The following is a 144,179-nucleotide window of genomic DNA, read 5'->3' on the forward strand; positions in this document are numbered from 1 at the left end:
AAGGAAAAAATACTTTACCTTAAGATGTTTTAAGTAGTAGTGGGTCTTTTTTCTTTTTGAGCCTCAATGTTGTTTTGTTGGTTGGTCCCCCACTTGTCTAGTAGTTTTTAGTAGTATTTATTTATTGTCATTGTCAAGAACAATGAAATTGCGTTTGGGGCTTCCATACAACCCAAAAAAGAAGAAAATAATAAATACCCCTTAAAACCCAAGTGTACATATTTAACCCAGTGTGACTCCAATGCAATAAGACAATCCTTAGCAATAATGTTCGTAGAAATTCAGACAAAGACCTGAGAAACATGACAAAATACAACAATGCAACCCATTCAATATTATTGTACTGTGAGATATGATATCAGATATGATAGTTATCTATTTAAGAAAGGGGGGGGGGGCAGGAGGGGGAAGAGAATAAAGATATGATGCACCAATGCAGACCAGTTCATTGCTATTAAGAAGTTGGATATGGTTATTGTCCGTGAGAGGGGGGCAGAGAGTTCAGGAGCCTCACAGCCTGTGGATACAGGCTGTTGGCCAGTCTGGATGTTCTGGCCTGTATAGACCTGTACCTTCTCCCTGAGGGCAGCAGATGGAAAAGGTGGCGCGCAGGGTGATGTTGGTCCCGCAGGATACTGTGCACCCTCCTCAGACAGCGAGTGGGGAAGATATTACTGATCTCTGGCAGACTTGTTCCAATAATTCTGCCAGCTTCTTTCACCACCCGCTGGAGTGCTTGCTGATCGGCCTTGGTGCAGCTGGGGAACCACACTAGAAATCCATACGTCAGAACGCTGCTGATGGCACAGTTGTAGAAGTTCAACATCAGAGATCTGGGAATGTGTGCGCTCCGCAGATACAGGCCATTTTTTAATACATTTCGACTTGCCCTCATATTTCACCCAGTGGTCCACAGACTTTTATATTTGGTTACAGTTAGACATCACCTTGACCTAACATCACACTAAGTTAATGTTTGGTCATGGTGAGAATTATGGTTTTGAATGAACTGTCTGATTAGTAGTAGTTTTTACTGTATCTATCTATCTAATGCTACCTGTAAACATCATGCCTTTTGCATTTGTCTCAACTATGAGCATTCACTGTAATCACAAAAAGCAAAGTGTGTTTTGGGATTTTTAAATTATTATTATTTTTATGTATAGGACTGCATGGCACTGTTGGTTTTTTTGTGTGTGTTTTATGTGGTTCTCAAATCATAAAATGTTAGATGATACGATAAAATTTGAGATGATAAGATCTGCACCATGCACTTTATGAATTTTTTAAAAAGTTGGTGTAAAATGGAAAGACACTAACTATGAAGAATACTAAGAGCACGCTCATAGCTGCTAAGTGCATTTAGGTACAGTATTATCCCCATATATGTCACACATTTTAGCATAAATTTGGAGCGCTGTACAGAGACACTTTAGACATGGGACAATAGACTTGAAAGTTACACTTTATGTCATGTTTACATTTTGTATGTCCTGCATGTACAGGACATTAAATTGAGATATTAAACTTTTAGGCAGAAACCTAAAAGACTCAGATGAAATGTTTTACATATATTATTTTATGTATAGCCTTTCAAAGCCAATCTGTATCTATGGCTTTGCAGTTGTGGTTTGCATTCACTTGACATGTGAGTGTGTAACACACAGAGTTTCTGCTTTTGTTTGCGAAGTCAAATTAGCATCTTCAGCTGTGTCTCTTGAGCATTCAGTAGATTTATCTGGTGCTGTCCGCTAGAGGCATTTTCCCAGAAGATCTTCATACCAGTGAAGCACAGGCCTTAAATCTCAAATCAGTGTAGCTGCAGTCTTTGCTTTGGGCTACGTGGCATTGATATGAAGGCAATTCCAGCCTTCTTTCATGGAGGCTGCTGTCATTCAGCCCCAAGCAAAGTTCCACACAGCCCAGCATGGCAAACCTCTGCTGGATATCTCGCATTTTCTCATCATCATTCCTCACCTGGGGAGCTGCATCCAGCCATGGATGCATACACGACAAGAAAGAGAACGAGGGGCGAGAGACAGAAAGAGAAAGAGAGATGAAACTTTCATGACACGCAGGGTTGGTGTGGGCAACCACAATGAAAATTCAAAGGTGAACTTTTCTCCAGGACTCTCAGTGATGAGAGTAAAGACAGCCTGGAGAGGTGCGAGGGAGGGGAAGAGGGGCTGGGGGAGTCAGTGAGTGAAGATAGCCCCTGGATGTGATGAAGGAAGAAGACAGAGTTTATCGCTGGGCTTTTAATCCCACTATTCCTTTTTAGTATACCCCCCTTATCTTCTCTTTATTCCCTATCGCCTTAATTTTTCATTTATTTCATCCACTTTTTCGTTTTGAACTTTGTGTTATATTTGTTCTCCACCAATGCTGCACATCCTCCCCCGGATGTGGTAGGTGTGAGAGAAAGTCTGACCACAGACCGAGGGAAGCATCAGGAGACTGGGTTGGGAGGTGGCAGATGTCTCAGTGGAGATCTCTGAGGACATCGCAGTCTCCATGCAGTCTCCACACACACACACACACACACACACACACACACACACAAGGAAGTATATCGGCTCCACTGTTCTCTCTCTCCGCATCAGCTTGTCTGTCTCCCTCTTCCAGGAAATGTGCGGTGCTGTGTTATGATCGATGGGTTGCGTTCGGAGACAGAGCAGCCCCCACTGTTTGTTTGTCTCTGTTACGCATGGCTGCAGAATGACAACTGGGACCAGTGCATGGCTTTGAGTCTGTCTGGCAAGAAAAGTTGGGCTCCTTTGGTTTAACTCATGTTTTGTTCCAAAAATGGAAAGAGATGAGAGTTTCTGAGTGTTATGTGGCTTGGCTATGAATGCCCTTTGGTAAACCATATTCACAAAAGGCACTTGGGGAATTTTGAATATAACACGTTGCTCCTAAAATTTATGTTTGCCAAGCTCGATTTTGCAGCAAAAGAAATCAATAGAACCTACTGCGTATGTGTGTGTGTGCGTGCGTGCATGTGTGTGCATGTGTGTGTGTGTGTTTGTGTGTGTGTGTGCTCCAAAAATAACAGTCTATTGTGTTAAGTAAAAGTAGAAAAGGACAGAAGGGAGGGCAAGAGATGTGTGAGGATACTAGTGTCTGGAATCATAACTCATCTGTGTACATGCATTCATGGTGTGTGTGTGTGTGTACCCACATGCATTGCCAAAGCAAGAAAAATGAGCAATCAGCAAAACACAATCACTCACAGAGACATGTTTTCGATCTCAAAGTCTACCTCAGGAAATGAGAAGGATCTTATCTGAGTTCATCTGTTAATAAAATCTGCCTTTAAAGCCAAAAAATTAAATTCAAGCATTTACCGATAATGACTGAGGATGATTCACCGATTCACTAATTACCATTATCTTGGCATGGTGCACTGGAAATGAACAGAAACTGCTCTAATAAACCCCACGCTGCCAAATCTGCATTATATCTGCTCCTAAAATAACCTTTCCTGTGTATTTGACTTCCAGAGGCAGCACAAAGTTTGCTTTGATATTTATCATACTTGTGACAAACAAGAACAGCAAGGTATGATAAGCGGTAGATTATCGAGTTGACATCCAAGACGTCTGCTATGGTGGTGTTTGAATATTCTGGCACATTCTTACCACAGTTTTTTTTTATACTCTTTTTTTTATACTCTTTTTTTTTTTTATACTCTTTCCACATATTGTTAAGATGCAGATAATAATCCTGGTGCAGAAAAGCAGACAAGCATTGGATCAGATGTGCAGCGGGACAGCTGTGGGCACTTTCTAGGGAATTCTCCTTACATGAGTGATACATCTCCATAATCTGTGAATACCACATGGTTGCAGGATATACAGAAATCTGCAGCACGGGCCTACCGACTAAAATGAATAAATTACATGCAGCAGTCACATATTGTATGAGGTGTAGTTACAGTTACAAACAAGAAAAATATCCGCAATTAATTTTTTTCAGCTGTGTCAAAAAAAATTGGATAATGTTTTCACTTGAGCAAAAGAGGAAGTGAGTAAAAACAAAAGTATCATGATCAGCTTCTTTACAAGACAGATACGCACACAAATATGCACAGTTGGGGCAGATATTAGCTAGAGAGAAGACTTAAACCTAAAAAACGCTTAGCACGGCCGCAGTGGAATACGTATCAGGATCATTTGAATATCTTATCTTTTTTCACCTGCAACCAGGACCAAATCTAATGCTCTGAAGCCCCACTAGGATTATTGTGCACAATTTTTATTGAATTATTTACAACATTGTAGAAGAAGAATAGGATTTTGCATAAAAACTTTTGCACCTCGGAATATATTAAAAAACAAAAGGCAGAAGAACTGAGCGTAGCGAAGCTTTGCATGGTTACGCCGCGCTGCCTGTTCCTATGGAGACATCAAAGAACTTCTCATCACAGGAGGGAAAGTTTTGAAGCTTGTTAAAATTAAACGGTTGAACGGCAGTTGTTGTATCATCATATCATCATCCTCATGAAACATACACAGAGAAATGCTGGCTTGCAAGCAGGCTTCACACTGTTTACATGTATCCTTCTGACAGATGATGGAGAAGAGTGCAGTGCTCTGACTCTACATCCTCATAATATAAAACATTCTCATAATCGAGGGTTCATAGTTATATATTTCTTTTATGTTCGTTTATGATCAGTATGTTAGTTATAAATGACGTGGAAATAACATGGAAATGTGCTATATACACTTGTCGGCCACTTCATTAGGTAAAACTGTTCAAATGCTCTTTAATGCACATTTCTAATCAGCTGAACACATGTTAACAACTCAACAACCATTTCTAGGTTTCAAAGAGAAAGGTCCAAAAAAGAGAAAACATCCAGTAAGCGGCTGGTTTTGGGGTGAAAATGCCTGTTGATGCCACAGATGTCAGAAGAGAATGGACAGACTGCTTTGAGCTCATAGGAAGGCAACAGTAACCCAACTAACTGCTCCTTACAACCAAGATATGCAAGAGAGGATCTCTGACAAGTTTGAAGTAGATGGGCAACAGCAGCACACCATACCATGTGCCAGGTGGATCACATCCCACGTCACAAAGGTTAAATCATCTCTAAACTTTTTTTTAAGCATGGCATTAAGGTCACTGTACTCAAATGGGCTCCACAGTCACCAGATCTCAATCAAATAGAGCACCTTTGGTCTGTGGTAGAAAGGGAGAGTCACGTTATGGATTTGCAGCTCGCCTGTGTGATGCTATCATACCAGTATGCCCAAAATCTGAGGAATGCTGCCAGCATCTTGTCGAATCTGTGCTGCTAATAAGTATTAAGGTAGTACTGAAGGTAAAAAGGGTTGAATCTGGTAATAACAAGGTGTACCTAATGAAGTGTCTAGTGACTGTATAGTTACACGTCCTCAGAGGAACACAATACAAATGCATTATTAATAATATACTATAAAAATAAAATATTACATACTCTGTGCACCAATATGTACAGTTTAGACATATGTACAAGCATGCTATAAGAAAAAGATACACATGACCACCAGCCACCATACAAACAATACAGTAGATATAAGCAAATACAATGTGATAGCACATTAAGCATGAATAGAAATACCCACCATTTTCGCTGACACACGCACCTGTATATGCAAATAAATCCCTCCTCCCTTGAGACTCTCCACATAAATACTTACTAGGTAGCAGATTTGCCTGGGGTTTTCGGTGCACCTTTCCTCTTAACCTTGATGTTCTCTCCAATTCCCACACATCTGCTTAACACATGTAGCCCTGAGCATTCACTTCCACCTGACAAGAGAAAAAGGAGCGATGAGAAGAGAAGGAGAGAGAAGGATTGGGGGATCAGGCGTCTCCAGAGATTGTGATTGGCATTCAGAAGCACAGCTTCCAGTCCGCGTGCCCAGCATCCCTTAGAGCTCCACCTGGCCTTCACAAGGTGTGGAGAGTGAGCTGAGAGTCCTTAGATGTACTTTATATACATCTTTAGTTTATTCCTGTCAGAACAACCTTTCGTGGATGGTATTCAGTAAGAAGTGATTTTTGTATTTTATTTTTGGTAACCTGGCCTTCAGTTACGCTGACTTTTAGTCAAGCTTACTTGTCTGGATCTTGATACATCTTGATGCTTCAATCATAGGATCAGCTAACATTTGCTATTAAGTTATAGCTTGTAAGGAAAACCACAAGTGTTGCTTAGAGGGTTTAATTGTAGCCAGGAAGAATAAGAAAACTGATATTTGAGCTAAGCCAGTTATTATTTATCGTCTGACTGTAATGTAGATAAATGTTAATAAAATATTTGTTAAATAGAAGCTATTTATGTTGAAGCTTGTATTTTGGCCAGGGCCGTCTTCTTCCTGCATGGATCCAAAGCCTGCTAAACGTGACTCTCCAATATTGTTCAGACTGCAAATGAAAATCAGAAAAACTTCTGGTGTCTTCTCTGTATATCATTTTAAGATTTTAAGAGTTTTTCTCCCCACATATCTGTCTGCTATAGATAGAAAACAGTAGTGTAAGCTCACAACTGCTAAAAAGCAAAACATGGCTAGACTTCTTTCTGGTCAGCTGTAGGTAATGAAATATGTGCCTGAACCTTAGATTCCCATTGGATGAGGAAAAAACGGCATCATATTTTAGTATGAGTAACCAAATTATTCTCATTTATTTATTTTTTCACAACGTAGACAGTTTTGTTTTGCCTCATTACTGATACCACATACTTGCTGAGGGTCTCAATTACTAACTGCAAAGAGGTATTTATTTCTGGAAGACATTAGAGACCTTAAAAGGCAAACAAGGTCATTTTTCTGATTACAGAAAAACTGATTCAGATGGAAATAGCTCAAGTTTCAGGTGGAACAATGCTGGAGTACTTCTGCCACTGTATATGTGAACAAGCTCATATGTGTGTGTGGTTGTATGTGTATGCAGGAGGATGTTATTGCTGAGGGCAGAAAATCAAAGGGAAGAGAAAACAATACAGGCTATTCTTTCCATTCTGTCCCGTGGTGGTTCTCCGAGGCCCGCTTCTCCAAAAGCCTTAATATTGTCTTCTTTATTTCTCCTTTTTTTCCATCCTCTGTAATTTCTTCTCTTTTTCTCCGTATTGCGTGTACATCCACATTTTTCTCCTCTCTGTAACTTGCTTTATGTAGAAAATGACTGTTCAGTCAGGGATATACTGCATGTAAGAGAATACTGCTTCAGCCTGTAAGTTAAGACAGTGTCTAAAGTGAAAGAAATTAATAGTGACATGCCCCCAACACACACACACACACACACACACACACACACACACACACACACACACACACACACACCTTGTACAACTCATTTAGAACATCTAGCTAGGATAACACATCCTAGGATAAATGTTCCCACTCTCAAACCACTTCACCCCAAAGTATCCTCAGTTTCTCTGTGTTTCTTATCTGACTTTGATTGAGTCCTCAGTGCATCCTTTTGCCACACTCCGGTGTAATATTACTTTTAAAAGAGCAGAACGAGGAGAGAGCCCTCACAAACAGACTAGTTCCCATCCAACCGTTTGTAGCTTCCATTAACCCGGACTATGCAGCCTCACTGGTTTCACACTACATTCCCCTTCATTCACATTAACACGCCATTGAGTCTCAAAAAGAAAAGGGTAGGATGTAATTGCCTTTTGAGCGATGTTTGTGTCATTATCTTGCTTCAAAGTCAACTACTAACAACAACCATTTAGCACCACACACTCAGAAAGCTTCAAAAGTCTCAGCTGGTAATTTGGAGCATAGATAGTGACAATCAAAGGACAGACTTTGGGTTTTAAAGAGTCAATTTCAACAGTGTTTAATGCTGATCACAGGTTCCCTGTAGAGTAAATAAATATTGGAAGGAAACTTTGGAATGCAGGATTTTTCAACAGCCTGCATAGCTTTTTAGGAATTTAATATGTCTGTTCTTTTACCATTCTGAAGTTGCTCTTAAGTTAGTTTTCCAGTCCATATAATTCTCAATTATGCATGATTTTATTTTGGGCATGTACTAGAATAGCTTTATAACATTAGATTGTGAAAACCACCGTATTCTTCCCACAATGTACCACATTTCACCCTCTGTCTGAAAGGTTCCACTGGCTTTTTTACAGCACTAATTTTAACATGGTGTTACTAATAACATAAATGAAGGATCTGCTGGATCTAGTTATTAGTAACAGCTGTGTTTACTTGCTATTCAAGATTCAAGCCTTATCTACTCTGTATGTTCAGTGAAAATGAGGCAAAGGAATACCAATTATGTCTATTCCTATCCTTAATGCCATTGTACTGGAATAAATGAATAGAAGTAAATAAAAGCATTCACACCTGATTTTAGACAAAATAAAACATCACAGAAGACATAGCTTTCATTATAGATGTGATTAAATCAGTTTAGCTAGGGAAAGCCCTGTAGCCAAGAAAGCCCTAGCACTCTGCTCTGTATGCTGTTAGGTCTGCTAAGAATTTACAGCTAAATGTGACAGAACATCCTCAATCCATGACAATTACAGAATTAGGGAACAAAAGATAGAACAAACAGGAAGTTCAGAACCTAGAAACTCTCTGGTCCTAGAAACATAGTTACTGTAAGTATAAGTACAGTTTTCTGAGAGCAGAACTCAGCTGTGCAGATGTCGATCAGCATCAGACCCAAATTAAGGAGAAACACTTGCAGAAGTTGCTGTGTTACACAATGCATTCACGTAATGTTGTTGCTGTTTTTTTGGAAAGTACTTGCATAATCATGACTTAATTTTCTCATGTGCTAGTAGGGAATTATTTTCAAAATATCAAAAGCTGACTTTTGAGGCAGCACTTTGAAACACAAGGTGACACAAAACACATTAAACTCCACTTGTTAACTGGTTTCTAATAGGGATCTTTAAGTATCTACAATCTTCCATTGCTTTGACCTGTGGTCATATATTCAAATCTGACGTGGTTTTAAGTCGTATATTTTTAAGAAATTAACTTAATTAGTTTAAGTTCTGAATTGTTATATTGACAGTGGTAATAAAAACCCTTAAAGGCAAGAGTATATAGGAACACTGTGGTTCCTGAAACATTATATAAATATAATTTTAAAAAAAACACCTTTTGCAGTTTATATAATTATCATTCGTGTTACAAGCATGATATACTGTACATATATCTGAGCTTATTCAGCTACAGATGTATCTGATATGAAAATGGGATTTCCATTCATCATAATGTGATACACAACACTGTAATAGCTATGTCTAAGCTAGGTTTCATTATAAGCCAAGCTGACTCCAACAGTTGCATAAACACAGCTGTTGTTTGTTTATGTTTAGAAAGGCTTGCAAGCACCAGTTGTTCTTCAATTCCAGATTCAAAGGATAACGGAATTACGTGCTCAATTTCTACTCCAAAAATCTGCCGAAGCACTGACCAGAAATAGACTGCTGTTTGTCAAATTAATGAGGGAGTCGTTTGCCAACAACAGACATGCTCAGCTGGACTCCCTTATCAAATAACCATAGTTCAACCCAAAACACAGCTTTGGTTCTACCTGGAATAAACAAAGGAATAAATCATATTCATATTCGATCGGTGTTCTGCAACAGCGTGGCAACCTGAAACTTGTCGTCCTTGTAGCCTGAGTCACGTGCTCCTATAGCATTGGCACATATGTTGCAGCATGCATATTTTAATGTATGTGTGCTAGACTGTACAGTTTGAGTGTGGTTTTGCTGTGCTTTGAATGCTAATCTGCTCAGACAACAGGACCAGCCGGGTCCAGGGGCTATGGGCTAAGGACAGAAGGACCTTGACAGCGCTGAATCTGTGTGAGTGTAAAGATGCCTCCACCCACACTGACTGGTCGGCCTCTTTCACCACATGACTGTCAAGACAATTATGATTGCTCCCATAGCGTAGAATTGGATAAATAAGGCTTGGGGGAGACAACTGGCTGAAATGTAGACAACCATCTAAAACGCAGGCTCAGAAGCAAGTTGGCCATTTTTCAAATACAAGAGGAGAGTCTTTTTTTTTTCTTTTCCTTTTCCTTTTTACATTAAAGTGAAAAGACTAAGATAGAATAAAAAGACAGGAAAGCCTAATTGAGTGATGGGACAGAGAAAAAGATAGGACCTTGACAGGAGAGTCTGAGATTAAAGAGAGAGAGAGACAGATGGAGAGAGTGTAGAACAGCACACTAGTGTTATACAGTATATTGCTATTAAGGCACTGTTGAGTTAAATGCCTCCAACAGCCCCAGTCTTAATATACACACACAAGCAAATCTATACACCAACCTCTGCACTTATGCACCTGCACTCCTTTTGCTAAAAAGCCGGCTCCAGTTATTACACGATAGATCTTTGGCCCCTTGCTAGAACTCTTGCTAGAACTGAGCCACCTGGATATCAGATGAACTAAAAAACGTATCCTCCTACCGTTGTGCAACACAGTGAAAGAAATGACTCAGTCAGGGAGTTAGAACTAAGATAAAAAGAATGCACATATTTGCCAGGTCAATGTAATAGTAGCAGTCACCATCACAAAATCACATGCATCATCTCTAATAGTGCTCATTTATCACAATGCTCACTAAGGAAAGCCAACCTTATGCATGCAGTTCTCCCTGCATTGACTTATTGCTTGTTGTCAGTGTGAGAGGCAATTCGCAGACAAGATTCGTCACTGACCTCATCAAGTGCACAAAGAAAAACAAATTGTCTGAAAATGTAGCAGGTTTATCATTAGTTGACATGTGGCCTATTTTCCACCACCTCTTGTCACTCTGTAATTTGAAGCATCGACGCCGCAGTCTGCCGCACAATGCACAGAAATGTAACAGCGCTGCTCCACGGAGAGCGGGCGTTGACTTGTATCTAGACAAACAAATCGATAAGCAGTCCACTCTATTCCATTATCGGGCAGAAAAGTTAACCACCAACGCCAACAGTGGGAGCACAGCATCAGTGGAGACTAGCAAGGGGGAGGAGGAACAAAACAAAATGAATTCCCAATTTATTTCAGAGCAAACACTTAAAATGGCATCTTATTGATTGAGGACAAGTTGGGTGGAAACTATTCTGTCAGTGTTTTAATGCTGAATTCAGCAGAGCTTTCCCTGCAGTGCCGCCACTACTGCTGCCAAAAATATCACATATGGCATTTAAGCTCGACCTTAGTTCCGGCTAAAGTTTAGTCCACACTTTAGATGAAACTTTGAAGGCATGTTATGTGCAAGGCTGTACTTACTGTAAATATCGGGAATTAGACTTCTCTTTCAGGACATCTGTTGTCAGTTTAATGGGGAGCATGTTATTTTTTATGTCTTTCAGATTAATTTAATTTAATCGTTCATGAATGCATTACTTATGCTAGAAGGACTCTATAAGAACATGTTGATGGATAATTTATCCACAATGGAAATGCTACTTCCTGGAACAACCAGAAATAAATGCTATTATTTAAATGAGTAATTCTCTAAAAATCTCTTGGAAATGCACACTGTGTGCTTGTTGTCTAAGGGAGCCTAAGGCAGTGAGGTTGTAGCCTCTGTAGGAGAGGTCATTGCTAATCACCCAAACCAGTCGGGGCATTTAATCTCTCTCACCTAAGCAGCAGAAAGTCTGGCCACTCTAAGGGCTTTTGTAGCCTGTGCGTATATTTTCCAGACTGTCTCCCTCATTATTTTCCTGCTTTCCCTCTTGCCTTTCTTTTGTTTTTTAAAAAAACAGAGTCTTGCTTCTTCAGAATCATTGCCGGTGTTACTATTTTTACCAATCTAACAAGGTTGCTTGGTCGCAGAGGACTGTGGGGAGTGGTGAAGAAAAAAATGCTCACTGTGATCGAAGGCGAATACATGGAACTTCTCTTATGCCTGCCCTTAGAGCAAATGGCCCTGGGGCTGAAAGTAGAGCCCCTGAGATGGAGAGAGACGGGAGGAAAAGAACACAGAGCAGGAGCGCTAGCTCCTGCTACTGTCTAGACGATGGTTAGTCAAACTCTTAACCTTGAAGACAGATGAAAAGAATCAGCCTGGAGCTGAGTGAATATGAAGGAAAATCACAGTTTAAATCAGACTTGTGTCCTTTCATTTGGCGAGGAAAAGTTGGAACCTTTGAACAGTTAAAAAACTAAAAGGACTAAAGACTTTGATGTAGCTACTAAGTGAAGTGGAACTTGTGTGAATTGTTCCTACCCTCTGACCATGTTAATGCCATCCAGAAGCATCAGGTGATTTAATGATTGAATTTGTAATATTTTTGTTTACACAGAGTTGTGTTATATGTTTTCTGCTTGCTTTTAACTTTTGAAATTACCCATTCCTATATAGTTCTCTGTATTTAACAAATGATATGAGCCTGAGATTAGTTTTAATTTAACTATGAGAGTTAAAAACCTCTGTGTTATACAGATACATGTAAACAGATAAACGAAGTCTAATCATGGCACTTGCCTAAAATGAGTGGAACCTCACTCTGAGAGCTCAAATATTCCCTGTGGTATGCAAGATATTTGAAGTGTGTTCTTTAATCAGTCATAGGAAGAAAAAATAAGCAATTAGTGCCCTTGTATTTACTGTGCTTTCTAATTCTTAAAATTAAATTTAGGGCTTCTACATTAGTACGAATGATTAGAATATAGGTGGATGATGTTCTGTTTAGAACTTCTACATCTAAATTCAGGTGTTTTCATGACAAGGTCTACGCCTTCAGAAAGCAAAAGCTATAAATGCCTATGTGGCTAAACTGCCCCAGGCTGGTGGCTTGCAAGGACTGAAAAGAGGAACAAATAAAAACACCTGAGAGTATCCTGCATCTGGGGAATTTTTCATGGAAGAATGGTTTACATGGGCAGAAATCTGTGCCATCAGAAACTGAATTTGAATAAGTTAAATTTGAATTTGAATTGCTCAGATTGAATCTGAATTGTAACTTGAAAAACTGCTTTTAAAAACTGAATGTGAATTAGCATGAATTAGACTAACTATTTACTTTAGCTAAAGTTATTAAGTTAGCTAAAGAGTTGGGATGCTGTGTAAGACATAAATAAAGCTAAAATACAAAGGTTTGGACATTGTTTTGCATGTTTCCCTACTGTATGGGTCTCTGCAAGTATACAGGGCTCTGAGAGGGAACAATAGGACAACTTTGGAATTCTACTAGAAACAGTCGATCATATTTGTTTGTCAAAGCTGAATCCAGGGCAACCTACGCTAAATTAGCGTTTTTAGCTAACAGCTACAATAAGCATAAAAGTTACCTTACAGCTATCATTTGTTAACATGACGCTTGTTCTTATACATGTAATACATTTATTACCAACCTGAGAGTTTATCCGCTGGTCATTCGACATGACGAATGACTTCTGAAGTCTTAATTCAGCTCAAGACGCTGTAGATTCCCATCAGTAACACTTTCTAGTAAAACTTAGTTCTATTAATCATTACTCTTGAACCGGAACCGGATGTAAGTCCCAAAAAATGAATTGTAGAACTGAAACTGAATGGTGGGAAGTGAATATGAAATTATTCGAGAACTAAATTTTTAAAGGATAAAATACAGTTTCAAAGCAAATGAATTCATTTTCAAAATATAAAATTCAATTTCAATTTAGTGATAATCATTTTCAAACCAATAAATTGAATTTCAAATTAGGCTAATTCAAATTCAGTTTTTAAAAGCATTTATTCAAGTTACAATTCAGATTCAATCTGAGCAATTCAAATTCAAATTTAACTTGTTCAAATTCAGTTTCTGATGGCACAGATTTCTGCCCATAGGTTTAGCTCCTCTGGGCTGCACCTTGGCACAGTCCAATGTTTAGTGCTTTAGAGCAAGAAGGTCCAGGGTTTGAATGTGATGGCCATTATCTTGCTCAATGTAAGAGTTCTCTTACTTTGGTTTATTCCCACAATCTAAAGATTATTACCATGTGAATGGCTGTCTCTTTATATTAAATGGTAAATGGCCTGTATTGTAGCACTTTATTAGTCCCTAAGGACCCCAAAGCACTTTACACATCCAGTCATCCACACACACACACACTCACGATGGCAAGCTACATTGTAGCCACCGCCACCCTGGGGTACACTGACAGAGACGAGGCTGCCGGACACTGGCGCCACTGGGCCCTCTGACCACCACCAGTAGGCAACGGGTGAAGTGTCTTGCCCAAGGACACAACGACCGAGACTGTCAAAGCCAGGGCTTGAACCGGCAACCTTCCGATTACAAGGCAAACTCCCAACTCTTGAGCCACGATCGCCCATATTAGCCCTGCGTTACACTGGTGACCTCTATATGCTCTCTTGACCAACATCAAGAGAGCTTCAGCCCTGCTAAAACCCTGAAATGGGAAAGACTATAGAAATGGACGAAGAGGAAAAAATCAGCAGGCTTATATTAGAAAATATTGGACAATTATGGAAGGGGGAAGTTGGCTGAATTTTTTGTGCACAGAAAAAATTAAAAAACAAAGAACTTATTTCTGTTGAATATATGACTAAAATGGCTCTTTTCAAAGGGAGGGATCCAAGTGAGTGAATATCTGTAGAAAGTAGGGGTGCAACGATACTCGTATCGATATTGAACTGTTCGATACAGTGCTTTCGGTTCGGTACGCATATGTATTGAACAATACAAAATTTGTAATTGATTTTATCAACTTTCCTTCCGACGATGCTGTCTGTGTTGAGCGCTCAGTGAATCTGAGTTCGACTACTCCGCCTAGGCTGCACTGTCGAGCGCAGATCCACTGAGCGCTCAACACAGACAGCATCGTCAGAAGGAAGAGCGCAGGGCAAGCTAGCGAGACAGAAGTTAAGCTCTCCTTGCAACATGGCAAATTGAACCTCCCCCACCCTCATTCAGATCTGGTGTTTGGAATTATTTTGGTTTTCATGTGACGTATGACCCTGAAGGTAAGCGCGTCATGGACTAAAGTACAACAGTATGTTGGATGTGCCACGCAATGCTCAATTACATGGGTGGGAACTAGTGTGTTAGCGCAGTTAGCTCGTTAACGTGTTGGCCGTCTAGCCCCATGCACGGGGCGATCAGGGGTAGCTCGTTAACGGAGATTTGCCGTGTTGTGGCGTTAACGTCATTTCGACGAGATTAACGCTGACAGCACTAGTGGGAACACAACTAATATGACTGCACATTTACGCCGACATCATCCTAGTGCAAAGACAAGTGGAAGCAGACAAAACAACAAGCATGCATGCTACAAACTTTACCCGAGTCATTTAGACAGCCGTTTGCACATGATTCTCCTTATGGGGACCTGATATGTTTAATATTGTGGTGAGCTCAGACAAGGTGGAGACGGAGGTGTCGTTTGGTCTTGCTTCCCGTGAGGTGAGCTAGCCAGGGAGCACAGCCGTTTATTGACATCTGCAGAAGAACACTGCCGCTAGCTAACTGCTCAGCGCGGCAACCGCACAGCAACAACAACAACAACACACAGGGCGCCCTCTGATCCCGGAAGGACACACCGTCGCAGCGAGAGGGCGTCACCCGTCACTATGGCAACATAAACAAAACATAACTGTACAAACAGAACCCCGAACAGCCCTGACCCGCTACATAGCCCCTACCTAAGGGGTCAGTCGTCCCCGACGACCCCATTACCCCACACAAAGTCCTGCAAATGTCCAGGTGCCTTCTTTTGGCGCACCGGCCGGTCACGACCGGCGGGGGAAAAGTCACTCGGGTCAGAACATAGGGTGCCACCATCATCCCACTTCTGACACCAATGTGGCGAGCTCAGACAAGGAGGGGGCGGAGGTGTCGTTTGGTCTTGCTTCCTGTGAGCTAGCCAGGGAGCACAGCCGTTTATTGACATCTGCAGAAGAACACTGCCGCTAGCTAACTGCTCAGCGCGGCAACCGCACAGCAACAACAACAACACACAGGGCGCCCTCTGATCCCGGAAGGACACACCGTCGCAGCGAGAGGGCGTCACCCGTCACTATGGCAACATAAACAAAACATAACTGTACAAACAGAACCCCGAACAGCCCTGACCCGCTACATAGCCCCCACCTAAGGGGTCAGTCGTCCCCGACGACCCCATTACCCCACACAAAGTCCTGCAAATGTCCAGGTGCCTTCTTTTGGCGCACCGGCCGGTCACGACCGGCAGGGGAAAAGTCACTCGGGTCAGAACATAGGGTGCCACCATCATCCCACTTCTGACACCAATGTGGCTCGCTCAGACAAGGAGGAGACGGAGGTGTCGTTTGGTCTTGCTTCCGGTGAGCTAGCCAGGGAGCACAGCCGTTTATTGACATCTGCAGAAGAACACTGCCGCTAGCTAACTGCTCAGCGCGGCAACCGCACAGCAACAACAACAACAACACACAGGGCGCCCTCTGATCCTGGAAGGACACACCGTCGCAGCGAGAGGGCGTCACCCGTCACTATGGCAACATAAACAAAACATAACTGTACAAACAGAACCCCGAACAGCCCTGACCCGCTACATAGCCCCCACCTAAGGGGTCAGTCGTCCCCGACGACCCCATTACCCCACACAAAGTCCTGCAAATGTCCAGGTGCCTTCTTTTGGCGCACCGGCCGGTCACGACCGGCGGGGGAAAAGTCACTCGGGTCAGAACATAGGGTGCCACCATCATCCCACTTCTGACACCAATGTGGCGAGCTCAGACAAGGAGGGGGCGGAGGTGTCGTTTGGTCTTGCTTCCCGTGAGCTAGCCAGGGAGCACAGCCGTTTATTGACATCTGCAGAAGAACACTGCCGCTAGCTAACTGCTCAGCGCGGCAACCACACAGCAACAACAACAAAAACACACAGGGCGCCCTCTGACCCCGGAATGACACACCGTCGCAGCGAGAGGGCGTCACCCGTCACTATGGCAACATAAACAAAACATAACTGTACAAACAGAACCCCGAACAGCCCTGACCCGCTACAGAAGAAGCGTATAGTATAGCTTTTATTTTGGAAAGAGCCATTTCTCTGTAATAAACTCTCTTTTCCAAAGATGAGTGATTCCTCAATCAGGCTTGCAAAATCGCTAGCCCGACGTCCCGGGGCTAGAACACCAGGAAAAGTATTGTAGACCTGCACCAGACTGGGAAGAGTGAATCTACAATAGGCAAGCAGCTTGGTGTGAAAAAATCAACTGTGGGAGCAATCATCAGAAAATGGAAGACATACAAGACCACTGATAATCTCCCTCGATCTAGGACTCCACGCAAGATCTCATCCCGTGGGGTCAAAATGATCATGAGAACGGTGAGCAAAGATCCCAGAACCACACGGGGGGACCTGGTGAATGACCTGCAGAGAGCTGGGACCAAAGTAACAAAGGTCACCATCAGTAACACACTACAACGGCAGGGAATCAAATCCCACAGTGCCAGATGTGTTCCGCTGCTGAAGCCAGTGCATGTCCAGGCCCGTCTGAAGTTTGCCAGAGAGCACATGGATGATACAGAAGAGGATTGGGAGAATGGTTTCAGCTGACCACATGACAAAGTATAACTTTTTGGTATAAACTCAACTCGTCGTGTTTGGAGGAAGACGAATACTGAGTTGCATCCCAAGAACACCATACCTACTGTGAAGCATGGGGGGTGGAAACATCATGCTATGGGGCTGTTTTTCTGCCAAGGGGACAGGACGACTGGTCCGTGTTAAGGACAGAATGAATGGGGCCATGTATCGTGAGATTTTGAGCCAAAACCTCCTTCCATCAGTGAGAACTTTGAAGATGAAACGAGGCTGGGTCTTCCAACATGACAATGATCCAAAACACACCGCCCGGGCAACAAAGGAGTGGCTCCGTAAGAAGTATTTGAAAGTCCTGGAGTGGCCTAGCCAGTCTCCAGACCTCAACCTCATAGAAAATCTGTGGCGGGAGTTGAAAGTCGCTGCTCGGCGACAGCCCCAAAACATCACTGCTCTCGAAAAGATCTGCATGGAGGAATGGGCCAAAATACCAGCTACTGTGTGTGCAAACCTGGTAAAGACCTATAGTAAACGTTTGACCTCTGTTATTGCCAACAAAGGTTATGTTACAAAGTATTGAGTTGTATTTTTGTTATTGACCAAATACTTATTTTCCACCCCAATTTACGAATAAATTCTTTACAAATCCTACCATGTGGATTCATGGATTTTTTTTTTCACATTCTGTCTCTCACAGTTGAAGTGTACCTCTGGTGCAAATTACTGACCTCTGTCATCATTTTAGGTGGGGGAACTTGCACAATCGGTGGCTGACTAAATACTTTTTTGCCCCACTGTATCTCACAGCAGAACATGCAATCAGTACTGTTCACTTGAAACAATTCTAATCTTATCTTTAGAAGACTTAGTGTCCTTCTGCTAATGGCTTTGGTGACAAATACAATGAAGAACATTTAGATACTTGATGGTTTCCCTTTTATAGACATACTCTGTCCAAAAGTCTTTGCAAGTATCTGTCATGTGAAGGCTGTGTGCAGGCAGGAAAAGGACTCAAAGGGCAGACACTCGGAGACAAAAGGTGATCTTAAATACAGCTTTAACCCTCTCAAGGCAGGCGTTGCCGATTTGCAACAGTTAAAAACTAACAACCTGATTACCCCACATACATATGTGGTACCACTGCAGGACTTGGTTGTGCATTAGCAACAAAAAGTTTAATTTGAGCCTGAGACGGTTAATGGTGAACTAACAAAACTAAGACTCCAAGGTAAACTTACACAAAAAGAACACACAGCAAGATAAGGGTAGATCACAACACGGACACAGAAACACAGGGCTTAAATACACAGAGGGAGCAATCAGGGAATGGGTAACAGGAGGGAAACACAGCTGGGGCAAATCAGGCCTAACGAGACAAAGGAAGCAAAACCAGACGCATTTACATGAAACACGGACTTTCAAAGTAAAACAGGAAACATAACACAGAGACGCGAACTTGACAAGGGGATACAGCTGACAGGGGAGACAGAGCAACTAGAGAACACGGCGACATAAACCATAAGACAGCACTCTAAGAAACCAAAGACTAGAAATGATAAATAATATAATAAACTCAAAGCCCTGGGTCACCGGCTCAGGCATCCTAACACGATCAGGTTCTATGAAATCCAATATCCTCCTGTTTACATAGAGGTCACACATGGTCCAGCTGATAATCACTTCTGGCTTCCATGTCATATGAATAATCATTCTCAAAAAACAGAGAAGCGGATTCCAGTGCAGAAAAAAAAATCATTTTTTGCCTGTCAGACATGGAGATCCAGTCATATCAATTTAAATGTGGTCTGTATTATGTCAAACTAGCAAAAAAGATGAGAGAGGCTGGATTTGGGAAAGACAATTTATTTGGTGCTTTAATGAAGATGCATAGAAGCAGATTTTTCTGTAAAATGGAAAGCAAATTCACTGAGTGACTCGGGACAAACAGAATACCTTTAAGGTCATAGAATATCAATATTAATAGATGTAAAACTACAGAGAGCTGTGCTATTCCCCAAAGGTTAATGCTACTGACAGGATACATGACATAACATCCATACAGTCTGGCTAAAGATGAAAACTGTAGTTAAAGGTGCCCTTTTTCTGGTGCCTTATGGTGACAATTTGTGGCACAACTAATTACAGGATGGCATGATGGAAAGATACTGCCATGTGTTCAAATGGTATTCACATTGTGTTCCAAATGCTCAACATTGGATTTGGCTTTGCAAAACTACTTCCAGGGTACTAGTGAGCATTTTTACTGATGTGAAAACAGCTGACACAAATTATCTACTGTCATGTGCTGCTTGTGAGAATGAAAACAATGGACTACAGCCAGATCCAACTCTACCAATATTTTCTGGCGTTAATCTTGTGAGAGTAATTTACATTTTTTCAGTAGCTATTAATATTAATAGAAATGTATGATTGCTCGTGGTCTGGTAAATAATTCCGAGTGACCCTGCTCATCCTCTGACTCTTAACCATCACAACATCCTTTGAGCTGTTTAAAAAATGAAAACATTTAAACAAAAGTTTGCTTTCCAGTGTAAAAAGCCTTAGCCTCTTTTCATTTCTTGTCAAAATTGGACTCTTCCCTTCCTTCTGGGGGACTTTGTCATGTAGAGCCTGATTGTGCAATAATACTGCAGAGTGGAACTGCGCACCATTACTCTTATGACAGCTAAGCCTTCTTGAACCGCCTTTGCAGTCATATGAGGGTTTAACTTTCCATTTCTGCCCTGCAGTTTTATTGGAAAGTTTTCTTGCTCTTTCAGGTCTCTACTGCCGCAGTTCCCCTTAACTGCCATTTCTTAATGACATTTTGGACAGTGGAAATTACAAGCTAGAAGTGTTTTCATATCTTTTTATAGCTGTTCTGCTCTGTAGGCATCAATTAGCTTCATTTTCAGATCAGCAGCAAGAGGAGTTCATGGTTGTTGAGCGTTACCGCAAAGTTTGAAGAGTCAGATAAATTTTCATGCTCTGTAAATGTCATTCACTGTCAATTTTTAATGACAAGTCACCTAACCAGTGAATTAAGTGTTTTACAAATAGAATACATGTCGCGCAATTTTTCAGTTCATGAAGTAAAAGTGTATTTTTATTAATCACAGATAGACTGTGCTGCTAGTACAGCAGTACTTTTCTTTTTTTAAAATGTTTATTTATAAGATTTTAAGTTCAAAGTTACACAACGTCACACCAGACAAAGGACATAAGATTCAAAAACAATAACATTTAAGCACAGAAAAAAAAAGAAAAACCAGAAACCAAACACACAACAACAACAAAAAAAAACAAACAGGAAAGAAAAGGAAAAAATAAATAAATTAAAATACACCAGTTAGCCAGTACAAATCAAAAGTTCAAAAGAAACACCATTGTCCAAAGAAGATGATCTTCTGTGTGAGTTTAGACAGGGCAACAGAGAGTTCACCAAGACCAAAAGATGTGGGAAACAAGTCCAGGAAGGAATCAGGGTCCGGCAGAAGTGCAGTTTCACACAAACACAAAGTGCAGTCAAATGGGTTAAAGTTTATGTTGAATTCCCATTAATATGATTGAGAAAAGGGCCCCAGATTTTGACAAACTTAAAATGGGTGTCAGCCAAACGATAACGAACCTCTTCAATATACAAACAAGCAATCATCTCACGTAGCCAAACCCTGAACAATGGAGGAGATGGTGATTTCCAGGCTCTAAGAATAAGTCTTCTAGCTACAATCATGCCAAACATTAAGGCTTTCTGAAGAGGACGTCTGAGTGCCAATGAGGTTAGGGAGCAGCCTAGCACTGCAAGTACACCATCCGGCTCTAATTTTAAGTCATAAATCCAGTTATATATATTAAATATCTCTGCCCAGAAACTCCTGAGTGTGGCGCAAGACCAGAAAAGGTGACCAAGGGTTCCATCCATTGCTTTGCATCTATCACACAAAGACGAAATAGACGGAAAAATGCTGCATAGCTTTGTTTTAGAAAAATGCCAACGATGAAGGACCTTGAACTGTATAAGTTGTAGTCTGGCATTAACAGAGCATTCTTTAATCTTCTTCAACCCATTGGCCCACAAAGCATCCGATACGTCTACTTCCAAGTCCTTAACCCAAGCATCCTTGATGTGGTTAGTAGGTGGTATAAGTGTAAAAAGTGTAAGTAAAGTAAAGTAAATTGGCTGATTAGGTGTTTGGAAGTGGGATTTTTATTCAAATAATCATAAAAGTCACTATGAGCAGGGGGCTTATTCAGATGGGTAAAAGAGTGTTTAACAAAATTCCTAATTTGTAAGTATCTAAATAAATGAGCAGAGGGGAGCATAAATTTTGATTGCAGCTGAGCAAATGAAGCAAAACAATTGTCGATGTAGAGGTCCTTAATAGTGTGAAGACCTAATTCTGACCAAAGCTTAAACACAGGGTCCATCAAGCCAGGTGAAAAAGAAAGGTTTTCAGTTATGGGAGCAAAAACGGATAGGTCTGGAAGGCACAGAGCACCCCTAACTTGCTTTAAGATCCTAAGAGAACGACCTAGGACAAAATCAGCAGTACTTTTTAAGCTTTTTTTCTTCTTTTTCTTCTCTTTAATGCACAAAGTAGTAAGGACTAAATATAACAGGAAACAATTATTTATTGTTAACATGGTGGGAGACTGCAATGCGATTTCACCCAAACCACGTTACCACCATGAGCTGCTTTATTCTCTATCTGCTGTTCTAACAGGCAAGAAACCAAAACAGAATTTTTCTTCTTTATCTCTAAATGGTTTACACCTATGAGTGAGAACAAATCAATTATCATGACCGAGAAAACTGTAAAATGCTTTAACTGCCCTGAAAACACAATACTTAGTAATATGTACAATGTGTAATTAGTACCGACGTGGAAATGATATACGCCCCCTAGGATGGTTGAGAATGGCCAAGCTAAGAAGTCCTGTGGGACTTCCGAATACAGATGCACAAATTGGTGATGGCTAACCAACCGGACATAGTAGTGGTGGACAAGCAGAGGAAGATGGCCGTAGTGATAGATGCAGCCATACTGAGTGATAGCAACATCAGGAAGAAGGAACATGAGAAGCTGGAGAAAGGCTAAGACCTGAGAGAAGAACTCGAGAGGATGTGTTATGTTTATCAGACGTACAGTCAGTGTTGGGAAGGTTACTTTTAAAATGTATTCCACTACAGATGACAGAATACATGCCCCAAAATGTATTTTGTAACGTATTCTGTTAAATTACTCAATGAAATACTAAATTTTGCTCTACAAGGTGATATCTACTTACAAGGAATTTTGTAGGTTATTATTTACAAAATGGGCATATTATAAAATATGAAATAATAAAATATTAAAACTTTTTTAAATTATGTTTTTTCACTTACATAGACACAAACTGGCGTTTTCCAGTTTCTATGAAAACTCAGAGCATCTATCTACACTCACACCTTAAGCCAATTTAGAATCAGTAGTTAATCCGCAAAGGGGCTTTAGTAGAAAAAGATCATCCCTGTCAGACCAATGTTTCTTTTTTAATCTAACTTGAAAGATCATTTAAACTTTACATCTAACAGTAGAATTTATTATTTGTCTAATGTCTGTTTGCATTTAGACAAACACAGAAGGTCTCATGATATTCCAGACTTTAATCTAGAAAAAATACTTTCAAGCAGTTATCATTAAAAAACACAAACATGTGCCTTGTACTGGTTGATAACATATACGCCCTTTCAGCCTTCAGAAAGGTAGTCATAATTACCTTGAGGTCCAATAATTGGCTGAAACGTATGCATTCTTGCAGGCTGTAGACGACACTATCCATATTTCTCACAGTTCACTGTCTGTTCCACATTCAAGTCCCATTATGCTTATATAATAACTAAGTAGTCGGTTAATTTAATAAGGTCTATATTAACTTATTGAAAATCATTTTAAATGTAGTTTTTATTTCTGCAGGGACTAGACATGATCTGTGCTAATTCACTTTTTTTTCAATGTCATTGGAAACACTGTGAAAAAGTAAAACAAAAAAGTGGGAAGGATAAAAATGCACCCCAACTCCACACTGATATATAGAAACACGAAGGACAAGCTGTGCTAACCTTTTCCAGCTCTCCCAAAGCAGTGGCAGCAATGAATTCGTTTTATGGATCCTTAAAAATGGTGTGTTATGTTTGTCATTTGTCATCAACTAATGTGGTCTTACAGATCACTATAAATTCCTGTTATATAAAGAAACAGGAATACCATAAGATTTTGCATTTTAATACAAGTTTGTATAGTTACAGTGAACTTAAAGGGGAACAGAGTCTATTCTTAATAGCAAAACAACCAAAGTAGGTGGGTCTTTTCTTTAACTATATATATAGCATGCTAAATATAAACCCTGTTGCCCAAGCAAGTCAACATTTCTCTTGGATCAAAAAATGTCTTAATGTTGGCTAGCATACACAGCATCTACCTTTGTTGCTTAGCAACAAAAAGATTTTATGGAACTGCAAAAATGATGGGCTGAACTTTTGATTTGACAGTTTTTCTTTGAAGAGGACATCGGAAACCAAAGGCGCACAAAAATCTTGATATAACAAACACGAAAATTAGCCCAATTCCAGCAACACATGAAATCACCACTCTGATGTGCAAATATGTTTCCACATCTTTTGATGGTCTCCCACTTTAGAAGCTATGTGGCATTAATGCACTGTCTTGTAGAAATTTTCTTGTGCCCGACTTCACTTTTTCTTATCCATTTGCCCTTTTGAAGCTGTGGATTCACATTGTACTGGATGGTCTTTTTCCCTGGAGGTGATTTCAGCTTTGTACCTGATAAGAAGTGCTGTGTTCCTCCAGGGTAAGCTGTCTGATGTGAGAGAAGCTTAGTACCCTGGAATACATCCATTTCCTCAGGAAATACACTCACGTTCATACACATGAGCACACACGCCAAAGGAAACCTACAGCTCTTCACTGTAAGGAATACAACAACTTGAAATTATGGTCCAAATAAGCCAATCTCAACAGCAATCTGTACTTATCTACCACAAGCACTTCACACAAAGTAGGTTTCTACAAAGGCAATATTTTGATTCTGCCTTCAACTATATTTTCTTTTATTGTTGTTATATATGCTTTAGGATAATTCAATTCAATACAATTTTATTTTTTAAAACGCCAAATTACAACAACAGTCGCCTCAAGGCGCTCTATATTGTAAGATAGAAACTACAATAACACATACAGAGAAAAACCCAACAATCATATGACCCCCTATGAGCAAGCACTTTGGCGACAGTGGGAAGGAAAAACTCCCTTTTAACCTCCGACAGAACCAGGGTCAGGGAGGGGCGGGCGTGTGCCACAACCACTTGGGGTTAGAGATGGATGACAAGATAAAAGACAGATAAAAGTGGTAAGAACTAGTCTTGTGTTGAACAGGCAGGCACAGTGTTAAGAGACTCTGATTGGACTTATAAAATGGGTGCACAGGAAGATACTAATGGCAATGTTGCAGCCAGAAATAAATCAGCAATGAGAGATGAAATAACTGTTAGCGACACAGACTGCACAAGTCCAGAGCTAAACTGGTCTTAACTCTGGTGAAGTCTGAAATGTTTTAGATGGTTACTTATACAACCACAGTCTGGAATGGTCACTAGAGTGGCCTTTTGTCAAGTGCAAAGCAATATGAAATGTGACAGTTTTAGAGGTAAATCGGCCTTTCGGCTAAGTAGGTATGCCATTTTCTTAAAGCAGACCATCTAAAAATCTAAAAAACACTAACTAAAAATCCAACTCACATATTTTCTACACTGTAGTGTTTTTTTGTTTTTTTTTTAAAGGCACAAGTTAACTGTCTTTTTGAGAAGGATTGCCTCATCCTTTTCACAGATATTAATAATTTAAGTCCTAACTTATATGACGATATGAAAAAAAGTCCTCATCTTGTTTGGGGTAGGCTTAACATATTAGTATTTGCCTTTTCCACAAAGACGCAACTTTCCTTAGCATTTAGATAAGAGGTCATTTCACAGTTAGGAGGTTTCCTGTAGAAGAACGAGGGACTCTTTGACCTCGTCCTGTGTCCGATTCTGTAAATCCTCTCAGTGACCGTTTGCTAAGCTCACCCACTTAGTGTTGCAACACACATGTAATTTACAGTGAATGTGGTGCTATATTTAAACTTGGAATGTACAGTAATTAAAGAGTACACGGAGATCTAGAGAAGAAAAAAAACAACAAGACTGCATGCAGCATTGTTCATGAATTTGCAAAGTGGAGCTGTTAGTCTTTTTTAGAAAAAGAAATGCAACTGTCTTTTAACCCCTGGTTGGTTTTAATGTTTGAATGCATATATAGACAACACAGAGCTAATATTTGCAATTTAGCATTTGTGTTTCTAAGCTGTGTCTATTCACCAAAAGGATTTTATGGTGTAGTGCCTCTCTGTAACCCCTATTGCCCTTGCATTGGCAATGCAAGAGTCACGTCTGGACTAATTGTCTGCATCAAGGCATGCCTGGGTTAGCTTGGGAGATGGTTTTCACCAGACCTTATAGCCTCTTTGTCTTAATAACATTTAAAACAAAATCTGTGTTTTTAAGAGCTTTCAGGACAGTGTCCACTGTAATATTTGGAATGTGAGTTGGGTCAAGAGGAATCAGTTAATCAAATAAAGAGCAGAAAAGAGCAGCTAACATTGTTCATATCTCTGATAGGGAGTGTCTTGGATTCTATTATGCAGATACTCCCTTCCTTCCCTTTCTTTTTTGATAATATTACCAATAGCTTTATTGAATCAAATAATAAGCATAATGCTAAGCTTTTTGTTTGTAGAGGGCCATTTAGTCGGTGGGATAGCTAAAACCAAAATGAACAAAAAGCGTATCGCTTAATACTGAGCTCAAGACTGACATCACCTGAAATGTGTACCATAGACCATATGGCCATGTACCATATAGCATTTTATTACATGTTAAACAAGTAAAGTAAATTAAAATAAACCTTTATTGATTGTGAAAATTTTTTTGCAAATATAAAACTGGATTAGAAGCAAGGTGTTCTCAACTTTTTGATGATGCCATTTTCAGGCTTTGACACAGCAGTGATTACATGCGATGACACGTCTTATTCTTTTAAGCATCTTAAACATTACACGGAGAGTCTAGCAGCTTCTTCTCTCCTGTGCATACCGTGGCCTCAGCTATGTATGAACAATGTCTGCTGCTTTAGTCTCTTGTCATATCACGGTGAGAGAAAAAAGACTCCCACTGGTCCCCTGGGGCAGCTCTGTCAAGGACACCTGTCTGCTACTGTGTTTCGCTGTGTTCGACTGCACTCCAGTCAGCACGCTGGCTGATTACATAAAACACTGAGTGCAATAAAGTGTCCTACAGCAGGACGCCTAAGGCTTCACCAGTCCTGTTGTGCAGGGCCCATCCAAGTTCCTCTCCCTCCTGTCCCAGACTCACTCCACCAGCTGTCTGCTCATCTGTCCTCCTCTCTGCCTCGCTGTTATTTATTCCTCAAAAGACACAGGCGGGCTGTTTGAGAGGACAACTGCATGCTTGCTTCAATATCCCAGCAAGTTCTTCTGGTCAGTCGATGTGTGTGTGCCTGTCTGGTAGAGTGACAAAGAGGTCGGCTCTAATTAAAATCAGCATTTGTTGCCGCCGGGAATGGTAACCATCGTTGTGGCGATAGTCAGCCCACTTGGTCCCCTAAGCAACAGAGCTACAGCTAATGAGACGGGAAGACATGGCTCTGCTGCCAGAGGAGCAGTGCCGCTCTCCATCTCATATTATTTTTTTCTTTTCTCTGGCTTTAATCTCTTCATATTGAGTTCATAAATGGTTTTGTTTTTCCTGCTCGCTGTCTTCCAGTGATTATAACATCATCTACCTTTCATTCATTTTCATTTCATTTATTTATTCATTTTCAGGCACAACAAATACCTATATTGAACATAAAATACACAAAACAAAAAACAAAACTTGCCTGAAAAAGGAGTGGGACGAAGAAAACTTATTAAATCCCACCCCTATACTCACTCATCAACAAAAAAAACCAATCTCTACCTCTCTCTTTTACTCTTTACTAATTTAGTAGACCTATAGGCACACTTGCCATGCTTTGATTATGTTTTCTATTCTCCCTTCCATTTTCTGACTTCACCCCTACTTTCCAATTACATCTATTTTCGTCCTTTAACTATTCTTCATCTGGCTCTTCTTTCATTTTGCTCTCATTTGTTGCAGTATGTGCATCTCCTCCCTCACTGCCTTTCCTTCCTCCTTCCTTGTTCTCATCTCTGTCGTAATTAACACCTTTACTTCTCTGCAGTTTGCAGCCTCTCTTCCCTCCTCCTGTCTCTCACTCCTCAACAAAGTAAGAATTAACATTTATAAGATGCTCAAATATTTTTGGAGTGCCTGCGTGCATATAAAGAGATTTTGAAATTCAGTGCAACAGTCTGCGGTCTGGACCCTTATCTCTGAAATGTTCGCATTGTTTGCCTGCAGAAATGTCACCAAGTTAATCACTTGCATGGCAATTCAAATGCTTCAAGAAATCTGTATGATCAGAACACAGATTAGGTGTTTCAAAATGCAGAAACCTACCGAACTTTACTTTTTGACAAGGACTTCACTCAAGCTCCATTGACATTACTTTTCTTCCCATCTAACTGCATGATAGAAGCAAAACAAATTCATTTTCCTCACATTTTCCTTGAAATGGCCCGCTTCTTTTTAAAAGTCTTTCCTAAGCGAAAAGTCTTGTACAAGACAAACTTGGAGTTAAGCTGAAAATAAAGATGGAAGCCTGAGGATGGTAAGAATGTCTTATTGCCTTGTCACAGCGTTAACAGCTCACATTCTTTGTCTTGTATCAAGCTGTGGTTTGGGACTGCGTGTGCTTTGTGTCTGTGTCAGTCAAGGCATTCCTGAAGATGAAAAACTGCAGTGTGAACCTCAAAAAGATAATTTCAAACCCACTACAGCATATACTTTACTTTCCAATTCTGTGCAGGATATATTCACACAATGACTAGTGTCAGAATTTTTATCAAGAATATTTTGTCCATTCTACTTCAATTATGTTGTTTTGACTTTCATTTAGCTACCAAGTTGCCAGAAAGCTATAGCCACTGTCTGTGTCCCACGTGTCTTCTTATTTATTCACCTTGGTGTTGTGTTACTCCAAAACAAAGAAGAATGAATAGCTCTCACGAAAGACTCGATTATGAAATAAAGTCGCTAGTGATGTCTCATATATCCAAAAGCTTTCTGATCCTTAGTGCACAACCAGCACTTAGGATTTAGCCAGGGTCAAAGAAAAAATCAAAGCACTATAGAAGTACATTATTGTTTAACGACATGTTTAACTGACATGAATAACTAACCCAATTTCAATCCCAGGTCCTCAAATAAATTGATTATAATGGATGATGAATATAATTGGATACAGTTTTGTGTCATTTTTCTTTAGTGCAGAGGATAGTCTGATAATTAGTGTATTCCCTCAATATTGGGCACATTGAGTGTTGTAGGACACAGCCATGGAAATGCTGGAAAATCTTGTTCCAGCTGGGAACAGTTATTCTTTCAATATGCATTCAACATAGTATTGAAAATCAACACTAAAGCCTTGAAAAGAGCATTTAAATATCTCTTTTCAAGGCTTCCTGACCACTCAAAGCTATTTTACATGCATACACACCAATAACAGCATAGGGGGGCAATCTGGAGTTCAGTATCTTGCCCAAGGATACCTTAAAACATCAAAAAGAGGAGGTGGGGATCAAACGACTGACCTTCAAATAATTTGGCAAACCACTCTACCTCGAGAGCCCTCGTGCAACCGAGGAAGTGGATCTCATGTGCAACTTCTTGGATGTGGACAAATGGGAAGGTGTAAAGGTCTAAGTAAGTTTGACATGAGCCACAAGATTGGGTTGGAGCCAAACTGCAAGGCCTGCGGGGTGCTCCCAGGCAGCAGGGATAAGAGCCTACTAACAGTGGTTCAAGTAGGTAGGCACAAACAAGTGATGGGGTGTTGGGGGATGCTGGAGTCCACGGTAGCTCATACTCCCAGCTTACAGGACATAATGGAACTGCTGTTAAAGTAGATCCTTAATAATACAGGACACATTTAGAGGTCTCAAACAGCCCATGCCTAAGTGGGCCTGGACTGTTTTGATATATAGCACAGTAGGTTTTGGTAGACATAATGTTTTGACACAATTTTTTTAAACTCTCCGGACAGTAAACCATTTTAAATTTGCCTTTTGAAATGTTTTTAATAGTCATCCTCATTTTTCTTTAGTCGCCTAAAGCTCAATCACTTATTCAACACCACAGAGTAAACATGATAAATGCTTCAAGTAGGCAGCAGGCTATTTTTTCATTTACCAATTCTCAGGGTCTGATGTAACTGTCCCTGGTGTGTTATGTCTTGAAAAATACTCCCCGCATAGCCCAGCAGCTTGCATTAAAAGCTTCAGTTTATGCTTGAATGTAAGACAGATGAAACTGGAACCGTTACATCAAATAGAGCTGTTCATTTTGAGTGATTAGACAAACTAATGGTATGGCTGCTTGAGCTTTAACATCAACAGGCTCGGTATGTTGGATCAATAGTAATTGTTGATCACGATGTCGCAGTTGTAAGCCACAACACTGTGAGGGTTTTACTTTCATCATCACTCATTCTTGTGATGTGTCTAATCAAATTTAAGTTTAATAATCAGTGTGTGAGTGGATCAAACAGCTGTATGCTATGTAAAAGGTGTTGCTTTTAGACCAAAAAACAAGACAAAATTAGTGACTTGCTAATAAACACTGTCAAGTATTTGACCCCACCATGGCTAAAATAAGCTGAAATTAGAGGGATGCCTCCCATGGTGTAGTTGTTAGGGCATTTAAGGTTGTTGGTTCAATTCCAGCCAGAGACAAAAATCTGCCCTTAGGAATATTTTGGAAGAGGATCTAGTAGAAGTCTGCCAATTCAAACATGCAGAGCTACCTTCTGTGGTCAGCCCTTGTGGCAAGTACCTGAAAGTAGGCCCCAAATATGCTAGATTTTCTTTTTATTAGAGTTGGAAAAAAAGTATAGAAATAAGTCTGTGTAAATGTTTGCTAATGTTAGATATAACTTTTAGGCTTAACGGTGTTCTCTAGTTTTTTTCACTCTCCCTTAATGCTCAAAATTAGTGAGTTAAGGCAAGAACAGGTAGGAATATGAAGGCTAATCATGATCATAATTATGTAAGATAGCCAGGCACCTTTATCATAAAACATCTGACTGGGAAATGTGAATTTTTCAGAACTCTTCTCTTAAAGAGATGTATATCACAGCCACAGGGAAACTCAAGGCTAAACATCTAGTGGGAAATTGAAGGGATTGTCCTCTTCTTCTCTCTATAGTAAACTAACCAACAGAGAGAGCCTTGTTTTCTGAGTCACCACTGGTGGATGGACTGCAGCTTCATCTCATGGTCAGTTTGCAATACTGGGGCCAGTATACAGTCACCCACGTAAATTACAGTCTTCAGTGGACTTAATGAAATAATCTGAGAGTACATTCTGCATATAATTTAAAAATGTTACATAATATCTTTACATATATAACATGTTAAAACTATTCTCATCCCCTATATGATTTAGGGCACAGCAAGGAATTTATTGTAATGCAGGCAGGAAGTGCACATAAATGTTCTAATATAAAATAAATATGCAAAACAAAGAAATATGCATATATTATATATAGAGACCATATGTCTAATAACTTCTAAAGGAGAATGATCATTTTTAATGAAAGGTCTGTTCGTGTAAACAAAGGAAATTCAATGGCTGTGTGTCAATTAAACTAGGACGTATCAGAATTTGCATTTCCTGGGTTTGACCCAAAAGAACCAACAGAAAATGTAAAATCTAAAACAGTTTGGATGTTTTATAGTGAGTGGCCGCCCATAGGTGTGCTGTAATCCATGTTGGATGGTGTAATGAAGCCCTGATACATTCATCTCCCTGTGATTGGCTGATTGACTGAGCACATTTACTGAGTGTGGTAGCACTTCCTACGGAGCCCACTGAGCCCAGTGGGTAGGCCACTGCTGAAATTCAACACTCAATGAACTTGATTTCAAGATTAGTTTGGATTCAGCTTTAAGTTTTTGCACCCTGTTACACAGTACTCAGCCCTACTTTTGTTATTTTTTTATTTTATTGACTCATAGGTGAAGGTTTGTGACTGCTTTTAGTGATATATTGCATTTATTCTATAACAGGACCAGGTCTTAACCGTGGTAGCGTGAATGTAATCCTACTGTAGAAACGGAGCATAACCAAACTGCAGGTGTAGGTGAAGTATGGGGCTGTGTATCTAAGCTTTCTATCTCTGTTACTCAGAGATAGAAGAGCCAGTAGAGCTCAGGAAGCGTATTTAACACCCATCTCTGAATCACTCCGAAGAGTTCAACTGAAAGTTTGATTGGTATAAAAATATTCGCTCCTCAGAGTGGGACATGAGAGTTATTTGTGAAGCTTCCTACACAAACTCTCAGCGAGCGAATCTCCTTTTAAGTGTGAATGACATCATCAGTGCCAGATTCTTTTTCTTTTTTCTTAGTCTGAATGTAAATGGTAATTAGTAACAGTAGGTGCAGAGTTTGGTGCGGGCTTCTGGTTACTCGTCAGCATTACAGAGCTTTGGATTTTTTCATGGATTCATTTCTAAGGTGTACGTACGCCTTAAGAAATGGTTTTATGTAAGTGATTAAGTGACCTATCCAAGATGAGTCACCAGTCTGAGGAGAACTTTTTGAAATTAGGCTATGAAATTACTGAATAAGTGTGTCACTGGAGTGAAATAAACACAAACACAGTTGCTAGAGAATCAGTGACACTGTGGCGTTGTCACTGGAACTCAAATGGCAAGATTTCCTTTCTTCATATTAACCCATCATAATACCTTACCTAACTAGCTGTATCACATGTTAATTCAATTCAATTCAGTTTTATTTAACCAGCGCCAAATCACAACAACAGTAGCCTCAAGGCGCTTTATATTGTAAGGTAGGCCCTACAATGATACATACAGAGAAAAACACAATAATCATATGACCCCCTATGAGCAAGCACTTTGGCGACAGTGGGAAGGAAAAACTTCCTTTTAACAGGAAGAAACCTCCGGCAGAACCAGGCTCAGGGAGGGGCGGGGCCATCTGCTGCAACCGGTTGGGGAGAGAGATGGAAAACAGGATAAAAGACATGCTGTGGAAGAGAGCCAGAGGGGTAAAGCTAAACTATAAAGCCATTAAAGATATGTCCTTCTTTATGAAAATGCTAATCATTTGAGCATTTCAATGTCACTTCTAGTTGTTTTGAAATGTATTTAAATTCTCCTAATTTTGAAGCCATTCTGGAACAATAACAGAAACTTTTTGTGTAGTTATGTAGCAGCATTGTCTAAAAATTGACTTATAATTTAATGGTTATGTGGACATTAAAAAAAAAAACAATATGTAAAAAAATAATAATCAGTCAAATCTGATCCGATAACAAAAAAACAAAAAAAAAGTTTAAAATGTTTGCTAATTTTGCTGTTTTAAAAGCTTTGAGTGCTTTCACTTTCAGTTTGGTTGTCTCTAGTGGTTTCTGTTTTTTTCTCATGAGTGAGATGTTAAACGCAATAAGCTGCATGTAAATTTAAGATAATAATAATAATAACAACAAACTGGTGCCATTTGCATGAATATTCGCCACCTGCTGATTGTTAGGACAGCTCCACTCTCCAAACACAGGCATTTTTCACATAAGTCATTTTGGCATGTCACAGCAGGGAAAGCACAGCTGTAAAAGAATAAAATTATTGATGACTGAATTCTATTCAGCTTCCTCAGTTCCAGGCTCCTGGTATTCTTCATGCTGGGTCACTGTTGTGACTTACTGGAACACTTGAGCCATTTTTAATGTTTTTAGCAACACCTACGCTTTTTCTACAATGGCAAGTCAAAATGCCTGCTGTGTATAAAAAGGCCTGTTGGAGGAGATATTATTACTTTCTTTCTGTCATTTATAAAAAACCTGGGAACCATGGAGCGTTTTAGAAGAGAGAAAGAAAGTGTAAGACAGAGAGAGTGGCCAAAGAGAGGTTTCCTCAGAAATACTGTACAAGTCAAAATAAAATAAACTACCAACGAACTGAAGGATGGGAAAATAGTTTCATCTTGAATCTATCAAAGGGTTTAGAAAAGCCTTGGTAAGATGGTGAATCCTGCTCTCAGTCTATTCTGAAATCGTAATTATGTTGCTGGTATGAAGGAAGAACGTTAGAGAGAGCGAAAGACTCATTAAATCCATGGCAGAAGGTGTGCTACAGTAACCAGTCAATGAGCACTTCTCTTCCACACAGTAACAATAAAAAAACAAAAAGTGGCTGTGTGGACATAATCACACAGCCAGTACTAAAAGCAGGTGGGTCTATTGGTTAAAAGGACAGTTGACCAGATGACCAGCCCCCATAATGAAAATTATATTTCATTTTGGACTGAGGGCAAATCACCAGCTTCATTATTCAGCTGTAGCACATGGGGGAGGACAAATGTAATTTTCCTATTGGATCCCAGCTGGGCTGCAGCAAATGTAGTGCAAAGGAGATAATCTTTCTAAAACCCAGAAAGGCCCTAAAAAATTCCACTGGGGTGCATTAGATAAAAGCTGCCAGTGTCTGACAAGAACCCATTTAAGCCTTACGGCTGTTTTCTGCCCTCTAATGATAGTGACATCGGCCATTTCAAACATTTGCAGGTAGCTATTTGGTCATTACCTGAATTCCTTTAAAAGATGAAAAATGAGACTTCAGTTCCTCTCACGGACAGTGAACAGCAGAGACAGCCGTACAGATGCCGGGAGCATCCTCTGCTGCTGGAAAGCTCACCGAGTTTCACCACACGGTGGCCCTGTGTCTCCTTCTCGACGCTTCTCCTCGCCTCAGCCGCCGTAAAACCGAGACTCCCTCCCTCCTTCTCCACCACGACCTCCTCCTCCTCCTCGTCCTCCCTCTACTTCCACTCTTTCCTCCCGTCGCGCTGCGCAGAGCCACAGACGGTCCTCCAGCTCCGTGCAGCCCGGTGCGAAGATGGTCGGCGGCTTGTGTGCTCGCAGGCTGGCCCGACGGTCGCGGTCCGCGCTCATAGCTGCCCTCACGGTGCTGCTGGTGCAGACGCTGATTGTGTGGAACTTCAGCACCCTCGACTCCGGGGAAGAAAGAGAAAACGGAGGGTCAAACGTGCGGGAGAAGAGGGACCGGGTCGCGGGCAACAAAGCCGCTGGCAGCCACTATTTCCAGCACGGGGACAAGCAGCGGCAGCATCTCCCTCCGCCTGGGAGAGGGGGGTCTCGCCACACACAGCAGCCGGTAAGACAGAGGCGCTGCCGATGTATTCATATCGTATCCCCCGCGAAAAAAAGACTGTCTCGCCGGGGATGAATGGGGTTGGCAGGCAGGTCAAACATCTCCACGCACACGGCAGGGCCCAAATGAGTGTTTGAATTGTTGTCAGTAGAGCAAAGGCTGTCTCGCAAGGAAATGATAGGATGTCAGATGCAAAGCGAGCCCTTTTTTTTTTTTTTTACTCTACCAGTGCTGGGAGACTGGCATCCTCGGCTGGATGCTCGCTTTGGTCTGGAGCCACACTGCACCGTTTGAACGTCCGTTTAAATGAACGCACTCGTGTCCAGACTTGAGTTTGAAATGCCAAAGCTGAGTATGAAATCTGGAGTCAGCCCGCACACACGCTGCTCTCTCCAGTGTGGAATAATAGCACAGAGGGGTAAATCCTTCTCTAAATAAGGCTGTTTTAATAGCAGAGTCAGTGGCTGAGGTTGTAGCCTATACCTGTCATGCTCTGTTTGGTATTTCAAGTCAACTACAGTTGCTGCATGGCTCAGCAGCACTGTCTCAGCAGGCCAAATAGAAACATAACCTAATTTGCAAAGTAGTTTTGGAGTGTACAGAGAGCCTGTTTGTGAAAACAGGAACAGTTTTATTGGTTGTGGCAGCGTGAATCACGAAGCACAAGACAGACGTGGAGCCGAAACAAACTCCCAGACCAGCATAATGAACATCTTGAAAACAATATGAATAAATCAATAATACTAAATCAAGTTAAGTTATTGCCTGTGGGAGTGTACCCATTTACAGTCATTTAGAGAATCTAATTTCACGTTTGACTCTTTGAAAATCTTTAAAAAAAACTGGCTTCTACAAATCCAAATATTTATTTGCAGGTTCCACAAAATGACATTTTTTGCCAGAGGCTAACATACTGAACGGTTCCACAGTTCTTCCACACATCGTTTGATTAATTTTCACAACCTGATGTATCAGATTACATTCTCGAAAACCGAGCTTCTGACTGGGGTTCTTGTCAAGCAGCTAGGTTGCCCTGAAAAAGTTGGACACCGTTGTTCCTGGCAAGTGTGCAGTAGTTTCCCTTCATAAAGCTGCCAGTCATTCATGTGTAGCCCACTCCTCATCCACCATGCAACCAGTAGATAACAGGCTTTGATGTAGTTTGATACACTGTGCGACAGCCAGTCTCTCAGAGCCGTGCACTGTATCATCTGTCTCCTCCGCAGATTTTCTAGTGATTCACTCGCTTCATGTGGTGGGACACTGAGTTCCACCTGCCGGCATCTCCGCAATGCAAAGTCACGCCGAAGCAAGGTTATATTTGAGTCAGTATTCTATTTTTTGACAGAGAATCCTCTAATGAAATATCCCTGCATAACTCCTGTGTAGACAGTGGTCCTTCTTAGTGAGTTTATCTTCTAACGCTTTATGGTTTTATATCTATTTTAATGTGTTGTACATGTATGACATAAGAGTAACAGTTGGGTGTCAAGACCTTTTTTTTCCTCGCTGCTTTAAAAACAATCTGCCAGATGTATATGACTGTTAAAGCACATACAGTCAGCCTGTATCCAGTCAGTACAGCCTATGAGCGCACTTGCTCCATGCCTGTCGGATTTCTGCTTGCTCTCTCCACTTTGGTGGCCCCCCCGGATTCATAAATTCAACTGGTGCTCTCGGCCACATACACTGGTTAATCGCTGCATTTTTTTTTTTCGCCTTGTGGCTGGTTTGTGTGTGTGTTTTTGTGTATGTGGCTTGGCATGGCAGAGTTGTCCAGCCTAAGGCTGATGCATAAGCACCTGCTAACTGATGCTATATGAGTCACCACATCAGAGAGAGGGGATAGCAGCATTTTGATCCAGAATAGAATGAGCCACAAGCTACAGTATGACAATAGAAGAATTTCTATGTGATAACTTGTGTTGGATGGAAACATTATGCATAGCTTTGGATGTGTCATCCCAGCAGGCAGGAGCTACAGTTGTCATTAGTGGTTGTTTCCTGTCGTGTCTCTTCAGGGAAATTCTGCTCGAGAGTGTAGACATTTTCTTTTCTAGTCCAACAGACACCACGGCTTTCCTTCACAAATAACTGGATTTAATCACGAGTGATATTATGTCAGCTCTGAATTTGTCTTTTCACGCACGCTGTGGCTACCTGTTAAAGATTCATGACCAAAAAGTTCTGCACGTATTAATTAGTCTGTCTTGTTTTGCCTGACATCGGTTTATTACAAGAATTAGTATCATGATTATTATTAATAGGTGCTTATTAAGGCGGTGCTGGTGATAGATGTGAAAAACTGTTAATGTGCCAGAATTAAACCAATCTACCTTCAGCAGCAGACTGAGGAAAGCTCTGAAAAGAGTCTGGCTTCACATCTGGTCGTCAGCGGTTTCTTTCCATCTGCTGCACTAGTCATATACTATCATCATCCCCATGTGCCCAGCGGGTGTCCACCTCACACGTGTTGTAAAGAGTTTTCCCATTAGTCATGGTAAGACACGTAACATTACCACTGATGTACACTTTTTCCATTGTGCTGAGTTTTCCTAATGGTTTCCAATAGCAAATATGGCATTACAAACCATCTGGAGATGTCTTTTTACTGTTTTTTCAACATGTTTCCACAGTGTGGTGATGATATATGATGTGCTTAACCTCAAATTATTATAAATTTTATTGTAATATAAAGATATTCAATACAGAGACACATTTGGCTTTGGTGTATATCCAATTTCTTCAAAGAAGCAAAAAACAGCAGATATGTTAATCAAATTGTTTGTGATTGACAAGGCCTTGTTAGTTCTGAGTCGGAGCAAAACACAAGTTTTGCTCTCAAATTAGGGAAAATTTTTTGGGAGGAAGCTTCCGATTGCTGTCCTGTGAGCTGTATCTCTAGGTGTTCACATCCTTGGCCACACTTTGCTTGAATATCAATATTTTATTGTCATTAAAATGGATTTAAAGAGTGTCAGAATTAACATCAAGTTTAAAATGGAAACATTTTTTCTCTAGTCATGCTGGGACCAACGTTCATCTTGCCATCATGCACACCGCCTCACATGTACACCTTAGATTTGTCATATTTAGGAGCTTTGTTAAAATCCATTGTTGCTACCATCTATCCTCCAACTACCACCACCACAACCAACACTGTGTCCGTGATCACACTGCTGACTCACACTGACACACATACACACCAGCACGCTCAACAAACACCCAAAATGTTGTGTGCGTGCAGGGAAACAGTTCCCCACAAACACCCACATGCACTTAGAAATTTATAGCTACACACAGAGTGTGCGTCATTTTTTTGTTTTCAAATTTCCCTTTTTGAATGTACATATACATGTAGTGCTGTAGTTTAAAGAGCAGACAGGATAAACGATTGCATTTGTGCTAATGTTGTCTATATTTATGAGCAAATTTTTTTTTTTCCAAGAAATGTCCACTGCTTGTGCTTCTTGTGCCCCCTTTTGCTAGCAAACACTGGAAAATAATGATAAAAAGCTTTTTAAAAAGTGTAACATGAAAGAGCAGCTCAGATTTACACCACGGTGAAACAAATAATAGATTAAGATACAGCCGCTCACCTAACTGACAGTAATGTTGGCTTAAATCCCCCCAAGTGAAGCAGTAAAGAACTGGCAAGTCTGCAGAGATAGTTAAAGATTAGACTGTGTGCTGTGTTTACATTCATCCATCCATCCATTCCATCCATTCGCTTCCGCTTATCCTTTTCAGGGTCGCGGGGGGCGCTGGAGCCTATCCCAGCTGTCATAGGGCGAGAGGCAGGGTACACCTTTTACATTCATTCACATGTTAATTGTCATTCATGCAAATTTGATTTTTGACTGTGACACTTCAGGCATGCACTGTAAATCACTGTGAAGTAATACAAAAGTGTGATTGTATTATGAGTTTAGGGTCAAAATATTCATTTGTCCTTCCCTGAAAGTCTTTTGTTCACTTTGTGATAAAAGCTGCTTGTTCACCTTGTTCACCTTCTTCCATTTTTAAATTCAGTGCTTTCTCACGTTGCCTTCCTGGCGGTATCACTTGCCCCGGCGCTACTTCATGCGCCAGTCACTGTCAGTGCTGGGTTTTGTATCCTGTCAAAGCCATTTTCACAGTGGTAATTGTCAGTTAAATTGGCACTCCCCTAAAGTAAATCGTTGTAGAGTGCGAGCTATTCTGTTTTAAACAGACCTTTGAACGTACATAATTACAGTCCATGAAGATGCACTGTGTGATTTAAAAATTCAAACGTCTCAATCATTACATCAATAACCACACAGTACTGACCCACACATATGGTTCTTACACACACACTGGACTTTCTGGACTTTGGTTTTGCACAACACTGGTCACTATATTCTTCATTTCCGGTTAATACTTGTACAGCTGCTGTTATTGTGTATATATTTATTTATATTTAGATTTCTTCATACATTCTTATATAGTTCTATATTGTGTATTGTGTATTTTGTTGTACAGTTATTTTATTTTCAACTTTAATTTATATATTTATCTTATTCTTCCCAGTTAAATTTACCCTTCATTCTAATTTGTGTTGTACAGTTATTTCATTTTTAACCTTAATTTATATTTTATTCCTTCCTAGTTAAATTTACCCTTTTTAATTTTTCATATTTATTTCCTATCTTATTCATAGCCTTTTCCTTTTTTGTTCTCTTTAGGTCACGAGCAGTTGTCCAAGCATTTCACTACATATCGTACTGTGTATGACTGTGTACGTGACAAATAAAATTTGAATTTGAATTTGAATTTGATAAAGTGTTATTTTGTTAAACCTGTAATGAGGCAAAAGTAAAGCACAGCCTGCCCGTCAGTGCATCCAACTGTGGTTGTGCTTTTACACACAGGGAGTTTCTTTTTTTAAGTGCCTTTAGTCACAGAGAGAGGTGGGAACATATTCAGATCTAAGGGAGGAAGTGTGCACCTCAGACTTGAAAGAGACACATCGAAAACCCAAGACACTTTGATGTTGAAGTGTAATTTGTATACGTGACACCGGTGCTTCTTCCAGCAACGGAAAAAACATTTTATCATTATCATAATGCAATACTCTTAAAACCCTGTCATGTTATTTCACTAAGCTGAGCCTACTAAAAGGCAAAAATGTCAGTGTCAGTGTGGCATCCTAAAACTTTGATTATGTGCTCTGTAGCATGGAGACTGAAAGTTTCATAGAATCCACAGCACAGATATTTCTCTGTTTAACACTCTTCCTAGCACACATTATGCATGTATTGGAAGCTTTTTCAGTGTAATCAGTTTGCAGCATTCGCTCCCTTGTCTTCCTCTTCTCCACTGACATTGTGCAAAGGAGGAACAGCCATTTAACTATTCAACAGGTGTCACAGCATGAGAAACATACTTATCAGGAGCAGAACACAGAGAAGAATGACTCACACAGTCCTGTCAGTCATCTTGACTCTTGCTTAGGAGATGAGCATCAAGCGTGTTCCATTAATTAATTATTTAACAGTTCAAAGGGCTAACAGCATCATGAAATTAACTCACTGTCCGGTAGGTTTCTACTATAGTTTACAAAAAAAAAACCAGAATCAGCAGCAATAATTTTGATAATTGTTTAATAGATCAACAAATTTATGCAAGTGCATTTCTTTTATTTATTTTCATTTTCTCAAATTTAAGCGTAAGAATGATGTTTCTTTTGTTCTGTTGGTTGGAGATGATGGTCGATCTCCATGCAAGATGACGACGCTGACATTTTATTCAATCAAAAATTAATGAAAAATCGAACTGATGAGGTTAACGTCCGTAATGACAAGGCAGATGCTTATCAGACAAGCTTCGCAGCTTTTTCCTTAATGACTGTTTTTCTGGACAAGAGGAATGAGAATCTAAATGTTATTCTCCCGTTTACCGAAAAACTGTCAAACGTGTCACTCCAAAATCGGGCTGAATTTTGGGGAGTCCATGAGGGTTAACACCAACTGCGGTAAACCCCTAAGAACTATATACCTGTCATTGATATTTTTTTTCATATTGCATTTGCATCTGCAACTTATTAGTTAGTTAGCTAATGGGTGGCATAGTAATAACTACAACCACAGCAATGACATGAAGTCAGTGACAAAGGGGACCTGGCTTTTGCCCTAGAAAGTCCAAAACTATGGACAACCTGCCTCTTATTTATTTATTTAATTCACTTTTTATTTTTTTATTATTTCTGTATATATTATTTCTGTGAACCTTATAATCAAGTCTTTTTTTTTTAATAACAATTCAAGCCCATGCATTTTCTCAGCTGCATGAAAGCTAAATATAAACTGGATTTACTGTCAGTCCATTTCTACATGTGCTACCCAGCTATCTGTTGTTTACACAATTGCTTCCCAAGTGTTTTTATAGTACCTCAGCTAACTTTTACATTTTTTTAAAAGAAATATGGGAGTTGTTGATGTTGCATCAGGTCAAGCGCACTTAAATCCATATGTATTACAGTACACTCCATCAGGTTGTTCTTTTGCTGATAGTTCCTTTTTCCTGCAGTGCACACACAAAAAGTGTGAACTTCCTCCAAAAGCTATTTGAACTACAAAAGCTTTCTCCAGTCCTAAAGTGCTTTGTGAGTCTTTGTGTCCTGTGTAGATGCCGTTGTGTTGGTTATGTTTGTTCACTCGTTTATGCAGGTTTTCCCATAAATTTGAAAGGGATAAAGTTGAAAGAAAATCAGCTTTGGTGTCTCTCAGTGCACTCTCAGAGTAATGTGCCAACACATTAGACTCTGTATATGGATGTGTTTCTGTGTGTGATGTGCTCTGCTTGATGCCTTTGTTTGCCTCATCTGTAAAACTGCACAATCAAAGCTCATAACTACTGTTCATGGTGCTTCCGCCACGTCAACTCAAACAAAGCTCACTATTATCACTCATTACAGCTCTGCGTCAACCCGACATTTGCATACACAGAAATCACTACACACCACAACTTCAGACCAGCCAACTCTCCTGCCTCAGTGTGACATACCCCACCTCTCCGTCACCCACCCTGCCCTTCATCCTCCCATCATCCGTTGCCTGTCGTTACAGATGGTTTCATTCCCCAACACATTAATAACGCATCATCCAGATGAATAAAGCTATAAAATACGTAGCGTTGCCAATAATCCCACAGGTAAGAGGCTTAGCAGACAGCCTTAAGGGAGGGAGAGACAGAGAGACGAACTTTGGGGGGGGGGGTGAAATTAGATTTATCTAAAATCGGGTATCCATGTTAATATTTAGCACAGAGTTTAAAGGCTGAATATAAATGCACACATACACGCACAAACACTGGTTTGGACTAGAACCTCGCCATATGGAGGGATTATTATACCAGTTTTTTGTTTTTTTTTTAATCTTGCTGTTTTTGAGTTTCAGGGTTATCCCTTTAAAAAGAGCGTTTATTTTTTGTGTAAACAGTAAAGAGATGAATGCCACCCACTGAAAAACTCAGATTCCATATGTAAAAATGTTTTTTAACAAACAATGAACAATCAGTCTGACAAAGCTAGATGTTTGAAGCTCAGTTAAACAAAAGTAATACATATTACCATGCACAGTAATCAGAGATTAGCAAAACTCAAGCGCAGTCCTGTTGATTTTCATTTACTAACGCTTAATAAATTACAAATCTCGTGAGAGTCTTAGATGTAACTGAGAAATATTCTGCCAATTTTTTTACACGATCATGGTTGATTGGCAATTTGCTGATTAATAAAAACAGGTGTGAGCATCTCTGAAGCAGTGCTGTCTGAGAAAATAAACTCGATGATGACATACTGAGGTCATAAGCGCTATCTTAGTCTTTCTGATTTGATGTTAAAAAGCCTATTTTACATTCAGCTTGAAGAAAATTGGCCATTAAAAGACTAAACGCTGTGAGAAATTATCACCCACTATTTTTTTTTAAATATAAAAATCATCTCTGCCACCGGTGCACACAAACTGTTTGAGTTCAGTTTTTGATTGATTTAACAACTCATTTCTGCAACTCTGCAGCTGGTTTCTGCTAAAACACAAACTCAAGTAATCTTTATCTTTTTTCTAAAGGAACATACAGTAAGTGATTTGCTTTCCTCCTGGTGTAGGCTGTCAAGTAGACATGATGAGAAACTGCAGGTCAGATTTTCTGTACTGGCACTCACGTCTCTTTTCTTGCTGATGTTTTGGCCTTGATGACACTGCACACTGCATATGTAGCATCTCTGTTGGATACCCTGCAGCATTCACCATGAATGAGCTTTTGCTGTGGCTCATTAAACAGTATGGAGATTGTTCCTCTTTTAACCCTAATGGTCACATCTTACTTAGGATGACAGTCTTGTCAATGAGGAAGCACATGACAGACTGTCCACTTCCCTTAAATCGTTGCAGTAACATGCAACACACTGGTCCACATGTAAAATGCAAATACATTAACATGTAATCATGCCCACACGTACTAATGACACTGACAATGAGCCAGCGCCTTGCTATTTCCTCCTCAACATGCCATACACTAATCTCCATGTACTGTGTTATTGTAGTAAGACAGAGGGAGGGAGGATGACAGAAAGAGAAAAGAGCACATGGCGGTGTGGTGAAGACACAGGGTAAAGACATGATGGCTGGGTAGAGATAGGGCTATCCGGTCTGTCAGGGAAAGCTTTTGTCCTTCCAGTCCCGTAGAGCAAGAGAAGAAGAACTGACAGCAGTGCTTTTATTCCTCTTCCTCCTCCTCTTTTTTTTCTTCTTCTCACAACTGGAGCTGAATGCCAACAGCCCAGAAGACTTGTCTGCGTGATTAAGAGAGAAAGTCAGAGGGGAAAGAAAAGAGAGATAGAGACATGCAGAGAAAGAAAGACAGATATGTAAGACAGAAGAAAGCTGGAAGAAGAAATGTTGGATGGAAAAAAGAAAAGATGAACGTCTCATCCCTTCTACAAATCCGATGTCGACTCAAATCCCAGCGTAATCCTCTGGGGAACCCGGTTTGGTTTGAAGGCTTGTTAGTGTAGCTTGAGTCCCACTGGCATAGACTTCTGTGGTTGGAGACCGTTTCTGGAAACTAACCTGAGCCCAAATAGTCTCCACTCCTTCAGGGTTCAGGTCTGTAATTTTTCTCTCTGTTGGTAAAATCTTAGATTTAGTGGAAATCTGGTGCCAAGACAGTGATCAGCAGGTTTTATCAACCGTAAATATATAATAAGAGCTCTGATTTGGGATTAGACTGAGGAAGATGTTTGAAAGAATAATCTCAGCTTGATGTTTCAACACAACTGACTTGGTGTGACTCCACTGGTTTACTTCTTCACTCTGACTGATAAGTTGTTCCATTAGGATATTTCTTTGTATTAACCATGGATAAAATTCTAGCATGCAAGCTCCATGCATGCAATGGGGCAGTCACCTACCTGGTTTACTTTAAATAATAAAAATGCAAGCAGGTGAATATTAAAGAACAACATCACATTATTTGCAAAATAATGCAAAAGTATGATTTAAATTCACCTATAAGTATCAGTATAATATGTATCCATTCATGTATTCTTCCCCTTGTGGGGGAGTTGTGGGGGAGCTGGAGCCTATAACAACTGTTGTAGGGCCAAAAGTAGGGTACATTCTAGACAGATAGCTAATTTGTGGCAGCGACAGAGACAGATAAGACACAAATAGAGACAGATAACCCTTCAAACCTTCATTCAATTTAGAATTACCAATTAATCTAACCCCCTGCATGTCTTTGGACTGTGGGAGAAAGCACAAGCACCCGCAAAGAATCCACGCAGAAATTGGGCGAACATGCAAACTCCACACAAAATGGATGGAAAGTACCGTCCCTACACACTGCTCCCCGGGCACCCAATGGCTGCCCACTGCTTCACTGAGTGAATGGGTTAAATGCAGAGAGGAATTTCCCCACGGGGATCAATAAAGTACACTTTCTTTTCTTTCTATGAGGCAATAGTGCACCACAACACTGTGCTTCCTACCCCAAATCAGTCTTTTTTATTTTTTTCTCTTGCTTTAAAATTTTCTTTGCTCTTGAATGCTTGACAAACAAAGACACAAACGACAGAATAAGAAACACAAAGCTAAGCAAGCCAGAGTAATTAGGACACAATTAGGGAATTAGAGAAATGAATGAGACAAAGACAGGAAGTATTATGATTAACAAAATAAAACAGGAAATGCCAAACACAGTAACAAACAGCACACTTTGAAGCAGGAAGACAGAAAACTGGAATGGCCAGAATGGTTAAAGACTAAGAAACCTGAAGGAGGAGAACTATAAAATCAACACGAGATCATAAACATAACAAAAACCGAACTAGGACTATTATTTGTGTGAGTTTTTTCTCTCCTCATGAGTGTCCCGGTTTAAGCTTGAGTTTGGTCTCCAACAGCTCCTAAGGTAAATACCATTTCCTGTTTAACTGCATTGACCAGCTAGTTATGGTTTGGCCCGTGGCAGGTTGCAGGTAGAGTCATACATTCAACAGAGCTGAAACCTGAAAACCTGCTGTGTTGGAAATCAAGTTGATTGTATCAAGCAGTCAAGAATAAAAATTGTTGAAAAATAGTCAAATATGGTGTGATGGGGGTAACTGAGTCACATTTAGTCACAAATTGGAGAACAGTCATTACAAAGCAGAGGGATTAAAAAACAGTTAAAGGCATTTGAAAAGGAGTTAAATCTAGATATGAAAGTCTGTAGTAATTAAGAACAAGAGCAAGTAACACTAAAACTTAAAATTAAAATCCACAAAGGAGTTGCTGGATAGTCAAATGTTTGGTTGAAGCCCTAGTTGTATTAATTCAACAATATTCTGAACATTATTTAGATTGCACAGAGTGGTTTAATTAATCTCTTACAAATAAATATTTAGAAAAGCAGCATTAAAGATACATTAAGGATATGTTAGATTAAAATTAATGTGCTCAGATTACACTAACATAAAGAGGTTATCTCCTGTGATAAAATCGTAAAGTGCGGCGATGTTTGAAAGAACAAATCATAATCGTGATCATGACATGTTATGCGGGAGAGTTTATTGCCAAGGTCATATTAAGTAATCCCTCACCATGAAGTCAATTGTAACAGTTCAGCTGAAGCTGCCCTTGCTGTCGGGTAGCCACTGTACAGGAAATTCTCAGGTACACTAGAGACAGCAGGGATGCACCAGTAGATGCAAACACCTACATAAAATGCCTACATGTGCATACACACTCCCACACACTCTTCAGTGTCCCTTCTGTGCTAAAGGCACGCAACAGCAGAATGCATAAAATCATTAAAATGGTCTCTGTCCTGAATCACAAAAAACACTCACACATGCAATCTGCCTCTCACAGACGTACACACCCCTACTGCATGGACACAAAGGTTTTCATCATTCTGCTTTCTCCCTTGGCTCATGCATAACATACACACACTTTGGGAGTAAATAAAATTATAAAGCACCACCTGAATAGCTGCTCTTCAGTATTCATATTAAAGCACCGGGAACAGCCGGAGAGCTGGTACCCATTACTGAACAGGTGTTTTCTCCATCAGCAGCGCATTTAGATCCTGTCTGTCCTTCCTGCCTGCTTCCACTCTGCCGAACACTTTAAGTGCAGAGCTCATGAGATTTCGACGCAGACGCTCCCATATTTTTCACCATTCTCCTTAAATACTCGCTCAGTCTCTTCATACCACTCTTTCACTCCCCGGTCGTCCTCTCCTGCCTCCTCTTCTTCTCCCTTCTCAAGTGGGGATGTCTTACCGCACTGCTGAGTCGTTCTCTGGTCCTCCAGACGCCGCAGGCCTCCCAAATCAGCTTCAATGAGGAGCCCTGCAGAGGCTGTCGCTGCCGGGGAGAAATTGCGGTGTAATTGAGCTGCGTGATAATAATACGTTCTTCTCTCTGATTTCCTACCAGCGGTGAATCATCAACACCATCATCATCATGCCATCACATCAGCAACGCTCCGTAGACGCTTCCACACTGCCACCGCCTGAGTTGACCTGCTCTTTCACTAGATTCTCTTTCTTGTCGATTGCTCTCGTTCCACTTATTTTATTCCCATTTCCTCTCGCTTTTACTTTCCCTCACTTTGTGCTCTCCACTACTCACCCTTCTCATCTGTCTCCAGCTCTACTTCCAGTTTCTGTTCTACTTCATTGGATACAGGGCCTCAGAGGTATAGAGAAATTACACTGTACAAAAAAAAACATGTATATGTGTGAGCAGGAAACAGGGGGCAAAGGAAGAGAAGTTAATTAGGAAGTGTGATTGTGCAAGCGTAATATCAAACACATTTTGGATACATACTACATAAAGCATTCATGATTCTATTTCAGTAAACAGGGAAGCTTGGTCATTTTTTCACAATAGCACTTAACAATTAGCTCAAGTGTTGCATGTTTTTCACTCTCAAGACCCAAGCTCACGTGTATGAGTTATACTTCATGTATAACGGCCTCTGTGTTTCCTGCAATGGCCGTTACAGGGAGTTTGCTAAAGGTGAAAGACTGGGTATGCCTGCATATCAAAAGAAAGGGAGAGGAAAGGTTAATCCATACACATGCACTTTGTTGTAAAGGAGAAAAAGAGAAGTTAAACGGAGGTTGAGAATTTGCCAAGGCAGGTTTTAGACTTGCGTGTGTTTGTGTTTATATCTGTGTTTGAGCAGGAGTAGAGTTTACACATGGCTTTCAGTGTTTTAAGCATCCTCAGGAGAATTGGCTTTCCATAGAGGAGAACCAGGAAAATCATTGACCGCTTATTGGTGTCAGCACTCTGCTAGTGTTTGTGTGTATGAGCTCAAACAGAGAACAATGCTGCTCTTTTTTCCTCTCGCGTGCCCCTCCAAATAGCCAGCCTGAGATTTTCTTCTTTTTTTTCTTTGTCCTCAAGTTTCTTTGCTTAATTGCCGTGGCAACTAGGCCTACAAGAACAATTTTAGACAATTCTCAGTTTAATTGGTGTATAGATGATACCTCTTTTTTTAGAGGTCTGGGCAGAGCTTCTGTGGGGCTTAAAAGGAAGTACACCAATCCTGGCGTATACATTGGATGGATGATTTTCAGCGTGTGACCAAGTTGGTGTGTTTATTCATATTAGGCTCGTGCACATTTGCTCCAGAGGTATATAGACTGTGCAGATATAATTTTCTTAACTGCTGAGAAAGAGATTTGGTCAAGGCAATTATATTTCAGCCAGGGCATGTCTGCTTGCTTAGCACTCAAGTCTATTTGCCTAAAAGACACAAATGACTGCAATTTAACAGCAATAGAGGGGGAGTGTAATGAGTTGGTAGCTATTTGCCTGATGTGAGTGTGTTGCTGTAAGGTACAAAGAACAATCAAAGGCATAGAACTATATTTTCCCTGGCATTATGTCCAGTGGCAGTGAGGGAGATTAATAAGCAGGATTATTAGCTTCTCTAAATTATTGTGCGTTTTTTGCTAGACCTTCTGTGAGTATTACATTGCTTTAACTGAAATTATTCCTGCACAATCCTGTTTAACCAAAAATGTCAAAATTGTCATATGTGCTAAATAGATAATAGCATGTTTATGAGTGAAGGATTTTGTTACCTCTGAATAAAGCCTGGCTTTCTGTTTCTCCCAGTATACAGTCTGCTTAATCTTTTCTTTTTATAACTCAAGAGCAAGAAAATTCACAAGCAGATCTTCCAAAAATGTCAAATATTCCTTGTAAATTGCCATCCTGGTTTTGATCATCCTTGTTTGTGTTTTGTTGGTGTTTATGGTAGTCCATGTCCACAAATGCACTATGTCATTTTCTGGGATTTGGTGCAAGGATGTTGCAAGAATGGCTCTTTGTCAGATCTTTGATGTCTAAGTCCACTTTTTTCCCCCTGCTGCCTTGACACAGGCAATTTTAAGACGAGAGCAACAAGTGAGACTTTATCTGCTACTACTTCACATGATCCCCTCTAGCATGTTCCTTATCAGCAGATGGAGGCTGCTCATTTAGGTCATGGAGATTTTAATGCTCAAATTTTCCATTATACCAAGCGCCATCTGCTAATAAGGATTGCTTAATATTGTCAAAAAGCAGCAGAATATGTAGGTAAGAGGACCTTGAAATTAAGCTGTAGTTTGAACAGGACCTCCAGGGCTGAAAAATGAATGGAAGTGCTACAGAAACTACAGTTTCTGGAGTGGCCACTTTTCGCTGGCTCAAAAAAAGTAAGGTAATCCTCTTAGATGTCCACCAATACAACATTAAAAAGTATGCTTACAACCAAGGCAGTTGTAGTTTTGCTCTCTATAGCTAATATATATATATAGCCCTTAATACCAACTGTGAAAGGAAGTACTTTTACATCTCACGCAATAAAAGTTGCAGTATTAGGTGTGTGGCCGTGACTTACAGGTAGATGCAGTGCACTGCAGTGGTTTCTGTCTTTTAGGTGCAGTTTATCCCACCTGGTGACAATGCAGTCATCAAAAAAGTGAAACCTAGTTAGGTTATTCCACCCTAATTTATGTAATTTGCATAAATGCAAAGAGTCAGTTAGCTTTCCACAACAAATGTGAGAACAAATTGCTTTTTGCAGTTTCTTCAACATAATAAAGCGACAGCATGTTATAGGTCGCTGCATTCCTCAGTTATATCTTTTTCCGTGCCCAATAGGAAGAGTAAGAACATCCCAGAGAAAGTACATGCACAGTAAATTATAAATGCACTGTGTGGTAAGCGTCAGAGAGATGCCCGAGATCTCACTGTTTGTTACTTGTAAGGCCTGTCAGTGTGTGCTGCATACTATATATATCATGTGCAGAAAACCTGCACCTTATTATGTTTAATGGATGAGAGTTTGTGAATTTATCATACCCCTGAGTATGCGCTCTTTAAGGGTGTATGTGGGTAGGTGGATGCAGCGTTGAACGTCAGAGGTCAGGGAAAGCTTTAGTCCTGTCTTGATATGTTCGTGTGTGTGTCTGTGTGTGTCTATGTGTGTGTGTTCATGTCATGCTCTGCATGTCGTCTCAGCCTCCAGCTGACTCGTGATTCAGAGGACACAGGCTGCGTGCCATGCACTGTCTTTGACCCTTTCCTATAGCAGCTGTTAATATAACGCTGCAGCTGTGTGTATATTTTTGTTGTAATGCTAGTAAATATGGTAAATGGGGCTAAATATGTATATTTGCCACACACTTGTCACAATTAGTATGTAGTCATTGTGATATGTGCATATTTTGCTGCTTTCCATATCAGTGTACAGCTGTGTGTATTTAGTGCCTGCTGGGTCACCCCAGGCACTCTACGCTCATACCAATACCCTGCTTTGGCTCCCAGGGGCCCCAGAGGATTTTTGCTGGGATATGTTGACAAATTGATACTGCCGGACTGGCTAACTGCTTCTACTGTGGTTGGCACCGGCTGCGATGTACTCTGAATACCAAGCGACCATGAGCCGTAAACACGTTCTTCTGTCGCTTTGTTTCCTACAAATACGCACATAAACAACATGACATCGCTGAGCAAACCCTGACTTTCAGATGGACCCAGCTTGCGGAAAAAGCTCCAAATCCAGACTAAAATCTGGATCAAAAACTTAATCCTCAGCTCTGGGGTATCTTATCTGACTCGCTCTGGGGTATGACTTTGGACCATTGCTCCCTTCCTCATTGCACTCTCTTTCTCTTTCCCACTCTCCCTTGTTCTCTTATTTCTCTCCAGCTTACACTCTCAAATTTTGGACAGCTGTTTCACGATGTGAAAAAGGGGGAAGAAGCTTTAATTTTGCCAATAATGCCTCAGTCTGTGCATCTGCTATGTCGGAGTGATTAGAGCAGCAGAAGCTGTCTTTACTATGATGACAAGCCCATATGGTTTCCGTATGTACTAGTAGGCATTAGGCTAGATCTGTCACTTTCTATTAGAATTTGTTTTGCATGGTAATAGAATCATTAAATCTCTCCACAATACAGTGGATAAAGGCAATGTTTGCACATTTTGGTCTTTGATATTTTTTGGCACTCTGTTCAGTCTTATCACTGTTTCTGTTCACTGTGTTTTTGTACACTTGTATACTTCTGTATGCTGGACTACTGGGAAGCACTTTGGGTCAGCTCCTGTTGTTTTTCAGTGTATTTTAAGTGACTTGATTTTGTTGGAGGGCAATAAATGCCCCAAACAACAATGCAAAGGTCTGTGGGTTAATCCAAATTATGTTTGTGTCTGCTTAGGGAGGATAGTGGCCAGTGATTTGGTCAGTAAGTGACAGATTTTTCTTTGTGCTTTTTTAGAGTTTGGAACTCTTAAATCTAATCCCCTGAACACATACAAACACCCAACACATGCATACAAAGCAGTCTTTAGATTCATAGTGTGGCTGAACCCAGTGAACCTAGGCTATCCCTGCACTCTTAAGTAAAAGTACTCGCTGCATCGCATTCACACACACATGCACACAGGAGACTCTGTGTGGCTCTTTAAACAGTTTCCTCTCGGAAAGAGGGAGTGTAGCTCCCGACTGGTTTCGGTTTGCCACACAGTGCATCACTGTAGCTGGCTAGCGGAGCCTTCGGCTTCTGGTCCTTCAGTTGTACCAAGAATCAGCTATCCCCCACCACTTGCCAAGGCTAACCACATAATTACTTGTCTGGCAGAATCTCTTCGAAATGGAGTGCAGAGACACAATTTGAGCTGCAAAGAGCTGCTTTAGCTGAACCCTCAAGCACATGAGACAACAAGGCTAGAGCTCAGCCTTTATAGCCCTCACTGTGTGGTGAAGATAGAGCAGGCTTTCTCAGCTTATCTCTCTTAGAAGGTCATGTATTAGCAATCTTTGGGCCTTGTAGCTCTGTTTCATTCTTATGGATCAGCACTGAGCGCAGTCAACAGCGTAACAGTTTGAAGTGCTCCGAGTTGTGGTAGGAAAGTCTGATTGGTGGTGGTTGGACTGTGGTAGATCAGGATGTGGCAGGCATTCCTCTAGAGGACTGTGTCTCTATATCAGAGTACCAGAATCGACCAAACAAACTCTGCAAAACGATTAAAGTATTTCTACTTAGTTAGTAATTTAAAACGTTGTTTTCATGGTAATATCAGGTGTATATTTATTTATCTGTGTGGCTGAGTGTACAGATGTCTGTGTCTTTTCGTAACTACAAGTGTGCAAGTGGATATGGAAGACTTGAATTTCCCCTGGCTACATCCCAACTCCATAACAGGAAAAGAAGCAGCAGACAAAACTAAGCCAGGAAATTCTTAAATCCAAAGTCTCACAGTGCAGTCAGTCCTTATGTTTTTTCCTGAGAGCGAGAATACAACTGTAAGGAATACAAGACCCAAAAGAACTTCCTTAGTGGGTCAACTAAATGAGTTTTTATATTTAACCTCCTAAGACCCGAACTCTTTCATGGCATGCATTTTTGATTTTTCTTTGCTATTTGGGTTGATTGGGACCTGATGAATTTAAAAACAAAGAATTACTAGATTTTTATTTTTTTTTACCGAATTTTTGTTTCTGAGAAAAATGAGATCCACATATGAGGACATTCATTTTAAATTTTGATAGAACAGTGACAGTATAATGTCCTCGTAAGCGGATATCAGGACCTTGTAGAGAAAAATTACGTATTTTGGTCCAGGCATCCCAAAATGTGATGCCAGGTCCTGGGAGGTTAATTCACCTTTCTCTGCTTGAAAATGCAGCATTTCAGTTACATTAAGTGTAGCGTGAGTGATATGACCCTGATACTCAGAAACGAGATAAGAAAGGAGTATCAAAAGGCCATCAAGCCCAAGTTGGATTTTAATATTCACAATCAACAAATCATTACTAGATCAATAATCTAATTATTCACTAGCTAGCTAGCTGGACAGAAGAGGTAAGTCCCAAACAAGTCCTCTGTCCTCCTGACTCTCAGCGTGGAATTCCATACTGACTTTTTTAAGCTTTTGGTCCATCTCTTAGCATCATGTTACACTAGCGTGTTTACTGCATTAAAAATTCTTAATGACCTCAATGGAGGGACCCATATCTGGTGTGGACATTCACAGATTGAATGTCGAAACCAGTTTAAAACTGCTTTCATGTGGTTATGATTAACATCTCTCATCTCTTTCTTTGCAGTTCCTAATTACAGTTTATTGACTTATGTGCCATGCATCATATCACTCGACCAAAACATCAGCCGAAACATGAGTGGCAATAGACAAAACAGCCGTACACGCTACCAAAACTACTAGTGACGGTCGCATGGAGACATTTTACCACGACCTAACAGTCACCATACCAAACAGTCATCTGTCAGCGTGGTGTTTTAGGGCACTTACTCCTACTGACTGATCATTAAAGGGAATTGCAACCAGAAGAGAACTGTTTCTGTTCTGTGTTAGGCCCCTTCAGCAAAGCACTTAAGTCGCAGTGTATGTCCTGCTGCGCCACTGGAAAACGTGGTAAGGATTTTGCCTTGTCTGATGCTTTGCAGAAAAGTAATTTCCTCTTGTTTCCATTGAGGCTGGAGATAAGCCAGAACTCCTGCCACACTCAGAAACAACTTACAGATTATACAGAACATATTTTCTCTTATAGTAGAGAACAAAAAAACTCTCAGAGTACAACTACACACACACACAGAGGTGTGCATAGTGCAGGGAGCCATAGGAACTTTGTATAAGGTCTCAAGGAGACACTTATGCAAAATATGATGTCACGCCTCCACACACACTGCAGACACTAACCTACATTAACATATATAAGCACATATACAGCACAGACCATAGCCATTTTAAAGTTGACAGAAGCACTTCAACTATTTATTTCCACTAATCTTTACATTTTTTTCTAATACATAAATACCGAGAAGACATTTCTTTATTTAAACCCACTTTTTAAAAATGTATTTCCACGATTCAATTATGTATTTACCTCTGCTGTATTTACTTTTGGCAGGAGCAGGTCGGAAAACTACCGTACATCATTAGTGAGATAACCCACTGAGCAAAACTGACAAGTACGAAAAAGGAAATGAAAAGAGAGAGAATGAGAGAAGAAGCAGGCAAATGACAAATATGATGAAATAAAAAAGTTTTTCGGAATAACGCTGCGTGGGAAGAGATTTGGAGTGACCTAATTAAAATGTTGGAATCCTGAGAGGAATAAATTAAGAAAATGTCAGTTAGGCTGAGCCGGAGGAGGAGAGATTAAGAGGCGCAAGCTCATATACTGTCTGATTTCTGCTCTTCTCCTCTTTTATCACTGCTGCATGGGAACATTGGTCTTTAATGACAACACAGTGAGCTATTGTTGTCTCAGTATTAACTGCTGGAGCGTATGGAGAGAAGTTTCAGTGGTGCATACAAAAAAGAAGGATGCTGCAGATTCAGAAGGGGTTAAGGTGTCATGAAAAAATCAACTGAATAGGCTGTAACTCATCTGATATGAGTGATGTTCTGTTCTTTAAACTTCCTGAGAAAACTCTGAAATAAAAATGAAAAGAAAGGAGACAGAATGCTACGAGCATCAAGAAAATAGTCCCACCTTGCAGTTTAAGCAGCTTACGTTTCCACATCATTACAGCACAACAGTCACCGGTCTATAAGCATCATCTAGCTACTGTCCCCACTGCCATCCAGGATACATTCCCTCTGTGAGAAAGCTCCCTCCATATGGGCCCCGCCTTTTTCTGCTGTGCTGGACAGGTTGGGACCATACGGGTGCTGTTGGACTGCACGGATTGCGACTTAGAGCAGATGACAGCGATGGTAATGTGTCGATTGTCAACACGGGGGGGAGAGAGATGGCATGAACAACGAGAGGCAGCCCAAGAGGAGGAAGGGAGGAGAAGGAAGAAAGGACAGCTGGTACCAAGATTGGTGTTAGTTAAGGATGACTAAGTGACATGTTGACAAGAGGCTGATAAGAGGACTCCATGGAACAAAGATGAAAAAGGCGAGTATCAGTAAGCCTCTGATGCCAGTGTGCTTCCATAAAGTACAAGATCTTTGATTCTACTTCCCTTTGAAGTGATCCGTGGAAATAACACCATGTGGCATGCATTAATTTCAGCACTGGGTGGAAAAAAAGAGCAAGTCAGGCGCAGCATCTCTAATGCGGAGGCTTCACAATCGTCATTGACTTGCACAGCTACGGTAATTTCCATGTGCTCTGACAACATTACACCCGCGTGCATCCTCGCACTGTTTGGCCAATAAGAACTCACTTTATTTTCAATTGCAATCAATTCTGAGAGCTGGATTCGATAAAAGTTTGAACAATGCAAAACTTCTGCTCCGAAAAGGATGTTATATCTAATCTATTGGGCAATAATCGCTTGCAAATGAACAGCAGTTTCAGTTTACATTATCAAGCAAGCTGAAATGAAAGTAAATTACCCCCCAACACTTGTGCGCCACACTCCAGCACTCAGCCCTGCACTGTGTAATCCACGCATGGAGTGTTTGCTCAGAAAGCATCTATTTCACTGCTGTGCGCCACAACAACATCACCAGGTCATTTGTTTCAATCTAACAAGAGATGGTTACAACAGTAGGAGGGTAGTTTTTTCCCCGTTCTCTCAATTTCTCCCCAAAACTCATGTCAGCTGGAGGAGGCTTTACATAATTTCTGTCATCATCACTTACCACAACCTCAAATCTCCTGTGGACTGTTAGGTGTGTGGTGCTCTGCTCAACTTTACAGCAGCAGCAGCAGCAGCAGGGTCGGGACTGGTAGTTATTGGTGATACTGTTACAATGGCTGTGGGGCTACACTCCACTTAAGCTGTCACGCCTGTAATAAACAGCAGATTTCAGTGTGAAGAAGCTCATCTGTGGGTGTGTGAGAGTCTGAAAGAGAAAAATGGAGGGTAAGCTGAAGTGTAACACGGCACACACAGTACCTAACAGGAAAACCGCTGTCCTGACCATTGTGGGCTCAGGTGTCATTATCCGCATCGGCCACAACAATCGATCGCTTTTATCCCGTGGAACGTGACAACCAAAACAACATGTTAGCGACAAATAAGACGAGACAAAATAAGAAAGGATATTGTCTTTACCCACAGGTTGGGTCATAACAGCACACATTTGCCGGCATGCATTTGCCAAATCAAATAGGTGTCTTTATATATGTGGTTTGTTTTTTTGAACCACCGTTTTGTCCGATCAACAACCCCTATGTGTTATTACTAGGAAATATCACAGCACTGCACTTCACTGAAGAAAGTGCACGAAAAGCTTTCATTTTATTAGCTCCTGCAGAACTTTTGAATCTACCAAACAAGGAGTTTAGATTTTGTCGTCAGACTATGCAGGGATTTATTCAAGGAACGACTGAGCCAATGGAAAGGATTTTTCAAATTCACTTTCATGTGCAGAATCTGCTTTTTGTGAAGGCTCCTGCTCTGTAGGTTGATTTGGATTTACTGGGTTTATTTAATATTCTGCAATCTGTTCTGGTCATTTTGGTGTCGGAGTGTGAGTGGGTGGTCTCGCGTGTCCCTTGCTTGTCTCTGGCGTCAGCACCTTACAACACTACACTACGTCCTTACACAATTACTCTGCCGACACTGCGGATTACTACGCTTTATGTGCACCTCTTGTTTCTGATAAATATTTCATCTTTGCTAACATTTTGCATGACCCATTTTTGTCACAGACCATTAGCTGGTTTATGACATTTTGAAGACAAAGTATTGGCTTTGAGCTAAAACTTTAAAAAGGTATAAAACAGAAGAAGAATAAAAACTGTGGGCTGTTGATTCAGAGGTGTATGTGCCACAAGTGCAAAGCCCAGATGGGAGTCGTAACTATATGTCACCCGTATTACACTATCAGCTGATGAAAACAATCATAAATAAAAATGAATGCATCAGATTTGCCACAGCAATGAGATGTTGTGATTTATGAGTTACAAAGGCTCAATTAATTTTGTAATCTTATCCTGCGGAATATGTTAACATGACTGTACTTGAAAGAAGCACTTATTCACATTTTATTTAGCAGCAACGTCATACTAATGAGGCTCAATGCCGTTTGATCATAATGATGATGATGTTGTCTGGCAGAGCTCAGAAAGTTTTTCTTCCCCCCACTAATATTTTTTAATCATTTTCTCTCATTTGCACAATTCCCTGCATGTTTTTCTCTCCTGCTGTACATCTGTGTCTCATTTGTTTCTTTTTTAGTTTCCTGCTCGTGTGTTTCCCCCCCCCCTTTCACTTATTTTCACACACTAGCTCTGTCGCCTCAGCACTTCTCACACTGCGTGTGTCTTCTGCTCGGGGTGTGTGTGTGTGTGTGTGTGTGTGTGTGTTTCTTTTCGTAGTGACATTTCCGTGCCAGGTGTGACAAATGGCAGGCAGAGAGGAAACATTTATTCCCTGTGGTGAGCTTAATTAGCCTATCAGCTAAGCCTTGGCACCAGCTTGTTTTGAAAACCACACAAACACACACACGCAAGGATGCACACGATATCCTCAAGTAAGGATCACCAACAAGTGCACATGTAGGCATGCACACAGCACACATACAGCAGACAAATCACTTCAGTATATGAACTGCACAGATAATTGGACAGTACAATTATATGATGTCTAAATCACTGCTCCAGTCCATATTTTTCCTCTCTGACTTTACATCCAGAGGGACTCAGTTGTAGCCAACCTCATCTTTTCTCTATTAAAAGGTTAAATCATTTACAAATTATAGCTCTCTTCTAGCCATTAGCATATGGTGGGTGTGTAGAGGCCATACAAGGCCAGCAGGAAAGGCTAGAGGAGAGACAGTGAAGAAACATCTGTCCATGCCAAACTGTACAGCTCGGATGGGGGCGATGAAGAAATCCTGGTGTCCAGCAACCCCTCTGTTAAGCAAGATGGCTGTAACGCATTGCTGCTAATTACACACACACACACACAAACACAAGCTCATAAATGTGCTTTCAACTAAATGAGTGGTGTCTGAGGGCTTTTCTTTGTCTCTTCTGGCCTCAATCTGTGGACAAATTACAGACATTATTGGCTGCAAAAGAGACTCCCTGTCTACCTCCATCTTTACCTCTTTCACACTGAGCCGGGCTTGGCATGTCCCTGCGCACCCCTGCTGTGGAGAAGGAAATGAGAGCCAGAAATGTTGCTGATGTGTCCTGCAAAGCGCTGGGTTTTTAGGCTTTGATGCCAGCCAGGTGGTGGAGGGGATATTAAGGTGCCCTTTAAGGGTAGAAATGGGGGAGGTGAACATTGTAATTTGACCAGATTGTGTTGCAGCTTGTTTTGGGTGTGGCCTGGTCAGGCAGCCCTGCTGTCTACACACGTCTTTTGATGTTGGGTTTAAAAGGTTTGGTGAGATTTTAGAGAGACTCCATGGTGTTTTGAGGTGGGATTAGTTTTGAAAAGTCAACACTGAGGGGAAAAGCTTACTTGTTCTCTAGAACCTTGGTAGTTAATTTAACAGTTTCCACAGAATCTGATGTTGCGTCTATGTAAATGATGCCAAAAGTGTGTTTTAAATATATGCAAAAATAGGTTGATCTTATCGGTATTAAAGGCAGTCCACTCATTCCACTCAGAGTTTGGCATGAATAAAAAGTCACATATTGGCGGGACAGGCAAAAAAAAAAAAGAGAAAATCCATCAATCCATCAAGCAGTGCTGCTTCATAGCTTACCAAAGTCGTGCTAAAACAAAAAATGTTTTGACAGATTTTGAGCGCTGTGTACCACATAAAATCGGTTCGAGGTCAGTAAGCACAACCAGAATTCATACATAAGGTGCACCGGATTATAAGGCGCACTGTCAATTTTTGAGAAAATTGAAGGATTTTAAATGCACCTATTAGTGTGGAAAATACGATATATATTTCATTCTCTTATTTTTTTTTGAGACACCAGTTGAACACTGAGAACAGCACTCTCCCATCTCACTTTAACTTTTACTTTGATCTCTGTAAATGTGTGGAGGGCAAACAGTTTCAAAGGGAGGATCTCACAAAGACAAGCTCTGATTATGACACACAGCGGGAGTGTGATGTTATTGTCTGCTAAGAATGGCATAACTTTACAACATCTTTACAGAGCAACTTGTTTGTTGCTAGGTCAGTGTTTCAAATCTCTCTTATCTGATCTTTAATCGAGCGCAATGATGCCTCAAACTCACCATTATGTTCTGTATTTCCCATAAAATGCCAAGAAAAGTGTTATTTTAGAGAACCGTTGTGACCCTGGTAAAACTGTAGTTAAGCAGTGAAATCTCTAGATTTTATATAAGAAAAACATTCTGTTACAAATTGATGTCTTTTTTGTTTTGTTGTTTTTTTCAAAGCCATAGTGCAAAATTTTCATTCTGTAAATTCTATTATTGTGGCCTGTTGATTTTTTTTCTGTGTGTGTTTCTGATAACTGTGAAAACTGCTTAAAGGCTGAAATCACCTCTGTGCCTCAGGATTGTCTCTGTTGGACAGTGGGGCCTTCAATCATTTAGAAGTTTTAATGATCTGGGTGTCAGGCCTGAAGATCGTATCAGCCATCTGTGCTCTCGTTATTGCTAGCTTAGGTTCTTAACTCCTCACCTTCACTTTCTTCCCCTCCAACTGCTTTCCCTGTTTTGCTCTGATCTTTATCTACCTGTCATTCTGCTTGACAGATAACCTCTGGACTTCTGTGACTTTAGACAGTTATTAACTGCATTCCTCTAAAGCAGTAGATTGTTATTTAAGTCTATTTTATTACATTTTTAGAGGCGACAGCATAAACGTGTTACACATTGGCAGTGTGTCTCACAGGATCACAGCTGTTTGGAGAAAAGTCATTCGTTTGTGTGCATTTTTTGTTCAAATGCAAATCTGACGTGACTTCCAAATGAATTGATTATAATCATTTGGAAAATTATATTCAAGACGAATGTTTAACTGCTCAGCATGCAGAATGCATTAAGCAAATGTAAATGTAACAACTGAACCATTCACACTTTTGAAAAAGTAATTTTTAGAGTTTTTCTGCTTCAGTAAACATTTGTGCTGCACCCTGACAGATTTGCACCCCCAATTCTCTCAGCAGATATCCAACCAGAAACTTCCTCTGCACACGATTTCTGATTCCTGCATGACAGCACCAACTGTTTTCTGTCTGTCTGAGATGAAATCATTATAAGGGACCAGACTTAAATTATCTCCTGGGGAAATAATTGGCCCTCTTAAGGGGTCTTCATTCATACTGTAATGCAGTGGTAGGCAAATAGCAGTAAGGGAACCCAATCTAATCCTCCAAGAAAAATATTTGCCACGCAATAGTGAAGCCGTTTCTTCTTTCATCGTCTAATTCAAGACCTTTGCCTATTTTTCACAAATCTGTTAGTTAGCAATGTTATACCACCCAATATATAACAACAAAAATGACTCTGTAACAATAAATATAATTTCATGTTTTAAACATAATTATGAAGCTGAACAACTAACCACAACTGAAGTGAATAAATTAAGTCACCGATTATTTGTTATCTACTGCGGGAACTTGCAGTTCTTTTAGGGCGGCCTGCAGGTTTGTGCGTGTTCAGACTTCACAAACGGCCTCTGAATGACCTCTTTCAGGGCTGTTTTTTGGGTAGAATTGGTTCAACTCAGAACAAACACCATTTTTGGAAAATAAAATAAAATAAAAGGATCAAAAGCAACAGTAAGAACAGACTGCTTCTCTCGCTCTTGCCATCACAATGCAAAATTCGCCATGTAGGTGGACTAAACAAACAGGAGTGCAGAAAACACTATTTCCTCCCGTTTTAGACATTTTCATTAAGTCTTGCCGCTATCTAAAATTGACAATTTAACATGTGTCAATTCTCCCTGACCGTGTAATTATTAGCTCTTGCATAACCTTGTGAGGGCCTCATATATTGATTGCTGAACAGCGATATAGACTTTTGCTTTGAGACTTGAACAGATGATGCTTTGTGTCAACTCATTTTGACCCAATGAAAAGATTGCAAATCTTTTTTCGTTGGCGGCATTAGAAAATACCAGTTTATGTCTCCTTTATAATATTTAAATAAAACATTATGATTGACACCTGAGGGAAGCCAAATAAATCTCTAAGCTTCTTTATCCCGAAGGATCGTATGATTCAGTCATCTACCTTTAGCTCAGGAAGTTGTCTAATCTCAGCTAAATGGTTTTGCATACATGGAGAGATAAATACTCTCAGCTATAACTCCTCCTTTATCTTTCCTGTAGCAATCTGTAGTTTGGCCTGTAAGAACAAGCAAGAACATTATGCATCCTAACTATCTTTTCATCACCTTTTCACTGTGAGTCTGTCAGTTCTCCAGAATTAATTTGCAATCCGGGTATAAATGGACAAGATAGGAACGTAACTTCTGTTCATAATACGCATGTTTGTTGTATTAGTGCGACCCAGGTCACTGGCAATACAGCTATACAGTAGTGCAGTTAAGATAGGTGAGGGTGTGGATAATTTCTACAGAGGCTATATAAAGTGCTAGTGGTTGTGAGTGGTGGTTCACTCCATGTTATTATTGTGTGTTTGAGGGTACAGTTGTCCATTTTGTGTGTGTGTATGTTCAGTCCATGAGTTTAACGTGGGTCAGATGTCAGGAGGCAGAGTTCAGGAGTCTGACAGCTGTGGGGAAGAAGCTGTTCCGGTACCTGGTGGTCTTAGTCCGGAGGCTCCTGTAGCGCCTCCCAGAGGGCAGGAGGGTGAAGAGTCCATGTGATGGGTCACTGGGGTCTTGTTTTTGCCATTTGCAAAATCGTTCCCCAGCAAAATATCTACTGTTATTGCATGGTCCTTGATGTAGTCATGTACCATTCTTTACATTTACACTGAGTAAAGAGGAGAACAAGTTAAAGCATGTGTGGCAAGAGATGCAGCTAAATTTATCCGTGTAATTAACAGGTGCCTTTCATCCCCATGACAACATGTGTATTAGTCACTAGATCAAAACAATTTGAACTAATACCCCGAGCTGTGATTATCTCACACAGAAAGTGTTTGTTTCATGTTTGTTAATCAGGAAGCAAAACCTATAAAGAAAATTATGAAACAGCAGGGAGAAAATTAGGCTGTGGCACAAGAAAAAGGTGATTTTTTTTTGTTTTCTGGTGCCAATCTGTTAGCACTAATCCAGGAACCTTTTAACAGATTAACAGTGTTACACAAGGAGTATTTGTTGGTTTACTGTATGTTTCCATGAGCCTGTGCTGTTCTCATTCTGTTCTCATTGCAATAAAAGATCCCTGTTTGAATTTCAAGTTGAAGCTTACATGTTCGCTGTGTTCCCCGTGTCGGTTTTCACTATAAAAGGAGGACGCATCCACCATGACATCACACATTTTGCAGCTTCAGCATTAGCATTTTGCTCGCCACCATGTTGGGTTTTTTGTTTTGTTTTGTTTTTTCTTAGAGCCAGCATTTGCCTCTTATGTATGGAAGGGTGAAGCGCTAATTTATCAGTTAACAGAAACTAGCTTGGTTCGAAGGCTACGTTCACAAAGTCTGCAACGCACAGATACACATATTCCCTAATTAGTGTCACGGATTGACCTAGTAAAATACTAGTATTTCCCTCACCACTTCTAGGGGGTTGTTACTTCTTAGCAAACCACAATATTAGTCAACCAGTACATGGAAATTGGTCCAAAACACGCAGACAGCACACACACAGTGGACAGAGCCAGTGGATGAGACAAGAGTCAACTCCAGCTGCCTGTCTCAGAACTGCTGTCAGTCAATGCATTTTTTGCTCCTTCTGCGTCATTTTCATTTATCAGCTCTGGAAGATGCCCCGAGGATTACTCTGGGTGCTACAGCTTTCTTCTATAGGCTAAAGACTTATATGTTATTTTAATAATAATGTGTACTTTATTAATCCTGTAGGGGATTGCTTAGTCCTCTGCATTTAACCTATTCACTCAGTGAAGCAGTGGGCAGCTACCAATCCACCACCCGGGGAGCAGTGTGTAGAGACAGTACCTTGCTCAGGGTTACCTCAGGTTTGATTTGAACCCCCGACCTTCCGATCACGGGGCAAACACTCTACCTACTGAGCAATCCCTGCACAACATGCTGTAAATAAAAGCAGTCAGAATATCAAAAAGGCGTACCATAGCAAGAAGTAAAACCGGGGAGAGTTCCTACTATAACCATTGAGTAATACTACCCCAGATGTGACTGAGCTTTCTCTGCAGAGCTATTCTGTCACCATATTTTATTCCACTGACTGCCTGGACCCTGTATAAAATACACCTCTTCTAAACGCTATAGCAGTTTGTCTTATTTCCCAGAGGCTCTTTCTCTGTATTCTGCACATTGTCTTATTTTTTGGACATATATTAAATGCATTACATCATTCATATGTGTGACATGGCCTCATACAGATAGCAGACGAGCCAAAACATGTGAATTTCTCTCTGGGATCAATAAAGTTATCCTTATTCATAAATAGTCCATCATTCTAAATATACCATAAATGTGTATGTGAGCAAGAATAGTTTTGCCCCCATGGCCCACTGGCAAACCAGGATAAAATGGGAATTTAAACCAATGTATTAGCCAAATTGCATTTTCATGTTTGTTAAAGTGAAAGAGAATCCAAATGATTATAAATTATCCTCAGTATATCTTTTCTGTATAAGCAAGACTACAAGAAAGAGGCAGCAGAGTTCGTCATCTGGAAGTCTGCAATTTCACGGCAATCGATGAAAATAGTTTTTGAGATACTTCAGCATGAAACTGGTGGCTTGCCCAACCATTTGTCAGATTGACGTTGCCATTCACAGAGCCTAGCCGTGTGCATGACTAAATACATTTCTAAAAATTCTGAATATTTCTAGAAGGTTTGTCATGGTGCAATTTAAGCCTGTGCCAAATACCCTTTTTTGAGCTTTGAAGCTTCGGGAGTCATCAGTAGTGAACATTTGACGCTTGTAATGTTACTGTGAAAAAAGCATGATGAGGTGTTGCTTTTGTTGCGATTTCAGCTGTTTTTTTATGTGTAAAAAAAGTTTGAAGCAACAAAATGTTTCTTCCTGCCCCCTTTTTTTTTGTCCTTTTTGGCATCTCCAATAAAAACGTCACTACCTGTTCTGTCACAAAAAGCAACAGACACAGCTCTTTAACTTAATGCACATTTGCACCCAAAAAAGTCCAGTTGGTCACCAGGGAGTTTTTGTGTTTTTCATGTTACGCAATAATGTGATTCTAGAGGCCGGTCCTGCAGAATTTGTGGTTGCATAGTGGAAGTGGAAGTGAAACCGTAATGCACGGCCTTGATATATTTGCACATCATTAGCATGTTATTCTGAAACACAAGGCACAAGAGTGAATTTGCACATGCACGCTGTATTTAACCCAATCCTTACTGTATATCACAGTCATGAAAGGGCATTGTTTACTGTAGAGCCATATCCAGTCTGACTTCTCCAGTAGGGTCACACTAGGGTCATGGTATACTGCATCACTGCTATGCCACACACAATCCTGGTATTTCAGCTGTTTTCTGACACACTCACTGCAGAGCTTACATCATAATTTCACGTGTTGCTTCCACCAGACTATTAATGCTGTAGAAAGAAAGCAAATGTCCCAGCCCTTTCCTTACCGTTCTGCTTTTTCTCTTGGTCTTTATCCTACACTACCCCCCCAACCTCTTCTATGTGTAATCTCTGTTTATCATTTCCACACCCTTCCTCCCCTTTTCTGTTATTCTTATCCCCTGGTCTCTTTGGATGGTATGTAAAATGTTTGTGAAGGGCCCTTGGTCCTTGTATCATACCTCCTTTGCATTACTATACATTAGCAGTAAGATCCCTCTGTGCTGTCGGACCATGTGGTCTCAATGCATAGAAGAGACCCTGTCATTCCTTTTAGCGGGCACCCATGATGTCACGGGGCCTTCATCTTTCACACACACACTATACACAGAGACGCAGCCCCTCCCCCACCCGCTTTTCTTCTCATCGCCGTGGTGAATGGAATTGCATGGCTGTGCAGTTCAATCACTGTCAAGTGCAAAGAAAAGGGGTCTCTTGTGCAAAATTTCATGATTCACAATTGATTAAATAGGGGTGTCATTTCATGGCTGAACAGGGAGGTGTGCAGTGGGGGGAGTAAGGCGTTTTCATGCCCTTGCAAGATATGGCTCAGAAATCGCTTGATGGGGCCTATTCAAAGCTGGAGATGTAAAGTTCTGGGGGTTTATTCACAGAGGAAAATAAGAGGTTGGTATAAGAGAGAGAAAGGGTAAAGAGACACAGTGGGAGAATTGCCAGTATCTTCTAACAGCCTGTTAAAGGACTTTCATGCTCTTGTGAGATATGGGCCTAATATACTGTATATAAGCTGTGTGATTTAGATTCCTGTTGTCATGTGTAAATTGCAAACATTCACCCATCTGCGAGGTAGAGGAGGACAGGGGACAAAACGATGATGATGGTTTTAAAGGACTGAGCATAGTTAGACACCAGACAGTCAGACATTCATGATCAATATGTGAAGAGCAAATTTTGAGCATTAATTCAAGTATTTTACACCAATTCTTAAGTAAATGCAGTCATTAACATTTAAGGATTGTTTAATTTGAGGATGAAAATCAGAAGATGACTGCCTGGCTTCACCAAATGCTTTGTTTCCTCCTTTGAGATGCTGTGCCAGGCCTTTACTGCAGTCACCTCCAGCTGCTGCTTCCTTTTGCATTTAGCGTTTCATGTAATACCTGAAAAACATATTGTACTGGGTTGAGATCAGATCAGAAGAATATCCCATTTCTTCGCCTTGAGAAACTCTTGGGCTTCTTTTATGCTTTGTCTCATTATCATTTGCAGTGTGAATTGCAGAATTGACTTTGCTACTTCTGTCAGCAGTCACATCATCAATAAACGCAGCCTTACATACCCATGCCAACAGGGATGTGGTATGCTTGGGATCATGACCTCTTTTTCTCCTTCTCCATACTTTAATTTCCTGTTATTCTGGATAAAAGATAAACTTTGTTTCAAACTTGCTCATACCTTTATTAATTCTCTCTGTCTTTGTGTGTCTTTCACTTGCAGTGACCTCTATTTGGAGCTCATATTTAAAAAATTATGATAAAAAGCTAAAAATACAAATTCAACAGTTTGAATCAACTTCCGACACTATGTCTGCTTCATTTGTCCTGAAATAACAAAGGAATAGCCCTCACCTGCTCATGAAACGGTTTGCCCACTTAATTTTGAGCCTGTTAAAATAGAGAGGACTATAATATTAATTATATTGGTTGCGATTCCTAAAAGGTTAATGGTTAATTTTTGTAAAACCCATGAAAGCTTTTTGCAGCTGGAAGTCTATTCTTCCGTGAAACTGGATTGGTATACAGAGGCAAAATCGGAAAAAGGTGGAAAAGGTCTTTGTCCAAATTATGGACCCAACTCTAAATGTTTGACTCAAATATTTCCAAGCTATCAGAATTGACATGAGGAAATATACAAACTTGAGGGACAAATATATTTGTCAAGAAACAGCAAATAGTGGGGACACAAGAGGGGAAAATACTCCCGGCATTTTATTTATTTCTATCAGCTTGCATCAGGTCAAGACCACAATGTAATTACCACATAATGCACAAGCACAAGCATAAATGCTAGCAATGGTGTCAGCCACTTGCATAGGTTATGTCACATGGTATACAAAGTTTCCCTGAAGAAGTCTAAATCAGTGCTTATTCATCTTATATTGAGCTGTAATGCAGCCATTGAGTCCATCCTCTAATTGACACAAGCCGTCATAGCTCCCTTGTCGCCCCTCTTTAATCAGCCTGTCTTTTCATTGGCTGTCCCTCAGTAAAATGTTTGCTCATGGCCAACGCTAAGTGGCTGAGATAACCATATCGATAATGTCCACTCTCACTAGCATTATACAGTCAGAAGTAGCAACCTTAAAAAAACATGTTTCTTTGTGTCATTTTTTACGACATTTACTAAAATATTTGTAACTTTTTATATTTAAAACACAATTATAAATGTCAAATCTAAATTTTAGATCTAAATATTATATTTAAATCCAGCGATTTAGCTGAAAACATCGGAAGAGCCATTTTGTCGGCCATCCAAAGGTTCAGCAGTAGTGCACCCTAAGCAGCTGCAGTCTCCACAATCGCTGCAGCACATGTCCAGCTAAATCACTGGACATGTTGGTAGGCAAGAAGTGAAGCAGCTCATGGCGGTGAGAAGTGACCGTCAGGGGAGAGCAGACACACAACCTGACCACTAGCGGCTATCTAGGGGCAGGGATAGCTCAGTAGGTAAAGTGGTCGCCCCATGATCGGAAGGTCGGCTGTTCGAATCCACTTAACGGCTACCCTGAGGTACCCCTGAGCAAGGTACCGTCCCTACACACTGCTCCCCGGGCGCCTGCTTAGTGGGCTGCCCACTGCTTCACTGAGTGAATGGGTCAAATGCAGAGAAAAACAAGTAATTTCCCCATGGGGATCAATAAAGTATCCATTATTATTATTATTATTATTATTATCAGGTATAAGTATAAGTATACAGGTATAAGTGGTTAAGAACAAAGCAGCCATCGAACAAAGAACAAAAGAACAGTATAGGTCAGAAATACCATAAAGGAGCATATAAGTACAGTAAGGTGACCTATCATATAAAAGTTAAAAAAAAAAAAAGTATGCACATACAATCTAGCTACATCAATTGAAAAGCTGCATCAAAAATTCAAGTAAGGTGTGAGCTTTATTTAAGTCTAATGAAGCCTTCCACAGCAGGACTTCATTTTTAAAGCCAGGAAAAATCAGAGTAATTTTCAAGAAGCGACATTTGTGAACGAAAGATTTTGCAACTATAAATAAGTTGTTAATCCCAAATTCTATTTTTTTTTTCTCTTTGTAGGCTAAATCTAATTACTTGAAAGGTTAGAGAAGGGCAGTCAATATTTTTGGAGGTTAACCAGTACTGAAAATCATCACAAAAAGATGTGGAACTTTCACATGAATAAAAAAGATGCTCTGTAGTCTCTATATCAGTATTGCAGAAATTGCATGCGTTCGTATCTATATTGAATTTCTTGTGAAGATAGTCATTGGATGGCATTTACAATTTTAAAGTAATTTTCTTTTGCTTTAGGTGGAATTGGAAAAGAAAGATACTTAGTCAAAATTAGCGGCACACTTTAGTACCGGAGGTTTACATAAAGCTTTTATTTTGATATTTCCGTTGACCCGTACCATAAATTTGCATGTTAGCTAAATATTTAGTTTACCGTAACATTTAGATTTAACATTTAGATTTAAATATAATATTTAGATTTAACATTTACAATTGTGCTTATAAATGTTTGTAAATATTTTAATAAATGTTGTAGAAAAATGACTCGAAAAAACACATTTTTGTAAGATTTTGAGCTAAATGTGGAAAAATGTTGCCGTTAATTTCAGCGTGTTTCAGTTTACAAACAGTGCCCCATAGCTTAAACCTATTTTGTCCCAGATATTTTAATCACAATGACTACCAGCTTAGAACAACCTGTCTTAAGTGTGGCATTGTCACATTTAATAACGAGTTACTGTAAGATTTTTTTTTTGACTTCATAATCCCATAGATAGTTAGCTGGTTTTACAAGTTATCTCATGTTTGCATTCACTGTTTAGTCTACATAGTTTTTTGCCACATTTTGACTAGTTGTGTGATGCTAGCTGTTGGTTTGGGAAGCATTGCTATCTCAGTGTTACATTTTTGAAGAAGCCTCAACTCGAGTAAGGGAGCAGTGCGAGAATTTCAGGGTAATGGGCCGTAGTTGCTGACCAAAAAAAACATTGTCTTACATTGTCATTTAAAAAAAAAAACAATGACTGTACAATAACTGGTGCATTTTCCTCTTTTCAAAGTCTTGATTTAGTAATGCTAATGGTTTAGTAAGCTATTTTTTGCTGTTTGCCATGCATTGAAATATTTTGGTGGAAATTAATTTGCAAATTGCACTTTTCTTTTTTCTTTTTACAGTTCTTTCTGCTATACATAAAAACTGAAACACTCCCAGCATTACTCTCAGTACTCTGCCGGGCTCTTGCTCCTCCACAGACACAAACACAGGCAGTCCTCAGGACAAATGTGACTTGCACTGAACAAGGCTCACATGTGACTGGTGTGCACATGTGTGTGTTCAGACGTCTGTGTGTACAGTACTGTGTGGTGCGTGTGTGTGTTTTTATTAATCCATCTATGTAAGCTTCTGAGCTTCCAAGTAAAGATTTTTAACAGGAGAAGGCAAACCAAACCTTATGAGACTCAGGCGTGCCAGCCTTATTTTTGCCTCATGCTTTGGGGATTTTAGCTCTAACATTGTTCTCGGTATGAATTTCATTGTTGCTGTACACAGTCAGAATAAATCTTTAGGGTTATTTAAGGCTATCTCTCAACTCTATTTCTCTTTAATCCACTTTAGGCAGAAAGTATGAGAAAAGAAAAATGTTGATATAAAAACAGTTTTTTATAATTTTTCAAATGTCGAAGTCACCTAAGGTCATTTTCACAGCATTGAGTGGATTCTAAATTATACTGTGTCCATTAAGTGACTCATTTACATTTTAAACATTTATCTGATGTTGTTATCCAGAGTGACTAATAGTAAATGCAAGAGATGAATTAGCTTAAATTCCTCGATTTCAAATGCCCAAAACAACAAGCAATAAGGATTTTAATGGTGCAGAGTGTAAGCCAGGAATACAAATCTATAGTAATACATGAAGTAAGAAACAGAGAACAGCAAATGATTTCCCGCATTGCAGGAGGAAGGTGATTAAACGGCAAGGTGGGTTTATTGAACATGGCTGAATATGGTGGATAAAGGCCAAAAACACCCAACTGACAAAGAGACAGGAGGGGGATTGGCCGTTAAACTTTTCTGTCATGTTTTATTGACACAACCTTTGTCTTGTCCTCTTCATTTTTAGATAATACTGTTAGATGACCGATAATTCAGCTCATATGTTTATCCACAACAAAATTGCAGAGTTGGTTGAGAATATCGACACTATCCTACGTTAGATAGAAAAAAAGACATCCTGCAGGTGATTAGTTTAGCTCTGCAGAGCTGTGCAGGTCTGGAAAGAGAAGACAGCATTTATTGAAGTATATTAAACAATATGTTTGACCTGCTTACAAATCTGGGACTTTAAGTATTTGCAGGTACCTTTGTTAACTTCCCACGCTGTGATTGGTCCCCCAGGATCACACTGTCATCACAGTGATCCTCTGTGAATTCCTGAGGTGTCTAAAAGATAGAATTCAGTGCAGACGACCTGAACTGGTGTTTTCAGTAATTGTAGACAAACCAAAGATTTTCAGACAAAGAACCTGGCAATGATTATGAATCATGGTGGTTTGCTATTGTTTTGCTTTTTCAGAAGCTTGCGGTCACTGTTCCAACAATGAATTCTGCGTCATATCAAAGACTGCTTAAAGATTATATGAAGCCATGTGTCCGAAGTCTGAAATGGAACCAGAAGAGGGCCTTTCACCGGAATAATGATCCGCACGCAAGCAAATCCACAAAGGAATGGCTCTAAAAGAAGATATGAAGGGTTATGGAATGGATTAGGCGAAGCCTGAGATTTGAATCCCATTAAAATGTTGTGGGAGATTTGAAATAGGCAGCACATGTAAGAAAAGCCACAAACATCTTGTAACTGGAGGAATTTAGCATGGAAGAGTGGTCGAACACTAAGCAGATGTCAGAGAACGGTGCACAGTTATGCGAAACACCTAAATGAAGTTATTACTGCTGAAAGAGTGGAAAAAAGCTATATATTGGGCTTATAAAAATCCACCGTGGAGTAATGGCATGATTTGATTCTTTATATATATAAAGCAATCAAAGGACACAGTTCTTTGAGTGGGCTGAGTATTGTGGATACACAAGAGGGGCTCTGTGGAAACTATTGTAAGGGATCATAATACAAGTACTGTTATGGAATGCAAACATATTGCGAAGTAAGCAAAAGTATTTTTTAATTCCACTGCGGCCTTAAAGAAACCCCCTGGAGAGTCCCCCAGAGTTAATAAGTTTCTTTATGTGTATCTTGATGGCGAGCTTCTCATGCAAAGCTTTCCTGTCCTAATTTTTTTTTTAGAAATAGAAACTTGTCTCTTCCTTCTGTCTGTGGTTTCAAGTGGAGAAGTCTGTGCTTTTTGTCTCCTTGCCTAGCTTAAATTCATGCATTCAAATATAGCCAGTAAAATCATATAATTATATTACAAACATGTCCATCAGGAAGGAGCAGGAAGTCTACTGCAGTGAGTTCACCTCTGCCCTCGTGTTCCGAATACCCACAAGGGTCAGCCTCCGGATCATTACATCTGGAAAATATTTAACATTTACTCAGCTGTTTTACATGTATTTCTGCTTTCTTTTCAACTAGAGCAAACTTCCTTCCCTTCTCTGAAAGCTCACATCATTTTTTTTAGATGTTTGTAACACATTTGCACTCACATACAAAGACACAGTCTGCTTCCGATACTTTTGCTCCAGGGACTTGTGCGCACGTCAAACCCGAACTATTCATTAGGAGCTGCTGCTAATCACGCGTAAACTTGTGACCAGCATCTTCCAGTTTTAGCCTCCGGGAAAGAAGAGTGTTGAAGGGGAAATAACAAAGAGAAAGGTACTGGACAGAATACACTGAACATCTTTTGGGATACAAACAAGTAAAACTGCCACATGAGATTTTTTTTTCTCAAGTAAAACATCAGAAAATATCTCTTTGTAAAATGTGACTGTTCTCATTGTGGGTTAAACTACATTTTAGACCCTTTGAAAGATTTCAGACACTTTGTTTTGAATTGAAGGTCAACCTTCTTTGCTACTTTATAAAGAAAAAGCTTCTTTTCTTACCCCCTCCACAGCTAATAAGCTATGATGAGTAAAATCTCTAAGAAGCATTTAGGTTGTCCCCACTCTACCCTGCGTGACTCTCCACGCTCTGTCCTGAGGTGTTTGAGCAGCTGTGAACTAAGTCTGTCAGTATATCAGTCTCCCGTGTCATGCCAGATGCCACATCTTGCTCAGAGTATTGCAGGGATTCAGTTCAGGTAATTAATCTGAGCTCGTTAACCACATGGAGGGCAGGTCGTAGCAGAAGTTGGCTTATAAGCTGTTTAGTTGACATAGCAGCCACTCACTCACGCATGGGCAGTACTGTACTTCTTAAAAACCTCAACTGCGTGTTTATGTACATTTTGCCCACAAAGCTGTCAATACACCAGCTTGTGTTGACAGAGCGCAGCTTCCTGGCACACACAGGAGCTTGTCTCAGCTCAGGCACCATAGGAATGATGTCTTTTAAAAGAAGCGGGCTGGGAGGGTGGGGTGAAACTAGGGCTGCCACGATTTGTCGACTAGTCACGATTACGTCGACTATCAAAATCGTCGACGACTGATTTAATAGTCGACGCGTCGTTTGAAGCTTTGTAAGATCACAAAAGACACAGGAATAAGTGGCAGGATTTAAGAGTGTAATAACGGACTGAAACAGAAGATGGCAGCATTGCATGTACAAGGATGTCAGCTACCGTTAAACCCTGAAGAAGAAGAAGAAGCAGCTGTGTCCCAGAATTCATAGCGCGGCCCAGCGCAGTTTCCAACAATGGCGGCAGTTAGTTAGTTTTAATGTTACTCTTATTATTCTTTCTGGGTCACAAAATAAACGTTTAACATATTTTCAGGCGAGAATGTAGCTGTGTAGACCTCAAATATCTGCTCAGTTTATCAGGACACCACATATTTTCAAAAGCGCTCCGACGTTTTCGGAGACATCTGTTACCCACTAGCTCGTTAGCGAGCCGGGGGCTAGGCTCACTAGCGCCGTGAGAACACCGGACTCCCCGCAAATCGTTTTCAAACCCACCGCCGTCTTTCGCTACTCAGGTTAAATATATATGAGTCACTTAGATAACTTAAAATGTTATTGTTTGGCTTTCTTTTTGTATTTTAATTGTTCCTGAGTAAATCAGTTTGTCTGAGATTAAAGTTATAGTTTTTACACAGCTGAATAAACGTCAAGCAGACAGCTGATTATCAGAAGTGTGAGATGCTCCAGAATATACTCCAGTGTCCTGTTATATTTTAGATAGCAAGGAGTTTATTAAACTTCACCGAAACAATCTGCAAATTTCATTAAAATTTAATAAACTATCATCTTGTCTTTATTTTTAGTTAGCACAGACCTTAAACACTTAAAGCTGTAAGCTAATGATAGTTATATAAGAGCAGATGCTGCTGGTGCAATAAGCTGTAGTTTTACGTCCAATGGATGATGATCTGATTAGTCGACTAATCGCAAAAATAATCGGTGACTAGTCGACTATCAAAATAATCGTTTGTGGCAGCCCTAGGTGAAACTGATATGTGCTGCTACCTTGCTCTTCTTCACATCTACCGTGAGGCTGCAACAGCAAATGATGGCATTAGGGAGGTGGGGAGGGTGTGGAGCAGATGAACTGCTTTCCCTCCCAGAGCAAGTGATGATACGGCAGAGGGGAGGAGGACAGGGGAGAAGCTGGACAGGTGCTGAGAGAGAGATATGTGCTTTTTTTCTTCTGCTGCATGGGAGATTGCAGGGAATGGAGAGAAAATGAGAGAGAAAGAGAGCAAAAAAGGACAGGTGAAATATTTCCCCCTGTGGCAGAGGAAATGAGGGAAAGTGGAAAGGGCCAGCTCTGTATTGAGAAATGGACTAAGCCATCCCCAGAGGGGGTTCTGAAATTCCCAGCTCCACAAGGCTTTCTCTAAATGTACCCACTAGTGATAGATGATTTTTACGTTTACCCCCTCTGCTTTTGCCTCAGTCCTCAGCAGAGCTCAGGAAGCTCACTGTCTGCAAGTGTGTGTGTGTGTGTGTGTGTGTTCACGGGCCTGCGCAACCACCTCACTGCATGCCAGACAATCCTGGCTTCGCTTCCCCAACATTCCCAAGGAGCAGAAAACATATCCCCTGTAACAATCGATAGCTCCCCCCAGCTCCCCGCCCCATCTGCAGCCTAACGCAGCTCTGTCTCCAATGGCCGCCACCGCTATTAATTCTGTGCCCCTCCGCTTCCTGCTTAGTGCCTGGTCCCTGAGATTAAAGAGCAGCGCAGCTACTGGAGTCCTTTACTCACAGGAGGAGGGAGAGGGGGAGGGAGAAGGGAGCCCAGTGTAAAGATTGTTTTGCTAGCTTACAAACACCACTCATTTCTACTTTAGACCACACGGGACCAACCGTGTGGGGCTCTTTGCAGTGTCAGTTAATTGCAGGAAATCTAAACCTGTGATCTTCTTCCCATCCCTTTAAGTGTGTGTGTGTGTGTGGGGGGGGCAGTTATGGGAGGTAAAAGAGTTAATAGTTTAAATAGAGTAATCCTATGCTAAAAACTAATGCCACACATTTGCTCAAATGTGATGATTTGCTGTGTTTGTCTACATGTTTGCAAACTGAATATATTTGGCTTTTGGAGTGTGGATGCTTCCACACCTGACTCTTGCTGATTCGGCTGTTTGTCTTTATTATTCTCAATTCGAAAGAACTTTAAAGGTTGCTTCTTCTTTTTTTTTCTTGATGCTACAAGACAAAGCTCTGATTAAATAATGGAAGAAATCAATCAATGAATGCCAACTGTTGAGCTCGATTTGAAAAGTTCCCCCACACAATTATTAAATAGGAGTTTTCTTTGTGAAGCTTAGCACAGATTAGCTTTGATCAGTAACTTCCTGGATCCACTGAAACGGAAATCACCTAAGAAACAACAATTTTCATAATAGTAGTTTAAAAAAATCACGCAGCTAGTATTTGGACTAAATCAGATGATCAGCTGAAGTTTCTTACTTTGCCTCTGCTCACTCAAACGTTATTCCAATTTAACCGTGTCCCTCATCTTCTCATGTCTTTCACTGTAGGAGTCAGAGTGGGAGTATCCCTAGGGCAAACATATGCTGCCTCCACTTTGCTTGCACACTCAAGTCTACATTTCTTTTTTTTAATCACAAGAAGCTTGCCCAGTCTCCCATAATCATGAGTGCACACATACTCATTCTACCTCTGCAAACAGCCAGTGACTTGCACTGCATGGATTAGCCTTCTAAAGCATTCCCTTTGAAACTCTGCAAGTAAGGATTTCTTTTTAGGTGATCACTGGCCTAAGCAGCTGTTACACGCAGGATTAGCAGGTTCTGCCATTCAGACAAACATGTTCTGTTTAAACTGGCAGGGCGAAGGAGGTAGAGAAAGACAAGGAGGAGAGGAGAATGGGCGAGGTTACCGGAAGGAGCAGGGATGAAGTTGAGAATAATAACAGGGAAGCAAGAGAGTGGTAGTAAAGGAGGTGTGAGAGACGTGAAATGGGGAACAGATGATGAGAGAAGTGGACCGATATGTGGAGCAGAAGGGATGAGAGGTGAACGGAGCAGAGCAGAAGTGTGGAATCGGGATGTGTGAAGAGAAGTGTGAAGGGCAGGACAGGGGGAAGAGGCAAAGATTTCAGGAGAGGAGAGGCAGAAAGCTTCAATTCAGTGTTGTTAGAATCAAATCTCTGCCAAGGAAGAAGCTTAAAAGGAGCTGATGATAAGCACGTTGTCTTCGCCTTGTTTTCACCCAGGTTTTTGTTTTTTGTCTCACCTGTATAATATCAGCCCTCCTTCTGACTCTCTGAGTGTGAAAGTGTGTCATCCAGCCACCTCTGTAATTGCGCTTGTACAAGGTGTTTACAGAGAGAGAAGGTTGATGGGCTGATAACGGGCCTTGCTTTAGGGCCGGAAAGACATTTCCATGCCGAGCCGCCGGCTCACAATGGCTTCTCGCTTGCTTCTCTCACTTCACCTCCTTCTTTTCTGTCTCACATACATCTTATTGCGCCCACCCCACCCTCCACCTCCCCAGCAATCTTTTCTGTGTCTGTAAATGGAGAAACACATCTGGGATCTCTGCTGTTCTGAGCTTTATATTTTCACGGCTGCTATTGTCATTTCTTTCCCCCTCGCTTTTTCCCCCCCTCTCTTGTGTGCCTAGCAAGGGGGATGACAGTGGCGTGGCAGGCAGGCAGCTTTCTTAGTTTTTCATTTGAAGCATCACAGCACATTTCACTGGAACGCGCCGGCTCTTCCCGGGAGAAGAACTCATGCCTGGTGTCAGCGCTCCTTCCTTGCACTCCCCACTATCAGTCATTACCCTTTTTCCTCTTTCTGCTGTGCCCCTCTTTTCGCTTTCAGGCTATTCTACTAGAAAGATACTGAAATTGTACGTTCAGACATGTGCAAACACTATTTGGTAAATGTAGACAAGTTCAGCTTTTCCAGTCAGATGCCACGACGCTACAATTTCTTGGGATTCTCATGTGGCTCCAGTGAAAAAACTGTACACATGTGCGCACACACATACACAAACTGACAGTCATATTTTGGCTCTTTATCCCTACTTGGTAATCTGTTTACGGAGTGCTGGGCCCATTTGAGGGAGAATTTAATTGAAACCGGGGCTAATCTGATGATGGCACAGAGCAGCAGCGCCCTCGGCCCTGCTTCACCTCCAGTTAGGTTGCACCTTGTAGCCCTCACACATAATACCTTGCTACTTCATTTCATGCCTCACGGTTCAATGCAGTGCTGCCCACTCTTACATGCCACATTGATTGTTAATCCAACACTTGATATGCGCTGTTTTCACTCAATTCTGATCTTGTTTTCCTTGTTTATGTCCCCCTTTTCTTCTTCTTATCCCCCCTCCCTCCTCCTTACCCGTTGCTTCCCTTGTCTTTCTCCTTCCTATCTATGTCCAGGATGGATATTACTCCCACCGCCCAAAAGAGAAAAGTAGAGTCGACAGCAACAATGAGAACTCTGTGCCCAAAGACTTTGAAAATATAGACAATAGTAACTTTGGTGCACGCTCACAGCCGCACCGACAGCCTGCAGGGGCCATCAGCAGTAAGCAGCAGCGGGAGCATCTGCAGGAGAAGGCCCACGCCCAGCAGCAGGCCTGGCGGGACAGCTCCCCCGGTCTGGGCCGCAGCTCAAATGAGGTTCTGCCATTAGGCCACCAGCCACTGGCAGTTGGCAACAACGCCTCTTATCCAGTTGGTGGAGGACCGCAGCAGCGCTACCATGCCTCGCAAGCGCAGCAGACCCAGTCACAGCACAGACATCAGCATCCCCACAGGAAGCAAGCAACTGCAGCAACTCTGGAGGTGACCTACGACCAGCCACCTAAGTGTGAGATCAGTGGAAAGGAAGCCATTTCAGCTCTGTCTCGAGCCAAAAGCAAGGAGTGTCGGCAGCAGATCGCTGAGGTGTACTGCAGACACAAGGAGGGGCAGTTAATGCCTGAGAAGGTCACTCGCTACTGCCCAATTGAGGGTAAGTTTTTCATTTTGATTGAAAGAACTGATTGTTTGATTTTAGTGAAAGGGGAGTCGTGCCAAGCTGGCACAGTCACAACTGTCAAACGTCCCCTTTTTCCACTATATCTGTTTGGAGCTCTTAAAAAGCTGCTTTCCAGATCTGAAATACTTCTTTTTTAACATTTCATTTTTATGACTAAATATACACTAATCATGACCTTGAAATAGGTACATATCAAGAAGTTATTGAGACTGTGACACTCAAAAATGTAACTAGTCTCTTTCAAGAGTTCTGTGTGGATTTGACTGACTGGCAGCATAAGCAAACAACCCCACAACACATATGTATTGTAATTGTTGCTAAACTCAAGCCCCCAGTCAATCCAACCAACTTAATATCAGTTATAAACACGAGGACAATAAAAGAAATCAGGAAATCTCAGATATAAAATAATCAGGGACATTTATCACTTTGTAGATAACCCAATTTATTGCAGTAAGTAGTCTGAATGAAAAAAATGGGTTTCCAGGATGTTCAACACCTCGCAGTTTAATTATTTACCTGGGATGTATACTTTTATATTAAAACTGCTTTAGGTTTAAGTAAACAAAAAAAAAATCTGATTTACTTTAAAGGATGAAGGACATTTATTCTCGCCATCATACTGTAAAATACACCAGAACCAATCAAATCAAACAGCTCTATGACATATAGAAATGTATTAGATGGTGAGTGGGAACTGCTCTTATTCTTTGAGTATTTCTAAATCTCAAATTTAAGGACTACTCAAATAAATTCAAAGTCAGATAAGTGATCGAGTTTGAGCTGATTTTAGGGCTGTTCGATATAACGATATATATCGGATGACGATATAAAAACGTCTATCGTTTCATTTTACGCTATCGTTTGTTTCGTGCTGTTGCGAAATAAACTGTTTACGGCAATATTTTTTCATCGTTTTGATAGTCACTGTAGTGGCTATATTCATTTCCTAAAGTTCTCTCCTTCTCTTATATTTAATATAACCACACTACAGACGGACAAGCGCCTGTTTTTATGTATTGTCGTTAGCAACAACGATGGTAAAACCATCACGTGTCCGCTTGTTTATTTTCCACGTAAGCCTTTCACAATAAAGCTCAAGATCCTGTTGAGACTTTTCAAAATAAACTGAATCACGTGAAAGAGCAGATTATTTACGGATGAGAATGAAAAAAGAGCCGTCAGGTGCTAAAAAATAGACCTTAGAGTCAAACGTTAGAACAGGCTTTTCCCCGCAGCACGCCGTGTAATAAATACTCACAAAGAAAACGGCGGCTGTTACAACTTATGTCTAGAAATGTGTAGTTTAATGCATTGGTAAAACACTCGACTCCAGATACACTATGCCCAGCTGGAAACACTTCACATACCTGAGATTCACAGAATTTACAGAAAATGTTAGATTTTTGTGATTTATATCGTTATCGGACGATAGATGTTTTATATCGGGATATGAGATTTTGGTCATATCGCACAGCCCTAGCTGATTTGTCTAGCAAACAGACTTTACTTTTTTATTATTTTAAAATATACCAACAAAGCTTGGTATAAAGGGTGTAGTCTGACAGACATGGATGGTCAAATAGTTCCTGCTCTTGTAATTGCAATTTCTCATCAAAAGCAAGAGCTGTCCTTTTTGCTGATGTCTGTGTAATTGGTGAAGTAAATTTGTTGGAGGAAATTGAGATGCTGCCTGTATTTGATTCAAATTGGTTTTCCATTTTCATTTGTTTTTTCAAGCTGGCCACAAAACATAGGTTCCCCTTGGTTTTGCACACACACACAGACACACACACAATTTTTCCTAAGAGTTTATAGACATCTGCAGTCTGGTTGTAGATTCTGTAAACAAAATCTGTTGCGGCTGCAGCCTTCAGTGAGCACCACGCATCAGCGGCCATGTTTAAGTGAACATCACATACACACCATCACATGTGCCCGCATGGGAGTGGACTGAATACAGCATGGACAGCAGGGGAGGAGGAGAAAGCTATTCAATACCTTGTCTGTCAGGCACCTTCCCAGCCCTCGTTCATGTTTTATAACTTGAAGAGGCACGTATCTAACTGTAGCTACTTTTGTGCATGTCCCGTCCCAGGAGCAGGAGAATGTGCCTCCGCCTGAGCTTGTGTCATCGCACACAGCAGCTCACCATCTCACTCAAACTGATAGTTTGATCAAAAGAGACATAGATATTGAAAAGGGCTTTCCCCTGGTGGCAGGGCTGTGACAATACGACGACAAAATTAAATCACTTTTCTTTCTCTCTGTCTGCCAGCCTGCTGCCTGCCAATGTGTTATTCACAATTCGAGTCCTAATCTCGTTAGCCCAAAATTGTCCAATTTGATTTAATGTGCATTCTGTCCTTGAGGCCTTTGCTAAATTAGCAATTGTGTCAGTTCTTTATTTGCATCATTGAATACAGGAGGAATGTGTTCACTCTCTTAGCTTCCCGTGTGTAAACTTTTTCTAATAATGATGTTACCCGGCTACATTGCTCCAGCAGGGAAAGCAACTGGCAGCTGATGCATCATAACAATCGAGTGATATCATAATGGCTTTGTAGTGAGAACGATTCCATACTTAAACATGCTATAATGAATGTTTTTGAAGGGAAAGCTCTGTAATGTGAATGAGCTCCAAATGAATCCTGTAAGTGCCAGAGCTGCACTGTGTGTAACAGAACCTTTATGTGTGTTTGTGTGCGTGTGTACATATTAATTTGGAGAGGATTTGTCAGAATTTGAATATAAATTAGTTATTTTTAAAAATAACCTGAGTAAACATATCAAACGTGGTCCAGTTCCCGAGGGAAAAGGGAAAATACTTAATGTATTTATATAAATAAAATCCGTCAGTGTGGTTTATATCCACAAACCTTGCTTTGTGGCTTGTTTCAAGCAGCTGGCACTATCCCTGAGACATTTTTAAATGCAATTTGGTACAATCCCTTTGGGATATAGCTCGGCTCTTGTTATAAGTCCTCATATGAGCAGTTAAGAAGGGGTGGGTAAGAACTCCAAAGTTATACGAGATGATGGAGGAAGAGAGTGGGGTGATAGCAGATGAGGGAAGGGCAGTTTAAAAGATTGATGGTGAAGGAAAAGATGATGAAGAGTGATGAGCTGAAGAGGAGGCCTTCTGTTTTCTTCTTTTTTTTCTTCCTTTCTTTACAGCGAGCGCTGTGGTGGCTGCAGGTACATAGTGTGATTTTTAAAAACTCGACACGTGAAGCTCTTCTGCGGATAAGCACACGTTTGACAAGTCTGACAGCAAAATTTAAGCACACACACACACACACACACACACACACACACACACACACACACACACACACACACACACACACACACACACACACACACACAACCATGCTCATTAGTTCAGCTAGCTAGCATGGCACACACTCTCAAAGTGCTTTGTGAAGCGACTGGCCAATTATCCGTGTGCAAAGCAAACCAGTGAACCTTCTTAGCTGGCCACCAATTACTGTTCAATCTGATACGGCCCACAGCAGATTTTCCCCTGAGCAGTCACTCACACACACACACACACACACACACACACAAACACACGCACGCACGCACGGAGACAGAGAGAAACAGCAGCAAGAAAGATGTGTGAGTGAATGACAGGAGCCATGGCCAATTGGAGCTAAGGGAGCATATCATTACCTTGACCCTTGTTGTCAACCCTTAAACACAGCCATATTGGACACCTGGCCTTAAATTTGAATGAATAAGATTAGCTGGAAAAGAGGGACTTCTTAACCCTGTTTCTAAAGAGTATACATGTCAGACACAGTAATTAAAGGACCTCATAGCCAGATGCAGGCAGGAGCCAGGATGGGCTTTTTCTTTTTCTTTTTTTTAGGAAAACCTTACCCCAGGGGAAAGAACAACCCCCAGTATTCCCTCAGCTTCCTCTGCTTCTATAGCAAATACAGGCTCTTGGGAACTGAAGTCCCAAATTATAGTCATTAATCTCCTTAAGACACGTTCTGTGAACAAACATGTCTCGAAAGCTGCGTGTATGCATTTGCTGTAATAACTGAAGATTCAAAACAAACAATGTGTGTAAATGTTGGGGGGCTTGACAGTGTAGAACAGCTTGAAGGAAGGTTTTTTTTTTAAAAAGATAATTTTTTAAAGTGTTTTTTTTTTTAGTGGTTAAAGGCAGTAAGAAACCACACAGTGGAGCTATGTGAGGTTAACAACGACTTTCCAGAGATTGCTGGAATTGTTCTGTTTGAAAGTGGCCTGGCTGGCCACAAGCAGGGCTGTGTTTGTTTGCACGCTTATTGTTGTCATTTGTGCAAAATCCCATTCATCTTTTGGGAGTTTCGCTTTAGAGGAATGGTGGCATATTATCAAACGATGCTCCACCCTGAAAACCCGAAAATCCCAGTGGATTCGCTCGTAGGATTCCTGTCAAGGGGAGGATAGTCGTTAGAGTGGTTATTGTCTGGCTGAAAACTGTCATAGTTCCAATTTAATTACATAATAAATGGATGAATGGCTTTGTGGTCCTTTTGTTGTGTGGCTGAATTAGCTTTCTAACATTTCTGTTCTTTTTTCACTCACTTGTCAGTACCACAGATCTGACCTAGCTTTCTTGTAGATGTGCATATTTTGACTCTAATCCTAACCTAGTGGTATCAAAATGTGTGATTTTAGCCCTGTGATCATTTTTCCTGGCAATCAAAAACTTTTTATTTTCAAAAACTAACTAAATAAATGCCTTTTGTTCTACATTTAAAGGTTAGAGTTAGGTGAAGTGTCTAATAAGAACACAAACCTCAGAGGGTTCTGGCTAAAACTGTCTAAAATATGCATATGTACAAGAAAGCTATAACTCGGTCAGTGTTTTCTTCTTACTCTTACTGTATATCTTCATATTTACAAGAAAAAACAGTCTTTCTCTATCAGGAAAACCGTTACTCAGTGAGCATTCACTTGTGACATAGCCGTTTAATTATTTTGAATATGCTAATCATTACAGAAACTTGTACTCGCTGTGTTGCTTAGCAACCTTGTTATATAGCTATTTCCTTGAATTGTTTAATAAGAGAATGACATTTAATTATCATTACTATTTATAATCATTATGCTTTGCATTTCTTCATCCTCTGAAGATACGTACAGGTGCTCCCCATCGTGTACTGACTGATACACTGTTTGCACGGCCTCTCACAGCTTCCATGAAATAACAGATTTGATTTAGTAATTAAACATGTAAACAACCCACGAATATATCACTGATGAAGGATCCATGCAGTCTTGTGTGAATTAAAAGTGCAACAGATTTATAGGAACGTGAAGACATGGTGTCTTTTTACATGCATAGGTAAAGCCAACGTGAATATCCAGTGGGATGAGGACTCGGCTGAGAGCTTTCCATCAAAACCAGTGAGAATAGCGTTCGTACTGGTGGTTCATGGACGAGCCTCTCGCCAATTCCAACGTCTCTTCAAAGCCATCTACCACGCCTCTCACTACTACTACATACATGTCGACCAGGTAAGGCGCAGATGGCCATTTTCTTTCATTTCCAATAAGTGAAGCTTCTAAAATGTATGTGTACCGTTAGTCCATGTTTGATCAATCTCTTTGTTTCAGCGCTCTAACTACCTGCACAGGCAGGTACAGGCCTTGGCTACCCAGTATCCCAATGTGAGGGTGACTCCATGGCGCATGGCCACCATCTGGGGTGGAGCCAGTTTGCTGACCATGTATCTTCGCAGTATGGCTGACCTGCTGGCCATGAGAGACTGGAGCTGGGATTTCTTTATCAATCTCAGTGCTGCCGACTACCCCATAAGGTAACAGCAGAGGACCTAATAATTAAGGCACCTCAATAAAGAAAGATGTGAGATGTTTGAAGGAAAAGTAGTTACTCCTAGTGACTCCGTAAAGAATTGTCCTGCAAGGAAAACTGCAAAAGGTGCAAGCATCCACTGAAGGTCAGAAATCTGTGCGCTTGGTTTTCTCTTTAGGAAGCCATGCACCACAGTAGTAGTTCACAGCCAATATGGAAGAAATTCAATACACAGTAGTCTGAGCTCTTGTGGTTAACTGTGAGCTTTAAATACAGAGTCACTCCAAAGCAAACAAATCAATGGAGCCGAACCTCTACTTTCTCCGACAGCATTCATTCACACCTTCCACATCTTCCAAGTGCCTGCTTCAGCGGTGAACTGATTGCAGTTTAATTGCCAAGGGTCAGTGCCTAGTGACTCTCCAGGCCTGTTGTGCACTGTATAGTCTAAAAGTCATCTTTTTACTCAAAAACCTCCCACTTAAGAAGCTGCAAAATGTAATTAAAAGCTACAAAGTCTCTGTGAACTAGAAGTGAAGTCAGGGAAGTAGCCTACTGGAAGAGAAATTTCATGACTTTAAACTCACATTAAAAAAAACTTAATAGTCCTTCTGGGAGTTGAGGGTCTGCTGGGTTTTTGATGTAGCTCTGCAGCAGCCAATTAAAATCCTCCTATTAAGGAGCGAGTTATCTTTTCTGCACAGCCAGATGTCCACCAGTTGAATTTAGACAAGCTGTAATGGCCAGTGGGTGAAAGGAAGCTGGGTGTGATGTCTCTACAGCTGGAGCCAAGACGCTGAAACAAATGTGGATTTTGTTCATGGGTGGGTTCAGTCTTGTTGAGTTAGTCAGTTTCACCATATCGATGAATGCTGCTGACATGCTGTCCATGTGCGTTTGCCTTTTCGTGCGCGTCTATGTTTCTGCACCACTTTGTGCAAGCCTGCCTTTCTGTCTTGCCGTCTGGATAGTTCGGTGTGTCTCAGCACCTGCCTGTACGCAGTTGTGTGTGTTAGGCTCTCTGTGTGTCTGTCAATGCATGATTAAAGGTATTTGCGAGTGTGCGTGCTGTTTTCTTCCCATCTTTTGTCTCCTCATTTGCATTAGGGTGATGTTGTTGAGAAAAGGGCTGACGTTGGAGGTTTTAAGCCCCATCTGTTGGGAGACGAAACGATTGATGGAGCGAAAGAAGGAGCCGAGAGGCAGAAATTGCAGGGAGTGGCGGAGGAACAAGAATAAGTTAGAGAAAGGAAACAAGACGAAACGGCATGATTTGGATCCATGCGATATAAAATTATGTAAACTGAGTTGTATCTTTGCTTAGTAAGTGCATTTGTAACCACAGCTTGGATTTGACTAAGTCTATGCAGTGCCCATCTACAGAGTTAAACTTGCAAATATAAACCTTTAAGTGGCACGGCTGGGTCCCAGTCAGAGAGTGAGTGCTGCTCAAGTGTCTTCAAGCAACAAAGTGAAGCCCATTCAGCTGGGTTTTTTTTTTCTTTTTTTATGACCAGACAATCCCTTCTCATCTCTTTAGGAAGGAGATCCGGAAAAGAGAGCCGCTCTTCCTTAGGAATAAACACATCAGCATTACATTATCATTATGGACTTAGGTTACTAGCGCAGAAAAACATGTTGGAATAAGCAGATGTCTCCCTCCTGTGCAATGGCAAACCAATACAGCCACATGAGTTAATTCATCACAACCCATAACCCATTACACAAATTGATCCTATTAAATGTATCCAAGGAAAACTCAACCATCTGCTCTAAAATTTCCTTAAGATGCAAAAACTTTGGTCACACATTTTTTTCCCATATTGATCGCACTGTGTTTTTGCAGGCAGGAATGTCAGGGGCTCCCCTGCCCTGTGCTGCTCTGACTATAGCTGTTGTTATCAGTGGGACTGGAGACAAGCATTATTTCCCCTCTAATTCCCTCATAATGTCTGTCCTGCCGCATGGATGGCTCTCAAAGGCAATCCCACAGCCCCTCACACCAGCAGAGGGTCTGTGTGTCCAGGGGGAGATATACCGTGTGGATGTGTGTTTGTGTTTGCCTATGTGTGTCTGTCTGTCTGTGTGTGTGTGTGCATGTCCAGAGAGGCCAGAGGATGAGTTACACGCTTGCTTTGTCAGAGAATACAGTCCCCTTTCCCAGCTTTTATCTACACACTCTCCCTGCTTTTTACCTCTTTTCTTTAAAGCCTCTTTCATAGACTTTACAGCAGCTTTTAAGAAGACTGAGCTTTGTGAGGCAATGACTGGCTGCAGGCATCATATCTTCTAATCTCTTTCGCTTTGTCATCCGCGGCTGAAAAAAAAGTGCAGCATCTCATACTTTACCTTTGCTCATTAGGTGATAGGTGTCATTTCCTGCTGCGAGAAGAAAATAGAACATTAGCCCATTTACAACAACACCAACCCTTTCAAGATCCTGCTGAAAACATCTAGTTCTTTTATTTGCTGAAGTTTTGTAAGCTTCTACAGGCCAGATCCACGTATGAAGGATCCATGCAGTCTTGTGTGAATTAAATGCAACAGACTTACAGGAATTTATCTGTTAACATGCAGAGTAAAAAGACACTCTGCGTGCATTCAAACTGTTTCAGCTGTTGCATTCAGCCATCCCCTCTTGAGCTGCATATTAAAAATGTTGGATTTAAAACAACACATAATAAATATAACAGTATGATCACAGCTGTCATACAGTGGCATAATAATTAAGTTTAATTGGCCCTTTTATTTAAAAGGTGCATATTTTTTCAGTGACAGGTGGGGTTAAAACTAACAGCGCTCTGTGTGTGTGTGTGTGTGTGTGTGTGTGTGTGTGTGTGTGTGTGTGTGTGTGTGTGTGTGTGTGTGTGTGTGTGTGTGTGTGTGTGTGTGTGTGTGTGTGTGCAGAGCAGCCACAGGGCCGAAAGTAAGCAAACTAGACCCAGTGGACAGGGTGACCACTCAGGTGGCAAATCTGGAGGTTGACATGAATTCCCTGTGTAGTGTGCATGTCTACAAGCATTTGTTCGTCTGTGAATTTGCATTGCATTGTCACTTGTAGTCACAGTAGCAGATACACAACGCGTAAGCATTTGTTTGTGTGTGTGTGCGGAGTTGAGACGGCGAGGACTGCATGCGTCTGTACAGCACATCATCAGTTAGGATTTATGGCTCAGGACCTCCTGAGATAAGCCCCCCAGGCTGTGAAATTGCTCCTTGAAGAGAAAATGACATAAGATAAGATAAGATAAGATAAGATAACCTTTATTAGTCCCACACGTGGGAAATTTGTTTTGTCACAGCAGGAAGTGGACAGTGCAAAAGTTATGAGGCAAAAATTAGAATACAATAAGAATAAATACAGTACACAACTGTACAGAATAGAATAAAATAAAATACTATATACAGTAGAATAAAATAAAATAAATGTACAATAAGATAAAATAAATTAATATGCGCTTGTCCCTCCCCCCACTGATCCTTGAGCCTCGCTGATCTTTTAGAAAGGCAAGCCAAGCCATCATGAAAGGCTCCACCGCAGATGAAATGTTAGAACCACTGACTGGGGCATAGCCTGTGGAGCAAAGCTTTTAGCCTGTCTGGCCTGTATATGAGGAACTAGACTGCTCTACAATGTAAGAGCAGCATGAAGTCATTCATCAAAATCATGGATAGCACAATCTTTTGTATAACCCTAAATAGCTTTAACAGCTTGAAGGAACTCAGAGACTGATCCTGGGAGCAGCTGAGGCCTTTTCTTCTAATTGATTGATATGTGACTTTAAGCCCTCAACTATTTCCTCATTACAGTAAAATTCCCCTCCGCTTGAAAATGTGTTTTCATTGTTGTTACATCACTTAAATGTTCGAGCACCATTGTGCTGAACTGGACACAGGAATGCTGTCTAACATGAATCTTCTGAAGGGTAAAGTTTGCAGTTACAAATACTTTGCGATGTGAAAACTCTGACTCTCCAGTGAAAATAACAATGCCTAATAAGTTGCATATTGCATATTTTGCGATTTTATGTGTCATTAAAAGTGTGTGGAGATGATCAATAAATAAGACCTTGATAATACAGCTGATCTGCTAAACTGGGACTGTGGGTGTAGTCGATCAAATATACCGTATTTCCCGGACTACAAAGCGCACCTGAATATTAGCCGCACAAGCTAAAATCAGGGGAAAATCCTGTTTTGTATATACATTAGCCGCACCTGACTAAAAGCCGCAGGTGTTTCAATGTTGACTTATCATATGTAAGAGAATATGCACAAAGGGAATTGTCAGGAAAGAGATGGCTGTTTGGAGACACACCCCTTTTATTAATATTTTGAAAAACAAGTTATGGGTACATATTTGCACATGTAGTACATAACAGTAACCTACAGCACACCAGAAAAATAGATTCGGACTACCTTTTAGGCTCAGGTGCAGTGACACGGCTTTAACAAGAAGAAAAGTCAGTCATTCACCATCTTTCTCTTCTTCCTGCGCTCTAAAACCACCAAAGTCCTCTCCTCCAATGTCGGAAACGAACAGGCTCAGGATGGCTTCGTCATCCACTCTCCGCTTCTCTCCTTCGTTGTCACTTTCAAAACCAAAGAAATCCTCGTTGTCAGTGTCAGAGTCGAACACCCTCAGAAGGGCCGTGGCGGTGTCCTCCTCTCCATCATGCAGCAGTCCAGCCCTTCAAAATCCGTTGGTGATCGTGGATGTTTTCGCACTTTTCCACGCTGTCAGAATCCACCGGTGGAGTTGAGCATAACTTGCTTTTCGCAAGTTTATCGCCGCTCGTCATCCACGCCTCCCGCTGAATGCGTAGCGCTACTTTGAAGTTTGTTTTTCGCGCTACTTCGTACGGCACTACGTTGCCTGGCGGACGGACATGTGACTAACATACCACTCTTGAACCCCGATCCTTCCGCCAGGCAAAGTAGTGCCGTACAACAGCGGAACAAACAAAACAAATCGTCTTACGATATCACAAAAATCATGGAAAATCCATAGAAAAGCCGCACCTGACTAAAAGCCGCAGGGTTCAAAGCTTGTGCAAAAAGTAGCGGCTTATAGCCCGACAATTACGGTAATTGTTATTGGTATTACATAAATCACATTTTTTCCCCTTTTTTCCATGTGACCAACTAGAGAACTGTAACACATATACTGAATGTTTTTTATGTGAGGCAAGCAGTCAGCAGAAAAGAATTACGTGTTCATGATGAATCACAACAATCACAATCATTTTCCATGCCTTTAAAGTTACCATGAAACACAAATGATCGTTTTTCCCTTTGTAATGTGACGCATTTCAGAATGAGACTGAATTTATGGGAAAGGGCATTTAAATCCGATCACATGTGTAGAAAAACTCACATTAGTCACCTCCGTGTCTGGTCCAGAATGGTTTCTCTTAATATATCATATTTAAGCTGCAGCACCTGTGAACTAATAACCAAAAGAAAAAAAATACAGTTATGTCCGTAACTGTAAAAGATGTAATTTTGTTCAACTTCCTCTTGTACTGGAGCAATTGTGTATATAAGAATATGGAAAATGAGTGTTGTGTGTCTATAAAACAAAGAAATAAAACAAAATATCAAAATGTGGAATTATTTCTTCACTTGAAATTAAAATGGCACAAGTGAAAAAAATCGCTGGCCCTGGCTCTACTCTGCATCTGTTTCATGCCTCCTGCCTAAACCAACAAGTTTTACTTTTCAGAGGCGCCCTGGGGGGACAGGGGCATAACTTTGTAGATTTCCTATAGAATCTTTTCAAATTAAAAGCCACCGCTTTGTTTTGAGGGGATAAAAATACTCAGTGACCTCGTACTGTAACTGGTTATGGCCACAATGATGCTTCTGACCTCCGTGAGGGTTAAAAGATTTAAAAGGTTTGATGACTCTGCTCCGAAATAAAATGCAAAAGCTTCTTTACTTCTTCTATGGTGCAGGACACCATAAATATCTATACAGGATTTCCTGAGCACTGATTTAATGTCTACTGCAAAGTTAAATTCAAGATGTGTAATCAGAATTGTGAAAACAAAAAGAAGTCAGTGCTATCATGTGTTTTTCATTTGTTAAAAGATAGTTTGCATAATTCTCCTCCAAAACTGATATTTGTGCTTCAAAATCAGTGTTTCCAGCTGGATGCTACCACATGTTCCTAGTCATAAGTAAATCATTATCTGTTATGTTTCAGGACCAATGACCAGCTGGTGGCCTTCCTGTCTAAATACAGATACATGAACTTCATCAAGTCCCACGGCAGGGACAATGCAAGGTGAGATGCAAATTCTGAAACGTAATTTTAATTTCTCCACAGCAGCCCACCCTCTCCCTTACTCTCTGGCTAGCTCCGTCTGTGTTTCTCTCACACACATACAGCACCTATGTGCACGCCTGACGCGCTCCTGCCAGCACGGTGTGGTCACTGAATCATAATACAATTAGCTCCCATCTGTGGCTTCATTAATTAACCTTCTTGGTGGGGTGAGCCAGAGAGGTGGCTGCCAGAACGTTTGTCTCTGCTGACGCCACCCTGCCTGCCCCCCCCCCCCCCCCCCTAGCTTTCAGCCACATCACACCCCGCTGGCAAACCAGTCATCACCAAACACTGTGGGCAAAAATACCCCATAGCACATGGAAAAAAATGTCCTGCATGAGTCAGCATGAGTCAGCACTACCTTTTTGTGTTTGCAGTCAGTATTTTATCAGTGCTGTATGATAAGAGTGCAGCTGTTTTGTTCCTCGTTTAACCCTTTATTAACAATTTGAGTGTGTCTGTGTGCCACAAGTTCACCCACTGTCACCTTTCAGAAGGTGAGTGTGTGTGTGTATGGGTGATGTCACCACATTTATAAAGTCCTTTATAGCCGAGCTATTATGACAGTCTTCACCTGGGGCACTTTCTTGGGCGACCGTGGCTCAGGGGGTTGGGAAGCACATCTGTAACCGGAAGGTCGCCGGAAGGTCGCCTGTCCTGGTCGTTGTGTCCTTGGGCAAGACACTTTACCCTACCGCCTACTGGTGATGGCCAGAGGGGCCGATGGCGCGATATGGCAGCCTCGCTTCTGTCAGTCTGCCCCAGGGCAGCTGTGGCTACAACTGTAGCTTGCCTCCACCAGTGAGTGAATGAATAGTGCAATTGTAAAGCGCTTTGAGTGCCTTGAAAAGCGCTATATAAATCCAATCCATTATTATTATTAATTTTTCCAACTTTATTAAATACTAAGATTTTATTTTTAAAGAGAAAGTGAGACTTTCTAAGTTTTGTGTCCTTCCTACAGGAAGACGGTTGCTCTTTGCTATAAATGAGCGGAGCTTTAAAAAAATCTGTTTACAAGAAAGAAATTGGAGGAAAATATAAATATGCTGATGCAACAGTAACTGACCTTTCTGAGCTTGTTTTTATGTAAATGATATCTCAAAAAAAGAAAAGAGGACTTCACAACAACAAGCTCTCACATAGTCACTGATATTACCAAAACGTTGTTCCCGTGTGCTTGCTAGGTTCATCCGTAAGCAAGGTTTGGATCGTCTGTTCTATGAATGCGACACCCACATGTGGAGGCTGGGTGACCGTAAAATCCCAGAAGGCATCTCTGTGGATGGTGGGTCCGACTGGTTTCTTCTAAACCGCCTGTTCGTGGAATATGTTATCAACTCCAAGGACAATTTGGTCACTAACATGAAGCGCTTCTACGCCTACACTCTGCTTCCTGCTGAGGTAACACACACTGACAGAAGCTGCTCTCACAGGTTCGAGTGTCTCTTAATCTTTGACTGACAGGTAAACACTGCTTTGGACTTGCACCGTGTCATATATAGAAAAGTTTATTCTGTTCTCGTTTCATTGCCTGGAAAAGAATTTGACAGCAGAAATAAGATGAGAACTGAATGATCTCTGTGGGGAAATTGAATGTTTATCACGAGCTACTGTGAATCTCCTTTCTCTGCTCCTACTCTATTTCCTCTTGTGAATTGGATGGTGTAAAAAATAAAAGGTATACAATTTTCTAATTTCGTCTTTTTGTCTTTGCTCTCCGCCTCCCCCTCCCTCTCCCTATTCATTTCTGTTTCTCATTTTCCAGTCATTCTTTCACACTGTGCTGGAGAACAGCGCCCACTGTGAGAGCATGGTCGACAACAACCTGCGCATAACAAACTGGAACCGTAAACTGGGATGCAAATGTCAGTACAAGCACATTGTGGACTGGTGTGGATGCTCTCCTAATGACTTCAAGCCAGCAGACTTCCATCGCTTCCAGGTAGTAACGATACACAAAATACATTTAAACAAAAGCTCTTTTGTGATCATTCAACAATAACTGTTAAAGGAGTAATTTGTAGAAAGGATTCTCAATAACAAAATGTTTAATCTTTTTAACACTTACATCACCACGGACTGCCATTTGGCTTTTTCTACCTTTAAAACCCGGAGAGCAGCCAAATGGCTTTTAGCTAAGCTTTAGCTTCAGCCAAGTGGAAGCTAAATTGGCTAGTCATTCATATGTATATTAGGTTGTTAGCTGGGAATTCTGGAGGGAGGGGAGTGGGGGTGTGTGGATGAGGGGGTGGGGGAGCTGCTAAAAGCTGTGAACTTCCTTTTGTGTTTCATCTTGATGCATTCTCAATCATCCAGGGAAATAAATCTCCAAAAGTCACCAACTTGGAGTGTTTCAGTTTGCCGTCTTAGGGAGAAATCAACACACATGGGTGTAGGTCCTTTGTTGCTGAGATTTATTGATTAAAAACAGTACAAAAAACCAACCATTTGTACACATATTTACAAATAATAATAAAAAGTGAGTGAGTACATTTCAACATTATACCAGTGGTCTGATTGATGCCACAATGGAGCAAATCGAGCAAAGACTGATAAGTTCGCTGCAATTTCCAGTGTGTGGGGATCATTGGTCACCAACTGCATCACGTGCTACAACCCTGGTCTACATATCACCGTTGATGAACAGCTTTTCCCATCAAAGACTCGGTGCTGTTTCCTGCAGTATATTGCAAGTAAACCTGACAAGTTTGGGATCAAGTTTTGGGTGGCTTGCGACCTAAAATCCAAGTACATTTGCAATGTCTTCCCATATCTTGGCAAGGACCCCAATCGTCCCACTGGGGAGAGACTTTCTGAAAATGTAGTAATGAGGCTGATGGAACCATCCCTAGACAAGGGCAGAAATGTTACCACGGACAATTTTTTCACATCGCTTTCACTCGCGCAAAAACTTCTTAGACTGAAAACCACCATCCTCGGCACAGTCAACAAGATTCGCAGGGAAATTCCTCAATCCACTAGTGGATTGGCTAGTCATTCATATGTAAATGTGGTGGAGCTTGCAAGAGAGTTGGCTCACTCTCATGTAGCTGAGAAGAAGGCAAGAAAAGAACAGTTGCTGAAAATGTTGAAATGTACTCACTCACTTTTTATTATTATTTGTAAATATGTGTACAAATGGTTGGTTTTTTGTACTGTTTTTATCAATAAATCTCAGCAACAAAGGACCTACACCCATGTGTGTTGATTTCTCCCTAAGATGGCAAACTGAAACACTCCAAGTTGGTGACTTTTGGAGATTTATTTCCCTGGATGATTGAGAATGCATCAAGATGAAACACAAAAGGAAGTTCACAGCTTTTAGCAGCTCCCCCACCCCCTCATCCACACACCCCCACTCCCCTCCCTCCAGAATTCCCAGCTAACAACCTAATTTACATATGAATGACTAGCCAATTTAGCTTCCACTTGGCTGAAGCTAAAGCCTAGCTAAAAGCCTACCAGCCATTTGGCTGGTGGTGGGTTTTAAAGGTAGAAAGGTAGAAGCCTGGGACTCCTAGTGTTAAGGCTGGGCCTTTGTTTTTTCATTTTTAAAGACAGTGTTTAAACATTGGTAAAAACAAATAATAAAAGGCTTAACATAGCAGTCTCCTTATTTGCATCGTAGCTAATTTTCAGTATCACTTAAGAATAAGGCGGGGTCAGTCTTTGGACCAATCACATTTGAGCAAGACATGTTTGCATATAGTTGAACAGATGGTGTAGAGAGCCAAAATGCAAGATTGAAACCATCACCTATCAGTTTTATTTTTTTAAATAGCTGTTTAAAATATATATTTACTGAGCTGCAGGCTGAATATGAAGCCCTGACATTTTTTGCTAATGTCTCCAGAGGTTAAGTAAGTGTTTGCAGATTGCTTAAAACCAGAAATCATACATCAAAATGACATACTTGACGTGCAGTTACAACATATCTATGGCATAGATTTAACGAGTGAGCATTTCAGGTACAGTAGTGTCTTATGTTTTTGCATAAGATTGCTAATCACAAAGTGCCTAAAGATACAATTTAGAATTTGTTCTTTGCTAACTTTTCTAACGGACTGCAACTTAGGAAAAAAAAACACCAGCAATGAGAAAAACGCTGCAAAACACAATGGAAATAGAACAAACAAAAACGGAAATAGGAAAAACGAAAACATAAATAGGAAAAAGGAAAAAAGAAATAGGAAAAAACAGATTTCCAAAAGCATGAGGGAAGTGTTTCTGGGGAGACAATAACCTGACGGACCAGTTGCAGGAACCAAAACATGCTAAGAATAGCACTGGGAGACACTTAAAAGAAGTGGAGGATCAATCAGTTTTGTGAAGAAAGAAAAGATGAGAGGTAAGTGTGTTAGCCTAACTAATAACCTAAAAATCTGCCATCAGTATTATATGAATCATGAGATTAAAGCACACTTACCTAACATATTTTGGTTCCTGCAACTGGTCCGTCGGGTTATTGTCTCCCCAGAAACACGTCCCTTGTGCTTTTGGAAATCATTTTTTTCCCTTTTCTGTTTTCGTTTTTCCTATTTCCGTTGTGTTTTGTGTGCTTTTGCAGCGTTTTTCTTATTCAAGTCAAGTCAAGTCATCTTTATTTATATAGCACATTTAAAAGACATCAAGTGTGGGCCAAAGTGCTGAACAGAGGGATAATATAATAAAAAGAATTAAAATAGATAAGATGAAAACATTATAGAAAACATTGTAAGACATCCATATATGTTTATGTTTATTTTTGCTGGTGTTTTCTTAAGTTGCAGTCCATTTGGCCTCTCAGGGCCACTGTACTTTTCTGTTGTGTTCAGACACAACACTGGCTAATCATTAAGTTAGGTCCCTTTTTTGTTCTCCAATTATTTATAGAACAGTGTTAAGTTCCTTAATAAAAAAAAAATCATTACTCTGAAAATGCTCAGGTAAAAAGGAGTGAAAGTGAGTGGAAAAAGCAGCCAGAAAGTTTAGCTCCTTGGAGGGTAGCTCAGGAGTTGTGCACAGTCCTGTACTAAGTTAACTATTAGCACTTCTTAATTAAAAAGTCTACCTTCTTGTCCAGATATGGTTACTTCCAGCCCAAACCCAGATGCTAGGCACAGTGCTAAAACTGAGGCTTTACAGATGTCATTCTGTAAACATTTAAATTTTCTGTGTTTGATTTAACTTAGAAATAAGGGAGTCAGCAAGTTGAAGCAAGACTAATAGGTTTTAAATCCATGAGAAGGGCCAGAGAAAAACTGATGCTCCATTTTCTTTTTTTGTTCGCTTTGGATTTTTTATTTTTTATTTTTTATTTTTTATTTCTTTTAAGGAGGAGGAGGGAAAAAAGGATTACAGTCAAAAAACGACTGTACAGCAAAGACAGAATAACATTGTTGTGGCTTTTCCTCATCATAAGCATGAGTTGGCAGTATTTATGCAAAAACTCTTAGAGCCACAGCAGTGGGCTAATGGCTCTGCACTACAGATTAAAATATCATAGAAAATATAGTGCAGAGAAACGTCTGCATTGTCCATTAAACTATATGACCATATATATGAAAACAAACTACCCTATCATAAAACTACAATACGAACAAACATAAAATGCAGTGAAAATGGAAAGAATTACGTGGCAGACAAGATGCAACTTCCACAGTTTAAAAAAAAAAATCAAGCTAACAAAAAGTGCAGTTCCTCTAATGGCCACTTGAGGCTGACACCAAAAAGCAACTCGGTGTTAAAATGTTCAGCCTATCACCAGAAATAGACGTTTACACGCTGGTGTTGATTTACTACTACTTCTCTACCTTCTTGTCCAAATATGGTCACTTCTACCTCCAACAAACCACAATGGTGATAGCCACAGTACTAAAACTGAGCCTTTACAAACTAATGGGTGGCATCACCATAGCAACGTCAACTTTTTATGCCCAGTCTTTTGTTGTCAACCTGCTAATTTAGCTTTAAAGTAAAGTTAAGAATTAGAACAAGGCCTTAATATGAATACAAAGGCATGTATCAAGTGACTTTCTTTTGCTGGTCATGTAATTTTAGTCTAATAACTTTCGCCAGATGTCACAAAAGAGGGCGAGATGGGAAATTCTGCAGCTACAACAGGCCGCCAACCTGGGTGGTTGTGTTTAGTTATGAGGTGAGGAAAGTGAGGCATGTTAGTGTATATGACGCAGTGCAGTCGACTTTCCAGCCTGAACTAGCTCACAGGCTTTGCTCCATAAAGTGTAATAGAGCAGGTTTCTGTTTATCACATGATTTATCACATATGCAGTGTCTTCAGTCCAGCAAAAGCCAGTATTGTTCATTCTTAAAGAAAAGTCAAGAGCAAGAGCTCGTATAATTTTGACATTTATTACTGTTTCATTCGTGGGAAATTTGTAATATTCCCCACAGCTATTAACACGACTGCCTTTAGCTTCCAGCCAAATGCTATAGGCAGGAATGAAAGGATTTGCAAAAATGGAAATTCCAGCTGTCCTTTTATCCCATGTTAAGGAAAAGCTGCTGCTTAAGAAGAAGAAAAGTATTTAATAAGCAAAACTGGCAAAAGGCCAGGGGAAAAGACTATGCAGCGGATCCTCATCAGAGATGTCAATCAGACACACCTTCAAACATACAAAAATGAATGTTAAAAACAGCACTACTTTCAGCAGACGGTTGCAGCACATCAGTATGTTGCAGGAAATCAGCAGCAGTCAATCCTTAAATTCTTTGCTCACAAGGTCTGTCCTCTCAACCTCAGCATCCAATGTATTCCCACAGCTTTCACAGTCGATATGTGCAAAATTATGTCTCAATTAGTATGACCCTGAAAGGAAAAAAATGGTAGGAATAATTAGATCTTCTCAGCCTTGGGTCTGTGATTAAGGAGACAGTTAGCTAGCCTTTCAAAATGAAAGTGAATGAGTGGCAGTGACTCTAGAGCCCCAGAGAAAGTCAGCGTCACACTTTTAATGCGCTCCTAAAATCTTAAAGCTGAATTACAAAGTGAATACAAATGGTCTGCCTCAGCAGAATATCACTTTAAGTCATATCCTTCAAGAACGGTGAGTCATTTCATCTCTCCTCTTCTTTATATACCAGTCGGCGCACGGAGCTCAGTTCTCCCTTCGCCAAAGCTGTCTGCCGCATGTCTAGCCTCAGTCTCAGTTTAGTGCCAACCCTTTACCCTTGGCACTGCCGCTGGGTCTGGTTGGCACCTTGGTATCAGTGAAGTCCAATCCTGGGAAAAAAGACTTTCCAGAAGCAAGCCAGAGCTTGGGATTACTAGGACTTAATTTACCGTAAAGTAATCTCTTTGAGACGGTACAGCCAAGTATAGAAAACTTTCATTTGTTTTCCAGATCAGAACAATTTTTTAAAGTCAGTACAGCTGTCAATTTCCTACCATAGTTACTTTAAACTGTACTCATTAGAGGAGGAGTTTTATTAAGGAAGATTGGTGTAATGTGCCTTTTCTCTTTGTGCGTCTTTGTTTAGTAATGTGTTTAGAATGGGTACATTTTGGGAAGAATGTGAGAAAGACAGGCTGTGACAGGCTGCTGCTTTCAGATGATTCCACAGAGGGCATATCAGAACACCCACAAGCTCTAGGACTGTCTGGGAACTAAAACCCACTCCTTTGCATTTCCTTTGATATCTCGAGCCAATCTCTGAGTGTTAGGGCAACATCTGGTACTGTGCCACGCCACACAAGCATCCAACAGTTTCTGTGAGAAAAAAGCACATCTCTCAGAAATGTGCCACAGTGTGATTTGGTCTCCTTTTTTAGCAAGTAGCACCGATGTGTTTGGTGCCGGTTGAATAGTTTGGTGTCTAGGACTTAAAAGATGTCTTTGTGTGGAAGCCAGGCTGTGAAGGTGGCAGATTTCGTGATGCACCATCAGCTGCATAACCAACAGCGTGGCAGGGACAAATACAACGTGGCTTGAGTGGATGATTCTAGGCAGAGCGATTAATGCAAAGAACTGATAAGGAAAAAGACAAATAATGGATAACTAAAGAAAAGCATGCAAATGTTTATAGGGTATAGCTTCGTGTCTAGTTCTTGCTTTTCTTTGTCTACTAGTATTGACTGTAGTTACTATAATGAAGCTGTCTGATACTGATACCCTAAGTGACTTACAAGTCCAGTGATGCACCCAAAGTCCTTCTATCAATAGCAATTGCACCATAATGTGATTAACCTTTAAACATCTGTGTTATTGGCGTGCAGGTGGATTTGCTTGTTCTGCCTCACAAGTTTCAGAATTTGTAGGATCATCTGCTGATGTGAAGTGACGTGCACAGGAGCAGCGTGAGGTTTTCTACGGGTTTTATGTCAGTGTTTTTAGTGATTATTTGTCCATTAATCATATGCATTAATAAATAAGGCGTTAATATAACATGTTTTCTAGTTTCTTTTGTTCTTATAAGCAGCTGTGTGATTATTTTACACATCAAAGTCTGTTTACAGGTCTGGATTTGTACTAAATTACCAATCATGTGAAAACTGTTTTTATAAAGCTGTGTCACTGCAGGGGGAAAAAATTTAAATTATGTCAATGTCAATAAAGAAAGGAATTTACCAGAATACTGTGTGGCAGCTTGAGGCCAATGACTTGAGGCTACATTAGCTGCTACAAGGCTACGCAGTCAAATTTCCAGCCAACTGGCAGCAGAGCTTCATTGTGGGTAACATAAGCGCCAGAGCCGATGAGGAAGAAAAGACTATATTTGTGGTTTGACATTTTTGTCTATGGTGATTTTGTGGTGTTAAATTAATGGGATAATCTTTTAAGCTCATCTAAACCCTCCAGTTTATCTTAACATCCCTTGTGGGGCAATGACCAGGATGCTGGGAACCGCTAAAGTACAGGACACCATTTGTACTGCAAAAGAATGAAATAGAGAGATAGTCTTGGGAGAGAGTATATTTGATTTAATACATAATAATTAATTCACAAACCCATATGGTAATGATTTCCCTATTTTTATCTGCTACTTTCACTCACTTTTATACTACCTCCTATCTAATTCTCTTTCCTGCCCACATGTCACTTCCTCACATATCTCACACATCGCATTTGTTCGGCTGACGTCCTGGCGCACAACCATTTCTTAATCTTCTCCTTTTTTTCTTCTCTTTATCTCATCCGTCTTTGCTTTGCTCTCCCCCCACCTTCCTACGCTCTCTGCCTGCAGCAAACAGTGCGGCCCACCTTCTTTGCCAGGAAGTTCGAAGCCAGCGTTAACCAGGAGATAGTGAACCAGCTGGATGCCTACCTGTTTGGACCATTTCCCCAGGGGTCGCTGGCATTGAACTCATACTGGGAGAACGTGTACGACGAGCCAGATGGCGTGGCCAGCCTGTCCGACACGCAGCTAACGTACTACCATGCTTTCTCACGACTGGGCCTGGCCAGGGCTGCCGCCTCGCTGCAGGGGAACCCAAAGGATCACAGCTGCAGGTTAGTTTAGTGAAGATGTGCACAATGCACAATCCCCGCAGACGTCCATGTATGCATGCTAATAGTTCTCAGGCCCTTGATCTTCTGTCCAGCCACACCCACACGCACTCATTATCATTATTATTACGCCGCACCTGCACCTACATCCACAGGTGCATTCAAGTTTGCTTTTGCTGTCAAAAGCAAGCCATACACGTAGTATACGAAACCACAACATAGAGTATACAAAAGCCTTTTGTTTGTCTGCTGATGCATTATCTCACATAGATCACATGTCATGGAAATAAGATAACAATGAACAGTACCAGTCAGCAACTGGGAACTCTGGGTAATGCTATTCGTCTTGTAACACAATATGACACTCAATTTATCCGTCAGATAATGACGCTATATAGGTCATAACATTGAAAGCTGGCCTTTATGCTAGGGTATAATTAGTGGAAATGCATGAATTCCAGAGTGCTGTTAACATACAGTGTGTGGTTAAATTAAAAGGGAAAACCACAGTATGCGTTCATATTTAACAGGCAAATGGAACATTTCAGCTTCATGTCTTTTAGTAGGATTTTTAATAGCATATGCTTTCATCAGTTTAGTTTATTTGCACAGTGATGAGACCTGTATGCAAAAGAGTCACAAATTCAGTATGCTAATGTGGAACAGAAAGGGGAAGCGTAAACTGCTAATTTGCGTACATGCGACACAAGGCCCCATGTATCTCAGTGCATCCAGGAAACAAACGCCTACAACATCTTAATGATGTCAGCAAACATTAACACAGCTTGGCCCCACATGACCAGGAACAAAAAAACATAATAGAAAACAGCATGAAGGCAGGCTGTTTGAACAGCGTATGGTGGCAAAAGGCGATATGATCTGTCGTGGCTTTTGTTGGGAGTCATCCAAGCTGCCAGTCTGTGTTTCCTCTCATGAAACTTTCAAAAATCATCAGGTGTCTTCGAAGGCAGTTTCAGTTGCAGTTTATAGAGTAAGTCAAGAAGGCAACTCTCGCCCTATGACAGCTGGGATAGGCTCCAGCGCCCCCCGCGACCCTGAAAAGGATAAGCGGAAGCGAATGGATGGATGATGGATGGATGGAAGAAGGCAACACGAATGCCATTACCTCAGCTGGCGCGCGCTGCATGTGAGCTGAGATAGTTTGCTCCTCACAAGCAAGTCCCCACTATAGCAAGGCGTCCGATGCCCCGCTGCATTGTGGGTGTTCTGTGAAATCTAGTAGGTAAAGCCAGGCAGTGAAAGAAGGCATGGTTTCAAAGTCAAACTTCAAAACCATCTCGCGGCGACAGCTCTTGTTATTCAAACACTGTGCATCTGTTAAAATAGAGAGCTAGAGCACGGGACAGGTGTGCGTGTGTGTGTGTCTGCACGAACGAGAGAAAGTAGAGGCTTCAAACACACAACTTATATTAGTTTCCAATCACTGAGAGGGCAGAGGTCATAGATTAAGAAAACAGAAAGAAATGCTTTAAATATCTGCATGTGTGTGTGTAGTGTGGGTTTGTTTGTGTTTAGGTAAGCGCCTCATAATTGATGCTGTTAATGTGTCTGTTAACATACATGGTAAATAGACTGTTTGTCATATAGCGCTTTTCTACTCTATCTCAGCCCTCAAAGCATTTTACACAACTTGCCTCATTCGCCCATTCATACAAGCACTTTTCTTTTTCTATGTCCTTTCTATGCAAGTGCTTTCTATCTAACACGCACACACATTAATAGTCCACTGGATGCATCAGAGAGCAACTTGTGATTAGTATATATTGTTGATTAGCAGATGGCATGAGTTGTCAAACATTTTTCCTTCATGCCCCACTAGAGAAGACAGAAAAGTTTATACCCAACACCCCACAGTTTTTAGCCATCATTAACAATAACAAGGGATCCAGGTTGAAATTATACTGCAATAAAGGTCAGTACAATAGCATCGGTAAAGTGTTTATTTTCCCTAAAATAAAAATCTATTCACTCAGCTTATTCGACTACTTGTACCTGCATTTAAATAATTGATAGCTTAGAGAAAACGAGTGATTACGCTGGTATGTGGGGTTCTTTCTTGAATTACCACAAGCACAACAGACGGTTTTCTTTACAGTAACCGCTGGTGTGTTTTTTCCACAGTGAGTGACAGGATTAGAAAAAAGTAAACCTGGAATCTTACCCAACATTAGTCCCAGGTTGTACCTTTCATGTATTAGCATTGCATTAGAGGCATGACAACACCTCTACCTGGCTATCTTTGAAAAACGCAGTAGGTTTTTTAACCACACTAAACCACTTTGAGGTAATCCCGGAATCCTCACAGCACCTTTTCACCACTGGGAAGATATATGTTTTTTAAATTAAATATGTCTGCTGTACAGTAAATACAAAACATGTAACAAAGTCTTGAAGGTATATACCTGACGATATTAGAATATTGATAATCTGTCTGCATTTTATGTACAAAACTGTGTTAAATGCAACAATGTGCATTTATCCACTTTGATTACTAAAGACAGCAATAGAAATATTGAAAAAAATATTCTTTGTTTAGCACATTAAATATGTTAAATGTGTTAAATGTGTTTCACTTTGATTTTTATGTAGTGATAACACATCAGAGAGGCAGGCTGGGCCTAAAGAACATGTACATGATATGCTGTGTGAAATGTTATGATGTGATATTTTAGTCTCATAATGTGGTCTTAATTTTCCATAGCGTCATATGATGTCATAACTTAGTGCTTGGTCTCACAGTCCTCGCTTGTCTTTTGTGTTTTACGTCACATAAGTGTTTCCAGCTGAATCGCTTGCTTGTGATTTTTGTAATTCCACCACTCTGTGGTTTATTAACGTAATAATTAAACACACAATGTGTGTGCTGGCACTCTGCAAGGCCTGCCTGGAGCTGTCCTGTTTAAGTTTTATTCATCTGTAATTTAGTTCGTGAGCTGAGTAATTAAAGCTGATCACGTTTTTGCTTAAAGCGAGCCCCAGCAAAGCTCACATTTGAAAATATATCTTTTTCAAGTGTCGGTGTGATGTCTCGAGTCTGCTCACATATGGTGTGCGTGTGTGAATGTGTTTGTGTGTGTGTGGCCACGTGTTTTGCATGCATTTCAAATTCAGATGTGCTTCCAACAGATGGATGGGTCAACTTCATTGTGAGACCTGAGCAGCAGAGAGAGAGAAAAATGGACACAGAGAGTGATTTGGCTCTTTTAGCAGCCTGCTGTGACTCAATTGGAGAGATTGTGGAGTAAAAGCCTGAATGGAGCTTCTGTGCAGGCTACGCCCTTGCCCCCTGCTCTCTGCTTCTCACACTGGCAGCCACGTCTCTTTTGGGAAAGATGGGACAGAAAGCAGAATGAAGGAAGAAGAGCGATGAGGGGAAGGGAGGAAAAAGCAGGTGTGAAAATGTAGAAGAGGAGAAAAAGAGAAAGACTCGGGGAAAAGGAGCTGGAGTGGAGGGTGTGTGCAAGGCTATTCTTGTGAGTGTAAATATTTGCTGTTCTGCTTGTCAGGGTAGCATTTACCAGGACGGGTTGACTCCTGGCCCTTTACTGGAATACTGATGAGGCCATAGGCACAGGGGAGCAGGGAGAAACAGTGCGTGGATGTGCGTTTGTGTGTGTTAAGCTGTGCAACCAAAAAGGAGGAATAAAGAGGAGTTTAAGGAAGCAGAAGGATGAGAAATCTGGGCGAGAAGGACTCAGGACGTGTGCAGAGAGCAGCTGCAGCGTGCTCCCCAGCAGTGCCTGCTCTGGCCCCTTTTTTGTTTTTCCAGAAGTCACTCCGGCTGGCTGCCCTGAGGGCAGACCCTCTGTCACGTATGAAGCGACACACACAAATAAACAACAGACTAATCAGAGGGGCAAGACCTTTATTCAGCTTCAGCTGACTGGATGACCCAGTTCAACTTTGTTCAGCTGTCTTGTAATGCTTTAGTTGGGTTTTGTTCGCGTGTGTGTGTGTGTGTGTGTGTGTGTGTGTGTGTGTGTGTGTGTGTGTGTGTGTGTGTGTGTGTGTGTGTGTGTGTGTGTGTGTGTGCGCTCGCGCATCTGTGACTAATCTGAATATGCTGCCAATGCAGCCCATGACTATTCTGTAATTTTCAGACCACTGTGGTGCCGCCTGTCACGTGCCTTCTTAATGCCATCCCTTCCACTTCAGAGCACATGTTAAAGCAACCAGCACATTGTAGCACAAGAAACTTTGTTGTTTACTCAGAAGTTCATATCTGATCTGAGATCTACTGCAGCAGCAGTCATGAACCCACAAAGTGTGGACACAGCAACTCGCAAGCAGTGCGGTTTGGGAATTATCTGCCTAGTTGACACATGTCTTTTACCAATTGGATTTCTGTTAAAGGTCATTGAATTAATGTCGGCCGTGTCACACAATCACACAGCACATTGACTCTCCACTAACCTTCACGGCAAGCATTCATTAGCATCCAGCCACATTAGCATGTCCAAGGCCCCCCAGACCTTATCCACATGAATCTTGATATTCTCCTCTCCTTACAGTATCAGCTCTGAAAAGCAGCACCGTCAAGTAGGTAGGTCAGAAGGTATCGGGTTTGCTAATGGATTCTCATTTTCTCAACGCTCCATCAGGTATTTCCCCATGGGCCACCCAGTATCAGTGCATCTCTACTTCCAGTCAGACCAGTTCCAGGGCTATCTGGTCAAGCACCATGCTACTAACCTGGCAACAAGCAAGCTGGAGACCATGGAGACCTGGGTGGCACCCACAAAGAACTTCAAGTTAACCACTCCTCCTACGAGCACATTCAGCAGGTTGCAGTTCGCAGAGGTGAGTCAGCATATTAGTCTGCATGCCCTTGCATTCATTTTTAATTTGAATTCGCTTGTTTGGCGTGAGTCACAAAACAATCAGTCAGCTGCTGCCAGTGTCAGAAAATGAGTTCCATTAAAACTCTGAGCAGCACACAGCAAAAACACACTCCTCAGCATATAATTAGAGGTGAGATATACAGCTCATTGCCATGGTGACCTCATATATCGCCCTTGCCAAGACTCATAGCAGTGCATCTCCACACAATTAAACTGGTGCCTGTAATGGCCTTGTAAAATGTAAATTGATTGAATTCATCCCAGTTTACAGGGATGAGCGCTTCATGTGCTCCTTATTTGTTGTTTCCTAATAGAACGTCTTCTCACCTTCACACTGGAATGCTTCCCTTGATTGTCTTGTTATGTTAATGTGTGTTTCTGTTTACCACAACGCCTGTTTAGGATACAGCCGCTCGGCTGTGATGTGACAGCCACAGAGTGTCTTTTTAAAAAGGACAAAATTAACTGAGTGAATGCAAATTGACCTTTTTCTCTGCTTTTATCGTGCAGAGCTTTAGTAGGAGGCAGAAATGTCAACAAATTTGCGAACAAATTTGTTTGTGCCCGCGGACAATGCTCGTGCACCTGGATACACTTTGACCACGTTCGACCTTTTGCGGCGCTCTCATTCTGAACACGAAGGGATGCAGACGCCCGGCCGACGTGTGGCTCCCTCTTGCTAAGCCCTGTTTGTCTGTCTAACCTATGAAACCGTGAGTGACAGAGAAGTGATGTGAGCTGTGGCTTTTATCTGAATGCTCAGCCTGAGAAAACATTCTCTGTCTAGCACTGTGTAGTGGCTGTCAGTCAATCAGTTTGTCCATCTGTCATTCAAAATACAAGACGACAGCACGGCGTAGCTGCAGCAGCGCACTGCCTTTTCTCAAATTTGTAGATATGGACCATTATGCTATAGCTATATACTGGGGTTTGCTAGATAAACCATATGGTTGGCTTAACAATGGTTTCCTTGTCCTCCTTTGGATATAAAGAAAGACAGATATGTCTTTTCACTCCCCTGTTGCTGCCTTTATAGGCCTTTTTTACAGCACTTTAGTACAGGACCGCTTAAAACCTGCACATTAAAAACCAGTATTTCACCTCAAGTCAGATTTGACATTGAGAGGCATTTTAAGCTGTGCATAAATCCTACAGCACCATGACTAACTTTAACTGAAGATTACGTCCTCATTCCACCACAGTCTAGATAATTTATGTGGACATACATGGGAGGAAAAAAGAGTAGCAACATATTATGATGTAATGTAACAGAATACAATGTAGAAAAGCAAGAGTAATGCTTCTGACAAAGTGTATGCATTTTTGAGCATTTTAGCTTGAAACAGCTGGGACCTTTCTTTGTGGAGCGCTTCCCATTCTCTCCATTATTCCCGTTACGTCCCAAAGACATGTAGGTGTTTAGTTAGCTGATAGACTTTAAACTCATTGTAGATGTGAGTGGACAGATGTCTGTGTCACTCCTGCAATAGACTGGCAGCTTGTCCAGATGTCCACAGCAAGAAGGTGGACATCTGGTGTGGAGTTTGCATGTGCTTCCTTTGTTTGCGTGGGTTTCATCCGGCCTCATCCCACTCTGCTTTTTCTTCCACACATGAAATTTGGACAATGATGTAACTACCTTTAAATTTACTGGACTGGTACATGGACTATTCTCACAATAGCACAAATCATTTATTGTCCCATTCGTGTCAGATGTTTGCATTTTTCTTTTTTTGGATAACGTCTAGAAACGTTTAGCTCCAGAAAAACATGTCCAAGAATAACTCCAGTTTGTGCTTTTATAACAGAAATTGTCTTGTTTTCTCTTGTTTTCTACTCATTGCATCACTGTGCATGTTTATTAGGGTCCTTCCATCTTGCCTCGGTAGCGTAATGTGTGCCCCCGGAGAGTCCTCTGGTGCTGCTAGTAGACACCTGTATTTGATTACCACTCCAAAAAGTGTCCCTAATAAGCCTGCAAATGCAGCCTCGAGGGGCATTTGTGCCCTATGTTTTTAAGCAGGGCCAGATGTAGAGTGGGACTGTCCATGACCTTGCTTGATAAAACTGACCAGACTTATTTAATGGAAGTGTCAAACTATAGGCACCGACTGCCCGATGACATGGAGAAGAGGTTTACAGGGTTACTGGGTCACAGAGAAAAAATGAACTGTAGCTGGATTATGAAATAGAGTGTTTTATGCGTTCTGTTAAGTCAGGTACAGAGCATGAAACAAGTAATACAGGTAATAATGGTGAACAATGAATTTGGGAAAAGTAATCCAGGTTATTATCAAGTTTTTTTTATTTTTGTTTTTTGTCAGGTCAACAGCAGACGATAAATGAGGGCTAAATGTTTCAAACGTAGCAGAGGCTGTTAGTAATTGCTGGTTAAGAGCGGAAAATCTGAATAAATGGTCCAATTGGGTGGAAAGTGTGAGTGAACAGACTGGTAGAAAAATGTAGTAATTGGACAAAGAGCGTAGAGCCACAATGAGGTTGCCAGATCAGCATTTGTTCCACCTAAGCGTGTTCTTCTAAGTACAGCTATAAGCGAAAGAAGGTCGTGAGCCCCTGACTTGGTTAGCACTCATAAGCCTTGATTGAGTGTTGGTCTTAAGCCAAAGCTTATAGGGTAGGAGCACCAAGGGACAGGTTGAGTGTGGAGGTCATCGTAAGCTATAGGCTGAAGTAGGCAGGAAGTTAATCCCTGTTCGACCTACTTTCATACTCGAAGGAAGAGTTTTCTGGTACTGGTTCCATCTCTTATCCACAGATATACCTTGAACGTCATCACCAGGAGAGAAATATGTTAGTGGAAAACAATAATTGCAGTCTTTAAAACAATAAAATGAATGTAGTTAAAATGTTCCAGCCAACTTTTGCTATTGTTAAAACACTGCCATGTCTTTGCAAAAAGACCTCAAGTGTTCTGTATAAATAAACAGCAGATCAGTTTATACACCAAGCAGTCACAACATTAAAACAAGCCTAATGTTAAGTAGTTCTGGCTTGTAGTGTGGTGTCTGGCCTCGGGATGTTGGCAAAGGATCGTCCATGTTCCGGCACATCCAACTGATGCTGTATTGGATTAATATCTGGGGAGTTTGAAGGCCGTGAGGCCTTGTTTGTGTTACTGAGCAGTTTTTGTGATGCGTTAGGGTGTATTCGTCCTCCTAGAAGAGTTTGTTTGGATTGCAAAACTGTTTTTGTGGGTGGTACGTGTTAAAGTTACATCTCAATACTTTTTTTTTTTTTTTACACTTTTGTGGTAAAAATGGCCTTCTGTCCAGTATTTCTGTTGTAACCAGGATAGACCCTGACCTTTGGTCATGAGGCCAGACAGCAGTCAGGCAAGTTGCCTGTGCATCTTATTAACTTGGTACAGAAGTCTGTGGAAGGAGACTGCCCACTCGTCTGACCTGAAACGGCTTAGAAAAAAATGCAACTTGGAATGCAGATGTGCATATTTTATATTGCGCATAGTAGATGCTCAATAAACTGCAAGAACTAGAAGCAGGTCTCAGAGGGTTCCCCTCTAGGCACGTGAACACTGTCACAATCTTCTTCTTACAGCTCAGTTTAGACAGCCATCTGCAAGTTTCCTGGTAGTGGAAAACGGTGTTATTTCTCTCCAACTGCTCCTTTTAACTTCCTCCTGGGGCCTTGAAGGAGAGTGTTGCTAGCCATATGAGCGTTAGTGTGCATTAGCGAATCAGTATTGAATAAAGTAATGAGCTACAGAGGTGCAGGACAAGAGAGCTGATTAGTAATTTAAGGGGCAAGGTCCAAGGGGCAGATATGGCAGAGGTCAGTCCAATAATTGAGAGGAAAGTGAGGTGTGTTTTAACTGATGACAAAACACACACTGTTTCTGTGCGTGTCTCATTTATGCAAGTGGTGTCTATTTATACTGTACATGGTAATCGCAGTTCTCAGAGGACCTAATGCAGAGTCAATTCCAGTCAGGCATTGATCGTCCGGCTGGGTGAGGCTGTGTTAATCAGCTACTATTGTAAGGATGAGCGCTTCTTAAAGCCGCCATCCCTCTCACATTTCTGCAAACACCCTAGACATCTTTTATTGTCAGAGCCTGTGTGTGTGTGTGTGTGTGTGTGTGTGTGTGTGTGTGTGTGTGTGTGTGTGTGTGTGTGTGTGTGTGTGTGTGTGTGTGCGCGCCTCCCTCTCTATCACTCTGTCTCACAGTTTTGCAATTTAGATGACTTTTTTAAGTTGACCACAGCAAAGATATTAAACACAATTACTGTAATTGTGTTCCTATTGTTATGATTTGTCTGTCTTACCGCTGGATCTCGTTTGTTCTTTCTTATTGCGGGATGTTTTGTAGCGGGACTTTTGGCAAAATATAAGTTAGAAAGACATAACCAATAACCTGCAAACATGTGTATTCTAAATGTTAATTATGTAAGCTTAGAGGACATTATAATCTTAAAGTGGCTCATTGTTCCATTGGCAGCCCTCCAGTGTTTTGCAGGCTGGCAGCTTCTGCAGCCAGAGGCACTGTATGTCTCCTAACTCGCCAAAGATATATTTGACTTACTGCTACAGTTTGTTAAATTTATTTATCTCAAAATTCACGCAAAGAAAAGCGCTTTCTCTGATTTTGTGGAAGCATTGAAACCCAGTTTTTATTGAGCTTTTCTCCCTAGATGCTTTTTTTATCCGTCAAAAAGCTGCAGTTCCCTGTCTCTGCATATAATCTGTGTCTTCCTCTATTTGAGATTTTTTACTTATTTAGGGTTTTAATAATCTCCACTGTTGTTTCTGTTTGAGACAAATAGTGTTCACACTGGTGTTGGTGTTCACTGCCTTCTGATTTTGTCTTTGTGTGAAACGGGAGTGCGTTTGGTTTTCACCCCTTTGAGATATCTTTTTTCAGCATGACTCCTTAGCCTCATAGAGTCAGTCATAATAGCAAAACTGTAGCCAAATTTACTTAAAAGTGCTTGTCAGAAGAATCAGACTTGTCAGCTTTTGCAGATTAAAATAGTATATAACAGCTGTGTTGAGAGTAGGGCTGAAGTGCAGGGCTTTTAAATAAAAAATGCATACTTAAAATGACTCCCTATGATAACATAGTTGAGATATCACTCAACTAGTTGATATATTGACAACAGGTTACAGAATTCGGTGGCCATTAAATCAAAATGTTTTGTTTTTTAAATAAAGACTAAATCTGTAATTAGCTTTTTCATCATTCTGTGAGCAACAGTGATGGTGTGTCATTACTGCAAAACAGCACAGGAGCACTATGAAAGGGAGTTGGTTACCTCGCTGCAGCCTCACACCTGCAGTGAGAGGCTGCACATTACTCCCTGCAATATTTTAAACTGTCCAGAAAAGTTGAAAAAGGTCGTTGCCTTTTGCATTTTTATGAATAACAAACCATTTCCCCCACTTAAATGTTTTTAATGTGTTGCAGCAGCTCCTGTGCGTTTTTGCTGTAATCTCTCTGCTTGTCTTTGTTCTCACCCCAGCCTATCACCAACTCACGTGCCTATTCTTTCTCTTCTGGGGCAGATCGGGACAGAATGGGATGCCAAAGAACGCATTTTCAGAAACTTTGGTGGCCTAATGGGTCCCATGGATGAGACGGTGGGCATGCAGAAGTGGGTTAAAGGGCCGAATGTCACCGTCACGGTTGTGTGGATCGACCCTACCAACGTCATCGCAGCCACTTATGACATTTTGATTGATGCAAGCGCAGAGTTTACCCACTATCGCCCACCGCTCAACCAGCCTCTGCGGCCCGGTGTGTGGAACGTCCGCATCCTGCATCACTGGAGTCCTGTAGCGGAGATGCGCTTCCTCATTGCCCCGTTGGCTTATAACAAACACCAGCCCATACGACAAGGTGAGAAAGAGATTCAAGTTGTCTCTGTGGTAGAAGGCTCATGTATAAGTAGCACTTGCCATTTGTTTCAGCTTTAGCATAAAATTACTATTGATTGTGTTATTTGCAAAAGTAGCCTTACTAAGCATATTGCACTGATGTGCTATTCCTCAACAAAAGATGACCATTCATCAAAAAAAAAAATACAAAGGGTGTTTTTCTAAATGTCAAACATTTCTCTGCTCGTGGAGGTTTAGTGGAAGCTCTGCAATTACTTTATGGACCTTGAAAGTGCAATTCAATACAGCACCACAGTTTGTGATGCATATAATATTGAGTCTTTGTGAAACCGTGTCATAAAAAAAGACTTGGGTAGTAATTTTGTGGTGTGTTTTCTGGGTTTTCTGTCATTATACTGTCATACTTTACTTTATGTTTCAAAGGACATCTGTAGTTGCTTGGCGATGAACATTTTATGAAGTCGACATACCGAGTCTCAGAGAGCCCTAAAAGTCCAATTTTAGTCAGGAGTTTGGCTCTTTTGTGGAACCTCCTTACACTTATTTATGCATCCATGGAAGGCCAGAGGTGAAGAGACCAGAAGCAACATGTTCATACCGAACAAAGCAGGCATCAGTCACAACAGATTGAGTCATACGCAGTACGACAGGCAGAATTGCTGTGGAAGTGGCTTGTAAAGGGGCTTATACATGTGGAACAATCACAGGCAGATTAAAGCAAGGTTAATAGACAGCCTTACATGAGATCTGCCAATTGGATGCGTGAAAGTGTAGAAATCAGCTGATATAAGCTGGCTTTAAGAATATGGTCCACGAAGCTCATTGTGCTTTTAAAAAAATAATAATAATCAAGCAGAACTGATGAGATCACTTTGATAAAAATCAGTCTTCATGAATTTTCTTAAGTGTCCTTTTTTTTAATTTCTGCAGTGATTCCCACATGACAATATCAGCTCAAAGGACTGAATGGGATCAGTTTTATATCGCACTCTTTACACAACAGGTCACGTCTAAAAGAAGCGATTGCTGATTTAGGTGTTTCGAAATGTCTGCACAGGCACGCACACAAATGCACACAGCCTTGCATTTGCAGCGATGCCCTTTCTAATCAAGCCTCTGGGCCTCGGTAGACCCTGGTTATTTGTCATCAAGTCAACCCTAATAACCCAGCGAGCTGCTCATACATACTAAGCAGAGTGTTAAACAACAGTGCACTTAGCCCTCCGAAAACAGTGACACAATTAAATCAATCAGTCAGCATGGATAAGGGGCAGCACTGCAGTCTTGTAATCCATAAGCAGCCAAGTTGCTTTGAAAGTCACATGAGAGCTGAGACGCCAGCTTTGGCATAATCATGTCTTTCACTGTTTAATAATTTCACTGAGCTTTTTAATGATAAAGGGGAACAGCACATGGCATTTTTTATTTTTCACCTGAATCTCTGTGGCACACTGGCTACAAGAATAAGAGGAATATTAATAAAAAATGGTGATATTATAAATATCACGGTTAGATGTTTTTTTTAAATCACTGTGCATTATGCAGTTATGTTTCTACTGATGTATGGATAGAAAGGGCTGCTGCGTGAGCTCAGTCTTTTTGTCCAAAACAAAGGGCCTTCTTACAGTTACACACTGAACCTCTGTTACAGTGCATCAAGAAATAGTAAATACCACAATGCTCCCAGGTATTTTGAATTTTGGATTTTTTTTTTCTTTCCTTAAAGTAACATTGAAACATTGTATTTGTTGTATTTTTAACCTAAAAAAATCTATTTAATATTTTTTCTAAATCTGCAGTTTCTGTTTCTATTTTTAAAAGCACTTATTTTAAGAATCTATTATAAGTGAGACATGAAACAGAACAGACAAAGCTATGTTAATGGTCAACACAGGTTTTTAGGTTTTTGTTTTTTTCAATACATTTAGCTTATTAAAACTTAAATATAGGATTCGGTAATAAAGTAACCATTGATTCCAGCTATCAGGTAAGTGTAAGATAGTAAAAAGTAAAATATACAGTCAATGCAGTGAAGCAGAAATATTCAGTACGATACAAAGATTACACTTGCACTTGAATAAATGTGTCTAATATTGCAAGCCAGCTATACACATTAAGTTGGGCTGGGAGCTGAAAGAGCTCCCTCAGAAGGATCGAGCACTTTTTAAACTCTGATTAGATACTTTAAAGCGGGGAACCATGAAAATTTTGGTTTAAAGTAAAATATCCATGGACATCAAAGAAAAGCTGCTTTAATTTTTCTGCTATAGCCGTACTTTGTGGCAGGACACAGCTTACTGTAACTTTTACTGTAATTTGTAGCAGACTAAAGATTAATATAAAGATTGTGGTAAAGCTGACATTTTTGAATCACTTCACTTACATTCTCATTTCCTCTTATACAACATTCAATTCAATTCAATTTTCTTTATATAGCGCCAAATCACAACAGTCGCCTCGAGGTGCTTTATATTATAAGGTAGACCCTACAATAATACATACAGAGAAAAACCCAACAATCATATGACCCCCTATGAGCAAGCACAACAGTGGGAAGGAAAAACTCCCTTTTAACAAGAAGAAACCTCCAGCAGAACCAGGCTCAGGGAGGGGCGGGGCCATCTGCTATGACTGGTTGGGGAGAGAGAAGGAAAACAGGATAAAGACATGCTGTGGAAGAGAGACAGAGGTTAATAACAAGTACGATTCAATGCAGAGAGGTCTATTAACACATAGTGAGTGAGAAAGGTGACTGAAAAGGAAAAACTCAATGCATCATGGGAATCTCCCAGCAGCCTACACCTATTGCAGCATAACTGAGGGAGGATTCAGGGTCACCTGGTCCAGCCCTAACTATATGCTTTAGCAAAAAGGAAAGTTTTAAGCCTAATCTTAAAAGTAGAGATAGTGTCTGTCTGCTCAATTCAAACTGGAAGCTGGTTCCACAGAAGAGGGGCCTGAAAACTGAAGGCTCTCCCTCCCATTCTACTTTTAAATACTCTAGGAACAACAAGTACGCCTGCAGTGCGAGAGCAAAGTGCTCTAATGGGGTGATATGGTACTACAAGGTCATGTGTTTACATCGAGTCTGCTACAGATAAACATGTCAGCTGTGAAACTGCAAGCAGAAATTCAGTGCATCAATATGCTGTAAATATGAAATATTATTAGTTAGTGTTGGACGTGGGGAGCGATGTGGGGCATCTCTTTAGCTTACTTTGGATCCGGACGTTTGTCTTTAACTGATGCATCACCCGAAGTGGCTGACGGAAAATAAAGTTGTCTTTAAAATTTATAACGTAAGGCTACATAATTATTAGACCCGCTAAGTTAATAATGTTTGTGTTTAATTTATAGTTATTATGTAATAATCTTGTTTTTGTTTTTCTTGATGTGTGTTGTAATGTGTTCTTTGGTTATTAGCTATTTCATGAGTCCACATATAATTTATTGCCATGGCTGACATCAGGTTTCCCTCCTAAATGGTGTGCCAGTCAAACTTTACGATGTGGCCTTCCATGCGCAAAGAGAGCGAGCAGCAGACGCATGCATATACAAAAACTCTACACAGATGCATGACTTCATACTGCACGCTGCTGCCACAAAGCTGGCTGGCATTGGTTGGCCACTGCCATGTCAGACTGCATCTTTCTGTCATCAGTGTGCAAAAAGTGCTGAAGTCTGCTAACATCTGGATGAGAGGAAGCTTGTGTTAGAAGGGATGGCTAGCACCCCAGTTAGAGTGGCAGTGAGGAATTTAAAGCTTCACTGGAGCTCAGGGTGGAGAGGGTGTTTTAAGGAGAAGTTCTGTCTATGTTTACCATCTTCCTTCAGCGCATAACCGTCATGGGAAGAAAGGATGACTTCATGTCTTGAATATTTCTCACTGTTTCCAGAAAGTCAGCACTGCAGTAGCCTAACAAACCACATCAAAAAAAGTTGTAAAAAAAAAAAAAAAATCAATGCAAGCATCCAATTTACACTTTTAAGATAATAAGAAAGAAAGTCACGTTCACTTCTTTGATATTGTACTTTTTCCCTTTTCCCCCTTTTCTCCATGCCCAACTTTTTCCCCCTTCTGCAATCCAATCTGCATTTTTGACCACTGACTACCACCTTTTTTGTTCACTGTCTATAACTTCTTTGTCTGCTCTCTCTTTCTTGCTTCCCACAAACCTCCAGAGGATACTCTGACGCTCCACAATGGGCCAGCTAAGAATAGCTACATGGAGCAGAGTTTCCACGGCCTCAACCCGGTGCTCAACATCCCTGTCAGTCTGAGTTACGTGGAGCAGGCCAAGAGGAACGCGGCCCTGACCGGCCCTGAGCTCGAGCGTTGGATAGACAGCCTGGTGGGCGAGTTGTGGGAGGCAGCTGACGTCTGTGCTGTGGGCCCTACGGCCTGTCCTGTCATGCAGGCGTGCCCCAAGAGCCCGTGGAGCTCCATGAGCCCAGACCCCAAATCTCAGCTGGGAGCACCTCGTGCCAATGGTCGTATCAGGTAGCAGCAAGGCCTCCAGCTGGACAGGAGGTCGTGGCACTGTTTATCTTTATTTATTTGAGGTGTTTGTTGCAGATGACAGGGGGGTGAGTGTTCTCCATCTCTCGCGGAAGATGTTGAAATCAAAAGAAAAAGTGGATTTTGGGGGGACAGAAAGCGCAGGGGAACATTTTCCTCCCACAATATTCCTTTTTTAGGGGATTATGCTGGCTTTGCTTTCAGTTTCTCTGTGTATTTATTTTTCTTCTCACGGCTGAGTTTTACTGTGATCAAACATTGCAATTTTTAAGCATTTATTTGGCTGCTGAGTGAATTATAAAGTCAGCTTTTAATGCCTCGCACAGGGCACATGGGTCAAGTGAGTGCGGGCTATCGACACTACTAGCAGACCAGGTTCTGCTGCGATAAGGCCTTAGTATTAAGACATACACAAGAAGATAGCTGGGTACTGAATTAAATGTGCCTACTTAGAGTTTATGTCAGCACCAACAAAATGACACAGTGTGTGAGTATTCACATATCCCCAGTTGAACAGATTATTTTGTGCCCACTCAAACATATCGTCAGTAAAAGCAAATTTCTCATTTTTAAGTTTCTTAAGTTTGTACATGAGTAGAACAACTCAAAACGTAGTTCATATCAGTGCCTGATTAGATTGTTGAACGTTTTGTTGCTTGGCTAAATCTTCACAAGTCACATTTTGTTGTAAAACTGCAAAAAACAGAGAAGAAAACAAGTACAGTCACTTTCTCAGAGTAATTGGAGGCTACGGGGTTCTATTAGGAATTTCATGTAGACATTTTAGTGTTAAAAATGTACTAAATTCATAAATGCTTCTTTTGTCATAGTTGTACGATAGCATTTTGAGATTTAGCATTTCCACGGTGCAGTTTTCCACACAAACAAAACACCCAGAGGACAGAACGAGAGCTGTTCTTTTATTTTTTAACCAACTTGCCTCAAACTTGAAACAAAACTATGTCACATTAACCTTAAACGTATTGTCCTGGTTTTACGTGTTGCCTTCTTTTTCTTTATTCCAGTTATTTGAACACCACTTTATGTTGTACATAATTCTACACTAAGTCTCAAAAATGGTGTGGATGGAGGGGGGTGGGGGCGGGGAGGTCCATGAAGTCGCTATTTATTTATAAGTTTCTATAAATACTGATATTTTTAGTCAGTGACTAAATAACTGCAACGCTGCCTTGGCAGCTCGATAAATATTTTTTTGTAAAGAAAGCTGCCTTTATTTACAAAGGCCAACACCCCAAACTTATACTGTACCTTTTTATGGCCCACACCTATGTGTTAGTCAGTGTTGTCCTGTCTGAATAGATCTTCTTGTCTTGGGTTTCTTACGTGGCCGCTTGCCAAGTGCATCACAAGAGAAAGCCACTCTGACCTGTAAGGTAAAAGGTCAGCTGCCTAACAACCTGAGCAAAAAACAGAAAAGCTGAACAAAAGCAGTCTTCACTAGCGAACACACTGGACGTTGTTTGTAGGAGAAACTGTGCTTTTTTTGGTGTTTAATGGTCGCCGTCGGTTTCAGAATGGTTTGAGTGGTAGTGATCTTCATGCTGTGACAATAATGTACAATTTCAAGTGAATATCATATTGTATCTCTTGATTATAAAGTGACTAATTTATTGGATCGGGTCTGTCGCGCCTTTGCAACCCTATTTACATTTAAAGTACTTTTTCTCTCATCAAGACAATCTCTGGACATTTGAGACAACCTAATTACACTAAGTATGGCACTGTACCACAATAAGAGGTGCGGTCACATATTTGTTTTAACTTGAAATAAGTTTCCTCTGAAGCCAATTAGGTTTTCAATCTGTGATTGTCAACATTGTTTAGTCATCACATGAGCTAAATGAGTGCTTTTGAACAGGCTAATTAGCAGACATTGCTGTTCATTAATGTCAAGTTCACCTTGCCTCTCTGTCAGATGTGTGTATTACGATTGCTATCTCTCCTTCCTCTCAAATCTGCATCGTTTCCGGGGTTAGGTTGTAAAGGGCGGCTTTGTTTTCCACTTTCTAGTGCCATCATGCTCTGTACAATTACATCACACAGTACATTATGATGTAAGCTCAATGACCGTTTTGGAAAAAGTGAAATAATTCAATGTAACTAAATGTGAAAGTCCTATTTTGTAACAAAAATGAATAACAAATGAAGAGGATGTACATAGGTATTTTGTATCGAAATAATGTTTAAAGGGTATTGTACGTGTAAATACAGATGTGGTAAAATGACATTGAAAGTGTTGATAATTGGGCACAAATAGTGAATTGATGGTGTTTATTGATCAAAGTACATAACCTGTTTCAGTGTTTTTGGACAGCTGTGACAACGACCTTGTCCTATTTGCCTCTCAGAGAAAATCACATGCCAGATTGTTGTTGTTCTTACTGGAATGTATTGTTGAGCAACTGTTGCACAAATTTCTCTGACTGACGTTTCCCCGTCGTTCTGATTTTTTCTTTTGTTTTTTCGGGGAGGCTCTGTGTGCCTTAGCTGACTTTTAGAACCTTCTCTGTCCATTGAAATAAAATCCTTATTTTGCTGTTTGTTTTGAACTTATGTGAAGAATACCATGAGTCTGTCAAGTGATTCACTGGTACTGCAACACCAAAATGATGTCTGCTGTTGTATATATCATCAGGCCTTCTGTCATTATCAGCTTTTACTTCTTCCCTTTCAGGGATTTGTTTTGTTGTACTTGACTCGCTTGTTTTACTTTTCTCCAACTGCTTTTTGGAAATAAAATTCTATGGAAAAACAACTCACGGCTCTGTGCTGCTGCAGTGATATATACTATGAAGAATATGGAGGCTGATAACAAAACACTAAGCCACTGACGCATGTTCACACTGTTACTCTATTGTTGCTTATTAAATAGTGTACTTTTGCAGCTCCAGTCGGTTGTACTGGGAATGCAAGGACTCCCCATTCAGCGGTTTAATTTTATTTTACTGTTTATTTATGCGGTTTTAGTGTTGTATGTCAGAATACTAGTCTTTACAACTAAGACACACCAATCAACATGTGATTTAAATTGACATTAAAACTGCACTTATTGAAAGATTAATATTGTTAACTGCACAAATAACGTAAAGTTCAATGCTCACACAGAATTACAAGTATATGATAGTTCTTCTCAACTCTGGAACATGTTTTTCTTTCAGCTCAGCGTTTGGGTTATGCAGCTTCACTGTTTTGGTTAAGCCATGTCATCTCTCACCAGCACTGCTGCCATTATAGACTGTACGTAAAAGATGGTCTTTGTCATGTAACTTCATCTTCCTGTTTTGTGTTTTGAAGTCTCAATTATAGCATTTTGACTACCCCACGTTGGGTTTTTGGTTTTTTTGTTTGTTGGGCCCAGGAGTGATCATATTTGGCCAAGAGGGCAGGGTGGTAAATTATGTACCAACATTAGCAAACTTCAAGAATTAAAATAAAAAACAATTAAAATCCAAAAACGTCATTATGTTGCCAAGCTCCCGTTTAATGACACCACTTAGTGGAGTGACCAACAGTGTTGGGATTTTTACTCACAAAAAGTGTATTATTTCACTTAATTACTAACTTTACTAATAAAGTAATACTGTTTACTGCTCGGTACACTACTACTACTACTTCAGTATGTCCTGAGATGTGGTTTCACATACTTAAGTTAACAGTGTAAACCTAGGCTGCAGGCCTCACACTGATATGAAAAACTACTGTAATGAAGAGCGCACTCACAACATGTTTCTTTCAGTTTTTTAGTTTAGTGCAAAGCTGACAGCAGCCTAACGAGCACAGCAATTAAACCACCTATTCTACTGCAGAAATAGGTACAGGAAGGGGTTAACCAGAATGATCCAGAAAGGTGTTTCATCTATTCAATTCAGTTTTATTTATATAGCGTCAAATCACAACAACAGTCACCTCAAGGCGTTTTATATTGTAAGGTAGACCCTACAATAATACATACAGAGAAAAAAGCCCAACGATCATATAACCCCCATTGAGCAAGCACTTTGGCGACAGTGGGAAGGAAAATCTCCCTTTTAAAAGGAAGAAACCTCCAGCAGAACCAGGCTCGGAGGGGAGGGGCGGGGCCATTGGGGGCAGGGATAGCTCAGTAGGTAAAGTGGTCGCCCCATGATCGGAAGGTCGGCGGTTCGAATCCACTTAACGGCTACCCTGAGGTACCCCTGAGCAAGGTACCGTCCCTACACACTGCTCCCCAGGCGCCTGCTTAGTGGGCTGCCCACTGCTTCACTGAGTGAATGGGTCAAATGCAGAGAAAAACAAGTAATTTCCCCATGGGGATCAATAAAGTATCCATTATTATTATTATTATCTGCTGCGACTGGTTGGGCTGAGAGAAGGAAGACGGGATGAAAGACATGCTGTGGAATCTCCTTGAATTACTTAGCAATTAATGCAGACGCAAAAAGTTTGCATTTCAGCATCTAACTAGCACTACAGAATAGGTTAAACCATCAGCAAAGTAACATTTTACGTGGCTCATAATTTCAAATGCAGCTTTTTAAACAGCTCAATAAATATCCCAAAAAACACAAACTGCACAGTATGTGTTCATTCATCTCTAAACATTAACATGAACTAAGATTTAATGTTTTTCTGAAACTGTACTAATCAGTTTAGTGCAGGCTGAATTTGTCATTTTGCAGTTTTCTGAGACAGTATGTTGGATGCAGAGAGAGATTAGATTCATTCACTGAATTAAACCTTTTATACAACCTCTATAGTTTCCGGTGGTGGGAAATCAGCCGTGTAGCTTGTTAAACATCTGCTTATTTTTTGTTAAATTCAGTTGTCTAAATCCACAAAGAGCGGCAGCACAAGTTAACTGATCACAGCTTGTCTACACCAAAAACTAAGCTGGAGCTTGCAATACAAGGGATTATGTGACTTATTTTCCCTGTTTTTCACAGCACCTTATGTATTAGTGTTTCCCAACAACTGGATATGAGGAGGTTGCAGTGCTACCGCATTTAATGCTAATCACTAGAGCTGGGCGATAGAACGATAACGATATGTATCGCGATATAACTTTTACTCGATAGAGAAATTAAGCTATCGCGATAGACCTCGCCGCTCTTGTCCTCTTAAAAAAAAAAAAAAAAAAAAGTTCAGCCAATCCAAATTAAGTAGCGCAGAGCCGAACCAATCACAGCCGCAGCGTCACGTCGCGTGACTTGTTACGTACAGCACAAGTGCCAAGCTGCACGTGTGTTTGTTTGGGAAGCAGCCAGCGCGTAATGGAGGAAATGAGTGTGCCGACTAGAAAAATCAACCGAGCGTGACCGAAGAGAAAACAGATGATGGTTCCAATGCCGGAGAGATTGTCGAACGGAAGAGCCATAGAAGTTCCGTAGTGTGAAGGTATTTCGGCTATTTCAAGTCTGACAAAAAACAGAGTAGCGTGCACTGTAAATTGTGCCGAAAGCAAGTCTGGAAATACAATAAACTGGTGCATGCGTCACACTGTGCGCCACGTTATTGTTTCGGTGAAATGAATTTCTACAATACTGTTACTGTTAATTGTACTCTCTGCAGTGTTTAAATGCTTACATATACACACAGTCCACACATACGACTCTGTTCTGCTTCTATGCCCCAGCTTTGTTTACTTTTTCCCACCGAGGCTTCTAGACTTCTGATTGGCCAACATTTCTGCACAGTTAGGAATCTAGCGCCACCTGCTGCTTTGGCATGTTCATAGCAGCGTTTTCTTTCATTTCTGCCTTTATGTGTGGACGGGATTATTTTTTAAAACGAAAACGGAAAATCTCCGTTTTCAAAAATACCCGTGTACGTGTGGATGTAGCCTCAGTCTCTGACTGGAAGCGCTAATTCGTCATTCGGCTTTTGTCAGACTAAAGTAACTGTTAAAACTGTTTGAAAAGCTAAGCTATACAACAAGGAGAGATTGAGAATTTCCTTTTAGTTCTCAGTTTATTTGATATTGACAAAAGTTAGTCAGTTTTGTCTGTTCTTCTGTAAAACAAACTAAGATTTATTTTTAGAATTAATATTTTGTTTCTAAGTGGAATTGACAATTTAGTCTGTTTCGTTTGTTCTATTTTGAAACTTAAACGCTTTAGCCGCTGCCTTTTGTGTAGTTTGCAATATTTGCCTTTATCTATCTGAAAAAGTCTCATGTTCCTTAAGTACATCTACCCTGTCGAACTTATTATGGGAAATAAATATTTAAATAAAAACAAGCTGCTGATTATTTCACATTTTACTTGTGAGCAACGGCACATTTAAATCTTACAAATACAGTTATTTGGCTTATATCGTGATAGATATCGTTATCGCCTGAAATGAAAAAAACATATCGTGATATGAAAAAATCTCATATCGCCCAGCTCTACTAATCACTACCTGTGTTGCATTTTGAAAATCCTGCTTCAAGCTGCTTAGCAGTCATATACCTCGCTTGAATATCATTCTCAGACCTGGGGTCTTCACTGTTAGCTCTGTGAAGCTGGAGGGTGTAGAAAAAGGGTTAGCAGTCGTCCGTGTCTATATTTCCACTGTAAAAGATGTAGATTAATATATTATTTTCACTTTCATTTACATGAACAGAAGTCAAATAATGGCATCTGCATTAAGTACAATGATGTGTGTTACAGAAAAGGTAATGTGATCTCAGCTCTAACATGTCTTTAAGTCTATGGGCATTGATTTACTATTGGAGGCAGTCTCAAGTGGCCCCTCGAGTAACTACAGTTTTTGGTGCTTCAGTGTTGGCTTCATTTTCCACTCCTGGAGCTAGCCCCTTGGTTGCCACCTGTTAAGACCAGCTGTTTTCAGCTAAAAGCTCTGATAAGCCCATTCTACCTTACTTTCTCAGAACCAGACAGCAGGCGGACAAATTTAGTAACAGGCTGGTGAACATGGTGGAGCACTTAGCCGCTAAAGAGCCAAGTATTTCCCTCAAGGGTTGATGGAGAAAAACTGAAGCTTAAAGCTGAAGCTGACAGTAATTAATACACTTTAAAGGGTCCAGAAAGGGAGCTTCAGAAACATCGTGTGCTGAATGTGTAAATTTGAATTGTTTTGTATGTTAGTAAAACAACTGATAAAAGCATATTTAATGATGAAATAAAAACAATAATGGATACAAATGTAATAACTCCGAATTGAGGGGTACAATCAATTTCAAAAGACTATCCTACTAAATATCACTTGAGAGTGGTTCACTGCAGATAAATCTGTATGTGCTTCACAGTTGGAAATCATTTGGGACATTAACACACACTTCATGCCATAAGTATTTTCCTCAGTCAAACCGAGGAGGTTGAATTGTTAACTGTGGGTACATGTAGTTGCTCCCATATGTTTTCCCCCAAATTAGCTTCAACAATTGTTCTCACACGGATTTTCTAAGCCCACACCCACAGCACAGCATAGCTCTGTGAGCTATGTGGCTACAGGGAAAGTTTTAGTATGTTGAATTAATATTGGCTTCAGTTTACACATTGTGCCCATGAATACCAATACAGCTGTATGCAACGGGGCAAGGCAGACCTGGAAAAACTGCACACTTTTTAAATGAAAATAAGCAAATCTACACAACTAAATAAAACAAAACATCCTTTTATTGGTGTGCTCTTGCGGTTTATTTTATGAACTTTAATTTCACAAAAATAAAACACACTCTAGAGTCAAAACTTGAGGTCTTTACTGTGTTGTGAAGAAATGTCATTAGGAATTGTCAGCTGATGAATTTGCTGACTGTTTGAACCTTGTGGTAACATTTACATCCCTTGAGCAAGTACATGTCGATGTGAGAAAAAAAAAAAAAAAAAAAGGTTGTGCCTGCAAAGCAGAAAGGCTGTAAAAAGATCTCAGGGCCCTTCCAGCTGGCAGTTAAAGCAAAGTGGGGAAGTAAAGACAAGATCTGTAAGACTTAGAAAACTGCCTGCCTGTGGTGAGCTTGTTCACAATCAGCAAATATACTGTTGCGTCCAAAAGTACTTAATCTCCAATTTAACAAATTATAGCATTTTACAAATGATATGCGCTTAAACTCTAAGTAAAAACAAAGATGAAAGATGTACATCTAGACCTTAACAGTTGATAATACCCATTACTGCTTTAATGACAGTCAAAAACCTTATAATCCTTGTTAGCTCACCGTGGCTCAAAAGTTGGGAGTTTGCCTTGTAATCGGAAGGTTGCCGGTTCGAGCCCCGGCTCCGACAGTCTCGGTCGTTGTGTCCTTGGGCAAGACACTTCACCCATTGCCTACTGGTGGTGGTCAGAGGGCCCGGTGGTGCCAGTGTCCGGCAGCCTCGCCTCTGTCAGTGCGCCCCAGGGTGGCTGTGGCTACAATGTAGCTTGCCATCACCAGTGTGTGACTGGGGTGGATGACTGAATGTGTAAAGCACTTTGAGGTCCTTAGGGACTAGTAAAGCGCTATACAAATACAGACCATTTACACTGGTCTTGGGTTCCTCTTTGTTCATGTCAATACAGGAGGATGAAGGACATTATACCACTGACTGACCCCCAAACATGCCTGAAATCCAATAGAAGACCTCTGTAACATTATGTTTTGGTCCATTCGACTCACCAGGTTAGACTGTTCAGCTCAACCCTCAACTGGAACAAGATTCCCAAGACGTTGTTGTGTCATTAGGAGCATGCTCTGACATTGTCAGACATGCATACAAGCACTTAGGGGCCAAGCAGACTACTGAGTAGTCATTTTGAGTTTCTGCAGTAAAATTCCAGCAAAGTGGATGAGCCTGCTTCATCACTTTTTTACTGTCTTTAAATTCAGCTCTCTGTAGGTTGATCATTTTAATTTCAAACGATGTGCATTACCCACTCCATATAGATTTCCAGCATGATTCTTTTTTGCACTAATATATGATGTGTTTTCAGAGCATTACTTTATTTTTTTGAGCAGTATATTTTCTATGTTCTATTGTGAATAAAACATGGGTTTAAAAGATTTTCAAATTGCTGCCTTTTTAAAAATTGACATTTCTTTTCATATTTATTTGCAGTTTAACATACTTCCAATACGGAGCATGAAATTGATGTGTTGCACACAGAGTTTATAGCTATTGCTAATTTTCAACTCTTGTACGGTGGCCCTGAGAGGCCAAACGGACTGCAACTTAAGAAGACACCAGCAATGAGAAAAACGCTGCAAAAGCACACAAAACACAATGGAGATAGGAAAAAAGAAAAAGGAAATACGAAAAAACAGATTTCCAGAAGCACAAGGGAAGTATTTCTGGGGAGACAATGACCCGACGGACCAGTTGCAGGAACCAAAACATGCTAAGAATTGCACTGGGAGACACTTAAAAGAAGTGGAGGATCTATCGGTTTTGTGAGGAAAGAAAAGATGAGAGGTACGTGTGTTAGCCTAACTATTAGCCTAAAAATCCGTCATCAGTATTATATGAATCATGATAAAACACACCTACCATGTTTTGGGTTCCTGCAGCTGGTCCGTCGGGTTATTGTCTCCCCAGAAACACTTCGTTTGTGTTTTTTCCTACTTCCGTTGTGTTTTGTATGCTTTTGCAGGGTCTTTCTTATTGCTGGTGTTTGGCCTCTCAGGGCCAACGTACCCTTGTCCTTTGCTGTAGTGATGGGTCGTTCGCGAACGAAATGGCTCTTAGAGCCGGCTCTTTGACGTGAACGACGCGAGCCGGCTCCTTATCGCGAGCCGTCACGTGGGTTTTTTTTTTTTTTTTCTTTCTCTCAGCCTCTCTCTCGCACTTTTTTCCCGCTTCACTCTGCACGCGGGCCTTGTGCTTTACGCTGGGCAGAGGGGGGAGGGGCGGTAGTTACACTCAGTAGCACAGGAACAGAGCCAGAGAGAGAGAAAGAGAGGCAGGGACAACAACATTAGAAAGGTATAGTAATCATCCACAACTATTTTCGGTTGCAGATGATAAAGGATTGAGAAAGTTTATTCATGCAGGTCCATATGACAGAGAATATGCATGTTCTTTTAGTTTTCATATTATAATTTATATTTAATTGTGTTGTGGTTTGCAGTGTTTTGTGTTCTTTTCACTTTAAATTTGTGAAAGGAAAAAGCTGAAAATTTAAATAGTTAAAACTTGAAATGTGAATAGTTGATTTTTGTATTATATGATTTATTTATTACATTTTATGTGGAGTGAATAAATAAAAGTATATTTACGGTGGCCCCTAGAGACAAAGCACATACAAACTTCAAATCACGTACGAACTCTGAAGCATGTACAAACTCCAAAACACGTAAAAACACGTACAAACTCCAAAACACGTAAAAACTCCAAAACATGTAAAAACACGTACAAACTCCGAAGCACGTAAAAACTCAGAAGCATATAAAAACTCAGAAGCACATAAAAACTCAAAACACGTACAAAAGACAACAGAAGTGCTCCAGGATGCTGGGCGCAGTGTTGAGCCTTTGTTATCTTGTGGCTACACAAGCCAGCAAGTACCAACGACCGGATTTGGTGTGTGGTAATAACAGGTAAATGAACTTTTTTTTAAATTATTTGAATATATATATATGAGTGCCTGTGTATAAATACACAAACAATACACACATGCTTTCAATTGTGTAATTTAAGTGATCTAGTAGCTCTGCTTTGGAAGTTCAGTTCATGCTAGAAATGTGTTTTGGAGTTTGTACGTGTTTTGTCTCTAGGGGCCACCGCATATATTTATATATAAACATATATAAATAAAACCACTTGTTTTTACGTTAGTAATTCCTTTTGTGCATAATTTTATATTATTGTTAATAATAAATTAATTAAAGCAACAAAACAACCTGAAGAGCCGGTTCGGAGCCGGAAGAGCCGGTTCGGAGCCGAAAGAGCCGGCTCTTTTTAGTGAGCCGAACCGAAAGAGCCGGATCTCTAAAAAGAGCCGGAAATCCCATCACTACTTTGCTGGGCTTTAACACAAACAGCATTACAACACAGTGCATTGTGTCAGTTACCTAAAATCATAATACACTATCACTACAAAATTACAAAGAATTCAGTGTAAAATATAGTGTAAAAAAAGGGAAAGGGAGAAAAAAAAAGAAAAGAAAATTATTTTTAAAAGTATGGATACTAAAAATATAATATGATTATCTAAAATGACTACAGCTCTGATTTACCTTTAACCAACAATTACTGTGAAAGATTTCATATCTGTGTGTTCCATAGATGACAAGCCTTCATAGAAAATGCCGCTTGCCCTAATTTAGATCTCTGATATAGTATTGTACAGTTGTACATGCTCATACTATTGCGCTCTATGTATCTAGAAAGACTCTCTGGGGCCAGATTGCGTGAGCATTTGAAAACTAATTTAAGAAAACACAAATAAAACTCTCAAGACTAAAGTAGTACAAAATATTTAATTTGCATACAGGATCCCAACCCTCTGATGATGAGATTAAATCAAACTATGTGGTATTTAAATACTGCAGAAGAAGATATATTTTAGGTGAAGAAACAAATAGAAATTTATGTACAAATTAAACTTTAAGAAATGTAACTTAATTTAACTTAACTAGCACTGAATCCTTTATGTTTTCTCTTCATTTTCTATGTCATTGATTTTGTTCTTACTATTCCAGATTAACTCTAATATAAGTATTTGTAAGACCTGGAAACGATAGATGAAAGAAACTGTCCATTAATTTACATCACATTCTTAAGAGAAAACATTATATGTATTTACGTCATCGTCGTAATATTTGCCAAAACTTTTGCGTCATTCATATGATGCAGAGTAACAGTCATTCTGCCAGCAGCATTGAAAAACAAAAGCAGAAGCCTGTTAGTAGATAAAGAAACCGATGTGTATGTGCGTGTGTGTGTGCGCGCGCGTGTGTATCCCCTGGAGGCTTTCCAACATAAGGCAGTACTGTCCAGTGTTTGACAGGCGTTGATCAAAGGAACAGTGCCAACAGATCCTATTTACTGTCCCGTAAGATAGATTAGGTCCACTGGGACACGCAGTCTAATTAGTCCACACTTACAGTGTTGTACGTTTATGTGTGTGGAGGTGTGCACATGCTACTGAGTAATAAAGTACTAAAGTCACAAAAATATAGCACGCAGGTTTACATCCATGTGTGGGTGTGATGTTTAACATGGATGTGAAGTGTCGCTGCTGAATTCACAGGCAGCAAGGCAAGCAGTATTATGTTTGTTCGACTATGATGTGAAACACTAAAAGCTATCCTGCTGGTGTTGAGAGGAAATGACTCGGATTAATAGCACATAAACATTTTGATGATCATTTTAAGCTTTTAACTCTAGCTCAGTGACACACGCTGCTTGATTAACAAGCATCTCTTTACGCACAGAGCCTGTAATAACAGTGATGGAAGACATCTTTCTCACTTTGGTAACATCTGCACGAGAAGAGCAGAAGAAGCCTTTTTGTGAATACATTTGAGCCACATATAAAGATCACTTTCGATGCACGATGTGTACATTTTATTCTTAAAACCACATTTGTATTAAGTGATAACACATGTTTTGTGCCAATCTGAAAGGACAAAGGCTGTTTTTCACTGCAAACAAAAATTTAATTTTCACTAGATTGGTAGAAGAACATGTTTTCATTGTTGTCTGCATATCTCTTAAATGTTAACTGATTTATTGATCTTAACAGGAAGCATTTACTGAGCTGATACTTTCTGCTTTATAGATTATTCCTCTGTTCCACGAGCCCTCGGTGTTGTTGTAAAGACTATTAAAAACACATCAGTGAGTCACACTGCTGCAAAGCATGGCTTGTTCCTTCATAACAACGAATATGGGTGCTGTAGTATTTTCCTGTAGCCCTTCTGTCATAAAATATACATCAACCCACAATTGAAAATAGTCTTTAATAAATTCCAGTTTTATGCAAAAAGCAAACACGCACACAAAAATTGCTGTACCCAGCTGCAAAATGATTAAACATGGGCCAAAACAAAATGAATGTTAATTAGTGTCTCTATGTGGTTGTTGGGAGTAACAAAAATATAAAGTATCAACAGCTATATTCCCATTGTTGACTGCACAAGTGACTCATGAAAAAATATTTTTGTGATGAGTAGTTTGCTGCTTTGGTCTCATAATTATTGCCTTACAAATACTTCAAGAAATGTGTGTTTTAACAGTGAGGCACAGAAACTTAGAATATTTGAACATGAGTGCATTCGAGAAATTCATGTATTGATGACCCATGTGGAAGAACATGATCCCAGCGGTGGTAGGATTTAGGACAGGCACCCTCAGGAGTTTAAATGCTGGTGGTGGTGAAGATAAAGATTGAGACTTGAATAGAGCCCTGGCTGAGGTGTCTGAGGTGGAGACGGGGAGGAGGTGGGTTGCACAAAGGAGGGTCTGAAAGGGAGAATGATGGAGAGCAGAGATTTAAACGATGGGAAGAGGAGGCTGATTGGCTCAAAGAAGGTGGGTGAGAAGATGATTGGACTAGAGAAATGATGTTGGTATTGAGATTGACAGCGTGGAAAGCAGGCAGATGAGACATTGCAGATCATAGTTATTGAACTTGTGCATAAGCTTCTGTCATGGCTGCACTGGCAGACCATGGGGATGTGGGGAAAGAGGACCCAAACGCTGGACTCTTCAATACAGACAGTACATTTATTTACAGTAAGGTAAATAATCACACAACAATAAATCCCCGTGCACCCCAGACTCCTGTGCCGTGTCTTCCTCCCAGTGTCCCTGCTCCTTGTCCTCGCTTCCAAGTGTCCGTGCATCCCGTGCTTGCTGCCCTCTTATTTCCATGATCTTCCTGTGAAATCACAGAAACAGACGTTAGACACTCTTAATGTAACCAGCTCACACTCTCTGAATAACTATCTGGAAAACTGACGGGAATTCTCATGCAACAATTCAGCATCGATGGGAGCGCAGCCACACTGCTAAGTAGCTCCCCTGACAATCCTGATCAGCTGCAGGTGTGCATGATCATCCTCCTCAGGTGTGGCCAGCCTGTCAACGGGTCACACCCACCAGGCCTGACAATGCCTGTAAACTGGTCCTCCGGAACACACACACCCCCACACCCACGCGCAAACACCTATACACACAAACCTGGAAATGAGGGACACAAGCGCCACACACCAGCAAATATGCACAATTCCACAACCTGCTCAAGAACCCTGGGTTTGCACACCCAGGTCCCTGACAGCTTCATGTTAAAAGTGCAGTGAATTCTCTTATCACCATAAACATTTTAAAGTTTCTTTTAATAGGAAAGTATGGGCACACTGTTGTAGATCTAAATTAATTTGGAAGTGTAGTCACTGGACTGCAGCAGTAAACTCATGTGTGCTGCCTGTGTTGCTGTCTTCACGCTCTTTTTGCTTATAAATTCCTCTGTTGCAGCTGATTTGCCCTCATCTCTCTTTTGGTGTTATCTTCTTTCTGTCACCTGCAGAGTATGACATTTTGAATTTCAAGCACAGTATGTGCTCATTGCCTCTGATTAATATCCTTAAATAAAATGCAATTAGAGTCACTAACTGGCCATCTAATAGTAAGATACTCAATGATTGATTTCAACTCTCATCCCTCATCGTCCATCTGTGCAGCCGGCAGATCTGAGATACTTAGCGTCAAGATTTCACATCCAAGACTGCTTTGCAGTCAAACTCGTCTTTAAATAAGGCCAATATCCTCAGCGTTTACTGAATCTGAAATACGGCGTATGATGAGTATAAATTTGATTTTGAAAACCAGAACAAAGGAAAACAATGTTCATTTGAATATTTTTTGCAAATGCACTAAGGAATAAGCACAAGTTTAAATGAAAACCTGTTATCTGAAAGAGACATAAAAGATTGTTTTATGTTTTTTAACTGTTTCACTGATCCCAAACAAATTGAGTTTAATATTACAGTGAAACTTAAAACAGTCATCTTCAGAGAGGTTTGAACTCATTCCACTGGCACTCTGCTCTGCTTGATGCTCGATTTCAAAAAGCCGCTTTGCATTTAGAAACAATGAAGACTTTAGCAGTAAAGTTTGCAGCCATCTAACCATAAAACTCACTGCCAAGTCAAGTGTCAGTCCAAGAAAGCATCAAGTGGCCATCTGGTCACTATTGCCAGTAAGTCTGCAAATACACAGATGGCTGTTTTTATGCTTTTCCATATAATTTAGGGCTTCTCTCTTTTGAAAAGCACATTAGAGAAGTACTTAATACTGAAACTTGCCTTTTGCTGAGGTAAGGTTTGCTGTTTCTTTGTTTCTTCTACTGTCCAAATCTTAAAGCTAACTTAGGAAAATCACACATTAGGTCTGTCAACAATTGGCAGTCCCTTTGTAAGTACACTCATGCATACCAATTACAGGCTGAGCTTGGGATGTGTCCCGCTATGTACCTCAATGAACCCAGAGCCGCACAGTATTCCAGGCTTATGAAATAACCACACAACTCTGAAGACTGAATATAACTTGGGATTTTGGTCTGTCATGTAAATTTAACTCTCAAAGAAAGCGGGTGCAACAGATGCACAGAAGCAAGAGCTTGCTTACAGTGCACGCTGTATTTTTGCAGTTATATGTAATTCAATTCAATTCAGTTTTCTTGATATAGTGCCAAATCACAGCAACAGTCGCCCCAAGGCGCTTTATATTGTAAGGTAGACCCTACAATAATACATACAGAGAAAAAAGCCCAACGATCATATGACCCCCTATGAGCAAGCACTTTGGCGACAGTGGGAAGGAAAAACTCCCTTTTAACAGGAAGAAACCTCCAGCAGGACCAGGCTCAGGGAGGGGCGACGGGTTGGGGTAAGAGAAGGAAGACGGGATAAAAGACATAAAAGACAGTATATATATGAGATCTTTTTACTTTAAAATGACAAAAAAAAAGGAAAAAATACACTATTTACAGTAAGATAAAATGTTATTCTACTCTGTTGATGTTCAAGATTTGTAGGAACCAATTTCCCATCACTCTCACTCTACAGGACAGTGTCCATGTAACCATAACAAGAAGCTCAAACATGACAAATGTGTTGTTAGCTAGCTTCTTTTGGTGGTGGTTGTAGTCAATAGAAGTCATATAGTACAGTATGAACAGCTACTAAGAACCATCCTACTAAAAAGTACATCCCATCAAAAGATGTTGGCTTTTATGTCATAATTAGATAAGCAAACATCTTATCAGCTTTGATCAGCTTTGCTTTCCTGATAGAAGAAGTATACAGGGTGGGCCATTTATATGGATACACCGTAATAACATGGGAATGGTTGGTGATATTAAAGTCCTGTTTGTGGCACATTAGTATATGTCAGGGGGCAAACTCCTCAAAATGGGTGGTGACCATGGTGGCCATTTAGAAGTCGGCCATCTTGGATACAACTTTTGGTTTTTCAATAGTAAGAGGGCCATGTGACACATCAAACTTATTGGTAATGTCACAAGGAAAACAATGGTGTGCTTGGTTTTAACGTAACTTTATTCTTTCATGAGTTATTTACAAGTTTCTGACCACTTATAAAATGTGTTCAATGTGCTGCCCATTGTGTTGGATTGTCAATGCAACCCTCTTCTCCCACTCTTCACACACTGATAACAACACCGCAGGAGAAATGCCAGCACAGGCATCCAGTATCCGTAGTTTTAGGTGCTGCACATCTCGTATCTTCACACCATAAACAATTGCCTTCAGATGACCCCAAAGATAAAGTCTAAGGGGGTCATTCAACTGGCCCACGACGACCAATCCACTTTCCAGGAAACTGTTCATCTAGGAATGCTCAGACCTGGCACCCATAATGTGGTGGTGCACCATCTTGCTGGAAAAACTCAGGGAACGTGCCAGCTTCAGTGCATAAAGAGGGAAACACATCATCATGTAGCAATTTCAAATATCCAGTGGCCTTGAGGTTTCCATTGATGAAGAATGGACCCACTATCGTTGTACCCCATATACAACACCAAACCATCACTTTTGTTGGTCCAACAGTCTTGGAGGGATCCATCCAATGTGGGTTAGTGTCAGACCAATAGCGGTGGTTTTGTTTGTTAACTTCACCATTCACATAAAAGTTTGCCTCATCACTGAACAAAATCTTCTGCATGAACTGAGGGTCCTGTTCCAATTTTTGTTTTGCCCATTCTGCAAATTCTGTGCGCCGATCTGGGTCATCCTCGTTGAGATGCTGCAGTAGCAGTAGCAGTGTTGGCAAATCCAACACTGAACCAGTTTCACGAAACTTAGCAAGCTGTTTGCTAACTGTAGCATGGGAGATGGGTGGTCTCGTAGGGTGTCTTGCACTGAAATCTGCTGCAATGACCTGGTTACTGCGTTCACCAGATATCAACACAATTTCGATCGGCTCCTCACGTGTTAACCTCTTCGACATGTCAATGGCTGTGAACAAAGAGAAACTTGTAAATAACTCATGAAAAAATAAAGTTACGTTAAAACCAAGCACACCATTGTTTTTCTTGTGACATTACCAATAAGTTTGATGTGTCACATGGCCCTCTTCCTATTGAAAAAACAAAAGTTGTATCCAAGATGGCCGACTTCTAAATGGCCACCATGGTCACCACCCATCTTGAGGAGTTTGCCCCTCACATATACTAATGTGCCACAAACAGGACTTTAATATCACCAACCATTCCCATGTTATTACGGTGTATCCATATAAATGGCCCACCCTGTAGATAAAGAAGACAGGGAAAATAGTTTATCTGGTAATTCCTTCAGCAAATATATGAAGAAATTACCTCCTGTGAAAGTACAATATCATCCATGTAGTGTTACTATCCAATCATGAAATTATTAATCTGCAGTGTGCAATTTTCCATTTCATTTATTTTTCCATTTCTATATGTATCAAAATGCAAGACTATTTACTTGCTCACTGTCACAGTCTTCAGGAGTTTTTGTTTTGTTGACACTACATTTATCACCCAACCACCACCACCACCCCCTGTATCCACTTTCCCTTTCCAGGACATTGTTGATACATCTGCAGCCTTGAAATGTATTCAGTTTAAAGAATTTGTTACAGCTCGAGTGTGCATGTATTCTTTCATCAGCTACACTGAATATGCAATGAACCTCACCTACTTTTTCCTTGCATGTTTGTTATGGTCCAACCCCACTGTTATGCCTTTATGAACAATTCCTTGCTGCATCGTTCACCCGCACAGCTCAAAATGTTGCTTCTTTGTGAATTTCAAAAATCCACGCCAAGGCCAGAATCAAGCTGAAAACTGGGATGGGGCAACTACCGTTTCAAACCACCATCATCAGCCACTAAAAGTTTTAAACAAATGGAAATAGTTAGACTTTGATCACAAGCTGCCTAGTAACAGTGCTTATCTTACCAGTGGACAAAATAATGATGTTAACTTTCAGTTTCGGCATGATCCAGATATTCTTTGGAAAACAGCAAACTTTTAGCTGCACGTCAGAAAAAAATTCCTTAACAGTCGACTTCGATTTGAAGCACCTCCTCACCATACAGCTCCAAGTTAAACCACCAAGCCAATATATATCCTAACAGGCAGAAAGAAGGCAGTACATGCTTATGAGTCGAGTGGGTGCTAAATAATTCAGTAACAGCTTCCAGACAGTGAGAAAGGGCGAGCGAGTGCAGGGGATGCAGCGGGGCTTGGTGCTAGACGCTATGGGAGCAGCAGTGAGGGGCGACAGGTTGGTGCTGGTGTTACATGAGGAAGTGTCTAAAAACATCAGCAATAGGACGAATAACAACACCTGGAATGTAAAGAGCAAGAAGGGATCCATTGGGTCTGTACTTATACACCTGCTGGTACAAGGTGTTGGTGAGCATTAGAGAGGCAGGAGGAGACAGGCTTTTCCTCTCACAGACAACATGACTCGAGGCAAAAAAAAACCAGCAGAGAATAATGCGAGCTCATACCTCAGATTCATAAATCTGTGAAAGGAGAAGAAGAATGTTTGCTGTACATCACGCAGAAATGAAATCAAACAAACAAAAAGAAAAGTGTGAAGGTTGATGAATGCTAGACAGAGATCCTCTGAAAGTCTGCTTGAAAAAGTGCAAGTAAATGTAATTTATTATTCTTGCTGGCTGGTTTAGTGCTGAACCCAAAATCATATATAAACTGCAGCAAACACAAGTCAAAATCCGCCTGCATCCTTTTCCATTCTTCAACCAGAACCAGCCCTGCGTGCCAGAAGGTTCATCTGTGCTACAAAGTTGACCAACTTACCATGTTGAGAAAACCACTGCTGTCTCAGAGATACATGCAAAGCAACCTTTGGCACCAATGCTGCGACACAGCAGCTGCAGTACTGGATGCCAAAAGACTACAGCTCAGCTCGTGTTTTGCTTTTACACTTCTTGCTTTTACTCACTGTTCAGTCTCATTTTCACTTGTGGTTTGGTTCTGTTTAAACTCTAAATTGCTCGGTTAGGTTTTGGAAAATATGATTTTGGTTATAAAATGCCTGTTAGAAATTTTAATCACCCACACTGAAAAATTAATGGCCAAACAGTGTGAAGAAATGTGGTAACAAGGGCTCCATATGTCACCTTATGAGCATGAGCACTGGCTTAGATGATACATTGGTAACTCACAGTGGTCCACTGAGGTCACCTGACCTTTCAAGTAAAACAGTGAATGCCTGTTCTTTCATCCTGTCCTCTTTTTAAATCCCGGTGTTGTTAGTCTGAATTTTATGCTTCATACCTTTTCGTACGCCAGTCGTGGAAAGGAAATACTTGTGCCTCATTTTCCAGTCAGTCCACTGGACAGTAGCTGTTTTGAGCTGTGTTATGATCTATTATATTATCTGTTATATCTGGGTTTCTTCCAAAAGGGGATATGTCTGTGAAGGTTCTCAGTCATCCAGGTCATCGTAGTCAAAGGAGCTTGCAAAGAAAAGCGTCTGGACTTCTTTAAGTTGCTTGAACACGTTTCACCTCTCATCCAAGAAGCTTCTTCAGTTCTAAGGTCAAATGGTGGAGAGTCCCAGAGTCCCAGTTCCAAAAGGGGAAAAAATTCAATAATAATGAAAGCTAAACTGGGAGCCCATTAAAACATACATAATGACTTCATACTTTTCAAAAAAATTAAAACTGCTCAAAATTAGAGAGAAATTAGAAAACTACATTCCTGCTGACTGATTTTGATATAACAGGGTACTGTTAAGGTTCAAATATTGAGGAAGGAGAGTACAAACAACCATTGGTCCAGAAGAGCGTGGCCAAACAATTGATTTTTGCTCCACAGTACTCTATATCCACGATTCACGGTTGATTTACTATGTGTTTTAACATACTTGTCTATATCTGATGCATTCACCAGACAGCCCCTTTTCACAAGTCTTGGAAGAACGATGGGCACTATAAACACAATGTATGCATGTTGTTGCTTAAAACTTCAATTCAGCTCAATTCAATTTCGTTTTATTTATATAATGCCAAATCACAACAGCAGTTGGCTCAAGGCGCTTTACATTGTTGGTAAAGACACTACAATAATACAAGGAAACATCAAACGACCCCCTTTGAGCAAGCAATTGGCAACAGTGGGAAGGAAAAACTCCTTTTTAACTTGAAAAAGCCTCCAGCAGAATGAAGCTCAGTGAGGGACCGCCATCTGTCGCAACCAGCTGGAGGTGGTGGGAGGAAGACAGAATAAAAGACACACTGTGACAGACTGATCTTCTTGATAGCTTTTTCAATAATATAAATGCTTTTCCCAACTTGTTATCAGGTTGTTACACTATTGCTAATATGTAATTTTTTAACTGACCTATAGTTAAAAAATGTTACATATTAGCAGTAACTACATATAATTCATTATAAATCACTCTACACCAATGTCAAAAAAGGAAATGTAAGCAAATAATAATAATAATGATGATGATGATGATGATGATAGTACACAATATGTGAATTTGCACAATTAATCAAATTTCTTATTTATTTTCTGTCTTTCTTATTCAAATAATTAGTATCACACTATATGAATGACTCAGTTTGATGAGGCTATAATTGCGATGCTATTATTACATTATTAGGCTGTAGACCGTATATAAATAAATTTATATGTGGTTCAAGGACTATACTGGCTGCTTTTTAAATCTTTTTTTTTTTTTTTAAGACAATAACAACATATACGGCTCAATTTTAGCTAAAGTGGGCTAAAAGAGTAAATCAACACAGTTTAGTTTTTCTTCATTACAAAGAAATTCTGCTTTGGTAAAGAAACGCGTCAGCAGGACTCTTTGGGCTCACGCTTTCAAAAGCAAATACAGTGAAACCCCGACTTACGAATACCCCATTTAACGAGAAATTCAAGTTACGAAGGCACTTAACGACAATATTTCTGCCCTTGTTACGGCAAAATGCCCGCGTAACGAAATCCGCTGGCTCTGATTGGCTGAGCCCAAAATGCCTACAATGCCCACAATGCCTTCCGAATCATGTGACAACCCCCTTGGCTTTTGTAGTAGTGATGTGCGATACCACTGATTTCCTTTCCAATCCGATACCAAGTAAAATTCAGGGTGGTATCGATGATACTGATCCGATACCGATACTTTGTAAAAACACGTTTTATTTATTGCATCTCAAATTATAGCGTCATAATGATTACAGGACATCAGATTACTTGTTCTTATCACTTAATAATACAGAATTCATCATATAGAAATAAAAAAAAACCTGAAGCTGTGCGCTATTTGAACACCTTGCCTGCCTGCAGCACTAAAGGACTCCATGAGAGACGTTTGTCTTGCCCTAGCAGCACCTGTCCCTGTCCTCCTCTTCAGTTCGCCTCAACATACGCTCGTCATATTCTGTGATATTATTTACTCTGAGGTGTTTGACAAATTTGTGGTGTTGCCACAACACCTCACTTTCTTGCCACATGTATCGCAAACCACGTTTGTGGATGTAAAATACATCCGCACATGACTCCAGTTACGCTCAGCCATTGTTGTGAGTGCGCACGCCAAGGGGCTGCGCCACATTTATACAGCCATATTTCGCACATGACTATGAAAGGCAGAAGAGGAAGTAGTTCCTTCCAATGTAGACAATCTGAATGAAATAGGTTCTTCCCACTGTGTTCCTGTTAATGATAAACTACAAATTTACCCTAAATTACTAAAGTATCGATATTTTAATGTGAGAATCGATTCTAGAACATAAATGACTGGCATCGGAGGAATCGATATTTCACATCACTATTTCGTAGTTGTGCTTCACTGTTCCACTTGAACGACGTATTGTTGGTGCAGTTAGCAATTAGCCTATAGCCTATCGTTCACTCAAAAGGGGCGATGGGTGCTTTGATTTACAAAAATTTTCGACTTACGAAAGACCCTCGGGAACAATTTAATTTCACAAGTCGGGGTTCTACTGCCGGGAAAGGAGAGTTCGTCCGTTAGTCGAACCTCGGATACAGGAGGAACAATGCGGTTTTCGTCCTGGTCGCGGAACACTGGACCAGCTCTTTATCCTCTCCAGGATACTTGAGGGTGCATGGGAGTTTGCCCAACCAGTCTACATGTGTTTTGTGGACTTGGAGAAGGCATTCGACCGTGTCCCTCGGGGTGTCCTGTGGGAGGTGTTGCGGGAATATGGGGTGTCTGGCCCATTGCTACGGGCCATTCGATCCCTATACAACCGTTGCAAGAGCTTGGTTCGCATTGCCGGCAATAAGTCGGACTCGTTCCCGGTGGGTGATGGGCTCCGCCAGGGCTGCCCTTTGTCTCCGGTTCTGTTCATAATTTTTATGGACAGGATTTCTAGGCGCAGCCAAGTGGCGGAGGGCTTTCGCTTTGGTGGCCTCAGAATCTCATCTCTGATTTTTGCAGATGATGTGGTTCTGTTGGCTTCATCGGGTGAGGGCCTCCAGCTCGCACTGGAACGGTTCGCAGCCGAGTGTGAAGCAGCGGGAATGAGGATCAGCACCTCCAAATCTGAGGCCATGGTTCTCAGCCGGAAAAGGGTGGAGTGCCCACTCCGGGTCGGGGATGAGTTCCTGCCCCAAGTGGAGGAGTTCAAGTATCTCGGGGTCTTGTTCGCGAGTGATGGGAGAAGGGAGCCGGAGATCGACAGACGGATTGGGGCTGCAGCTGCAGTAATGCGGACGCTGCACCGGTCCGTCGTGGTGAAGAGGGAGCTGAGTGTAAAAGCGAAGCTCTCAATTTACCGGTCGATCTACGTCCCTACCCTCACCTATGGCCACGAGCTGTGGGTAGTGACCGAAAGAACGAGATCGCGGATACAAGCGGCAGAAATGAGCTTCCTCCGAAGGGTGGCTGGCCTCTCCCTTAGAGATAGGGTGAGAAGTTTGGCCATCCGGGAGGGGCTCAGAGTAGAGCAGCTGCTGCTCCACATCGAAAGGAGCCAGCTGAGGTGGTTCGGGCATCTGACAAGGATGCCCCCTGGGCGCCTCCTGGGTGAGGTGTTCCAGGCATGTCCCACCGGGAGGAGGCCCCGGGGCAGACCCAGGACACGCTGGAGAGATTATATCTCTCGGCTGGCCTGGGAACGCCTTGGTATTCCCCCGGATAAGCTGGAGGAGGTGGCTGGGGAGAGGGAGGTCTGGGCCTCTTTGCTTAGGCTGCTGCCCCCGCGACCCGGCCCCGGACAAAGCGGATGAAGATGGATGGATGGATGGAGGGTTCTACTGTATGTAAAATTACAGAAAAAAACTGCTTATACCTCATTAGTCCAGAAATGTAAATCTACTAATTCAAAGAAAATGTGTTTGACTGTAAAAAAAAAAAAAAAAAGAAAGAAAGAAAGAAAGAAAGAAACCCTAAATTTCTACTGTAAAAAAACACAAAAACAAGAATTTAATGTAATGAAAAAAAGAAAATGTTTTTAAACCCACAAGAATTTCTATCATTTAACGATTTCTTTCCAATTTTTACATTTTCCAGAGACATCCACTGGGCTGGATTGGGCACTTTGGTCATGTGTTTGACACATACACGTCCCATTTAACCCTGTATTTTGAGTTTTAAAGACAACTTGCAATATAGCAGCTAATCTTAATTAGCAACCAGCTGATTTAATTTAACATGGTTCATATCAGTTCATAGCTGTAATTACCCAAGATTAGAGATTGTGGTTACAGGCCAGCTGTTACAGGCCTTTGTTCATTAAGTCTACATGTCACAGGAAAAGAAGATGTTGTGTAAGCCATATCTTATAAAAACAACACAACACAATACTGAAAAGAACAAATACACCTGAAAGGAGGCTTGTTAAAATAAATTGATACGCCTACAGAAAACAGACAGGAAGAGGTTGTTTTTTTTAACAGCTCCCGTCCTGAAACAAAACAGTTATTTTTCCCCAGCCTACACTATGTCGAATTAACATACTAGAATTATTCACTCCCAGTCTAACACAGCCATTGATTCACTCAGAGCAAAGAGCCCGAGGTCAATTTTAAAATGCTGATCAGCTGCACCTTAGAGTTAAGATGTACAGTGGAAATAAGTCAGCAAGAGGGGAGTGGATGGAGACTGAGAAGGAGCTAGAACGGTAGAGACAGAAAGAAACAGGAAAGAGTGTGTATGTGTGTGAGAAGAGTGAAACAACTGAGAAAGAGACAGAGACAAGAAGACAGCTCCCAGCAGAACTCTAAAACAACAGCGCGTCTTGCTGACGGATGATACGCAGAGGCCGGCTGACCAGTCAAGCGAGCAGTCCATTCCCTCCTGAACAACCTGTCACAGAATGGGATCCACATCAGCAGCACATGAGAGGAGAGGATAAAGCAAAAAGTAGAGGATAGGAAGGTCAAAATAGGGCAGAAAGAAGTGCAAGAGGAATAGGTGAGAATCGAGATGATGGCACAATAAGGGAAATACACAAATCGGGCGGGGAAGAAAGATGAGAAGGAAGGAGGCAAAGTGAATCACAGAGGAGGCCATGGAGATTTGAAAAGGGCAGTTAAGCCATCTTTCTCAATTATTCATTCAGAAATCAATACAGCCTCTGTGCAGTAGAGATGAGAGGTTAAAGAAAGAACATCAGAAGAAAGGAGCTGGGTGAATTTCCAGAGATTTACTTTTTAATTTGTTCAATTATTTAGCTTTGGATGCATGGAAAATTTGGAAAATTCCTATGAATGTTGTGACCTGTGAGGTCAATTGTCCTCTCTGTTGGTTTACAGCAAATCTAAGGTTAAGAATGAAATGCTGTTGGAGAAATGTGTTCTCAAATGACCTGCCTGGCTTAGGGAAGAGGTTGTAAAAAAGAAAATGGCTGTAAAAATAACAATAAAAATACGCCATGAATTTACCTTCCAGGGTTCACTCATGGTCTTTTATTTGTTAAATTGTAAAACTGCTGACTGGCATAACAAGAAAAATAACTCATAAGTGAGGGTATTAGCCTTTTGTTTGTGATCAGATCAAGCCATTACACCCTGTGACTCATGGGGTCCTTACAGCCTCCTCTCCAAAGTTTTCCTTTGTGTGCAATGGCTAGGGGGATCGAGGGATATATCTCTTAAATGTCATGAAGACTGATGGCGGGTGTGTTTAAGTGTGGTGACATTACTGCCTCTATACTCTCCCTCTTCCTAAGTCAGGCTTGTCTGCTTTCTGCACTGACATTTTGCCAACCATGTTTACGTGGAACTTGCCGGCCAAAATGTCACTCCAAGATTTATAGCTGTGAACATTGACCGGTGGAGCAGAAAGAAGGTGTGTGCAACCAGGTAGAGAAAGGCAGAGAACAAATTAATCTGAGCAATCACCGGGTCTCCATCTTCGTCTTTTTCCTTTTATAATATCCATTGCCTCCTCTTTTCTTTGATGTCCACTATCATCTCTTCTGTTCTGTGAAATTTTCTTGCCCTCCCAGAAATGTGTTTGCTGAAAATAACTGATTCTCCTTTTGGTTCAACTTTTCTTGTTTTGTATACGTGTTAATATTTTTGATTTAATAGAGAGAAATTAGCATTTTACGTTTTACCATGGTGGTTTTTTTTGTGCTTTCAGATTTTGCAGTAATACCATTTGTTTCTTCTAAATATTAAGGTTGGTCATGAACATCGACAATTTGAACATTGAATAAATTACATATGCTCCCTTGTTTACCAGGTCCTATCTAGTTGTATGTATCGCAATGCATGTTGTGTCACTGGTCCTCTTCTACACTTCCGTTGCATCACATCTTGAAGCTGCCAACCACCATTAAACAACAAAAGAACAGTACCAAAAGACACCAATGCTAAAAAATGCTGAGGTCTGGATTTGGACCGATCCAATGCAGCACCTTGATACTTTTCCTTTTTCAGCTACTCTGTTGTGGATGGTCTGTTTGGGATTGTTGTCTTGTTGCATAACCCAGTTTGAGCCAAGCTTTAGCTGTCAGATAGATGGACTCACATTTGACTCTACAGTGCTGTATGCAGAGAACTTCATGGTCAACTTAATGACTGCAAAGTTCCCAGGGCCTGTGGCTGCAAAATAAACTTCAAATCATTAAAGGCTTGCAGTTTGTTCAGATGCAACTTTGCAAACTGAAACCATGCTGCTGTGTTCCTTTTAGAGTATTTATTTATTTATTGTCATTGTCAAGAACAATGAAATTGCGTTTGGGGCTTCCATACAACCCAAAAAAAAGAAGAAAATAATAAATACCCCTTAAAACCCAAGTGTACATATTTAACCCAGAGGAGAGGTTTTCTTCTGGCAACCCTTCCAGTCAAGCAGTACTTGCTCATTCTTTTTCTAATTGTACAGTCATAAACGTTAACATTTAACGTGCAGTTGTAATGAGTTGTACTGTAACTCTCTGTTTTTTTGTAGTTTTCCTCTTTTGGTAGGACATCCACTCATGGGAAGATTGTTGCATTGTGAAAAGACAACACCAGACCAAGAAATCACCAACACTTCTGTTTTTATCAAGGAGGTCACACTAGCTGATGATCAGTTAATCAAGTACAGTCGGTTGGGAGCACCTGGTACATGGAAACAGCAAGTGTGTCTTTACTTTTTCACAGGATTCTAATCAGTGTTTTTTCAGATGAGTGTAAAAGATGGATGTAGTTTCTAGGTTTGTAGAAGGGAAGACGATGTCAAAGTGCCTTAAACTACCATTCTTTCTAATGACCACTTGGGGGCAGCTCCCCTGGTTGCGAAATATAGTCTGATTGTAAAGAAGTTTATTGGAAAGCAACCCTACATTCTCCTTCTTTTATGGCTTTAGTAAACACATTCCTGAAGATTTTATGGTCACTGAATACAACATGATGTTCGTTTTCTAAATTATGCTTCCATGAGAATCAAAAAAGAGGACAAAGCAAATTGGGTTTTACCTTGTGACTGATTAGTTAAAATTGTTTGAGTATCAGACAGTTTCTAACTTCAGTCCACACCTCGTTTGCAAAATCCTGTTTTAAAACACCAAGATGGTGATGCACAACCAATGACATCATCTTTTGTAGTTATTTCTCATTTCAGTCACATGATGGTTGCAGGTTAGCACCTATAGTTTTCCATTGTTCTTTTTCCCCCCCTCATAATTACGCCAAAAAAACCATCCTGTTTTTACACAGCAGTTTATAGTTCAACAGGGAACGATTACATGATACTGGATGGATGTGCTAGTTTTTCAGCCAGCTTTTGTTATTTTAAAACTCTCAGATACTCCATCATTGCAAAGGTAAGAGCTTGTAGGATAGCATATTGTTGGTCAGTAGTATTGATTAATTATTACACAACAAGCCCCCGGGCCCCAACTTCTCACTTGAATGTTTTTGAGTTTGCGTTGGTGGTATTTGATTCTCTTCAAGGTAATTTGTTCCTTTTCTATTCTCTGTTTTATTTTGAAACATTTTTACCCAATTTGTGTTCATTCTTTATCTGCTTTTGACACTTTTGTGTCACTTTTTATTTAATGTTTAGGCTTTATTGTGATTTTACATCTCTTTGTAGAAATATGCTTTTGGTGTCATAGCAGTCCTTTTGCCCTTGTTTGCATTGTTTTGCATATATTGTTGTTGTTATAAAATGTTTTTCATCTCTTCTGTCTCTCTGCATCTCTTAATGGTTCTTCTATAATAAATACAATGAATAAATGAAATACTTCCAAACACTGACGTTTTTACTATTGCAATCAGTTCTTTTATCTTTATTCTTCTTTATTTTGCAATAAAACAATTTCAAAAGGCAGTTTATCTCCTGTCCTACCATATTTAGGGCTTTATCACTTGTTCTTCCTGATGTTTATGTTGTTTCAGATTCTCCCTTTTCCCTTTTTCTTCTTTTCTGCTATTTTCGTATGGTCCTATTGAAAATGTTAAAAGGAAAGTTGTGATGACTACATATCACATATCACAGTTTCTCCCAGGCCTAAATCCTCCCCTGGGGAGAAACATACACCACATGACAAGAATATTTAAAGCTTACCAGCTTATATGTTAGCGGTAAGATTTCGCTTTTGCTTTTTCTTCTCGTTAAATGACTCTTTTAACATTCCTGGCGTGCAAACGTAGAATCAGCCAAAAGAGGATAATTATAGGGGGAAATGTGAGTGAATTCACAATAGAAAAAGAAAGAATGTGTAAGAGCTGAACTTCTTGCATACATTCAGGATCGTATGACGTGCTGTGCACAAAGTTATATGATACAGTCCTAGTGGGACCGGGTGGTGGTGTCCTCTGAGGCAAGAAGTCACATCTTAAGGGCATTGTTTCGCTTCCTTTATGGGCTACGTGAAAAATGTCCTATCTGCCCTGCTTTGGCTCTAAACGCTGTATGTGACCCACATAAAACAGTCAAAAGGAACAAGGGCCCCATCCTATGTGCTCACTGTTTGTACACACATCATATGTCATGCTGCACTGAGTGTCATCATTGCATGGTGGGGAAATCAACTTCCTCTGTGGGAGAAGCTCTCTGTATAATGTGCTGGATGCATCATCCCTCAGCCTCTGCGCCAACCTCAAACCACCACAATCTCTCAGTGTGAAGAAGTGATCTGTCATGCAGGCAAGGTGGCACACTGAATCCCACTAAAACATGTACTGTGAATGATTTCTTTATGTAATGGACCACATCTCACTGACACTATGTGTGACCGTTTGCTCTAAATATAATTACAATGTACCAGCACTTGCTATATCAATGCATTCTTGCATCTGTTTTTCAAAAACCCCTCCTGTCATTAACAGCCCTGGAAATATCATTTCTCACATCTACCCAGAGAATGCACAGGAAGCACAAAGTTTTCATCCGAGTGACTTCCTTCTGGTGTAATATAAACTGACAGACACCCATTATCCTTTGTCACAGCTGCCACCACACTGTGCTCCACTGGTGCTTGAATGCACACACTAATCATATGTTAAATGAGTAACAAGTAGGTTGCAATTGATTCTCTATAGATATAATGTTGTTAAGCTTTGGTCTTTAGCTCTGTATATTATCGTGGTCCCCTCCATCTATTGCCACGTTATTGTGGTGGGGGGGTTTTGTGTTTCCTGTGATCTCAGAGTTCATGTTATTGGGGGCAATTTGCCCCTGGTAGGGTTTCCTAAGGCAAATTGGTCCTGGGTTATGAGCCAGATGAAGACTGATTCAGAAAATCTATGATGACCAAAGATCAAGTGATCAGTTTACCCAGGACATGTTTATTAGGGTTCCACCCTGGAGCAAGGCACGGGGTAGGGGGCTCAAGACCATGGGACCTGGCTTGCCTGAGACTGAAGGGGCTACATGAGTCACACTCATAAAGCTTTGGTGCCTTGTGGATTAGGCAATAGCCAGAAGTGGAAGTGATAGTGGTGAAATAGACAGCTTTCAAAACTTTATGTGGCTGGTGAAGATTCTGAGCTAGTGCATAGCATAGTGTCTCTAAAGCTCTAAGTAATGACCGAAAGACTGAGATCACATATACCAACAAGATACAGTTAGTCTTCCTTGAACAGCTCTGAAACCACGTTCCTGGAGAGGGGGTGGACCCTGTTCCACGCTGGAGTTGTAATATGTGAAAGTCAGCAGGTAGGG

At 40.7% G+C, this 144,179-nt stretch overlaps 1 protein-coding gene and 1 long non-coding RNA gene across 2 annotated transcripts; one reads left to right on the forward strand and one right to left on the reverse strand.

The window, feature by feature from the left end:
- Window positions 1-34,553: 34,553 nt before the first annotated feature.
- Window positions 34,554-116,743, forward strand: xylt1 (xylosyltransferase I). The gene is made up of 11 exons (XM_085410612.1): window positions 34,554-34,912; window positions 76,704-77,280; window positions 82,655-82,827; window positions 82,927-83,129; window positions 89,334-89,414; window positions 90,644-90,860; window positions 91,225-91,401; window positions 98,643-98,908; window positions 103,528-103,726; window positions 109,309-109,642; window positions 113,824-116,743. Exons 1-11 carry the CDS (start codon window positions 34,634-34,636, stop codon window positions 114,144-114,146), a joined length of 2,829 nt encoding a protein of 942 aa, XP_085266738.1. The 5' UTR covers window positions 34,554-34,633; the 3' UTR covers window positions 114,147-116,743.
- Window positions 116,744-119,315: 2,572 nt separating this feature from the next.
- Window positions 119,316-119,927, reverse strand: LOC146668648 (uncharacterized). Its single transcript, XR_014911997.1, has 2 exons — window positions 119,708-119,927; window positions 119,316-119,599 (listed from the first exon to the last, which is right to left on the reverse strand). It is a non-coding gene; the product is annotated as an uncharacterized LOC146668648 (long non-coding RNA).
- Between the last annotated feature and the right edge of the window lie 24,252 nt (window positions 119,928-144,179).

The sequence above is a fragment of the Rhamphochromis longiceps genome, linkage group LG6 (genome assembly GCF_057381845.1).
Source record: "Rhamphochromis longiceps isolate RC_006_pf linkage group LG6, R_longiceps_female_GT1.1, whole genome shotgun sequence".
NCBI lineage: Eukaryota > Metazoa > Chordata > Actinopteri > Cichliformes > Cichlidae > Rhamphochromis > Rhamphochromis longiceps.

Excerpts from the sequence above, each read along its gene's own strand:
- xylt1 (XM_085410612.1), top strand. The coding sequence starts at position 34,634 with ATGGTCGGCGGCTTGTGTGCTCGCAGGCTGGCCCGACGGTCGCGGTCC. Across the intron at positions 91,402-98,642 it reads CAGACTTCCATCGCTTCCAG|CAAACAGTGCGGCCCACCTT; the intron begins GTAGTAACGATA and ends CTCTGCCTGCAG. Across the intron at positions 98,909-103,527 it reads CCAAAGGATCACAGCTGCAG|GTATTTCCCCATGGGCCACC; the intron begins GTTAGTTTAGTG and ends ACGCTCCATCAG.